The sequence below is a fragment of the Pipra filicauda genome, unplaced genomic scaffold (genome assembly GCF_003945595.2).
Source record: "Pipra filicauda isolate LSUMZ 115617 unplaced genomic scaffold, ASM394559v2 scaffold81_size6448238_pilon, whole genome shotgun sequence".
NCBI classification, from domain to species: domain Eukaryota; kingdom Metazoa; phylum Chordata; class Aves; order Passeriformes; family Pipridae; genus Pipra; species Pipra filicauda.
Genome location: NW_024104998.1, coordinates 5994924 through 6139102, shown reverse-complemented (window position 1 = coordinate 6139102; position 144179 = coordinate 5994924). Strand labels below are relative to the sequence as shown.

Here is a 144179-nt window from a genome sequence, read left to right as displayed (position 1 = left end):
AGCTGAGATTAAAGTGGAGGGGGGCAGACATTGATTTGCTTGTATGTGGGAGAGGAGAGACCATCAGCTGCAATATTTACACTCAGTTACCCAGGGAGGGTTCTGTCATTATTTGCGTTCTCTGGAGCATTCTGTATTCTCCAGCATACTCTTGCCATATGGATTTGGTTGCCAGAAGTTTATATACATTTTCTGCTTTTCATTCCAAACAATGTAACATTTATTATGAGTTCCATGAGTAGTTGTTTCAAGGGAGGAAAAAATCTGCACCAAGCTGTGCTCTGGCATCATAACCACGCTCAGTACGGGCTGCCTGCGTCACAGGGAGGGTGAAGAGATGCTGTAGGAACCAAGGCACTGTGTTAGTTGTCTTAAAAGTCATTAAAATCTCTTTGGGGAGCGTTCCTGATTCCTGGCTGGTGTTTGCAAAGGTGGCTTTTAACCCCTTAGGCCCTCCCCACACTGCGGGGAGAAAATCAGGCTCGTGTTTGTAAAGTGGTGATGTGCACGTCATGACAGCGATCTTTGGGGACCTGTCCCTCCCTGCCCCTCTGGGAAAGGTGCTCTGCCACTCCACAGCCAAAGCTGGAGATGGGATTTGGCCTGGGAAGAACCTGTAGAGCCAGGGTTGGGTTGTCCCTAAGCCCTGTGGCTCCGTGGGGCCCTGCAGAGCTGCACTGTCCCCCCCCTTGGCATCTTCTCCACTGCAGAGTTTCCAGGGACTCTTCCCAGCATCCTTCCCCAAGCTGGGGGAGGGTGTCTGTCATGCTGTCATGGTTTGAGATAGCCCCAACATCCAATTGCCTAGCTCCATTCCCCCTCCCACATCTCAACCTAATGTGAGATGGGTTTTTCCAGACAAAACACACTAGACTCAGAGTGGGGAAAAGGGAATATATTACAATGACTGTACAAATAAATACCATATCACATTATACACATGATCACAAACTATTTCTACCATGACATATGTATTTACAATGGATCAGATCTCTTCTCCCCTCCAAATAAAAGTCCAGGAGGGAAAGAAGGACAGATCCCTTCCAGTCTCTGAACAGCAGCATCTTCTAAGGCAGCAGGTTGCTTCTTCTCATGCATGCAGCAGCTGATAGCTGGATTTCTGCCAGCATCCACGAGGGAGGTATTCAAGCTCCCTCGGCCCCATCGCCTCACAACCGGGGGGTCTTCCGTGGGCTTCGTAACCCCAGACAAGGTCGTTTCACCACGTCATATCACGAAGACACAGGGGGGTCTTCGTGACGGTCTGGTATCTCTTGCAGGAGATTCAAGCTCCTTGCAGGGCCTCTGTGCCCTGTCTCTCAGGCTGCCACCGTGGCAGCAGTGCAAGGGGGGGAAGCCAAGGTCGCCCCCCCCACATTCCATCTGGCCGTCCCGGTCCAGCTGCGGGACGCTCCGAGCTTCTCAGCTCCTCTCTCTCCGGTGCTGCATGTCCAAAACTGCTCTCCAAAATAGGAGTCCATGTCCCTCTTCTCCAAGAGGGGTCTCAAGGGAGTTTTGGGGGAGTGTGGTACAGTCTTACCCCCAGAACTCTGTCTCTTGGCTCTCCTTTCCTCGGTTCTCCTTCCAGGAGTCCTTTCTCTGGTGCTGCATGTTGCTTCTGCTGCTCCTTCAGTTCAGGTCTTATCTCTGGCTCTCTGCCACCGTTTCTCTGGTCAGCGTCGGCTGCTGCTCCGTGCCCATGGAGAAAACATCTCCCGGCATAACTACAGGCACCTAGCCCAGCTTTATGCTGTTCCAGGTCCCTGCAGCCCCCAGCCAGGGGCTGGGAGGGGGCCAGAGGCCCCAAGGGGCTCAGAGCCCCTTCCTCGTGGCTCTACAACATGGCCACCTACCCTACCACCAAAACTACAACTCTTCTTTTCCGGTCTGGTTGTGGTATGTTTACATTTCTGCAGGAGCGCCCATTGGGCAGAATTTCAGAACTTCCAGGGGTTTCCACCCCTTGGGGTCTACCACTTCTCTTAGCCTCTGGGGAGAACAAGGTTCAAACCACTACATATGCACAGTTCCTAGGGTTAGTGCATCTAGAGCACCACTTCCCTTTTGAGTTTTGCTCTTGAGGTGGAAAAGCAGAAGAACAAGGTCTGACCAGGTAATGAGAACAGTCAGATTTGAAGAACACAGTCCACGAACAGATATCTAAAGTGTCTAGACTGGAAAAGCCTAAAAAACAGACATCACTGTAGATTTCAAGACTAACACAAGCAAAATTATGTTACATTTCTGCCATGGATAGGCCAGTAAGAAGTAGGTGTAATTTCTGACATAGAATATACTTAGGCTGACCCTTACAGAGCAAAAGAAGTATAAAAAAAAGAGTACTAAACACTTGTTGAGACAGTAAATTTATTGACAGATGAAAATCTATCACTGGAGGTTTGTAAATAAAAGATTAGGCATATATTCATTAGGAATTATTTAGGGAGAGTCCGTGTTATCTGTAGGTAGGGTAATGGACTAGACTATCTTCTTCAACTCTACTCTATTGCTATTTTTTTATGATCTACTTTGCACTTGCTTTTCCAAGATTCTTAGAGATAACAGCAGAAAAGATACAGTTATTGTCACTGCAAATTAAAACAAAACAAAACAGAACAAAATGCAACTTTTTTTCTTTTCTCTCTCTCTCTCTTTTTTTTTTTTTTTTTTAAGAATTAACTTCAATTAAGTTTTTAAATTCTCCTTTATAGTTTAGGGACACAGACCTCCTAGGAGACAAACCATCTGTCCAGCACTGGTAGCACAAATCACCCCTACATATCATCCTATTTCAACAAAGTTGAATAAACAGATTGAGTTACTGCAGTTTTTTCCCTCCCAGGTCTTAGGGGGACCAAGTGTATGTTGACACAAGAATTAAACTAACAAGAACAATACCATCAGGTAACTTTCTAAGCACTTTTGGAGTTTTTCTGAGTGTATAATAGAGCAAAAATGTCAAGACTCCTTTCTCTGTTTTTAGGTCAATCTTCTCCACATTCACTATGCAAAATGCACACCCTTGCTCAATTGGGACAGTTGTGTTTCTTCTACATGCTACTCAATTCTTTTGCAACTTTTTATAGCATCACTGGGATATTTCCCAGCTAAGCTTTCTTGACCTTGTTCATTTTGCAGATTTATTTATGTTATTTTTATCCACAGAGTACATCTGCAAAGTGACTTTCTTAAGATTTGTATCTTCAGTGCTGTATTGGGGTATCCTTGGGGTAGTTGGTTAAAACCGAAGAATTCCACTCCTGTTTGCACACAGGTTTAATTGACTGCCCTTACATCTCACCCTTTTCTGTGCTTGAAAGTCAGAGGAATCCCTAGGAGACCATGAGTACCCAACATTTCCCAGCTCTATCATTGTTACACCAATGCAAAAGACAGGAGATCAATGAAGTGTGCCCGGTTGAAGGTGAATATATCTCAGCTCCTGCTGTCCAGCAGCTTCACAACTTGTGGGCTGAGGTAAGGATTTTCTGTCCAAGAATACCAAGGGGTTGTAGGGAAGCTGAGGACAACTGAGCATAATCAGTGAATTATATGCTTGAAAAACCAAGGGACCAGTTTGCGTGACCAGACTCTGTTACCCTGAATATCCTTGATGCAACAATTTTACTCCTCCCAGGAGGTCAGAAACTTCATAAACCAACTTCCAAAGACTGTAATGCTTTAGAGTACAGCCAGACAAAATCCCCTCCAAAGACAAACATCAGCAAACATAAAAACAAATGAATATACAAAATTGGTTTGGGGAAGATTTTCCATCTCTTGGCCACTGCCTTGAAAATTCTGAACAGTTATGCCAGAACCCAAAAATAAAATGCAGATTATTTGATCAACAGTTCATATCATGTAGAAGAGTCAACATAAATCAGGTGTAAGGCCTCCACAATTTTTTCTGTATACACTTCAGACATGAAAAGTTATTTTAAAAAACATTCCTTGTCATTTCCCTGACATTGACAGAATTAGAATTAAGCATTAATTAGATGTCTGACCTTGAAAATGTTACAGAAGTAATACCATGAATATATTAAGCATTTTTCACTCATCTCAACAGGCATGACACTATCTATGAATTATGTAGAAACGAGCATCAATTTTTCAAAGCAATAGACGTGGCACCACTATATGGTGAAAACAAAGTACTTACATTAAACGAGACATGCAGTTGGTCCAAACTAATGTGATCTAAACAGCCTTCACTTAAAATATTTATCAGAAAAGAAGATTCCATAGCTTCACTTTTCAGTACATATTTTGTAAGCAATCTTTTTTCGTGGTATTTAGTGTGGTTATTCTGATACTGATGTTTTAGCATCTTGACAGCCAGGACAGATCTCACCATTACTGGAGTCAAGTCACTAATGTGTCTGTGTTTTTGTGGACTGTGTTTATTTCACAATTTTATTCAATTTGCAGGACATCAGAATGAAAAAAAGAAAATGAAAATAATGTCGCAGAACCTATCTTTCAATCCCCTTTTTAACAGTTAAAGAAATGATAAGTAATAATTTAATTTTAAAAGGTTTTATTTGTCACTAAAAGTTTACTGTTACATTGAAAATATTACCTAATAGACAGCAATTTTATAAACATATTTTAAGAAATAAAAGTCACATAACCACTATATTTTCTCCTTTGTTTCTCAGGAACACTACAGTTCATCATAGTGAGGGCAGTCATAATCAAACAGCAAAAGAAAACAAAATAAAAATAGCTCTCACAAAGTTTCCCTCACAGATTAGGTTTTGTCTTGAGAAAAACAAGAGCATGGTAAAGTGTTGGTATCATACTGCAAATTGTCATATCTCCATTTTCTTGGATGTTAGGAAATTTCTTTACCAAAAGGATTTCCAAGCACTGGAACAAGTTGCCCAGGGAAGTGGTGAAGTCACCCTCCCTGGAGGCATTTAAAAAACGTGTGGATGTGGCACCTGGGGACATGGTTTAGTGGTGGGCTTGGCAGTGCTGGGTTAATGATTGGACTCGATGGTCTAAAGGTCTTTCCCAAACTAAACAATTCTATGGTTCTACATAACCCGTTTTGGTTTAAGATTTTTCTATATTTTGGAGTGTGTTCCTCATCACATACGAGAACAAATAATTTTCCAGAGTAATTTAGAAAGACAATTCCACTATCAAAACTACCTTGGACATTTAGAAACAAATATCTCCATAACTTGATGTAGACTACTCAGTGACTACAGTCATTATGGATGTCTTACCCAAAAATAATTAATCATTTTTCAAAAGTGATGCTTTCACTTAGGAGTCAGAAACAGCAAAATACAGTACAGTTGAAAATAAACAAGTGACACCACAATCTGTATTTGGATCATAAAATAATATAAATTCTTACTAATAATAATACATTGACTGACAATATTGTCAAAAGTTACATGCTAAACATACAAGTACAGAAAAGAACAAAAAGAATGATGTGCCATTCCATTAGGATAAATTTAAAACAATATAGGATAACAGCCCAAAGATTCAATGAGAACAACAAATCTGTAAAACCTTAAAGGAATGTAAAATCAGAATCATGTGAAGTGCCTCTGAATCAAATATTGGTTTACCAAGAATTCTGGAAAATAAGTATTTTCTAAGCTCAACTCTACATATACTTTACCTTAGAGTTTCATATAAAAGAGCAACTGCATATCTGTATAGCTTTATAAAAATATTATATACAGATATATTATAATGTATTTGTATACATACATATATGCTATTATACATATATACATATGTATATAAAATAAAAACACATTCATACACTATGCAATTGTGTGTAGCCCCTATGCAACAGACAGCCATTCAAATTCAATTACATTTAAGAACTTGTAATACTGGGACTCTTTATCCCAGAAAAGAGGAAGCTCGGGGAAGCATCTCATCAATGTATAGAAATACTTCCAGATATTTAGCTGCAAAGAAAATAGAGCCAGGCTCTTCTCAGTAGTGCCCAGTGACAGGACAAGAGGTAACAGGCACAGACTAAAACACAGGGTGCCACAGTCCGTGGGGGGAAGGGAAATGGGACCGGGCACTGCAATAAGGGTTCTGACACAGTTGAGGTCTCGTGCAGCAGGTTTGAGGGGTGGATTCTAACCTGGGGAGGCGCAAGAGTGTGACAACTCAGGGAAAAGTGTGATAGGGAGACAGGGGAAAGGTGGGTGGAACTCCCGGGTCTCTGAGGGAATGGGTCAATGGTAGCTCTCCCTGCACTGTGGCAGGCTGTAACCAATAAGTGGCAGAGGAGCGGGAAAACTGGGGAGACAGGGTGACAAACAACTTTTGGAGGGAAAATCTGAGGGAGAAAGGGAGACAATATGGAGGTATGACAGATTTCATAAAATTTAACAATAATCTGGGGTGCATAAGAATTCATAAACACACAACAATAGACTGGGGAAAAACTGTCAGTCCGGTGGGTGAATCATCCAGTAAGTAACAGGTCCCTTTAGATCCCATTTATGCTTTTACAGGCAACATATCTTTCCCAGTCTGTCTTCTTATCCAGCACAACAGGGGGTTCTCTCTGAACCATCAGGAAACACTCTCTACTGTGAGGGTGTTGAAACACTGGCACAGGTCGCCCAGAGAGGCTGTGGAGTCTCCATTCTTGGAGATATTCAAAAGCCACCTAAATATGGTCTTGGGCAACTGTCTCTAGATGACCCTGCCTGAGCAGTGAGGTTGGACCAGATGTCCTGCAGATGTCCTTTCCAACCTCAGTCACACTATGATTCTGTGATTTTTTGGCAGTTTCAAAGACAAACATCTACAGTGCGATTCCTATCAGAAAGAAGAATAGGTCCATCAGAAACATATTTATGGAGTATATCATTCAATATGGAAATTTATATATAAAAGTAAATCGAGATGTCAAATTTTTGTGAAGCTTTGTAACTCTGTAGCACCAATTACCATTGTCATAGAATTTTATAATACAATATGTTTTTAGTTTGAAGAAGTGATCATGTTTAGTGTTGTTAGAACACTGAGGCTACATGCCTAATTAAGAATGCAATTCACAGCAAAGTGGGATAATAAACAACTTTAATGGCAAATATTTGTGTAATTAATGATAGCATTGATTTTTCAGTAATTTAGCTCTTGAACATAGGGCAGCTACATTACTGTTTTATATATAGTTTTAGCATAGTGCTGGAAGTATTCATCATGAGCAACAAGCAAAATAATTACTTTTGAGACAGGTGAACTGAGGTTGTAAATATTGAAGCAGTGACACAAGGTTTTAAGAAAATGCCTGAGGGATATGTAACACAAATAAACCTCGTGTAAATTCTCATCCCAAAAGGTGTTCTACTTCTTGCAGTGCACCAAGTGCTGTCACAGAGACTCAAGATAGGAAAAAAAACCTTCCAGTACGTATCTGGACAGGTATCACTCAGTTGCTAAAGGACAGACACACGGCTGCTACCTCAGTCTTCCAGTTGCTGGGCCTAGGTTGCAGGATCACTCCCATGTTACTGAGCACTACTTTACCATTCAGCAATACTAATCTAGAATGGTCAGGCAGGTCAGGAAGGCACAGTGTGATTTCTGACAAAGTAGCTGTAGTATACATTGGTTTTAGGAAAGTTTTATTCTTTCTCGTCGTTTTTTTATATTACCACAGGAAGTAGGACAATACAAGGCTTTGAATTTTGGGAAGACACCTGATTTATAGTCCAGGGCATCCAATGGTCAGAATTCCCATCCAGCCACAGGATACATGTGCTCATACCCTTGCTGGAAGAGTCACCAAGAGACAGTTCATGTAGTTTTGGGTCAAATTTAATCTCTCTCCACTCTTTTTCAGCTATTCTAATTAAAAAAGAAGGAAAGTATTCTGCTTCTGCTAATGTAAAATTACACTAAACCCTCATTTAACCTAGACACATGCACACAAGCTATTAGCATCCTGGGAAAGACAAAGACAAAATTAATCCTCTCTACCAGTCTGTATGACGACCATAACATAATTCTGAAAGTTAGTGCAGGATAGGCAAAAAGTGTTTTAAAAGGTACTTTTATTCTCTGTGCAAGAGCATTATTTTGGTCAGAAGAAAGGCCCTTCCATTAAAATGAGTCTTTGAGATTGCAAGGGAAAGAGCCATAATACACTTTCTACCAAACTCGTGCCAATAGGTAATATTGAACCTTGATTTTCTGGGTCATGGGATACTTGCTGGTGGAATCATGGAAGCATTAAAGGAAAACCAGAAAAAAGAAATGAAATTAAGTCTTGGCCTGATTAAAATCAAAGGTGAGATTCTTAGTGATTTCAGCAGAGACAGGATTTCAGTCCCAGACTTCTTCTCTGCCGTTGTATATTTTTTTCTACATTTGTTGTACTTCATTAAACTCAAACACACACTGCAATTAAGTTAAATTTGAAGGTATACTTGGCAATTTTAACTCATTTAATTTACTATTTTTCTGTTTACCAGTTGCAATATGCATTGGAGATGTCATTTGTCCTTGGATTAGATATTTTTTCAATTTTTTTTGTTTTAGTTTCTTGTAAACAACACTGAGCCATGTGAAACTTTGCACAGTTTTTTAAAGTATCATTTGCTTTTCATTGATGTATTTTTAAATAATGTAAAGACAAATGGAAATTACAACTAAATTCTGGACGGGGTCATAACTTATAAGGAAAATGAATCTTTGGACTTCAGACTGACACATTTAGGACCTCAGGAGTAGCAATAAAGTTAGAGCAGGTAAAGTATGATGAAGGCAGAGATCTATAAAACATTAAAATAAGATAGAGAAATTACTGCTATATTGGAACAATGCATTCCTATACAGGAAAAAAATACACAATTTACTATCAGTAGTTGATAAGCATGTGAAAGAGAAATATAGTTTAAAAAGTTTAAAAAAATATATGTGAGCACAGCGTAGAGAAACATTAAAATACATTTGGTGATCATATCACAAAAATGGATTCTTTTTCTCCTCTCCATTCTGTCTTTCACTGGAGGAAAAAAAAAAACGGGGGGGGGGAGGGGGGGGAGAAGTGGGCATGTCATAGCTGAAAAGAGCTTACTTTCATCAAAAACTTTTGAGTTTTCCCTGGCAAGTTAAAAAGCAAAAGTATTTGAGTGAAAATTTGTAATGGAACACTTCCTGCTGTTTAGATGTCTTTTACCTCTTTATTTATAGTTATATCACTTATTTGTATAATGAGATCAAGCTTTTACAGCTATCTGTTCTCCAACTCATAGAACTGCTTCTCCCCAACAGAGGGAAAAACCTGAGCACTTAGGCACTAAACTCCACCAGGAAACCATTTAGGAGGATCCTCATCGTAGTGAGTCCTAATATTGCCCCTTTTCTGTTATAAAACTTGTTACATACACCCACTGAAGGTATGCCCTTCCCCACACAGACAAAGTGTGAGTCTCATGCCTAACCATAGGCATCAAGTTCCAGTATGAGCATCCCAGGCATTCTCTCAGGAATAATAGACCAAAGACTTAGTGAAGACCTGAGTCCTTCTCAAGCAGGGTTAGGTGGTCAGGGGAGGCACTCTTGGGTATGTTCATGGCCCATGAATCATTTCTCCTGCTTCCCAGTAATTTCTCCAGTTGCACCACCTGAAAGCTTTACATTTGTAATGGCTACAAACTGCTGAACACTGTAACAGGTCTTAGGCAATGAACTGTAAAGGGCAGGTCTCAGCTATTCCAGCAGAGCACTGCAAGTAAAGCAGCAGACAAAACTCCATTAGTAGAAATAATTAATGAAGACAATTATAACAAATTTGAATTTTTTATTTTTTTTTATTTAATCCAATTAGTACATTGTAACAGACGGTTAAACCAGCTTTGTTCTCTAGCCAGAAACCACAATGGCAGAGTTTTTTTCTAAAAAAACAATTATTCTATGAATAAATAAATAGAAATTAAACATTAATTAGCCACTTGGCAACAGAACTCATTTCTACTAAAGACTAGTAACCTTCTTAATACTATAAAAAGAGACTCATATCACTGGTGAGCAATAAATATGTCTGAATGTGTTTTGCTATTCTGGGTGCAAATCTGAAAGTGTTAAAAATACCCATCAAGTTGATCTATATTCCTCAGCCCACCATCCCTACCTTTTTTTTTGCAAACTTTGGTTGACCTTCTGCTGTTTTTTCTAAATGTATTTCCTTAAAACCCCAAACTTCATTTTCATGCTAAGCAAGTCACTGTTTATGGCATGCAAGAAAGCTATACATCACACTCCAAAAATTGCACTAAGGTATGTCATGCCAAGGTTACTTTAACCAAGGTTAACCAACTTCAACAGGACGTTCAATTCAAAAGGCAGTGCTTACCCTAAGATATGTCTGGCTTCAGATACCAGTATGAAATATCTATGTAATTTTAATGTTACTAAAAAAAAAAAGCAAGTAAGAAAAATACGTTTAAAAAAAAAAAGCTCCAGCAATAAAACAAAATGTAGATGTTTGATCTAATTTTTGCTTTATAAAGAACAATAGAGATTTTTTAACATAATGTAACAACTGGCTGTATCCCACTTTCCGCATACTGAATATAAATGATAGAGGTTTTAACCCAACAGAGGTTGTACGTAAAAATTTATTCAAAACCTGTTAGAAAATATTTCAAGCAGGTAAGAACAGATTTTTGTATGTCTCATTAGAAACTGATGCATCTCTACTTATGGAAGACCTACACAACATAAATCAATTCACTACAACAAGAATTAACTATCCTGATTTTATGGCAGTCAGGTAGTTAGCATATGAGGACCCACCTTGCCAGAGTACGTTGCCACTCAAACTCACAGAATCATAGAATGACTTGGGTTAGGAGGGTTAAAGATCATCTAAAGGGCTAAAAATCATCTCTTCCAGCACATCTGCTGTGGGAAGGGACACCATCCACCGGATCAGGTTGCTCAAAGCCCCATCCAGCCTGGCCTTGAACACTTTCAGATATGGGGCATAGACAACTTCTCTGGGTAAATTAATTCTAGCTTGAAGAAAAGGGTCCAAAAAAGACGTGCCTGAAGACTGATAGCAAGGGCTGGGCTTTCATCAGCCCTGCTTCCAGGAAACAGTAAGGCCTCTTCCTTACATAGCTCTAGTAACTTCATCAAACAGTACAGTTTTTCAGGTGATCAATTAACAACCAACCATTAACATTTTTTGAAATAATTACAAACTTACGTATTACTTAAATACTTCCCCAACAAAGTAAAAATAGAAAGGAATTTCATTCAAGATGTGGCTAACAAATATCTATATATTAAAGCAAAACTGAGGTAAAATGTACCTATGCAGTAACTCTGAGCAGTAACCCTACATATATGTAGAATATATATATATATATATAGGGTTACATATATGTATATATGCAGCAATCTTATAACACTCTCTCTCTCTCTCTCTCTCTCTCTATATATATATATGCATACAATCCTATGCAGCAACTTTTTATGACAAGTGATTTATAGCTGCTCTATTAAGAATTTAAATGTATTTTATAGCCATTTTGTTTACACCATTTTCATTTTCATCCTCAGGGATTATTTTCTCCTGAAACATCTCAATAAGCAATAAACACACGATAAATGAAAAGTTACTTCAGCTGAAATTGTAGGAAAGTTGGTGATTTGGAAGGTTGCCAGTCATGGTGAATCAGTTCAGACAACTCACACAGATTAATGTTTCTGTCTGAAGAGTAAACTCCAAGATTTGCTTTGTGATCCAGCAGAAATCAGAAGTTGCTATATGGTCTTTTAAAAAGCATTAGGATCAGTTGAAATATGTCTAATGTCACAATGAAAACTAAAAGAGCTACTAGAAATTAAAGCATATACTCTGAATACCATACTGTCCTTGGCATCAACAGGAGTTATACAGGTGGAATTAGAAAAATAATTTAAATTATTTGCACAGTTTTGAAACTATGACAAAATGCTAAATCTGCCGATTAACATAAAATTGTTAATAGTGGCAAAGTAAAATGGTGGTACCACTAAAAGAGGTAACTTTTAGTTCAATTAACTTCATCAGAACATGATATTCTCTGAAATGCTGTAACCACCATGATTCAAAAGCTACAGAACAAAGCAACAGATGTACTAAACTAGAATGTAAGGTAATGTAAGTGCAACTTGCATTCCTCATATCTTTGTTAACTGACATATCTTCAGAAAAATTAGTATAAAAAATCAAGCAATGTGTCTGGAAATATTTCAGTCAGTGCAATGCAACAGTTTTTTTATAGTAATCTATTTTATTAATTAATTTTAACTGATGTTTTGACACTATATATCATGCTTTTTTGAAGAAAAAAATCTGCTTCATAGAATTTTTCTTTTCAACAGATAATTACTCAAATGGCTTTCAATAACACCATTTCTTTCACAGCCAGATAATGTTTCAGTTCATGTGCCTACCATGTACCTGGTCTGCATGCAAGTCTTACTTGAGTCAAACATACTTCACAACAGATGAAAGAAGAGGAATGAGGGGGAAAAAAAGGGAAAAAAACATATAAAGAGTTTTGTTCTCTTGATTCTACTCCGTTAAACCTTTTAGACTGCCAAGAAAATTCTTTTTTTCACTCTGATGCTATTGCAGCACCAATAAAGTAAACACACCATAAATTAAATTCACCTTAGTGTGCATTCTTTGCACTTAACTGTATTTCCATGCACCAAGGGGTTTTATTGCCAACAAAAGAAAATTTTACATTTCATGAGACTAAAACAAATCTGATAAAGTAGCTTGAAAGGAATATTACTTGATGAATCTGCCAATTTCATAGTTTAGTTATTTGTCCTTTTTCAATTGCAGCAGATGTAATTCATGTCCATGAATTTCTGTGCAATTTTATTTCATTCTCCTTCTAGTCTCCTTTCTCCTCATAAGTACTTCTTTGCATATTACCAATTGAATATAAAAAGTCCCAAGTTCCTTTGAAAATTCAATACTATCAAAATAAATTTGATTATCTCAATTTTTTCAACGATATTTAAGGCAGGCACACTCCTAACACACAATAAATAAAAATGAGAAAATTCAGTAAGTACTTTTTGTTTTTAAAACCATTCCTATGTCCAAAACAAGTCTTACATTGTTTTAGAGCTCAGAACACTTATAAAAATATAATCTTCTCTGAACAAGAATATAAGTTCTGTGATTGTCTCTAATACAGAGATCCAGCAGGATTGATTATCCTCAAATCCAGCCCAACTAATACTTTTGTACATCAGCATATAGCTTCAGAGCTGTAACAACATGTTTATGAAACTTCTCTCTATATAAAGTATGATTTATCATACAGATTTATTTCCCCCTCAAAATTATTTTCTTCTTCAACCACTAGACAGTGAACAGGAGAACTGATGAGTTCAGTTCAGAAGCGACTCTTGCAGTTCACTTTTATTAACTGCACTAAAGACTTTGAGCACTGAAAGTGATACTGTCAGTTAAGGAGGTTGATTGCACTCGTAGCAACTATTTTGTGAAATTTCCCAACAGAGATATATTTTCAAATGCTTCTGGAAGACTTAGAAGGAGATGGTGAGATTGCTAGAACTTGGCAGTTTATATATAACCTCCTTTACTGGATAATTTGATCCTTTTCTTGCTTGGCTTCTGCTTTATTCAGCCCACTAATCTATTTCACTGCAACATTAGACATATTTATGTATCACAAGCTCGTTAAATTCAACTGAATAGCAAAGGGAGGATTTTTTCAAAGACTCACAGATGGTCCAAAAGGAGGAGGCTTGTAAATAGCAGCCCTTCTAAAGGCTGATGCAGTAGCTATGTAGTTTCACCAGTTCAGAAGGTAGTTATCCCCTTTGTGAATTTCTATTTATCTCTAATGTAGGGTTGATGGATACCAAAGCTTGATATGGCAAGCATGAGACTAAGTATCATTAACATGAAGTGGATAACAAAAGAATTTCCAATGCTGGTTTTAGTGAAATGGCTGCGTGGGGAGATGTATTGCATGACTTAGTGATCTTGCAAAGAAATTTCAATTTTAGACCTGCAACTGGAGGGTAGAATACTACATTTTTTAGGACTATTCAACAGTTTAAGTACAAAATAAAACCCAAACAGCTGCTGTTTTTATTACAAAACCAGAGAGTTATAAAGATCACAAAGCAGAAATGAATCAAGGCATCATATTATTGTTACAACTAACTAACCAAATAAATGTCACACTAAGGTATCTAAACTGGAATGTTTAATACAAGATATAGAAGTTAATTGTTAACTCTGCAACAACTATAGCTGTGGTCCAAGGGCAAAAGTCAAGAGGAAAAAAGAACCATAGATTCTTCCCTTCTCCTGGTGAGGCCACATCTGAAGCAGTTCTGGGCCCTCCAGTATATGAGTTATGGGATTTACTGGAGAGAGTCCAGCAAAGGGACACGAAGATGATTCGGGGACTTGAGTGCCTCTCCTACGAAGAAAGGCTGAGACAAGTGGGACTACTAGAGAAAAGAAGACTCAGGGAGAATCTTATTAATGTTCCTGAAGATATTTAGCTGCAAAGAATTCAGAGCTGGGTTCTTTTCAGTGGTGCTCCATGACAAAACCAGAGACAATGAGTAAAAACAAGAACACAGGAGGTTCCCTCTGAACATCAGGACACACTGTCTTATTGTTGAGGACCAAGCACTGGCACAGGTTGCTTGGTGAGGTTATGGAGTCTCCATCCTTGGAGATATTCATAAGCTGTCTGGACACAGTCCTGACCAAGTGACTCTGGGTGGCCCCAGTTGAGCATGCCACTCAGACCAGAGGTCCCTTCCAACCTCAGTCACTCTGTGATTCCATGAAAACAAAGGATGAGATGAACATCTATTTGAGATGTACTGTGGCCAATACTGCTCAACATCTTTGTTGGCGACAGGAACAGTGGGGTCTAGTGCACCCTCAGCATGTTTGCTGATGAAACCAATCTGCGTGGTATAGTTGGTATGCTGGAGGGAAGGGATGCCATCCAGAGGAACCTTGACAGGCTGGAGAGGTGGGCCCATGCAAACCTCATGAATTTCAACAAAGCGAAGTGAAAGGTCCTGCACCCAGGTTGTGGCAATCTCAGACACACCTACAGGTTGGGTAGAGAAGTGATTGAGAGCAGCCCTGTGGAGAAGGACTTACAGGTGGTGATTGATGAAAAATTTAACATGAGCCAGCAGAGTGCACTCACAGCTCAGAAAACCTACCAAATCATGAGTTGCATCAAAAGGAGTGTGGCCAGCAGGTTGACTCTGCTCTTCTGAGACCCCACCTAGAGTATTGAGTATAGTTCCGGTGCCCCCAACAAAATAAGGACATGGAACTGTTTGAGCAAGTCCAGAGAAGGGCCAAAAAATTGATCAGAGGATCAGAGTACCTCCCCTATGAAGGCAGGCTGAGAAAGTTGGGGTTGTTCAGTACAGAGAAAAGAAGGTTGCATGGAGACCTCATAGCAACCTTCCAGTATCTTAAGGGCGCCTGTAGGGAAGCTGGAGAGGGACTCTTTGTCAGGAACTGTAGTGATGGAACGAGTAATAGGCACAAATTGAAAAGGGCAAATTTAAGCAGGATATTAGCACGAAATTCTTTGCTGTGAGGGTGGTGAGGCACTAGAACAGGCTGCCGAGGGAGTTTGTGGATGTGCCAACCGGATGCCCCAACCCTCACAGTGTTCAAGGTCAGGTTGGATCAGGCCTTGAGCAACCTGGTCTAGTAGGAGGTGGCAGTGGGGATTGGAACTACATTTTTAAGGTCTCCTCCAACCCTTATAATTCTATGATCTAGACCAGACAAAGTGTTTTTGAAAGCACAGAGAAATACAGAGATTTTGTGAACATTCTTCTGATGGGATTTCTGCTTGAGAGATATGAAAGAAGTTTGGATTTGATTTTCTTTTGGTTTGGTTATAATATTTTTTAAAAGGCAAGTAAGCCCATGTTTTCTCCCTTGTAACTTTTACCTCAGATGAAATGATCTCTTTAGCACACCTGACTTTTCACTGTGCTCATCTTACAGTTCTTCTTAACTTTACCGCTCTGTAATTAAGACATGGCAAAAAGTCAGTAAAAGACACTGGATTCTTTTTATAAACTATGGATTTTTCTCAAGTGCTGCGTATTTATCTACCTCCTACTCACTCATACACTGTAGGTGTTTTTTCCCATACTCTGTGTATGGGAAGGAAATCATCTGTATTTATCAAAATCTGTCTAATTCACATCTTCACACACTATTTACAGTTTCATGAAGAGGTTCACTACAGTGACAACCTTTACTCTTCTTCATGCAGTAAGTGTACACAGACAAACCCTTTTCATGATAAGATGAGCCTAACAGCTTCAAAAATATTCATATGAATGAGATGAAAAGAATTCATATTTGTCTGTAAGTAGATTCAAATCATGCAATGTCCATACATCTACAACAAAAAGATTTTATGGAGGAATGCTTCTGCTTTACTGCTTTTGCAACCAAAAAGTTGTTTACTATTCCATTAACTGCAAGTCTGAGAACATTATGCAGCCATTAAAAAGCTACACCTCAGACAGGTTTCTAATGGTCTGGTATTTATAGACAATAAGTAGGGCCAGTATTTTGTCACAGTAAATTTTACATTAAACAGTCTAGCCAGGGAGGAAAAACAGGCAAGTGTCACAAAACGCTAGTAAAACTGCCAGAGCTCACAGCCTGCATTTTAATCAAAGCATACTTTATTTCATAATAAAAATAAAGACATTTAACTAAATGTTTAAAAAAAAATTTAAACTGACTTTTGGCATGCAGATGGGAAATAAGAACAGCTTTTTCTTCAACTTTGCCAGAGAAGACCATGTTTTAAGCTAACAGTGCTCAGCAACCTGCTATCTAACTTGAGGGAAACAGCAGCTGAGAGCTACCAAATGAGTACTGTGTTTTAGATAAGGTTTGTCAACACAAGTAAATTAAGTGCAGAAATATTGATATTCCACTTTTATGCAAACATGCATAAGATATCTCTGTTATTCAAGATGGTTAGTTTTCAAATGTGCACAAATACACTGTATATATTTTAAATTATTTCTGAATAGAGGGAGCACACGTACTCAAAAATTTTCTACTAGCATCACAGGAACAAACTTTCTAAGAAAAGATGGTGAAATGCACACTTGTGAATTTTGCAGCAGAAACCTCCAGAATGCACTGAAATCCATCCCCTTTCACTGATCCAAAGAAATGTTGAATTTAGATTTTATGTTTGACCTTGGTCTTGCAGACCAGTCCAGCAATATCCCATCCCTCAGTATATGGAAAATGAAGTATAATTGTGCAAAAAACCCCAAAATGGCAGATGTTACCAATACGCTACCCTACACTTCTTGCCTGGAAAAACTCATCCTGCCTCTTAATGCTTGTGGAAGTCAGTTTACGGCTTGTACTGCCAATTTAAAATGGTATAGCTATAAAATGTTACTATTAGTAATGAAATTAAGTCCTTCTATCCTCTCAATGCAGTATGAGTAATCTGCAGAGCTTCAAGTTACTAGACCTCACCATTAAGGTAGAAGAGTTGTCATTCTACCACTTTGGAAACATTACAAGGCTATAACCTGCCAAGAATAATACCCTAAGGAGCCGAGAATAATACACAAAGATTGAAAGATGCATTCCTTGCACTTTGTTAACAATGTATAACAATGTTAACAATGTATAAACGCTCATCGTTTAGTCCACATGCCAGCTGTAAGGGGCAATTACACACAGTTCTTGCTCCTAGTTCCTCTAGGGGTTGTCAAACATGAATGTCTTCTCCACTCTAAACTAAGGCAAAATTTGCCATCTGTCAGCCTGCACTATCTTCTTTCCATTCCACTTCAGCATGTTTTTTCTGTGCTACTGATTTACACATTTTTTTTCTGCTGATACTGCTTTTTATCTCAGTTGCAAAGGAAGTAAATCCCTCTCAGTCAATGTATATGACAAACCATCCTTTTATTTTTGCTTTATATAATAAGAACGATATTGACCTTGAAATTTAGGAAATGTATGGGAAATCCTTGCCAACTTAAAACCTAAACTAGAGAAGAATTTCCATCTTGGGTCTGAAGAGAAAAGTTCAGGGTCAAGTTATTTAGACTTCGCTGCAACATTACTTTTAAGGTTCCTATATGTTTGCACTAATATAAGCACACTAACTGACTATGAAGAAATACTGTGTCTGTAAGAGTAAAATTTTGCTTGAAAGACATGGTCCCCAAATGTTTCCTGAGTGATTTAAATTGACAACCTGGATTCACCTTAGAGCTCCTTAAGGAAAATAACATTTATTTACATTACCATGATTTTTAAGGAGCTATTTAATTCCAGAAGCTTAAATAGAGATTTTGATTTTTCTCCTTGGACCACAAAATCTGTTCTTCAATAGCAGAAGCATCTGAATTAGTTAAATAAGGACATGGGGGGGGGGGAGGAAGAAATTAAAAAAGAAGTTTCTACTGAGCATGTGCTCAGAGTAGAACTTCAAAGCAAGATCTTTGCTGTAGGTTCTCCAAGCAACTTGGAAAACAAGGGAGGAAGATGACAGCTTCATTTTTCAGAAATTGGCCTCAATTCTCATCGTACTTGTAGAGAAAGAAAGCCTTACCCCACTTTTCCCCATGCAGTCAACTGAAAAGTTCCTGAAAAGGTGCATAAATGATTATGCAAATCCCTCTGCTGCTGAAAGAAATCACTGACTAGTCATACCATGAAAGAATAAGAAGGCTTTTGGCACAGCCTCCTCCTCTACTTCACTGTGGACAAGAAAGGACCTTAAAAATTTCACTGTATTGCTGCAGTTAACTAAATACATCAGTATATTTTCCAAAATGATGTTTACAATTATGTTACAACTACATTTTCAATGAAAAACTTGCTTGCCTCCTGCTGTCTGTGGTGACTCAGACACCTGAGGGATATCTTCTAAAGTCTCCTCAGAGGCATTTTCCTGTTGAAATCAAAGAAAATATGGTTCACTAAGAATTCAGCAAAGAATGCAACACAGCATCTGGTCTTGAAATATTAATATTTTTAATTTCAGAGGAAATTATTTTAACTGGGTTTTTTTTTTGCTTTTTAAAAATAATTTCCACTGTTTCTTGTCTATGTATAGAAATATAGATATATATGTGTATGTACATGTATGTATGTACAGACACTTATCTTTCCCATAATTGCCTATGTGGTTTGATTTAACTGAAAGGTGTGGGAAAATAAAGATTGTTTAAATTATCATTCAAGAGTTTTAATCACTTTTAAATTCTGATGCTGCATAGAGTCATCAATACAAAACCTCACAGGTGAGTGATTCACATGTCGCAGGGTACAATGTTTTGGTTTATTCTGTTTATAACAAAGATTGTGAAGAACAGAAAATACAAAAGAAATATTACAAGAGAGATTGGAAGTTTGTTTCACAGGGATTGCCATATATTTGTACCATCGACTATATGCAGGATTTAGAATGAATCATGTTTATAGCTGCCTTTGCAGGTGACAATGCAAATATTTAAGTGAGTTATTATTGTCACTCTCCTGATTAAACTGACAATTAGTTTCCTAACAAACCATTAAACATTTATCAGCCAACAGAAATACAGCAGTTATTATGTACAGCACTTTATCTTCCACTGGATAGGTTGTAACAATATTTTTGAATTTATAATTAGTATTTTCAGTACTTGAAAAAGAAAAACAAATAAAAAATGTAGTAAAACCTTATGAGGGGTTATTACAATGGATTCCTTTACAGGGAAATAAATGACAGATTATTTTTACATATACTCAATTCAGCCCAACTGACCTTCTGTATTTCAATTTTTTTTACCATCAAATACTAAAGTTTTGCCCTGTACTGACACTCAGTTGAAATAAACAGCATAGAAGTCCCAACTGTGTGGGTAGATAATTGTTCATCAGTGTCATGAACAAACTACTTCATACAGGGTGACTGACTTCAAAATACTGAATCCCCATATGGTGAGACCTAATGAGCAATGAAGAGGTTTGAAGGTAATGAAGCAAGTCCCTTTTTGGCAGATGTTACTTGACAGCTGCATCTTGGGATTCTAGCAGCACTACTGCTGGCTTATATATTAATATATTCTTGAAGTTATCATGATGAAGTCTGTGGAAAAGAGAGGATCCTTTTCTCTTCGATGGGCTGTATTTTGTGTCATTTCTTTTACATCTAATCCACTTAGTAAACTTTGATTTCAAAAGACCATTCAAAATTTATTGAACTGTGTGTTTACAAATGTTTTAGCTCATGCTTTAGCTCACACGCTGCAGGCTGAATCCCTGCAGAAAATAAAATTGACCTAACAGGCATGACAAGGTGTTTGTTTTTATTTTTTCCCCAAAGGCAAGAGGGAAGAAACATGGTTTTGGGTCACTGCTCCTCACATGCATCTTGTGGCATACACATGCCACAGAGGGTCCCCAGTGAGCTCCACAAAGCTCTGTTCTTGCTACATCCTGTTCAGCAGCTCTTCACTCTTCCAGGGGAATAAAACCCTGATGCTGCTATTTGAATTGCACACATACGGCAACACATATAGAAAGCAGTCAACATTAATGGTTTTGCTTTTATATATAATGAATATCAAATACTAAGTTCCTAGCTTGATCTTCTAAACTTCTAGAGGGGTTGAAGTAGGATCTAACATAGAGGCAGCCTAAGCTGTAAGCCTTCCAGAAAAGTTGTCATCCTTGCTGGTAATGACAAAAGCAATGGAAAGGAAACACTGGTGGAGGCCAGGGACACTCAGCAGCTGCAGAATTTTGCTTTTCAAAAGGCAGAAATTTTTACTTACTCAGAGTAACTGTGATGTTAACCTCATTCTACACCCGTTAAAAGGCTTTTTGGTGTAATGCCCAGTGTAAAACATTAAGAATTTCTGATGAGATGAACCTCTCAAATGTTTCCTGGTCCCTGTCCCTCATAGATAAATCACTTTCCCTTGTAACAGAATTTGCCAGCTATCGTTATATTAATAATTATGGCCAACGGATTTTCTTTCTAGAAGAGGCATTTATTTTTGCTTTAGTAGCCTTACAGAATTCCTCCTCCTATTGATCATCTTTGCAGCACTGTTCTACTCTTTCTCAGTATTAGTAGGTTTTCGAGCATCTGTTTTTTTTCTGTCCATTTACACAGTATCCTGTGGACTTGCAGTTATTTTTTTTCTAAGAAATTTGAAAATCATTTTACAGATATTCTAAATGAGATTATTCACTATTTTTCTGCCACGGTCCATCGGGGAAGGAATGGGACCGCGACACTGCACAAACGGTTTGACTCGAGGTAGAAGGTCGGGTGCAATGGTTCTTTATTAGGGGTGTGCTAGGGTTTATATAGGGTTCAGGCGGAAAGAGCTAGAAAACTGGGTGGAGCATGGGACAGACAACCAGGGGGACAAATGAGGATAAGAACCTGGGAGAAGAGGGAGGAACTGGGGAGGAGTTGGGAAAGTCAAGGGCTAATGGGAGCTCTCTCCACACTGCAGCGTTTTTCAGCCAATCAGAGGGAGGAGCAGGGAAGACAGTGGATAAACAACTCAGGGCAAGCCTGGACATGCCCAGCCAATACAACCATATGGGTAATATACAATAAACATGTTTGAAACCATGTAAAAACTGTGAAATTCTTATAATAAAGTCCTTTTTCAACTGTTGTATATCTTCCTCCATGCCTGGAACCGTTCCCACTCTGATTCTGGTTCCTCCACATTTTTCCCTTTACAAAAGAGCAGTTTTGTGCTTCTCTGTAAACCAAGATGCATAGAATTATCAAAAAAAATATTAGCTTTGTAAGCTTTGGTAGTTGTGACGCTACTGGATGTGGATGTGGCACCTGCTGATACAATTTAGTGGTGAACACAGTGGTGCTTGGTTAATGGTTGGAGTCAATGATCTTAAAGGTCTTTTTCACAGCCTAAATGATTCTATGATTCTATGACATACTAGGAAAGTGAATTGTTAAACCAAAGCCTCTGAATAAGCTGCTCTGCATAAATACATTAATTACATGTTATTATATTAATTAATACATTGGCATGAAGTTGTGTTAGGGGAGGTTTCAGTAAGATATTAGGAAGAGGTTCTTCAACCAGAAGGTGGTTGGGCACTGGAACAGGTTCCCCAGGGAAGTGGTCACATATCAATATCACCAAGTTCATAGAATTTCTTTTGAGCAGTTTAGTATATTTTCATCTCCAAAAAAAATCAGAAAGTCAAAAATTACATGTGGAGTGTTCAGGTAGGTATGATTATTCTAAGGCTAGTTAGTTATCATCCTCTCCATGGACAACTCCCCTTCATTTTTTAGATATTCACTTGTATAGACATAGCAGAATGTTTTTGATGATGCCTTGATTAAGGGCCAACAAAGCAGGGAATAGAGAGAAGGCCAGGATGTGCTTTCACTTTCCTGAGCTCAAGCATGGCCAGGAGCAACAACTTCAGACACAGCCACAGAAACAGTGTTCAAGAGCCCTAGCAGAGTCCAACACAAACCAGAAGAATAAGAAAAGCTAATGGTCCAGTTTCCCAAGAGGAAAATTCACTCATCACCTACTGGTGTGCAGGTGAGACATCTCACTCTGCACCACTGAGCAGATTTAAGTCTACATCCTTCCTCAGCTGCTCTGAGCACAGCTATCACCAGACAAGTCACTGCCTTTGTTCACACAAGAGGAGGAATTGCTAGTTAACTCTTACATCCCATGTTCATGGAAATTTGCAAATGTTGCCAGAGCACTGAAGCCCAAACTAGGTAGTATCACATAGCAAAGAAAAAGTCCTTCGTAAGATGAATGCTTCCTCATAGCCACCTAGAGACAGAACAAAAAGAATTGAAAGCTCTTCTGGATTTTATATCTGCCAATATTTCCTTCAGAACAAAGGGAGAATAAAAAACACATTTCTAATGTATGACCTCACTTTTTTTTTGGTAAGTATCTGCAAGATAAAAGGCTCAGTTGAAAATTATCTGATGCTTTATTGCATTTCTTTTCTGATACCATTTTTAGTCAGACAACCATTTGCCTGTTGATCTGTCAAGGGAATCCCAACAAGAGATATAAATCCTTTATTTTTTTTCCAGTACCTTCATAACAACACATATGAATCATAGTGCACATTACATTGCAGTCCTGCAACTTCGAGTCCATTTTTTTTTCAATTAATTTTCATGGTGAGCCTACAGGGAAGTATTTTTTGAGTGCTATCTCACAAATTAATAACTACCAGAAACATGCTTTGCTTCTATGTCTTTGTCTCTTCAGACTTTAACTTTCTGCTTTTGAAGTGTTTTACAAGAAGCATCATTTAACATTAAAATTCAACATATCCAAGTTAATTCTGACTCAGGGTCTATTAAATTCAGTGCACGTTTCTACCAATGTGAAGGTATTTGAGACCCACTCATTACTCTTTGAGGCAATTATGAGTTCTACAAGACAGTATAATCATGAACTCAAAAAACTTTACAGGTTTTGTAGTCCATTAAAACTTTCTTGCTGATCTTCATCTGTTCTAAAGATAATGAATGTACTTTTCTTTCAAGGACTCTACTTTATTGGCATAATATTTTTTGCCTTAGTAGATTTTATCTTGGATTTCTGGAGAGGCATGGTTTGATTTGGGGGTTTGGGAGTTTTTTTGGTTAAGGAAAGGGAAAGGGAACGGCTCCTGCCCCAAAGCTTATCTGTTGCTTGTTTTTTTTTCGTAAGCCAAGCATATGGTCAATAAAAAATAAGCTAAGAAACCCCAAAGTTCGGCTGTGTTGGTATCCTCAATGTCACAAGTACTGTGGTGACAGCTTATAGGACCTGAAGATGACAGTCTCTTATATAGCAAATTCATTGCAAACCAAAGCAGGCTCAGGTCCTGCTGAATTCATCAGATCAGGTGGAGCACTGTGTCAGTGCAGTTACTGAATCATAGAATCAAAAAGACTGGAAAAGACCTCAAAGATCATTGAGTCCAACCCTGGACCAAATGAACACCACTGTGTCAACTAGACCATGGCACTAAGTGCCATGTGCAGTCGTTTCTTGAACACTTCCAAGGATAGTGATTCTACCACTTCCCTGGGCAGTCCATTTAAACGCTTTCGGTGAAGAAATTCTTCCTGATGTCCAACCTCCCCGACACAGCTTGAAGTAATTTCCTCTTGTCCTGTCACTGATTGCCTGGGAGAAGAGACTGACCCCCACCTGGCTACAACCTCCTCTCAGGTAGTTGTAGAGAGCAATAAGGTCACCCCTAAGCCTCTTGTTCTCCAGGCTAAACAACTTCAGCTCCCTCAGCTGCTCCTCACAGGACCTCTCTAGACCGTTCCCCAGCTTCACTACTCTTCTCTGGAGACGCCTCAGTACCTCAATGCCTTTCTTAAAGTCAGGGGTCCAGAACTGGGCACAGCATTTGAGGTGCAACCCCATGAGTGCCAAGTACAGGGGGACAATCCCCAAATGACTGCAATCATCAAACCCTACTGGACTGGCAGCCTGCAGGTTACTTCAGAGCTTTACTGCATTTCTCTTTGCGCGACTGCTGGGCCAGGAAGTACCAGATCGCAAGTTGCTCTGCACAAACCAGCTCAGATCAGGCCCAACAGGTGCTGGGCTAGACCAGGCTGAATAAGCCCATACAGAACTGCATTGGCTCCATGTAAGGTCACTTGGATGTGGCTGCATCACTCTGCTCAGTGCCTGTAAAATGATGTATTGCCTAAAGTTGGTGAGAAGCCTGCAGCTCCAGCAGGACAGGCATAAGGGATGGCACCAGTGCTGGCACTGTTCTGTAGAAAACATTTGCCTCATGGGATTGCCCTTGTGAAAGCAGGAAACAGGGCATGACTAACGTAGCACTTCTGCAGCAGATACAAGGTTCTGCACTCTTCAGGATCTCCATTCTCAGTTATTGTGTATTTTAAGATGTTCTTTGGGAGATGATCTAAAAAAGATGACAAATTTGAGCTATTGTGGATCAAAGTCAAGAACATATTCCATAGGGAAGCAGTCTTCCAGAAAAACAGACTACCTTGTTAGCTGTTCTTTTCATTTTATGCCAGCCACATATGAACAGACTCAGTTCTCCTCCTGGTACAGCAAGAGGACTTTTTTTCAGTTGCAGAATGAAATGCTCCATCCACTGAACCATGCCATTTGCATCAGCTTGCTTTATTTCAGATACACTTGACCACTCAACTGTTTCTGGTTTGTCATTTCCTTAGGAGACAAACAGAAATGAAGGAAAGAAAACAGTTGAGGAATAAAGCAAGTAGTAGCAATGTAAAAATCAGGGTAAGCAGTGTTCTGAGAAGACAGGTTAAGCAAGGAAAGAAAACAAATACCTGATAGATGTAAAGGAAACAGTTTGGCTCTAACAGCTCTAGCTATACACTAGGTACTATATAGAGTACATTAGCCTGGCCAAAGCTCAGGGCACATGCCATTAGCTTGGTTTCAAAACCTGAAAGAACAACATATTTCTGAGGTCTTAGGGAAAAAACACATCACCTAACATCCCACTGTTAATCGTTAGCAGAGACCATCCACCTGTGCTGTCCTGATAAAATGCACTGTCATTTCCTACCGTTTCCACACTTGTGTGTCAATGCAGAAGGCTGACAAGCAAGTATTTCTGGGCTCCTGGAAGCATTCATTCATGCGTATATAAATGTATCTTTAGAGAATAGGCTCCTGTTTTCTCTGCTTGAATAGATGAATTTGAGAAATCTCCTTGAAGATAACAGGAATACAAGATCAGCTCTAAATTTGCCAAGTATTCTCACCATGGTGACTGTCTAAATTTATTCCAAGTTTCAGTAATATCTTAATCTTTCCAGTAGCACCTAATTTAATATCTCGATTCATTACCTGAAACAAGTAGGAGAAAGCAGTTTTTGAAGAAATACAACTCACAGACAGTAGAAAAAAAATTACAGTGTCAGTAGATTTTTCATGTCCTGGCCTCATAATTTGTTTTTTTTTAAAAGACTAAGGAGACTTGAAATCCAAGTAAATCAAGAGGGATACTGCAGAGATGGTGAACATTTGGTGGTGACTGAACAATGTAAAAATTCAACCAACCAACCAAAGAAAAATAACCATAAAAACAGACAAAAGAAAAATCTATACCTTTACTTCAACTTTTCATTCATATTACAATTTATTGATCAAACTACATTGAAAAACACTGTTCATTTTAATCTACTGAATCTGTTAGTTCGGGTTACCTATTTTGACACCTAGTTTTGATCCACTTAAGAACATGATGCCTTAAGACCCTTTTAGTTTCTTATTTTTCTAATTTTGTTAGCTTTATAAGTTTTATAAGAAGTAGAAGTAGATTTTAGAAGCAGCAGCCCTTATTCCTCACCCTTTAGCACCCTTTAGTTTACACATTCCTCAACCCTCCTACCCCATTCCATGCTCCCCATATCAATTCTACCCCTGAATTCAGTAGAAAATGTTTAGTCTTTTGTCAAGGCAGGCCTATGCTGTTTAGAGAACACTCATATCTTGGCCTGAACAACAGAACACAGTCAAGAACTGGGTGACCATGTACCCTTTGTGCTCTGAAGATGGTGAAGGTGATGAAGAAGTGGTCCCAAAAGCCCTCAGACCCAATTCCCAGGGGGTGGACCAGGGCAAAAGCAACGGGATGGACAAAACTTGGATTGGTCAGGCAGTATTATAAAATGTAACATCTCAGGCATGGCCTGCGTGTGCGTCTTGTAGCATCTATGCCTAGGCACAAATTAAACCCTTTCCTTATCTCACCCTCAATTAACTACTCCAGAGTTCTTTTTTTCCTTAACACCATTTTAGGCATCAAACACATATGCAAAGTTTCAGTTTTCTATTAAGAATTCTTTTCCTAGATCAACAGATCCTGAAGTAAAAAGCAAAAAAACTGATAGTGGCAAGTAGAATTTGAAGGACATATCAGCAAAGAAAACAATGAGAAATGTATCATTAATAGAATTAATATAATTTAAGGTACTTTTTCATGGGGCTTGTATACTTTACTGTAGGCTCTTACTTTACATTGTGAATATTTTCAAGAAAAGATAAAAAGAAAGAAACTTGACCAGGGTTTTGGCAAAGCGTGAATATTACTTTTGATTTAATAGGAAACATTTTTGCAACTGTTATGCCTGCTATGGACCAGACACACAAGAGATACAGTTGCACTGACTATTTAAATAAGCAGCATACATTAGAAGTCTTACCTTGGAGTTTACCTGCTCTAAGGCTCATAGTAGCTCATCATTCAGTTGTCCACTAGTAAGGTAGAGTTGGAAACCAGATTCAACTACAGCAATTTTTAAATGGATCGCAAGAAATCATTGCTACTTTTAACTTTCTATAGCAGATAAGCCATGAACTGACACACACAGAGGATAGAAAGAAAAAGAAATCCTCCGAAATGGAAATAGGTTATTTAAACTGACTCTTCCAGGCATACTTCCCTGCATTTGGAGCAATATTTTTTACCTCTTTAATTCTGAGGAAATTGTTGATCCTCTACCAACTGGCACATATAGCACTATATCACACAGTTGCCTTAGATCATGAAAACATGAGTTTCATTGTAGATGGTCTGCCAAAGGGTGCAAAGCCTGGACTTCAGAGCAATTAGACACATCACAGGTGACACACTTGGCTCTGAAAAGGGGAAAATGACATTTGTTCAACACATAAGCACTTTATGCCAACTACTTCATTCATAGGCATCTCCTGCCAGAAAGCCTGAAAGGCATTTTTTGTGCCTCTGGGATTGCAGTATAGGAAGATGGAATAGAACAGAAGTACTGTATTCAAAACTGAGAATCCTGGCTAAACCAGAATGAGCACTGATAGACACAAGTACAGGGTATACCTGAAAGACAGAAAATGATGTAAAAAGTGCTTTGCTACCTTGTCATCTTCTTGTTCATTTCTGCCAGTCCCACTTGAAAGAGGACACTCACAGAAACATCTCTGCTGAATAATTTCAAGCAGTTTTGAAGTCTTGAGCTCAAAATCACCCCACACAGGAACACATGCCTTTTGACAGCAACCTGGAGAGAAAAACCCTCTGGCTTTCCCAACATTTTTGACACTGTCAAAGAAAAAAGGAAAATTTTCAATCCTATGACTTAGAAAAATGACATGATTGTCAGCAGGGAAAGAAACTGTTTCTCTGCTAATGGAAAAGCAGAAAACAAACCTTGCTCTGCAGGGAGCAGCAGAAGGGTAGCCAAAAGTTTCCTAGGGAGAAGACTGCTCACTCTTGAACCCTGAAGCAGTAGGGATCAGACAACACTGTTTAGGCAGATTTTCTCATCGTCAGAACTCAAACTGCAAACAGGAACTGTTTTCTAATCCCTATTTTGTCCTTATACAACTCCAGTTGTCTATGTAATGTCCTGTTGTTTCAAACGTACATTTTGTTCATTGTGTGGTCAGTATGTGGCTATGGGTGCTTCCATGCCTCCCCGCACTATCACCACGTGAAAAGACAAGGAATTTAAACCTCTGATCAGTACAGTCAGTTTCTCAGCTACATTTGCTGTCATTCGAACCACACAGCTCTGGCCTGGCTGAAGGCATCTCCAGCAGTTCTTGCTCACCTTGCCTAGTATAACTCCCAAATACTGTGGCAAGGGGAGCTGGCAATACAGGTCTCAGGTTTAACAGCATCACTTTTACAGAGCTCACACCTTCCTGAGATCTGGTATTAGGATCTGTAAATTCATTATTTTCTGCCATGAGTAGAGACTGCAACATTTATATAATATGCCGAGAAGAGAGATAGCTTGGATAAGAAAAGCCTCATGAAGATGTTTTTGTGATTCTGAAATGTGCAGGAAAGACATAAATATATAGAACTTAAACTTGTATTGCCACCATACACATTATCAGAAGCTGGCATTACCACAAACTTGAAAAGAAAGATTTAGAGCAAATCTCAGTCTCTGACTAAGCACCTGCAACTAATTAAATAACCAGTCTGAGGTTTGAGGGTTTGATTTTGTTGCTTTTTTCTTTTTGTTGTTTTTTCTTTTTGTTTCTTTTTTTTTTTGTGGGGGGCGGCTGTTGCTTCGTTTGTTGTTTTGGTTTGATGTTTGGTTTTGGTTTGGTTTTGTTTTTTGGTTTGGTTTTTTTTTGGGGGAAAGTTAAGATTAGGAAATCAGACACTTATTCACAGACATGATAAAGCTGCAATGGATAAAACACTTCGTTAGCAACAGAAGCTTAGAACTCTCAAGGTTGTGAGTTTCTTTAATATAACTAGGAATTTATCAACTGGAAACAGATCTAGAAACTTCTTGGGTTTATATTGTACTAAAAACAAAAGAAAAAGGGCAGCAAACCCAAAACTCCAAAGGCAATTAAAGTGACTGCAACATAAACCTTAATTACTTTTGCTTAACCTCAAAAGTGGCCACTACTTCCCTTACGCAAATGAAAAGGAGCAGAAACTGAAGAGAGAAAGTTCATTAAGTGAGACAAACAAGGGCTGACCTTGCCAGAGAGATAGGTGGTGGCTGCAGACAGCCCTCTGAAACACAGATCATCATGATCCATCTTTGAATTTAAGGACTCATACCAGCTCAAAAATGGCATGTACAAGGTCAGAGGGCTTCAAATCTATCCTTGCCTGTTTACAGTTCCAACAAAGAAACATGATATCTGTATGGATGTCCTTACTGTGCAGGATCCCACCTCAACAGTATACACCTTTAAATCACTGCAAACAAGAGGCACCTCAGGAAAATTGATTTTTTTCATTTTTATTTGCAGAAGTCTTCTTTGGAGAGCAAGGTACCTTGTGAGCAAGGTACTCTGTGAATGATGACTATAAAGGGAGACTGCATGGGATTCAGGACTGTTTACAGGAAGGTTCATAAGGAAACTGATCATGTCACCACTGACATTTTTCCTGTCTCTATTCATTTAACATAGAGGAAGAAAGTCAAAGAGAGGAAATGAAATAAAAAAGGAATAGCTCAGCTCCTTCCTTCATTGTACTTAGATGAGCTGAATAATATGGAATCATTCACTGTGAAACAGGGCAAAAAGTCAACAAATTCTAATGAGACTCCAAAGGTTTTACAATATTCAATTCTCTATAGTCCTTATTGGTGTCTCTTCTGAAGCCTAACAGTAAAGGGAGAAGACATAACATTTTGAAGCAGTATGAAAAGTTTGAACCTGCTGTGTTGAACAACTTCTCAAATTGCTAGGAATGAGAGCAGCTTTAGTAGTTCCCATACAAAATTTAAATCTGTATTTCAAGTGGCATTTCAATTGCCACTGAGCGGCTGTGCAGACTGGGTGGACAGAACAAGAATGTTTCATCTCCTTGATTATTTCCTCAGTGGTCTTTGAGCGATTCTGTGGAGTATAGCTGCACATTTTCAACCTGGGGGCAAAACTGAGTACATAAATAAAAGTATAAGAGTGAACAAACGCTGTAAACACACTATTTTCATGAACATGTTCAGTCACAAGGATGAGATGCTTCTTACAGGAGCAATAAGCTATATTAAAATTGAAAGAGAACTTTATAAAACATTCTCTGGTGCAGGTGAAGTACAGCTTCTTTAGAAATCCTAATCATGCACCCGGTGACCTCAGGGAGGGGTCCAGCAGTGAGCAGCTGGACCTGACAGTGTGCAGCTGCCTGCACCACACAGCTGCACGAGTGCCTTTCAGGATGGAATCCTTCACCTTTGCCAAGGCAGTCTTATGTCTCCTAAAATTGCCCCCATCAGTTTTGCACCTGAGCAAAACAATGCTGAAAAAACAGCTGCTTGGAAAATAGGTTCCTAATACACGCAGTAACCTAAATTTCACTAGATGAGACTAACCGTTTAAATTTTTACCTATAAACTTATGTTTTTCCCCTTCAGCAAGAACCCCATTTCCTGAAAAATCTTAGCAGTCCTCGGTGCTCACACGGGGGGCAAGCTACCTTCCGGCATTCAGCAGGTTGTCCTTACTACTTGCTAGTCAAAATTCCCAATTCAAATTTCCTTTGGGAATCTGGGATTGGTAACCAGGACTAGCAGGCTTATTCCACAACTGAAACAAGTAATTTGTTTTAAAAGTGACTCTAGCATAGCAGCCAGACTAGATACATTTATTTTTCATCTCCCTGCATACTCTGCCATGAGACAAAAGAAATGGCTCTCCTCTGGGGATAAGGGAGAAAAATATCATTTATCTTCCTACTGCCTACTCCAATTTCCATGCACAACTGTCCTCATGCCAAATTTTTGTTTAAAATTGTTTTGGTGACTCAGCAGGACAGTGGGACAAAATAACTGAAAGTAAATGATTTCTCTGGGGATTTTATTCCACATAAAGAGATAAAGTATAGAAATCCCTGAGGTTATGCTGGATGATAATACGTGCAGACTATGCATTCAGGCCCATGAAGGTAGCCAGGCACACATTCCAAAAAACAATATGCCTATGTTTTTAAGGTGATGTGCATAAGTTAATAAGCTCAGCTGTTCCCAAACTTATTAGAAGCTAATTCAGGTATCTGTGCCTGCTGAGCTGCAACATTTGTCTGATTAGTGTTTTACAGCATGAGCTAGTAGGGAATGATAACTTTTCTCTATTTCTTTAGGCAGCAAGGCTACCTCTTTGACCAAAACATCTGTAAGTGTTTAAGGAACATTTCATGCCAGGCAGGGGATCCAGGCGCTCTGTTCATCAAAGAGGAGTGCTGTTAGATCATGGCCTCAAGGCCCTACTTACCTGTTAAGGTTCAGATTCAAGTGAGGTGTCCTGATAGTATTTAGACCCAGACTTTTACTGATGTTAGCTTCAGAGGGAGAGAAAAAGAAAAGAAAAATAAAAGTTATAATTTATGTTAATCACTCCATTTCTGAAACACCAGAGTTGAATACTGACCACACCTTCCTAGCAGCTGCTCATACTTTGAACAGAAGAAGAGCAATCCTTCCAGCAGCAGCTACCTGAGCACCCTCCAGTGATCCAGGATTTCAGGGCTCCAATTTCAGTGTAGCAGGTTGTGGTCCCAAGTACAAAACTGCAAGCAATTATTGGTGAGACACTGTCCTGCAGGATCTGTTCAAGTCATCCAATCCACACATTTAGGATTTCCATAGTTTCCCAGTGATTTTCAACTTTCTTCCTCAACTTTAATTTCATTGCCTGTCTACCAGAGTTTTCCAGCTCCTCAGTCTGGTTGCAGTACAAGAATTCAACAAGAATTCAAAAGACACTGTATTTTTTACCTCAGAACCGTGACTCCTGTGTGATTATCTACTCAAATCCAGTACAGTCTCAACAATCCTTTCTATTAAAAAAAATAAAATCAAAGAGAACAGGAAAAATGCAATATTATCCATAAAGCTTGAAGGGGAAAAAAGAATAAGCACACAAAAAAATACAGAAAAAAAGTGTTAAAAAATTTACATCCCAAAACATACTGCAGTACAGTCCATTTTTCATATAGTAGTACCAGAAAGTTAAAAGCATAACAGTATAACATAACAGTGCATAAACTCCTGTTTTATAGAATTTACTTTGCTTTAATTTTAGCAAAAAAATTCTAGTATTAACAGTTATTAGGGAAAAAAATAAGAAAAAAGACAACTTTAGCCTGGATGTATTTTGAAATTAAAGGGAAACCTGGTCTTTGTTTGGTGGAGAATGTTAGCAATAGAATATAGCATTAATGAACAAGGCCATTTTGCATTAGACAGCACATTTTTTCTATAAACACAAATTAAAGTATTTGTTTCTAGTGTAGAAATCTATCCTATCAATTTTTCCTCAGGCTCTGTTTACTCACTCCTCGGGGCGTCTGGCTTTTGGAAAAGAAAAAGCATTGATTTGAAATTCAGTTCTGCAACACTGTTAATTGTGGGAGTGGATCCTACTCACAAGTCATCCCTATGAAACTAATGGAAATGCTTGTGTGCATTAGAATCAGAGCTGGCTGGGAATTTAGTTTTTTCTTTCTTTCTTCTCCCTTGGAAACAATTTTTGCACGGATACTGCAATTTTTGATTAAATATATGTTTTTACATTGAACTTTCAGTACATTATTATTAGTTTTAGGCTGGAAGAGAGCAAGAATAGGAGTTAGGAACTTGACTGTGCTCAGAAACACACACGCAGCAGTACTTGTCTGAGGCACGCCCCCCTCAGGGTCTCTACTGAAGTATTCTTTCTTTTATAAAACACTCAGTTGTTCCCAGGGCTAGAGAAAAAGAGATGGAGCAGTCAGGATGCACGTCTGAGATGCCAGGCTCCCACACTGAGGTACCCAGGTAATGCATACCTCTGCACACATTGGATAAGGAGGAAGGCCTGAGATGGGCAACTTCCACTCTGGTCTCATTTCTATTCTAGAAATTAAAGACCTTGTCTGGTGAGTAGGAAAAATTTCTAACAAAGGCTCAGTCACAGTCTCACATCTCCCACACTAATATATTTTTTTTAGAGCACATTTTCTTAGAGGAGGAGTGTTTTGGCTGGTATATGCTTTTTTTTTCACAGATTTGGAATGGGATTTTCCGCACAGCTTTGCACACAGAAGCTTGAGCTCAGAAGACCACTTTTGTATTGCACTCACAGAGTGCACAGTCCAGCAGAGGTCTTCTCACGAGGCTAACACTTCTGCCCTGGGAAAACTACAGTTACATGACACTTCAGGAGGGGTAAGATTACAGAATTACACTTGCCATGACGAGGAGTTCTGCTTGCTCCAAAACAAAATTTTAAGCTATAGTGAAGAGTAAAATACCTCATTTCCTCCATGTTAACCCTGCTCTGGTCATTCTATTGAATGAGCACTAACAATATGCTTTTCCATGCCTGTTGGCAGGCACCTAGTGCCAGATCACCACCCTTCAGCAGCAAGTTCTTCGGTGGTGAGACATCTTTTCATTGATAAGCTCAACATTGTGAATTTCTTTGTCTCCTTGCTTGGAAGGTTGGTGACATTTAGTATTTGATTGTAATCACATAAACAGACCTTTGTTCTTTTCTGTTTGCCGCTAAGCTGCTTGGGATTTGACTTCCCATTTGCCAGCAATAAAACAGCTTCATTCATAATCAACACAGAGAGATGCTATAAAACAGTAACTGTAATTGTGAATCAGAGAAAAATTCAGCTTAATTATCTATTACCATGTGTTGTCAGAAAACTTTGTCTGCCCTCAATTATTATGCATCAGCCCAAAGCATGCTCAGTCTAAGACGTAGCACAACATTGCCAAACTAGATGTAGCCTAATTTATTCAAACACATTTGCAGGTTCAAACACAGAACTAAGAGCACACCAGAAATCCAAAATCTTCCTCTGCTGCTCCAGCAAGTCTTGCAGACTGAGCTGATCCAGGTCTTGCAGCTAGTGTAATACCAGTGCCCAAGCTAGATTAAAAATAGGAAAGCCCCAGTATTGTTCTGTCCTTTGTATGTGTATATATACATCTATGCACACATACAGACCAGCAACATAGTTTTGGGGTTTTCTTGAGTTATCCACCCGTACAGGAAGGTAAAATTTAGTGCAGTCAGGGTTTTTTTAGTAGTTTTGCCCATCTTTTAATATTTTCTATGGCTTAACTTATTATAGGTAAAAGGTCTCTTCTCAACCAGAGGTAATCAAGCCCTTCTATAAATACAGATTCTTTGTGAAAAAAAATATTAAGGATTAACCTGCTGTTACTTTTAGGACTCAGTTCACAGTTCAATGAGCACTGTTAGGGATGTGTGAGTGGCTTCTGAAGCAAAGTACATTTCTATAGGCATGGCACAGTGTTACACAGTGATAAACTGAGTCTCATTCAAGAAGAAACACAACTTCATAAGCAAAATATTGGATCAATGCTAAGTATTATCAATCCCCTGACAGGAGGAACAAGAAGTTGTTATGACCATCACACACCTGGGACTGATGAAGTTTCCTATCAATGTCCGCTGTAGAGAAAAAGGATTGGTCTAATTAAAGATGTGGATCTGGGAGAGATACATTCAAGTCTCCTCATCTGAGACAGATTTTCTGGGGGACTTGGCCAATGGCAGAGTCTGCCTGTGCTTAAGATTCCCATTTATAGAAAGTGAAAAGTAGCTTTTTCATTTCTTCCAGGGATTTTGTTCAGATAAATATGTGATACTTACAAGCACCATGTAAGAATGTAAAACCGAATCTGAACAACAGCCTCAAGAAGATGAGAATGATACTCATTCTTTTCAAGCAAGGATATTAAACTAGTCAAGCAGAAGTATATCATTAAACTATGCTTCTCTCTAAGGCTGTAAGTAAGCTCATTCCCCTGAAGGGGACTTGTCAGGAACATATGCATTCTCTGTAAGCTACCAATCTCTATTTGCAGTTTGTTAAATATTACTGAGAATAGAATCAAGGCATTTATGCCTCCAAATGTGTTATTTTGAATGGCTACACACAGAATCAACTACCTGTCAAATTTCCCCATCTCGCACCAAGAAGAAATAAGGTAAGAAGAATTGGATTTCTCTTCCCTAACCTAATTGTGCAGACATTTAAATCTGAACTAGTCACCCCAGGCTTCCTTTCAAGTTCATGTCTGGAATACATTCCTTCTAGCATGTGATTCATCTCATCCTAAAGCAGACAGCTAAAAATAGGTCAGAACTGCAGACTAGAAGGGGTTTTACTTCTGCCAACTGCAGCAGGAGGCTAGCATGAGAAGTTTACCTAAAAAGGTCTATGCAGTGTGCCACCATGTATCAATTTTGTATCATTGCTTTTTGTAGGCTTTTTCCCATTTCTCTTGTGTGCGTTTAGAAAGTCTTTTAGCATAGTCCAAACCAACAGTTTGCCAAAATGTAATGTTTAGAAAGAATATCAAATGTAAATTATACTTTTTGCATCCTATGAGATGAACATTTGTCATGCAAATTAATTGTACTAAAATTTTTTTGAACTTGAGTTTGTCATGTATAGCTAGGTAAAGAACAGGGAAAGTTAAAGCGCTTGTTGGTCTTTTTCTTCCTTCTGAAGTAGTAGCTGTTCCTGTTTCCACAACAATGTGGTGATTCCTAAAGTCAGGCTATACAAACTATGGGAAAAGAAAAGAATATCTATCATTTCAATATGATTTTCTTTTTGTTAAACATATCTTTTTCCCAGTTCCTTAAGAAAATTAGTCTATGACTCCTCTTATACCTGCATACACCAGGGCCTATACCTGCATACACATACCTGCAATAAGAAGGCTCTTTCACCCCTCTGCAAGGAAAAGCCCAACTTGCCCTCAAGTGCAACACCAAGGATTCAAAGATTTGTTCAAAAATTTCATAACTAAGAAGAAGGTATCTACACAACAATAAAGCTCTGTCAAAAGCAATTAAGAGCAAGTTACATGCTGATAGCTTTAAAAAACCCAACACATATTTTGCCCATGACCACTGGGATTTAAGAATGCATTTGTGCCTTAAACAAAGTCTTGATAAATTTTCCAGAAGCCCTGATAAATTTTCCTAATTTAACTTCGGTGATCATTAACATGTTTTCAGAAGAGGTATTTTGGGAAGACCTATTAAATGAGCAATCATGTTCACCAGATATACTCTCTTATTAGTGGGATTAGAAAATTGTTTAGAAACAATTATTTCTGAAATGAAAGACATGAGTAAAATTACATTTAAACTGTTGCCATTAATAAACCTTAAAGAGGACCTTAAAATGAACTGAAGACAAAAGATATCATATGTTTTTGTGGCTTTTTCACCTAGCCCTAATGGAAGAAAGAAAACAGCATTGTAGTTACAGAGCAGAAGTAGAGATCTTGTTGTTTTTACGGTATTAAAAGGATGAAAAAAAGTATTTTTTTTTAATTCATTTTAGAATAGAACAGAGAAAGGGAATGGATCTGATTTTTATTATCCTTGTTAAACATTCAATTTATCCTTTTACCAGCAAACCTCTTCACATGCTCAAGAGTTCTTAGGGACCTATGGGCTTCCAGGAAAAAGTAATACCATGTCCTGAACCTATGAGCTGCATTTAAAAGGCCATTATCACCTTTTTTTTACTGAGATGAAAACAGCTGAATTTTACCTCAAGGAGAAGCTCATGCTCCCTCAGTAGGGGAGATCCTGACATATTCCTGACAACCTGGACAGAGGAGCCACCAACCATCTGGAGATATTTCCCACACCTCCCAGATGTGGTCTGTGCTGGGTGCAGGTGCCCAGGTGCTGGTGGCAGGGAGTTAGGAGAGGCCAGGGCTGTCCCATGCCAGGCACAGCCGTCTCCAGGGGAACCTCCTGCAGGGCACATTTGAGCTCATCAACAATGCTGCTGGCTCCTCTGTGGTAACATATTTGAGATGGTAAAAAATGCTGGACAGCGTCTGTGAGAGAGGAGTGAGAAAAATATGAGAAAAAGACCTGCAGACACCAAGGCTACAGAAGGAGGGGAGGGGGTGCTCCAGATTCCCCTGCAGCCCCTGGAGAACCCACACTGGAGTCAATGGACATTCTCAAATGGCTGCAGCCCATGGAGAGTCCATTCTGGAGCAGGGGGAAAGTGTGGGGAGTAAAGAGCAGCAGAGAGGAGCTGTTATGGACTGAGTCCAAACCTCCATTCCCTACCCCTTTTTTTCCACCACTTGAGGTGTGGATGGGTAAAAGGAGTCTGGAGTGAAGAAGAGACGTTAAGTCTGTGACAAGGGGGAGAAGGTCTTGTTTGCATATTTGTTCTTTTATTTACCATACCTGATTTAGTAACTACATTTTATTTTAAATGAGAATTAATTAATTTTTCATTGTTGTACTTGTTTTACCTGTGACAGTAATTGACAAAAAAGCTCCCTGACTTTACCTCAACCCAGAAGATTTCTTATTCCTGTTCTTCCTATTTTCTCCACTTCTGTGAGTGGCTGGGCAGGTGCTTGGCTACTAGCCAACACTAACCCTCTGAATTTTTGTACTGCTGTCTAAAGTGTTGGTACAACATGGAAATTTTAGTCCATGCATCAAACCTTGACCACCACCATTCATTAATTTAGGATTGAGTAACAGGAGGAGTAGTCATTGAAGTCCCCATACACAGACTGTATGTACGTATGTAGATACAGTATTTTGAACAAGTCCTGTATATCCAGCAGAGAGGAAGAGACGTAAAACAGTGGCATTACTCTATCACCAAAACAGCATCCAGGCCCTTTTTTAAGTCAAAAGTAACCTCAAAGATGATTTCTGTCAAGGAACATTTGCCAGAACTTGAGAACAAACTGCTCACACATCATTCTTCTACAGTGAGATACAAGGGGCAATACAGTATCAATCTGGAAATCTTCTACCTTTTTGTCCTCCACCAAAGGGGAATCCTGGAGCAGTCAGTGAGGTGGGTATAGTAGTAGCTCCATTGGCAAAGCCATAATAGAATATTTTATTCTTGAAAATGTAATTTTATATGCTGTAAAAAGAAAGTAACAGAAAAACATTTCTTCTTAAAAAGTCTGTTGTTTTGGTGGAGTGAAGCCATATGAGGATGCAACAAAGAATTTAGATATCAATATCTTTTTAAGAACTCAGTGATCTGGTCCAGTATTTCACAAAAATCTAGTCTCATATGCAGACACACACACATACACAGGCCTTGTACATTTGTTGATCTCTAATTTATTTTTCCTCTTGATAGAACTTATAATAAATCAGAAACGGTAACAGGCAGAGTTACCACAGAAGAGAAATGAACTGGAAAAATGGATAATGGTGTTTATGCTCATAATCTACATTCTATTTGTGGTTTCATTCAGAACTCCAGCCTAGTAGCGAGTTGCAGTCTATTCAAGTGAGTTAAATAAAATACTTTTATTATTTTTGTTGAACAATCTCTCAGTTTGCCCGTAAATAAAACTATTTTTGTTAAAAACTATTGGATTTTCTCTATGTAATGAATCATTTGTGGCATATTCTCGGCACACAAGAGATGCCTGAATAGGAAACTATTACCTGAATTGGTAGGACGGCAGCAGCAAGTTTGCAATTATGGAAAAGACTTTGTCCAGAAAAACAACTGTCAAACTTAAATTTAATAAAACTGAAAAGGGAAAGAAAACAAAACCAAACACTCATACAGAAAAACTTCACTCTCATAGAAAACAAAAGGAATGTCCAGATGATTTCAGCTAGCTTTCAAAATGCACTTTTGTAATTTGTTACCAAGAAAAGTGAAATACTCCTAAGCATATACAGCACATTACCAAATAAATAGGTTTTCTCACAGCTTTTGAGGCAAACAGATGAACTGACCTATGAAAAAATGCAATAAGTTATGTCAGATATTAAAACACTAACAAAATATAATTTGTCATGAAACAACATGGCAAGTTTGGATCTCAGCTTTTTCTAAAATGAAGCCTAGTGTTTTTTTCAAAAAGACTCATGGGCAGCAAAAATAAAAACTGCAGAACATACTGCAGACAGGATTTATCAGAAACATGTGTGTTGCAGAAGCATCACACAACTCAAAACTCACTAGGTGACCAACCTTGAAACACCTTTGTCATTTCCATTTTGTTTTGAGACGTGAGACTGAAAACTCTTTTGCCCCACATACTTCCTGCTTATTTCCCCAGTCAAGTCATAGGAAGAGACAAAGAGTCAGGTATCCTGCTCCCTCTGCAGTGCAGCTACAGTACAATCCTAGAAAATGTAATTTTCAATTCTCTTAGGGGGGGAAAAATGAAGTCACTATTTTCAAACAAAGTTTCACTTTGCAGAAATATGCATTACTGCATAGAATTCCAGTAGAAAAAATTTTAATCAGTTTCACTTTTCATCTGAAAACATACGTGGAAAAACATTCTCTACTAATTGCCATGAAGGTTCATAGGGTCCCCTCATCCCACTGCCATCTTTCCACCCAACACACAAGGAACAGGCACATGGACTGTAATCATCATCTTTGCAAATCATTCCTGGTTTTTCAGAAATTCCCTGGACTCTGAAATTGCTCCTTTAACTTTCATTCCAGACCCACAACCTGCAGCAATGGGAATAGAGGAGGCCCTCGCTCACAACAAGCCATATATTTCACTCATCTTCTGCCTGCAGACCTCCTGCCCCTTCCTTGCCCCTTAGTGATTGTTCCCTGCCCGCATTTTTGTTCATCTTCAACAGTAGGCCAAGTCATAAATGAAGCCTTTTCACTATTGAGAAGCCATTTTCTAATGAAATTTACAGCAGAGAAAACCTTACCATTCAGCCACCTAAAGCAGCAATGGGACCTAAATAGGCCTTGCTGTCCATACAGTCTACACTTTCTGTTATTATGTAATGCTTTATCACAAAGGAGATCAGTTTGCTTCAGCTGTAATCATAAATCTGTAATAAAGGACTCAGTCAAGTTGTGAATATGCTACACTAGCTACGAATTATTCCTAATCTGCATACATTTCCAGCTCTGGCACTCAGTAGACAGGGAATTTGTAACATCTATATATCTGTGTAGCTATTCTATCAAAAAATTTTGCTCTTTTCCTCCAGAGACAGACTGAAAGGTGTTCAAAACTGTGTGAATTGAAGATATCCAAAATTTGAAAGAGAGCTGTAAACACAAATGGAGAAGTGGTTAGGTGAGCAGAACTCCTTCATTTCCTGAGTACTCATTCTGGCGTAGCATTTTCTTGCAAGCCTAAGCAGCAGGCCTAAAGCTAAGTCTCAGATCTCTTCTCATTGCTTGCACAGCACATAAGGAAAACCTCAGATACTCTACATAAAAGCCAGAACCAGTTTCCATTTTCCTTCCCTTACAGAGCAATTCAAAACCTACCTATAGTCCAAAAGCTGCTGCTCTAAATGATCAAATGCAGCAATTAGTCAATGGTCCTAAAGCAGTTTCGCTGAGTCCACTCTTCAGTGACCAAAATTTTGTCCTGAAGTTCAGCACCCAGTAACAGCTATACAGTATACTTATCTAGGGAAAACATATTGCATGCAGCACATTCCTATCTCATGCTCTTATTAAAGGAATGCAAATATAGCTGCAATCTTGCCCTAGAGACCCGTTAATTTGCATTTTTTCCTCATAGAATCATTTTGACTTATCAACATGACTGTAAGTTATCTGAAACATGAGTTGTTATGGTGAACTCTTCCTCAAAATTGCTTTCAGAGACTGGAAGAACCCTTGATTTACCCTGTTACTAAGTACCTACTATGCAATCCACTGCCATCAATTTAGAGAAAACTTATGGACCTGAGGTAAAAGCTTATTTTTCCTCCACTCATAAGAAGAATGCACTTCAGCGCACACTTCTCCCCAGGTCACAAAGAGTATACTTTTAAACAGATGGTTTCTATATGTTAATATAAATTCAAGGATTTAACTATGTAATTTCACTGTTGGTGTCAAATAAGAATTTTTTCTGTAAGATACAGAGTTGTAAGATAGATCTTACACCTCTCTCTCTAAATTTGTATTTTTGCATACAAGACCTCATAAATTTACTTCAAAATTTGACTGTAAAAAGAAGAGTTCATACTACAGTGCATTAGCCATTCTTGTGGGTTTTCCAGACCATGTTTAAAATTTTAATGTTGGTCAAACTTGGAAAACATCTGTTAGTTTTTCATCATACCAGAACTAAAGTTACTAGATACTGGAGTTTGAATGCAATGTCCTTCAGAGTAAAATTAAAGGATTTCATTTCTAATTAAGAGCTATATTTAAAAGGAACACAATTTAAGTATTGGACACAGTCAAGACACAAACATTTCTTTTGTGCTTGTTTCACGGACAATGAAGATTTAGGAGCCTGTTAAAGTAAACAGTGCCTGTAGAAGCAAATACAGTTTGGTGTTTAAGATAAAGGACAAAATACAGACATAGAAAACAGTCTTATCTTTTATCTTCCCCTTTATTTCTACCTGCATGTAGCTGCAGCATTTAACCTGTTCAAGCTCCATTTCTTTAGCTGATGACATTTGGTTTGTGCTGGTAATTAGCCTGGGAAGGCAAAGACTAATGACCCCAATTACTGCGGGAGGCACAGCTGGAGAGTCTTAAAAGCTGAAGTTTATCAGAGTGTGTGGGGGGGTGGAGGGTGTTACAAACAGAACAGCTTTCTCAAGCTAGGATATCTAAATAGGGTTGCAGTGTTCTTGCTATGAATTGTAAATTGAAGTCCTTTGTTGGGAAAAAGCAAGGGTTTTTTGCATCTATGTTATTTTATGACAAGGAGAATTTTTGAGAAGTATAAGCACTGTATTAAAAATGTCCACGTGTATTCAAAAGCACCTTTTATTTTTGTAACTGTGTAGCCCTGTTAATAGAGTAGTGCCCTGTTAATAGAGTAGTGCCACTACTAGTATCAGATCACCTTGTAATAAGTTTGCAAGGCCTCTGGACTGCCACAGCTGAGCTTTCCTTCACTTGCCTGTAGCTTTCTTTAACTCAGTTTTGCAGTGACAGGAGTCACTCCAGATGACTTGATGTCTACAGCTAAGCTGTTTTACTCATGTTTGTTATATGGTAAAAACCTATATAGAGGTAGCAGTAACAAGCAGTTATTGTTGGCAGAATGAAGTATTTATGGTTCTCACACAATGCAGTAGTGCAGAAAATGCTGCCTTGGTATGAGAGCAGAGGCCCTGAGAAATGGGGGTGCAGGAAGCGGCATACTGACATGGCATGGCAAGAGATGGGTCCAGCATGTGGTATGGGAGATCCCACAGCCGTGCACAGATCTCTATAATTTTCAGTTAAAAACCCCAAAACATACAAACAAATAAAGAAGACTTGAAGGTGGGCAGAACTGGTCTTTGAGGTAACAAAGAGAACAAAGAAATAGCATCTAATACATGCAAGGAGTACTTATATGGTAAATCTGAATATAACCTGAAGCTGAGGAGCACTGAAGAAAAAGAACAACATAGAAGTGCTAGCAAACATGCAAATGGTGGATCCCAAGTGGATCATGGGAGTGGAAATCAGTAACACCATATGAACACCATATTCCTCCTGGGAAAGGACTCCAGATACTGGTGATGTGTCCTAACACCTCTTCACATACCGAACCCCAGAGTAAAGCCACTGACTTTTGGATCCAATGGAGTAGGGGAAGGGTGAGCTTAACCCCAGGAAAAAGAGTAGAAGTGTATGTTGCAAATTTAGTAGTATCATTACTAATGTTGTGACATTTTTCTGTGTCAGTATTCTGATTACGCTAGACTTTGCTCTTCTGTACAATTAGATACAGGCTCATGATAGTGCTTGAATTAGACTACTAATATTCCCACTTTATCTACACTAATTTCTTTGCTTTACAGATAGACAGATATAAATATATGTATGCCAGATTTTTTTTAATATTTATTTATATAAGGCATGTTCCCCTTCCCCATAAACAAGGTTCTTAGCATAACACTACACAGTGTATTAGAACACTGACCGAATTCCTTACTGATTGTTTGCTTCACAACACAACTCACGATAGTTCAAATTAGCCAAATCTTAGCAACATTACATCTCTGTTATTGTTGCACTGTTGGATATCTTGCCTGACCATCCAAAAGGTATGTCTTGCCCTTCTGATCCCTCCTACAAAGGGATCCAGGAACACAGAGTGCAAGGGCCATCTAGGAGAGGGCTTGTAGCAGCTACTCAAGGATGGATGGCACTGTGTGTCTCTTGTAACTTCATACTTAGAAATACTGGAAAAATTATAACAAAAGTATTAGCCAAAATCATTCACGAAATGCTTTTCTGAAGAGCAAGACAGGATTCCATTTCCTCTGACAACATGATTATTTTCAAAAACAAGCAGCCTGCTTTTCGAATCATAATGAAAATTTAGGTTTAATGCTACGTAAACTTGTATGGGACTATGGTCTAAAATATTTTTACATCACATTATCTGTTCATATTCTTCTAAGAACACAGGAACTTTACCCCTCCCCAGAATTCAGTCCAGCTTCATGTTTTCCTTCTGTTTCTGAAGAACTTTGTAACGTTCCATGCAGAGAAAACAGGTGCCAGCCCTGCCTGCTGTGGGAGCTCAGTGGGAGCTCAGTGAATACACATTCTCCTCAGGCCCACTGCACACACAAAATTTATGCTGCACAGGAGATGTTCTTTGTTTTGCTCAGAGAAAAGATCACCCCAAGCCCAGGACAATGGTGAGGTCTGCGTGTCCTATACCTAGTTACAACATCAGTTGGGTAGCATGTAACTTTATTTTAAACCTTCATTGGGAAAGCTGCTTTTGGGAAATGGTCTCTTCCATGGTCCCCAGGTTACATTAGAGTAGCAAATGTGGAGGATTGCACTGTCTTCCTAGATATATTTTTTATTTTGCTGTCAGGAGTATAGTATTCCTTTGCAGTACTACAGTATTTCTATTGTCTATAATGACACCATTCATGTGTGAGAAGTGTGCATAGATTGTGCACAACAATACGGTCTCTGAAAGATAAGATAGCATGAAGATATTGACATTTTGATAATATTTCGTCTTTACACTCAGTGGAATGGTAATAATCCATTTTAAGACCCAGAAAAAGAATACAAAGAGACCACTGCTTTTTATTTTCCTTTTGGAGACTCAGTTTCTCTAAGTATTAATATACTTTTGCCTCACTGAACTTGAAGTATTTCTGGGGACTAAATGGACCCTGCACATGTTTAATTTTGTAGCTACATGCCTGCTCAGTTTTACAGACCACGACCAGAAGTGGCCAAAGCTATCAACAAATTAAAAATATACAATTCAGCCAAGTCCCACCTATGAATTAACATCTCCCAGAATAAAGGCATTGCAAATAAACAAAACAACTGGGCTAAATACTGTACATGGAATCAACAAACAAAGAGGATGAAAAAAATGCCATATTTTAGGTTTTTCTTCTGCATAGAATTGAATTCACATAGTCATCTAAGGATAGAAAGTTAGTAAATATTTACTTCTGAATCTACATACGCTGAAGTTAGAAAGTTAGCTAATGTGCTCCTAGGAGTACACGTTCTTCCTAAACTCTCCAGTTTCTCCTGTGACACAGGCCCTTGGCCAGCGCTGTGAAAGCTTCGTTGCTTCATGCAGCTGAACTGCTCATTAGTACAGTGGTTCATAGCACACACAGTGTGTTGGAATGGAAGATAAGAAAGAAAATGAAAGTAGTAATTTTCTTTTGCTCAGGCTTTTTTTGCCACTTTGATGTGATTTGTTAGAACGCACTTAGTAATTTGATAGTGTTCTTTTTTCCCCAGTCAGGTTCCAGCAGTACTTTCATGGTGCCCTGGTGTGCCTGTCACTCTCTGACATCTGTTACAGTTGAAGGCCATCAGCTGGGTTTGCATGTTGAAAACAAATTCTCAGTGGGTTCCACAATTTCTCTGCGCTGTTGCTGTGCAGCAAAGTAGTATCTATTGATCACTGACTGTAACTGTGGTAGGTCAACAATTACTGCTGATGGGAGCTCTCCTGTGCCTCAGTGCAGCAGCACGCATTTATGTTGCTCTAAATGAGCAGGTGGAGGGGAGGGATCTTAGTTATATGAAACAAGGAAAGGCTCTGCCCCTGAGAAGCACTTTTATAAACAAAGAAACTTTAAAGCACTTAAACGTATAAAAATAAAACCATATTATCTAATACAGAGTATCTATCTAACACAGGAAAAAAAAAGAAGCCAGGAAAATTGAAGCTTAGACAAGACTTAATTAAATGTCTACATTAAAAAGTCAGAGATGATAATTAATTATTCCTAAGCTCCCTCAATATTCCATCCTACATCTGATGTTTCAAATAAAAAACACACACAAGGAATTAATGTATTTCAAGAAGTATTAAAACAATTTCTGCTTTGAATTGAAGCTATTTTAGACAGTATTTCTTCCCTTTTTAACAATCACAAGTCTTTGCAACTTCAATCAATTCAATTCCGCACTATAGTCAAAAATTACCATGCTAATTGTAGGTAGGAGAATAGTAGGTGATTGCACATTTTTAAACAGAACTACACAGATTTAGACACTTGGGTTTTTTTAAGGGAAAACAGACAGCATAGAATTTAAGCCAGAAATTTGGCAATGACCTGGAATAGCACATGTTGCTTCGTATCAGAGGAGGTAATAAATAAATGTCAAGCTGGTCTCACTGCCCAGAGCCTTGGTATTACAGTGATTAGATTTCCCAAAGAAATATCTTGTTTCAACCTTCGTTATTAAGACAGAGTGCAAATGGCCACTGGCACATACCTTGAAGGAATGCTGTTTGCGAAACCTCACTGTCAGGTCCATCGGACAGTTAACATATTTCATTTCTATCATTCTAGCTCTTTCAGTCTGGAAAGAAATAAATGATATTTTAAGTATATACTCTACCAACCATGCCGAATGCATTGCTGCCAGGAACAGGATCAAGAAAGCTGTTCTCCAGTTCCCTAGGCCAGCTCACACACTGTTCTGTGTCTTCTCCCACCATGGTCAAGGTCTTTGTTTCTTCCCCCTAGTACCTCCCAGTGAGAAGACTCTTCTGCCAGGCTACGTGACCACCAGTGCCAGGAGCTGCTGTCTGGGGGAGGTCTGCCTCTCTGGTCTCCCAAATAAACCTGAAATCATGAAAAAATGCAAGTCCTCTCCTCTCTCAGCAGAAATTATAATATGTCTCTAAAGTAACCCATAACACACCTTGTACTGGCACATTTGGTGAAGGGGCTCAAATAATCCCGTCTTAATCTTGTAAGCCACTATGAGCACAGCAGAGCTCCTCACTCTACTGCATTCATGTCTTCATCAACTCTATTCCCCATATTGACATGAAAAGGAGATTAAGGAACAAACACACACAGACTGACAGATGTTATTCTAAAACCAGAAAACTCCCTTCATACAGAGAAAAAAGTCCTTGCCACTCTTACAGTGACACATTAAGGATGCATTTGTTTCGTGGCATCTCAACAGAGAGTAGGGATGAATGGAAACAGGAGTTAGACACTGATGTTTTTCCATCAACAAGTAGGAAAATAGGAACCAGAAACATATGTAAACAGAAAAAAAAATCATTATTTGTATTAAATCATAACAGACAGTTATAAAGTTGGAGGTTGCACTTGAAATATCAGAAGTGCCTAGAAAATACCAGGACAAATAACTAATAGAATCAAGTCTAAAACTTATGAAAGTGCAAACAAGAGATGTTTGAATTACTAACACCAGTAGGATGTAGGCAAAGGGGGTAAAGTATTTCTAATAGTGCCTCTTTCCACTAATTACAATGATGGTCTATGGAATTAAACCATGGCAACAGTCTTGTCACTTTCAAACAAAGAACATGATTTGAAACTTGTGACAGGAAAGAAAGTAAGGGATAGAATTACAAATGAAGTAGATTGGAAAGGTTTCTGGATTCAGTCATACCCAAACAAATAGTTGGTGATGCCCGTAATATTTAAAATGCTCTCTTTTGGACAATTACAACTGCTTACTTTGAAAGCATAGTAGGGGAATAAAATTTTTTCTCATATATGTATCTATTTGTTTCATTTTCAAAAATTCTAAACAATCACTGAACACATAAAAGCATCTTTTCAGTATCTCTAAAAAAGTTGTTTTTCCTTCCTCTGTTTAAAAGGATACAACAAAGAGCAGTAACTTGGGATATAGATCGAGTGCTGATGCTCCAGTGGCATCAATCACAGCAAACACAATTATATGAGCATGAACGAAGTCAAATGCAGACAAAACTCTTCAGATTGTATTTTTCTCTTTTGCTCTAGTAATTTCTGGAGCTTCTGTCTTATGAGGATAGGCTGAAACAGCTGGACCTATTCAACCTTAAGAAGAGATGACTAAGGGGGGGACCTCATAAATATCTAAAAGTATCTGAAGGGAAGGTGACCAAAGCATGAAACCAGGCTCCTCTCAGTGGTGCCAAGCAATACGACAAGAGACAACAGGCAGAAACTGATGCACAGGAAGTTCCACCTGAATATGAAGAACTTCTTTACTGTGCAGGTGACTGAGCACCAGAGCAGACTGCCCAGAGAAATTGTGGAGTCTCCCTCACTAAAAATATGCAAAAATCATCTGGTTGCAATTCTGTGCAATGAGCTCTATGATGACCCTGCCTGATCAAGAAGGTTGGACCAAGTGATCCACTGTGGTCCCTTCCAACCTTACCCAATCTGTGATTCTGTGATTTCTGAAATAAGTTCGCCATGTGCAACCACAAACACTATTTTTGTGGCCTCCAGTTATAATGGCCTCATGTCTTTCTGCTTCTACAGTAGTTCCAATTTACTGTCATGTCTCCAGTACCAGCCTAGCCTGGTTTCCTTACAAAAATTCAGTCATCTTCTTTATAAAATCTTAACTCTGGATGTTACAGGAATCTACCACAGCAGATTTGCTGCACGCCTATCTATATTGTTCGATTCCAGTACCAGAAGATTACATCTCAACAACTTCAGCTCACTCAAAATCTTCTGCTTTCTACCTCCTTCCAAAACTCTTACTAAATCTTATTTTTTCTGTGCTTTGGGGTTTGGGGATTATGGTGAGGGGAATGTAAATGATTGGGGTTTTTTGTTGTTACTCTGATTTTTTATTCAGTTTATTAAAATCTCTCTTGCCCAGTTAAGTAACAAGAAAATAACCAAATAAACCTGGAAAGCTTTTTAGTTTTGTTGAATATCCTATTCTTTCATTCAAGTTGTTTCTTCCTTTTGTTACTTTCTGGCACCCAGCAGCATAATGCATACTGGCTCACCCACCACTTCAGATCTATCCAGTAAGAATCTGCAACAATGAAAGAAAAGTTCCAAATTCTTCTTCCTTTGCCTTTCCTACAGAAAAACATGTGCAATGTGATCAGTAACCCAGAATTTTAAAAGGTAGTTAATGCCCCTTTTTTTAGCCTATACTTGGAAGCTTCTTTTAACAGTGACTATAAACCAATATAGTCACTTCATTAAGACCTTCAAAATATATGAATAAAGACTGGTGTCATATTCTTACATGGTAATACCCTGATAGAAGATTTATTTATTGTATTTAGATATTGTTTATAGACTATTACATCTATTTCTTTTGTCTAACTTTAGATTGATTAAGGTTATATAAGTGTAAGCCTTTTGAGTGATGCAAAAAAAATACTAGATTTCTCACACTGGCAGTAACAGCTAAATAGAGTCAGGAAAAAAACAAGCTTAGCACCTGTTTAATTGCTCTATGAAAATAGGTTCTGTATGGATACTGAGCTAAATTTCCCATTTAGCACCCTAGTGAACAAAAAGAAAAAGAATTTGAAAAATCAAATTCTTCCCAATCAGGTAATCTGCATAAAGTGTATTTGCAAAGAACTAATACATAGACTAATGCTCCTAATCCTACTTGAGACCACAAACCTAATGAGACAATTTAAGTAAGTCAGGAGATAAGCTGTGCTTTTCTTTGTGGTGTAGAATTTCTTGAATAACAAGAACAAGAATTACCATTAGCAGCCTTTGTAAAAATAGCAGAAATACTCCTAAGAAAGGAAAAGCAACTGAAATTGCACAAAGTGCATACCACGAAGTATGTCTGGAGAGAAGCAAAAATTGTATTGAAATTGGATAAATGTAGCATACCTTGCTCTCTTGCAGTTTAAACTGCAATGCAGTTTCTAATCAGTGAGATAATTTAAAATTGAAAATAATAATGGAGTCTGTTTCCATATCACTGACTACATGCAGAGCAAATTTTGCTGAAATAATCCAATTATTCTTGCTATTTACTTTGATATCATGCTGCCTCCAAGTAATTACCAGAAAAGTTGGACAGATGTAGTTCCATAGGAATTATGTTGGCACCAGCAGCTAGCATTCAAATACCATGTAGGAACCAGTAAGTGAAACATTTCATTCCTGGATGGTGTTCCTTGTTGACATAAAGCTTTTGCTGAGAGTACTCAGGCTCTGGCAGTTCCTCTGATAACTCTTACTCTGGTGATTTGAGATTTTATCTTCTTCAGATACCTGGGTGGCTTGTGCCAGAGGTGATCAGCTACACCTCACCTACCCCAATTCCTAGACTGGCATTTAGGGCGAACAGTGAAAAAGGGGTTTTGTTGGCCCATCAGCAGGTCAGCCTGGGGCGTAGAGATGTCCACTTCGTTCAGTTCAAGCTGCCATAGCTCAATTGATCAGGCATTATTTGTGAGGGACCTGGACCTTTGCTGGCCAAACCTCTGGAGACAGTGTTTGCTGCTGTGGCACACACAGCACTTTTCTCTTCTGGACTGTACATTTTAGTAGAATGTGACATGTTAATCATGGCTGCTGTCAACAGAGTAAATAAAGACGTAAGGGTTCCTCAGGGATTGCAAATGTTTTACTTTTAATATAATTGTTACTCAAGCGGCTTTATTTTATGTAGAAGAGGTAAAAGTTATCCTATATATTTTATTTCTATTTGGAATCCAGTATGACTTCTGCTAGTCACTGATAGTTTCCATTTGGCACGACAGAACAAACCCATGTCTCATTAGTGGTTTGGTTTTTTTCCCTTTTACTTTTTTCCTTTTGGGATAATAATAAAAGGGAATAATTTTTAAACACCTTAGGAGACTGTAACTCTTGCATAGACTTATGTAACAAAACTGATTAACCAAAGTAGCTGCTAAATCAGAGTTTTAAAAATTTTTTAAAAGAAAAAATAAAGTTGAAAGGTAAAGCAGTTCTTTGCCCTACACTAAATTAGAACTTTTTGTTTAAAATGGATGTGAAAAGGAATAATTTATTGTATCATAGAAGCCAAATTGTCTGTCATAGCTCTGAAATATCTCTCTTGCCAGAAGTATAAAGGGAGATATTTGTTGTTAGGGTTGTGTTATGTGCAAGGTCTTGCCAAATAATTCAAGAAAACAGTCCATGCTGATGCCTTGCAAATCTACTTCTTAATTCCCTGTACATATTCATCCATTCAGTCCAGTAATTCACCTTCTCCATGATGCTATTAACGATGAAGGTAAATATTGTGACAGTGCTACTTTCATGCAGACCCATAGCCTTAGACTTTTTTCTCTTCAACCCAAATGACTGAAAAATTTTCTTCGCTTTTACTTTTTTCATATATATCTAAATATTTTCTTTCCAAAACTTAGTGAAATAAATTCTTTTAGTGTTGTTTATTAACACATCATTTTCCTATAAAGGGGCATTCAAGAAAATGATCTTTCTCTTTTTATGTGCTATCATTAGATATTTCCCATTGTTAGTCCAAGCACACAAATTACAATATACACTCAGGGCTACTGAAAATACAGACTTCAGTCCAAGAGATCTTCAAGTAAGGTTCTCCACAGTAAATTTCAGCGTCTATCTTATTTTGTTTCTACACTCCTCTCCTACAAAACTGTTGGTGGAATTTGTTTTAAGAACATGAACCTTTGAAGACTGATAAAGTTAATTTCAGTTGCAGATGGATAGATGTGGCCCTTCGTGCTGCATGTGTATGCAAAGCAGTCATTTGCTCTTTGGCATGCAGATTTTAGGAGTCTGACATCATATTTACTCTCCCAAAAATCTGAATTGGACTCTAAAAAGATCATTAAGAAGGTCCCTGGGAGTAAATAAAAAAGAACAACAAAGGCATGTTGCATTTGGCCCTGCTGAAAACCAGTAGAAGCATAGTCCGTAAGGAGAGATTTCCCACTTCCAATGAAATAAGGTCATGTATTTTAAATAAAAAAGCTCTGAAATACAAGACAACTTTGCACAGATCAGCCCCAACATTGTAGGCCTTGGGGCTTAAGCCTTTTCAGAAATCAAAGGAAAGAGAACCAGCAGCGTCCTTTATGTGTCCTTCCTTTGCTTTTTCTCTGTTCCAGTCCCACTTTTCACCAAATGAACTCCATTCAGAATGAAGAATTTCCTTCCAGACTTATTTACCCATATGGGTTAAGTAAGGCTGGACAAATACAGAAGTTTGTAGGTCTGAACAAATACAAAACAGTAAGTATGACAATCATTAGAAATTCCATCCTATCAGGAGAAACTGCCTTAAAAATTATCACATTTTCTACAAAAAAAATTAATTTGGAGGCAAACGTCACAAACCCTACACAAACTTGACTGTGATCTTAAGTATGCTAGTTATTATGTCAGGCTGTAAGCTGCACTGTTACTCAAAGCTAAAATGAATTATCAGGCATTAACACCATTACAGCACTGCATATTAATGAGCTCAGTACTTACACTAAGTCTGTTTTGATCATCTCCCATTAAGTGAAAGATGAGAACATAAAGAAAATTTGTATGTGATTTTTTTTCATTATTATTCAATAGAACAAAAAATATTGGAAATATTTTACAAGGTAGTGAATCAATTAGAAATTTGAAAGTGCACCCTTCTAATAGTTTTATAGTCCTTTTTTTTTTACTAATTGACAGTGAAGTTATTAACACTACTCCTTGTAATCTGTTATGAAAACTCTACCAATATGTGTTTCATATGCTCAGAAATCTTACCTTTAAATGCAAAAAAATTGTATAATATTGAAAAACTTTTAAGAACAATACCCACTCACAACTACTATCCAGCTCCACCCTTTTGTGCACATAGTCATTCACCATCAGCTGTAGTGTGTGATGACTGCCCAGCCATCAGTTAAGGCTAGAAGGTAGCTTAGAATCACAAAATGGGAATCACAGAAGGATCAGACTGACAGTGCAATCAGTATAGGATTTTTCTACAACTGGACCAATATTATAAAAAAGGAAAAATAAAATCTAATAAAAGACAGATGTGATAATCCATCTATCAATTTTCAGAAACTGGATAGCAGCCTGACAAAAAGTTTTTCCACTCTTCTTATACCAAAGAGCAGCCAGCCTGAAATCATTCCAAGAACATTTCTTTCATTTATATACTCCATGAACCTGTCTTCACTTCTACCCAAGAACAATGTAAGTATAAAGGAACTTAGTAAATACTGAACTCATAACAGCCTGAGATTGGTACCCAAAAACTGAGAAGTTTATAATTTTATAGATCACTACCAGCTATTACTGTAACTGACAGTTTTTGAATGATGCTCTGAAATAACATTCTTTAAATAATTTCCAGTGAACTGTATAAAAAGTAAAATAAACTACACTTCTCCCTATTCTATACAATAAAATCTGTTCTCAGTTTAATTTTGTGGAACACAAATATACATAAAGGAAACAGAGTGTAAAAATGAAGTATATTGTCCTACAAGCATAGTTAAATTGAAAAGTTTTGCTAAAATACTTTTCTTTTCCCACTGAAAGAACTCTCTTGCAAAGTTCTGAGTTTCCTCTGCTATCGATCTCTCCCTGCATATTTTCACGAAACTTTTCTGGCTATATATTGCAAAGGGAAATGTGTCATTAAATGCTTTTCAAAGTGACATTGCTGAGTGTGTCGGAAGTATTTTCTGTGCTCTTCATGATTGACAGGCTGCACATCCCAGGCGTCAGCTGTGCGAGGTTCATCAGTGCTACAACTGCAGCAAACCAGATGATGGTTCTACAGGACTCTTCAAAGGCAGCAATAAGGAGCCAGCTTTCACTGATGAAGGAAAAGATGATTCCTTCAGCTATTTTTTTTTTTTTAATGAAAACAAGTTGTCAGCCCAGGAAAAGAAGAGTGAAAAATTAATTTCTAAGAAATATTGAGACGTTTACAAGAAAATTTTCTAAACCGGGCAAAATGAAGAGTGGGAAATTGTTTGCTGGAAATTGCTCTGAAACAAATCTCAATTTTTCCTTGATGCTTTGGTCTATAATTTGTGGAGGTTTTCAGGGAAATCTAACATGGGCTCAGAAGCACACAATACCTGTAAATGGTACACACAGATGCTTTGCTTGCAGGAAGTACACTTCAAGTTTCCTCACACATATTCATATTATGCACTTTGAATTTGACTTGTATGCAGTGGGCTTGTTACCTAGTTGTAGGTCAACTTCCTCTGATGGTTTGCTGTATGACCAGATTTTCATGAATGGAAATTGAACCTGTAGTTTAAAGTCTTTTATGCACCCCAATATTTTGCAGGTATAGATGGGGAAAGATGAGAGAAGGAGTCTCTTAAGTCTTGCTTACATAGAACCATTCTGAAGATTAGTTCTCCTTACACTAAAGATTAAGATATTCCTTACAAAACAACAACCAAACCAAACCAAATAAACCCTTAAAACTGGAAAATTAATTTTTTTTAAAGGTACAGGGGAGTGTTTTACAAAATTCTATCAATTCTCTAAAACAAAATTGTCTAGTGTAAACCTGAAGTCATGAATATTTTCAGAAAGTCTTAGAATTCACATAGGGTGTTAGAAGGAGAGAAAACTTCCCCTCTGCCAAATCACACTGCTAAAGAACTACAGAATGAGATATGAACAGGTATATGCAGAACTTTTAAGCATAAACATGACTGGTTTCTGCCTGCATTCACCAAAGCAGAGATAAGTCTGACAGGCTCTCCCACAATCCAGGACACTCACAGTACCAAAGCAAATTTGTGCAGCCACATGATACTATAAAACAAAATTCACATTTAAAGAACAAGAGCACGACACTTTTGTTAGCATGCTCCATTGAAAAAATTATTGGAATACAAACATCACTTGATCTTGCTGATAGACCTCAAACCTGAGCCTCTGGCACCCCTACTATAAGATTCTTGTCTTCTTTGCTTCTTTCTTTCAATTTTAGAGAGGTAAGACACCACGAATGTTAATAACAAACTACAAACTGCAAAGCAAAAAACCTCAGTCTACCTTTCATTTGTTTTCTAAATTCAGTTCAGATAAGCTTGTGACAAGAGATTGCTCAGCTACTGTGAGACTTGTAATTAGATCTTTATATAATACACTAAAAAATCCCAAAACATTCTTGAATGGCTATTGGAGAGTGGGAGGTTTGACAAGACATCAGGTGAAGAGGGATGGGTGAAGAATGCAGACTCTATGCAAGAAACCAGAGATCAAATTGGGTCCAACTCCAATGACATTTCTCTGAGTGCTTTCATCTCACAAAAAATATATATATATTTTTGTCCGTACTGAAAGGGTTTCCAGCTCAAAGAGTAACAACAATAAAAGAGAGAAACCCCAAACACACTTGATCACAACTTTAGGTATAGCATCCAAGAGATGAAAAATGAAGCTGTATTTAATGCCATTCCCACTAAAGGGAAAATTGACTTTTTTTGATTCAATAAAACACATAGATTAATAGGTGGAATGAAAACTGTCAAATCTCAACCAAAATTCTATTTTGTCTTTGGAGAAGCAAAATAGAAAAGTATCTTTTTGACCATCCTTATTCTTTTTACAATTTGTAGAAAAGTATCTTTTTGACCATCCTTATTCTTTTTACAATTTGTTTCATTGTTTCACTTGAATAGGTAAACTCTTCATTCCTACAGCAAGCAAAACATGACTTAAAAATATCAAATATGGATTTGACACAATCCAAGTGAGAGAAATGCATCCTATAACACATGAAAGGAATCCTAAACCAGAAAAAATTCCCAGCTTTTAAATGGGTATTTAAAATTTATGTCTGAGAAAACACTGCCTATATTCAAATGACAACCAAGTATTGCACTTATTTATTTGACTTTTTCTTTAGTTGTCGTTTATCTTCTATATATGTAGCCATACAATTCACCAGAGATTTGCATGACATATTGCAATGATGCAGAGCACTCAGCTGAAAGAGCTGAGACAATGTTAGACTCTGTTAATGAGCAGCTAGTTTGCACCTAAAAAAACTATGTTTATTATCAGGATTTTTTAAATCTTCCAGAGTTCTGATACTTTGAGAAAAGTATAAGATTTAGACATCTTTTAGGTTAATAAGAGCATTCATGCTCTTTGAGGGACTCTACTGGTATGTAATGTGCATGTACAACCAAGTTAATACTGAAGATAGAGGATAAAATTTCAAGCAGATGTAGTTTTGCATTTAGATTATTTTGCTTATGCTTGAACAGCCCTAGTTTTGTACACTCTGACAGAATAAGGTTACAGCTTAAATTAATAAAGAAAGTAAACAGGGCCAATTAAATGCATACAAACCCTTCCCTAGTGTGCTTGTGGGTGTTTGCAAGGCTGGGTGATTTTTTTCTTATGGCAAGCAGATCTGTTCCAGAGCAGAGCTTTTATCACTTGTATCTTTTTTTTTTCAGGTCACATGTCTGAAAAATGGTACACTGTGGGAGTTCAAGGCATTTCTTATAATACATTGCAAACCTTTGTTACCATTATATTATTTTAAATACTTTAAAATAAATCTCTCTGCTCCCACAGGTTTCTGTTTTCTAAGTATATTCCACCTTTTATGGGGCGCACAGTCTTAACTATGTTTCAAGATCCTGTATTAATGCTGTGCAAAAAACAGATCAATTGTACAGCACCAATTATAAAGAAAACTATGAAGATAAAACCACACTCCTTCTTGTGGAAGGTATGTAACAGTGATGATTATTAGAGTAGGTGGTAGATTCCTCATGTGCAGCAGCCTGGAGGGGGCTGGTGCCCTCCCAAATGACAAAACTTTTGACCAAAAAACCCTCAAAGGCATCCATTGAGGAAAAGTGATGTTTCAGTGACTTTCACTAAAACTTTTTGTCCATTCTCTTCCATACTACATATGTAATTTCACAAGGCTACCCCACCCCCTCTACTACACACTTCTACACTTCTTTCAGCTGCAGGTAACATCTCACCAGGCTCTGACTGGGCAAGTCATGCTGCTCAGGACACAGGCAGGATTTCCACAGGACCTCACAGCCTTCCACAGAAGAGGTTCCTTCGAGGATGAGTGATAGGCAAGCTCTGACTTGAAACTGTAAACTGGTGCACAGTCTGTGCAATGAGCTTGACATGTGGGTCCTTCATGAATGATTAGTGACTCAAACAGTACAACCATAGCAATGTGTTTGATAATCTTATTGTAATTCCTCAGTTAATGCCAATATAATCCTCAGAGGATTTAACTTCTTAACTAAGGCCTCCAGCACTCAGTTGTATGTAGGTGCTGTGACTGTAAATTGCTCTTTTTTTCTTTTTCATGAGAAATAAGTGGGTGTGATAGGGTGAAATTTTCATTGATCTGAGCTTTAGGAAAAAGAATTTGAATGAACATCACAAGGGTTGCAGTTATAAAACTTACTGCTTAACAGCTTCAGGTAGTATACTGTATTTGAGAAGATTAATTCCATTGTGATCAAATCCAAACCAAACTCCTTTCATTCCCCTGTAATTTGCTGCCTTCCATTGTCCACCTTTTAAAAAACTACTGCTTGCTAGCCAGGCTCCAAAAAAGCATCAGGCAGATCTCTATCAAGGCTATGAAGACAAAAACAATGATTAAAAAGTTCTCAGAGATGCTGTAACTCTTTCTGGAAGGCAAAATAGCACAACTCCTGACTTGGATCATCCAATCCACACACACGGAGTTGGACAGGCAAACAGAGCATGTTTGTCCACAATAGTTTTAATCAGTTACAATCAAATCAATTCTGATTTTGAACAGTTCACAAGGAGGTGACAGGTTCAAAAGTCTAATTACTTACATATTCTTACATATTCTGAAATAATAGTAATTAATTAATCCCATGTTGGCGTGGTAATTATCCACTGTTTCTTGTTCATATTACACTCTGGCAAAACAAGCATTCCCAAGCATCCCTTTCTGATGTACAAACATAAGGACAGCAAAAATTACATGTGGAAACCTTAACTAAATGACAGTAGAAGTAATCAAGCTGAAAACCATCTGCCATTACTGGCTGTGCAGTGAAGTTTGCTTTAAAAACTACAGTGTGGGAGGCTTATCTTGTGAGCAGAGAAAAAGTTATCCTGGCAAGGAGAGCCAGCAAATCCCAAACCTTCAAATGCACATCAGCCTCCTGCACCAGCAACTGTATGGTGTGGCCTAAAGCTTTCCATCCAATATGCTTCAGCTTCCTTGTGCATGAAGACGTTTCCTACTATGTATATTACTACAGTATCCAGTAGCTTTTTTATTCAGACAGGGCACCTGAACACTGGGTGATGAAGCCTCATGCTGCAGGAAACAAACACTTCTCTTTTAAGCAAAGAATTTTCTGCCCTGCTGCTCCTGCTTTTTATTCTGCTCAGAGGTCCTGCCAGCACTAGGCTCTTTGGACCTGCTGCACTTTCACCTTTGATATTTCCAGAAATTCAAGTATTTCATTGTTCTGCTCATGCATGGGGAGAATTTCCCCCTTCTCACTGCCCCCAACCCCATCTCTTCTTGTCACTCAAACTCTTCTAACCCAGGCAATCACCTGTGGTCTGACCCTTCCCCAGAGCTCTTCCGAAACCCAGCAGAGCAAGGACCTTGACCTGTGGCTTGTGGTAATGTCTGAGGAAGGTGTCTGCATGCCAGCAGGCACAGAGACTTCTCAAAGGGAAAGAGAAGGCAGAGGAAGAGCTTCTCTTCACCTGGAAAGTAATGAAATCCAGGCTGGACAAGTCAGCTGTGCACATGCCTACAGGGAAAGGGGGAAATGTTACTGATGCCAAACTGTATTGAAAGAGGAGAGCTGCCAAACACCATCTGCTTTCAAAATTCCACAAAGATAGTATCAATCTCATGCTGTGACCAGGAAGAAACTATCTAGATTCAGAGTGTAAAAGCACATCACATTCTCTGCAGCCTGGGCAGGTCACTCCCTCGCTCTTGCTTATTCTGTGTTCCACTGCTGCCTTTCCCTGTTCCTTCCCAGTAAGAAGAAACCAGGAGGAAAGCAGCTTGCTGACTTGTGCCAGTACACAAGTGTCCTGCACCAGGATCTAGGGCCAGCTGCATAAGGTCTCATTTAAATAATAAAATGCCTCTTATAGTGAAGAAGTCCTCTTTGTAAAAGCATTTGCCAAAGGGATTCAGTGACACAAAGTATTTTTTCCCAATGGGGAAACTGAGACATGGGCTAATGACCTGTATGGTCACCAACAGACCAGGGAAGGAATCTTCAAATCCCCACAGATTTCCTGCATCCCTCTTGCTAAGATAGGCTGTTTTCTCAAATCTACTGGCAGAATTCAAAATTTACTAAACAGCTTAGATCTCACAGTTTTAGCATTAGCATTGCATAGTATTCCCTAACTTTTAGACATGTTACCTACAATGAAAATGCTTTTATTGCAGGCGACATTTAAAAGTTTGAAGAAAACTTTAGAGACAAGCTCTTTGTTTTCAATTTTGCCTTTTACTGGAAATAGACTGGCACCTTTAAGGAAATTAATATTGTTTCCTTGGATCACAGTGTAGAGCACCTATATTCCTACTGTGCCCCAGACCAAAGAGCTATCCCACAGCTGCCATTTCCCTGCCTCCAGTGAGCCCCTTAACTGCAAATTTAAGGTTATGCATGGCATATGCATTAAGCTTTTCCTTCCCTCTGTGTTTGTGAGACCCCAAAGTCCAGGCTGGGGCCACAGGATGGGGGAACTGCAAGGGCTAGGGAGAGTACTGAGCTAAAGTAAGTGCTGAAGAAAAGTTGGGACTGGAAGGCAAGTCTGAAATCTTACAGTTTTAGGAACAGGGTATTTCATTTTGTTCCATCATTTATCTTCATTGAGAGTGAAAGGGCTGAGCACTCACCTGATAGAGGCTTGTACTGTTCCTTTCTCATAAAAAACGTGCAAATGTCAGCACTTTCTTTCCTCAGTAGTTGAATTACTACAGGAAAAGTTTTCTAATATTTTCTCTGCTCCCTGAAGGAAATATGCTGTACTAGTAGGAGATGTGGTGGTCATGGTGAGCCCTGGCTGTGGAAGGGCTGGCCAGACTCTGCAGGAAGTAGGAACTGGCACCCAAATCAGCACTAAGCAACTGTCAGTGAGTTCGTCCCAATCCCTTTTTGGGGGCCTCCACAGCCCTTCCTCATCTTCCCCAGTCTCCATATATCTGCTATCTTTTATCTGTTTGCCGTCAGGAGGCAATAGAAGAGTCCCTATTGACTTGAACCTAATCAGGATTTCATCTTTTTCAGTTATTCCTGAATAGACTGCTGCTTTTTGTCAAAATACATTAGTCACATTTGCAAATGCTAGCACACTGATGTTATAGTAAAATCCAAGTCAGAAACTTCTATTCTAAGAGGGAAAGTTTCTAAAGTACTTATTTTTAGGATGTCAAAGAAAAGTAGAGTGAGAATCTTACTGCTCAGCTATTTTCATTAAAGATTTTATCATCTGTTCTTAGCCATATACACCTAAGCTCTAATTAGGAAACTGTTTTGATACAGAGCTTTAAAAATTGTCAAAGCAGCATAGTTGCTGTTTTTGTCATTCTCGTTTATGACCAAACACTTTCAATAGCCTTTTCAAGCTCTCTTTTTTAATACTGATCCTGAAATCTCAAGCAGCTTAACAGCAAAGCAAGGCTGCATCATTGAAGCCAATTGACTTACAAAAGCTATCATCTCTGAAGAAAAAAAAAGATTAGAACCTAACATAAAACACATACAAGCAAATACACATTTTGCTTTGTGGTGCTAAGACCACAGTGGGGCTTCTTTTTCCCAGAAGTGTTACATAGACGAAGTGAGACCTGGTGTCCTGCTACCTGTCCACCACACATCTGTGATAACTTGTGGGGAACAGCATGGGACTCACAACAGTCAGCATGATGACTTGGGAACTAATAAAACCAGCCCCACATATTGAAGCCTAAGAGAGTTGTTCACTTCCATAAATTCTCCCCATGTGGAATTTAGATTTCTCACCTGTCACAGAGGAACTTTCATTGAAAACCTTTGTCTTCTTGGTTTTGTGAGAGCACTTGCACCAGTATCTCGTGCTGCTTGTGATAGCTTCATTCACCTTCTCCAAGGTGTAAGGTAAAACATATGCAGGTATTCCTCCCAAGAATGCCAAGGCAGTGGAAGGATTAAAAAAGGTTTATTTCACATGCAAGAACAACTTCTTAATGATGCTGTGCACACCAAGTCCCAGGGTAAAAAGGCAATACCCTGCCTTCTCCAAGGCTTTTTCTACTTTCTCTCTCTCCTCCCCTACCCCTTCTGGCCCGAGGAGGCCCTGTATATGTCTGCAAACATGTTATATCTGTGCATACCACGGAGAGAGCGAGCTCGAACACAGCTTCTCTCTACAACTTCCTCTGAAATGCAGAAAGAAGAAAAAAAACATCTAACCCGTCTGAGAAGGCATTTTGCAGTTTTCCTGAGAGAAACATGTTCTAGCTTTCTGTTACAAATGCTTGTGCAATTGCACCTATCCCTACACAGGTGACTCCAACTAACTCAGCAGGAGTATACCAGTTAAGAACGTACGGATATACAAACTTTTAGTTGAGGTGCCTCAAGAGGCAGCTGGACACTTGAACTCCATGGTGGACCTTATGATTTGAAAGACCTTTGTTGGTTGTTTTTAATTTTTATTTGCCTGAAAAAGATCTCATAATGTCATTATGCACTGGAATTCAATGTTTTATCTGCATTTTATACAGGCAGTAGTTTATAATTAGTGACTGCTGAAGCCCATGGACTAGATACACAGTGAAAGATCAGTAATGAGTAAAATCAGCAAGGTCACTGTGACAGAACTAGATCTATCTCAGCACAGTTGCTACCACCACTGCAGAGAAAAGGACATTGTTGTGATGATTTTAATAGCAGTAAAAGGACAGTGTGTTATCATAGTTTGAAATTGGCCCCCCTTGAGAGTTAGGGGGGCTCAGAGGTGATTGGGTGCCAGGACAGTGTTCCCTGGAGAGCCAATGACCACTCATGTTGTTCACTTCTGCTCAAAATCATATATCACAGCACTGGAAATGGTTGGCAGTTCTGTCTTGGTTGTTTTGCTGTTGGTGTCTGCTGTGTGTAGGTGGACAAGGCCAGGGGGTGGCTGGGCTCCCTCTCTTCCCCTCCGGGGGGGAGAGGGGAGCCCTGTGACCCCCCCCCAACTCAGCCTTTGGCTAGAATTAGAGTCAGCATTTGGAGTGTGTGCGGTGAAGGAAAAGATTCACAGCACCTGAGGTAAGAGAAGAGAGGCAGGCTTTGCAGCCAAGCCCTCTCTTCCCCCTCCTTTTCTGCAGTAAAGCTGTAGAGGGGGGCTTTTCTTTCCCTCCACTGTGAGTGGAGGAAGGGCTCAGAGTTGGAGCTGAACCAGGAGACTGGGCCATGGAGGTAGGTCCGTGCTCGGGAGGAGTCCCGGGCGAAATTGGAGACGGGCCAAGAGAGGCTTGGGAGTTGCCTGCCAAAGCTGACCGGGGGCAGCCAAAAACTGACTTAGAGGAGTGAAGATTCCAGGACGTGTACGCTTGATAAGCTACACTGCAGCAGGGAGAGATCACCAGCAGCAGGAGAGCAAGGACTCAAAGCTATTTTCTCGGACTTCATGAGGAGGAGAGACTACAACAAACAACTGCTGGACTTGGTGAGGAGGGAGTGTTCAGGAGCCCAGAACACTCCCACGGCACACTGTGTTACATATCAGCCTTAAAGGCTGCTCCTGGACTAAAGTTAAAGGAGGGGCTTAAAAGGACTGACTGATAGTAATGTAATATATATATATGTATATATAGTTGCCTTTAGTTTGTACAGTATTTATTTGTGTAAATGAATGTATATACTTCCCCCTTCCCCTACAGAAGCCTCTGGCCTGAAAGTTTCTCTCCAGTGTTAGGATAAATTGTTGAGAAGGGGTGGGGGAAGCCTAAAAATTGGATTTTAGATTTCTAATGTGGCTCAAACTGCCACATTTACAGAGAAATAGCCATGTTAGAATTTATTATTAAATCTGAAGTTACTATCAAACCATTATCACACACATTCTCTAGATACACACAAAAAAATGAGATATATTTCTGTGCTCAAAGGGAAAATAAATAGTCTGCTTAATTTTTAAACCAAATTTCCTGAAGTGAGATAAGGTCATGGAGTTGCATGTCATTTTTTTAAAAAGATTTAAGATTAAGAAGGGATTAAACAAAACCTAAAATCCTAGTTTCTGCATATGGAGAAGTCACTTAGTGCAGGTACTTAAAATTATGATCCTATAACAGCTTTCGGCAACATATTCACGCAATCTCTACTTTGTGGAATGCCTGAGAGTAGAAAAAAGGAGCTTTGGAGTGAAGCGCTAGTGGTTTTCATAAGGAGATAGTTCATTACCCATTTCCCACATCTCAGCATGTTGCTTAGTGTCACTTGGTGCTATTTGGGCTAATAAGCCTGCCAACCTTTGCATTCATGCAAATCCTCACTCCAGCCTTTGAACATTCAGTATTTGTGTCCTCTCTCTATTACAATAGTTCAGAAATGTGCTGTTGTTTTTTTTTTCTGAGAAAAGCTGAAACTGCATCCAAGCAAGATTGTTGCCAATGCTTATCCCAGCACTGGCATCATTAGCAAACCTGAGATCAAGCTGTGGAAACAGCATGATAGATCTGTCTTGTACCTTAAATATGACACTTGCTTTTTTAGCCACCATTTCATATTTTGCCCAATTTTCAGAAAGTAAATCAGCAACATCCAGAGAATTTATACTCTCAGGACTGAAAAACTGCCCATTTGCTGGATAGCCAGATTGGTTGATGCTGCAAACGCTGTAGGTAGGACTGGGATCTGTTTGTGGTATAGCCAGAGCATCTGGAATGGACAAAACTCTCACTGGGGCCCTGAGCAGCAGAGCAGCAAGCACTGCTCTGAAGTGCTTTCCCTCAGGTTACCCCTCTTTCTCTGGGAAATGTGATCCTGCTGGGGCCAGGCTTTAATGCCACCTGCTTCAGAACATTTAATGCGTATTTGTATCACAACTTCCAGCCCATGCCTCTGCTCCAAGCAGGAGATTAGCAGCATCACTGTACTGCAGAAACAGCAGCAGCTGACTACTGCATTACATCAGGCTGTAGGTGATGCACAGGTATGGAGCCTGTCACACATGGCAGTTCACTGCACAACCGTTCTTTCCTCACATGCCCAAATGTCCAGTTCTCAACATATGGTCTCAAGCAAGCATTAGAAGGAAGTCCAAAACAATTCCGGCAGCTGAAGGCATCTAATGCCCAATTACACAGCTAGTCAAACCCTTACAGACCCTTTTACAGCGTGGTACCTTTACCGTTTATGAATGAAGGGCTTTATCCACATCATCAGTTCTGGAATGGTCTTGGATTACATGAAAGCACACCCCAGAAAAAAAACCCCTATTATACTATACACCTAAAACAGAAAATTCAGAAAATTATTTTGAATAATCATAAAGACTCTTCTGACATTTTCCAAATATATATATGTATCTAAGCAAGTTACTCAGAGAAATATTTCACCCTGAAAGCAGCAATGTAGATGTTTTATTCCTTTACTTAACAGTTGCCTGCACCCAGCTTGTAAGTCTCCCAAAAGGCAATGCTGCCCTCTTTTGGTGTCCGTGATTACACACACCAGTTTAGATAAAATTCTTCAGCAAGGTAAAAAAGCATCTTTTAAGGATCTACTACTTTTTATTTTGTAGAAAATAGACATGTTAAGTTTTGAGAAACACAAGCTAAAACATACAAAGTGCCACAAATAACAGACTTAATTTTTTATGCTGCTGATCTGAAAAGGCTGCTACTGTTTCAGATTACTGAAAGCCAACGTTAGAGAATGTGTTAGATATGGAGCAAACAGTACAAAACCAGTGCATTATAGGGTTTCCTTTACTGACTACTGCACTGTGCCAGTTAGTAAAGAGAAAAACTGAAGGCCAAGACAATACAGTTAAAAATATTAAAATCAAGTATTTAAAGTGGTTAAAACACAAAGCACCATCCCCCTTCAAGCTAAAATTTACAAAGACTATGAACTGTACAGATCTGGGAAGTGGCAGAAACAAAAGATTTTGTGGCTAATTTTTTTTTGTTATATAAACCAACCTGTCACTACTGGTTAGTTACCAGTCACTTCCCCTGTAAAAATTATTCATCTCTCCTTATCCCTGCTCCTGTCTCAACCCTGAAAAAAATGCTTTTTGATCACCAAGTCAGAGAGATATGAAAGCTTGTTTTCATCTTTGTGTAGCCCTGTCACATATGGTACTAGCACTGCTCATGGCAGGACAAACACTTCACCGTCTCCGTAGCTGACCTGACAGGTAACCTTTCACTCATGTAGCCTAGTTTTATATAGGTAACAGTAATATGTCATTACTGTTGGCAGAACAAGGTATTTATCATTTTCACATAATGCTGCAGTGCAGAAAATGCTGCCCTGGTCTGAGAGTAGAGGCCCTGAGAAGCGGGGACACAGGAGACAGGACAGGTAAGATGTGGGCCATGCTTTGTACTGGAGATCCCACAGCTGTGCACAGATATAGAATAGCCAGAAATGCCAAAAATGCAGACCTGAAGATTGATGGAACTGGTCTTAGGGATGACAAAATATAGTATCTAACATATGCAGATTATCATATAGAGATAACCTGAATACAAACTGGAGCTGCAGAATAATGAAGATGCAAAGAGCACATTATCCAACACAGAAATGATTCCCAAAGTGATCCCAGGAGGGTGAAAAGGAACCAGCAACATCAACAAAATATTCCGCCCACAGACAGCAGAGGCACAGAACTCCGTGTTACCTAGCAGTTGCGAGCTGTGGTTTTAACACTCACGGGAAACAAAGGGAGGTTGAGTATAACTCCAAGAGAAGGATTAGAAATTAAGTGTATCTGCTACAATTTTAACTGTATTACTGTAATAAAGAACTGCAATTTAACTCCATATGTCTATCTGGCTGCAAGGAACATTTCTCTGCAAGGAGATCACCCATGATAGCACAGTAGGAAACACCAATGAATTATTTTTCACTCAGGACTAAAAGGCTACCAAAATGGCAAGGAAATGCTCAGAAAGAAACAAAGCCAGCATTTAGCATGTACTGAGACACACAGCTTTGCTCTCTGTTCTCTCTTCATCCTATGATCATTATGGCTGGTCTCCAATGCATGGAGAAAAAGTGAGAGAAAACAATGCTTTCTGCAGTGCTTCTGCTTCTCTCCAGCAGGGAACTATTTTGCAAAATATTCTGGCAAAGTATTACACAGATTCCTAGTTCACAGCAGAGAATACAGTTTTAACAGGGACATGTAACTCCCCTTAGGTCCCCTGAAAATTCTCTTTACAGCATCACAGAATACAAAGGATGACAATCAGAAGACTCCAGAAAGAAAATGTTACCATGACGCTGAAAAGCACTGATAAATCAGCATTAGATTCTTGCTTTCATACTGACCATAAACACGGTGCAAGCCTGGGACTAAACAAGCCAGCTTTACTTGAACAGAGTAACTCAACAAGTTTCAACTGTGAAGCTACAGAAGCACAAAGAGGCAGGCATTTATCAAGCCAGCCATCCAGATTTTACTGAACTTAATTTTACTAAAAGATCTCAAGAAACAGACATCTGTAAAGCCTCACTGTTCCAGTTACACTCCAATGACCTTCTCAGAACAAGTTTATGGAAAACATCTCATACATGATTCAAGTGTTGTCAAAGTAAGTAGCATCTCATTAAAGTGAAATTCAGTATACACCTCTAAGAACACAGCACACAGGTCCTTTATCTTTTATAACTGATTAGTAAATCACACAAAGCCTTCAGTTTTACTCAATTACATGAATGATGGAAGGAGAAGCTCTTGAGGAGATACAGATTAATATTTAATGAGTTAAAACAGCTTTAATCAGAACATAGCATATTTGATAACATTCTCTATTTGTTTTCAAGCTGACAGGTTAAAAAAGTAGTTTGGAGAAAAAAAATTAGAGGATAAAAAAACCCCAAACAGACTAAGTTGCCGGCACCTGAACAAGTAACAGACAGTGCTCAGCTGAACAGAGCTGTTCAGGTTCATTTCAATGAAAACTGCTTTCCAGCTTTTTGGGAGGCAGCTGCTGAGATTTTCCTAAATGACATGGGATCAAAAATTCAGGTTGTCTGAAAAGACTGCACTGATCTTGGGTGCTCCTCCAGACCAAAGAAGATAAAATCCCCTGGAAGTTCCAATTCATCCCATACTTCCTTACAGTGACCACAACTACAGTACTGCTCATCAGCCCAGCCTACCCACCTGGTATCTCTCCTCTAACTCGTCATAAAGTAAGACTGCAACAAGAGGGAGTTTCAGAAGGAAGTGAGACTCGGTAGCTGCTCACCACCCTTGTGGCTCTTACCTCCAAGTTTTCCTTATTTATTTAGACCCAGAGAGCTGCTCAGCTGAGGATGAAAAAAAATAGCAGTGTTTGGAAAAAAAAAAAAAACAAGCCACGAAACTGTTCTTTAGTATATAGCTCAATTTTTGCTTCTGGGCTCTCCAGCAGAAACTCTCCATATAAGTACTTCAAAAGTAGTGATGGGCCCAAAATAGCTTTCCTGTGTCATGAGTAACATCTCATCTTTCAACCTTTGCAAAAATTCAAAATTTAGCAAGAAGGTGTATTTCTGAAATTCAAGAATAGTCTTTATTAAAAGGTAATTGACCTAATTACGAACAAACTGTTACCTGAATTTCCAAATAACTCAAAATATTTCCACAGAAACACAGAAATTCAAGCAAGCAGAAACCACAAAAAAAACATTTTATTGCAACAATGTCCCCATCATCAAGTGAGATGGCAAAAATTAAGTTTTAATTAATTTTGCGTTTCTACCTTTTTATTTATGTAAATATAAATTCAAGAGTGTAAAATAAATCCACATATAAAACACAGAAGAAACATTCTCTTTCAGTGACTCCAAAAAAAAAAACCTTACATACTGAAGAATCATGACAAGTCATCCACTGTCCATTTTTCCAAGTATACAGGCGTGAAAGAATGCAGAAATTTATTTTCAAAAAGCATCCTGTATAAAGTCCTTAAAGTACTTAAGTAATATTTAGTAATCTCATACTCTTGAGCTTATGGATGTAGATTCCAAGAAAAGGAGAGACAAACATCTCAAACTTTAGATTATTTAACCTCCATCTAAAATAACCCATTTAAAACAATATTATGTTCAATTCTTATAGCTGAAGCATCACAATTACTTTATTAGTATCATTATTTTGGAAAACTATTTCTTATAAGGTTTTCCTGCTTTTAAAATAAAGTCAGAATATTTATTTCAAATACCTCTGTTTACTTATACAGTAAATATATTGCGGAAAGTTAACTCCACATGCTGGTACAACAGGCCTCCAATGAAATTCCATTTAAACATTACTATGATGTACCTTAAAAAACAGGGACTACAGCATGAAATGCACCATAAAGAGTCAGTGTCATGGGATTGTGTCTTATCTTCCTTCTCAGATCCAAGAAAATGCTTATGTACTTGGAAGTCAATATTGGACTGCTAGACCATTATGAATACTGGTTGGTTATAAATACTTGGATTAAGAATATTTACTGCTTTAGAAAGATGTGATTATTCTGTTCATTTTTTTTTTACACACACACAAAAAAGAGTCACCAGTATTATAAAATGTATCATATGGGATATTTCAATAGGAATGTTTTTCATTGGGTCCAACAGGCATACGTTTCCAATGATTGTGGCTTTTAATGCATATCATGCCAAGTTCTTAATAAACTGTTTGCCCTCGTGGTTATATTACAACAGAATGAAGAAATCAAAATGGTAAAAGCAAAGTTAAAAATGAAAACTGCAAGTAACTTCACAACTAGAAGAGGAAAGATCATAGAAAGATTTAAATCAGCACTATTGTGGGTCCCCACAGTTGCACTGCTACTCTTAGGTTTCCAAAAGATGCATATGATTTTATAAATATTTTTGTGCTAAGAGCCATGCTCAGAAACAAAATATAGGCTAGCACAAGTCTACCTTCCTGGAGATGCATGTTAAGTATAAAATTCACTTACTAAAGTGCATTTGCTGAACAAATTCTAACTTCTACTATTATAGCTATCCCAATAAGCAATACAAACTAAACTTTGTTGAAATTCTATCTCTATTTAAAAGCAGTAAATATAGATGAATGAAATCTAAATTACAATCTTGTATTACCAAACTTTTTGACTCAATACTGTGAGCTGTAGAAATAAACAAATTTTACTGTCCTAAACTTCCCACAAATGAGGAATTGCCTCTAGTTAGAAATACTGACAGTGTAGAATGGAGTGAAGTGTAAGCAGAGCTGAAGTAAGCATTGCTTTGCTTCTTATTCAATACGGTGTTTCTTTAAGGCTCTGAGAGAAGCTGTTAATTGTCTCAAGATCTTTTGGCAAAAGATTAATGCAGAAGTAGCAGGGTCATCTGACATGGTAGAACTTGTATTTTCATATTTCACTAAAGCCAGCTCATTCAGTGTCTGTATACATTTATTGCACTTGTGTTGTTGGAATACATCTAGACCAACATAGTAATAATGATTGCAACAAAGCCATAGTAAAATAAACTTTAAAAGGGTCTGATTTGGACATTAGAGGGTAAGTGTCTGCATGTTTAAAATGTTTCCCTAATAATAATAAATACAGACAAATTGTTCATCAAGTCAGATGCACATTTTTAACCAATTATTTAGCATATATAAAATTTCACTCATCCTTGTATCAATACAAATCTGTTAGGGATCAAAAAAGACTTACCATGCAAAATATTGATTAGTGTTGCATAATGGAATATATATTTCTATCAGAGTTAAAACAGCATTTTCAAAATTTAAAGAAAATAGATTTTTAAAAAGGGATTCTACTGTTGAATGCAAGTCTTCCTTGTAGCAAAGACAAGATAGAGACAAGTTACCACTTATCGCTGTACTTCAGTCTTGATGAAAAACTAATAATAATTTGTCCACCTACTTCTTAATAAATGCTACATTTTCAAGAATAAAGGAACTATCAGTAGGCCTTATTTCTACTTAAAACAAGTTACTTTTCTCTGTAATAGGTCAAGTATGCTTTTAAAGATTCAGGTAATGGTAGACTCATAATTTTTTCTCTCAATAGATTTCGAGGAGGCTCTTCTGGCTTCAAGGCCTCACTGTGATCCTTATCCTCCTCCTCTTTGCTATCATCTTCCATTCTTTCATCTTCTTCACTGTCTGGAGGCTGAGGAATTAGCTGATTACCAACAAACACATAGGTGTTAATCCTGCGTCTACGACATCTCCTGCGTTTGCGTTTTGGAGGAGCCTTCTGAGCAATACCCTTGGCTTTCATCTCCTCGTTTATGAAGTTTCTAAGAGTGCGTCTGATATATATTCGAGCTAGGTCCTGGAGGTTTCTAACAGCACACGGAGCTAAAATGAAAGAAAAGTAAGTTATACTAAGTGAAATCTCCCTCTAGCAAAAAAAAAAAAAAACCAAAACATTAGCTGCAAGGCAGTAAGACTAACGCTCAAAAACAACTGCAATTTTAGTATCTGATACAATACGCAAATAAAACAAGGGTGGATAGAGCCACCTTAACAAACCCTGGGTCACAGCCCAAGAAACAAAGAAGTCTTTTGACAGATGTGCAAGAGAAGTAGAAAGCATGAACAGATTATTAAAATAAATTTAAGACATCATACAACAAATGCTGTCACCTTTTAGCACCTGGCAAGTCTTGGCACCTACTTTCCTACTGTTAAGATCTTGCAGTAGGAAAACAATTAAAACCCCTGTGTCACACTTGTTTAGGCAAGTGCCTTTCTTCTGCCTCCTCCTTCCACTCACTATGTTTTTCCCCCTGCCTCCCAAATCTAACTGATGAGGGGGGGACATGAGAACTCCACAGCTGACCAACCACATAAGTCACCCGTATCTTTGCAGCAGAAAAGGAATCAGAATTACTGAACTCCTGAAGGAAAAAAACAAAACAACAAAAAAATAAACAAGTAAGAAAAAAGCCAGAAGCCTAGTGTTTTCCAATGACAGACAGGCAGGTGATGACAAAGTATTGCTGGGCTAGTGGATGCCTGCTCTAGATGAGTTACGGACGGCTAATTCCAAGGAAAGTAAACCCCAAAAAGCACATCAACCAAAGCTGCAGCCTGTTCAACTTTCTTGCTTGTCACATTTCTTCCTGTACAAATTAGCATAAAATTAATGGACACTAGAAGTTAGTGAAGAAATCATTTTGAAAATTACACTTCCAAATATTCCATTCAGCTTAAAAAAAAAAGTCCTGATGTAGTTCAAACAAAACCTATTGTTTCATACACTGACTTCAGTTGCAGGCTAATCGTTTTATCTGAGACAGAAAGAACATTTAGGACTGGCAATACTGATGTCAGGAAACGCCAAAAGAAAACAAACAAACCAAAAAACGCACCAAACAAAAGATCACAAACAAACAAAAAAACCAAACTACCAAACAAGCCCCATCTCTTTCATATAAAAGAAATTAAAGAATCTCAAAATTCAAGAACAAAACTCTATCTAACTAACCATTCAGATCACATTTATAAGTTCAGGGGTTGCAGATTGTAAGCCAATTATAATAAATGCAAGCAGAAGGTATGTAAAAAGTTGAAGAAATGGACCAGAAGGCATTCAGACAAAATACAGAATTGTGTTAAGAGAGACTTCATAAAATCAGAAGGAAAAAAAAAATATTTCCTTCAAAAGAGGATGCAATAAAATTTTGAAGCACTGCATTCTGAAAAAAGGTGTAAAAGCAGTATGCACTCAGCTTTCTTATCCTGTAAAGTAACATAAAACAACCAGATTATTTTTAGTGCTAGTTATGCATGACTATATTCTATTTTATTCTGAAGACAACAGCATCTAAAAAGGTTTAAAGACAAACTAAGCTCCTCACAGTCACATTCAAGATCATAACCTATAATCAGTAACTACCAGCATTTCATATTTCATAAATTAAGTCAAGGTCTAAAGCTCCTGCCCTTCTGTTCAGAAGTCCCAGAGACACACAGAGGTAGCATAAAAAAAATTAACTTCTAGAAAGCTTAAGACTTGCTGTATTAAAAAAAAGAAGGCTCAAGGGGTAGGAAGGACAGCTAAGAAGTCCTTCAGTGAGGCAGTCATAAAGTTTTCCTATACAGGGTAATAGAAAATCTGAATACAGAAGTACTCAGGAGAGTACCTAGGGAAGACTCAAATAACAGAATTAAGTTCCACAGATATTCATGCATTTAAGCCAAACTGATCAAGAAATACAACTCACTTTTGTTTGAAATTATAACATACTATTGTACTACTGTTCAGCTCTGAATGCTCATGGTCTTCACTACTTTCATTCTGAAAATTTAGGAATGGTGATAAAAACTCTCTTCTGTTCTAGGGAATTATATATATATATTATTACATATATTATATGTATAAAATCATAGTAAGACCAGTGTTTGACTACCCATCTCTGTATTTCGCTGTAAGACATGATACAGCCTATCTACTACGGATGGAACAGAGGAAAAAAATAATCTTGTATTAACAAGGTTATGTCAGGAAATTACTTTTGAGGTCTCAAAAAAACAAGTGTTAAACCAACCAAAATTAATTATTCCTGCAAAGGAACAGATTACATAAAAGAGAAGATCTTCTATACTTTGTGCAAAAAAAGTAAAGGTAACTCTAATAAGGAACTATCCTTGGCAAGCTCACCCACACTCTCAAAATTAATAGCCAGGATCAGCAGTTACAGGCAATGCAACCTGATAGGACAACCTGGACTCCTGAAGGGCTTATACAGTTAAAACATATGATAGGAAGGCAAGAAACATGCAAAGGGGACAGTTCCCTTTGGTTATTTGTTAACAGGACAAAACAGGAGAGTAAAGATGTCACCTCTTAGGCTCTTTGTTGGGTTTATTTAAGTCCCCACATGCTACTGAAGCTCAGCATTATTATTCTACTCCTAGCCCTGACTACTCAGAAAATTTCAACTTTACACCTTTCTCTACCATGTTTTTCCCTTCCCCTTATCATCCCATCTTACCACCTTGGCAACTCGTATACTTTCAGAGACTTTCTAAATATCTTTATAACCTCTACTCAAAGCATTGCAGCTAGAAAGCCAAATCCCATGACTAATGACATACAGATAGAGGTACGACTATATCTGTTGCAGATAGACACACAAGCACACTCAGGTTATTAATATTCTACCATACTCAGCTGCAGTTTAGACCTCTCTTCCTTCCATTTCAGGGGGAAGAGAAAATGTTTTTTTTTCTGCTAGACCTTGAGAAAGTTAGGACTATGACAGGCCTAATATTAGCTTACTATTTTATCTATACCTTGCTATAAGAGAGAAGCTGAACCTGAAAGGAAAAGAAGGCCAGAGAAACAAACTGGGGCCATTGTATCATTTTAATTCAGGATATTAGTCATTTAGCAACACACAACATGCACTGGGAGCACAAAAACATATCAGTGAGCTACTGGTTTCCTAAACTGTATGTCTCTATAGCATAGTATCTCAACTTCCAGATTTCCACCATCAGGCACTGTAACAACCATTCAACCCAAAGGGAGTGAGCACAAAAGACACTTACGCAGTCCCACAGTGTCATGTTTGCCGTTGTCATTTCTGTTTGGTTGCACTAGTGGAGCGAATGAAACAGCAAGGATATTTTTACTTTCCCAGGTGTTCTGTCCTGTTCTTAAGATTTGTGTTAGCTGCATAAAAACAAAACCAAAAAAAAAAATCAGTGGTCACAGTTTTGTCATACTCAATACTATTCAGATCGGTGCTCAAACACACTGCTGTTTTGTTTTGCTTCAAAATTAAATTATTAGGGTTGTTTTATCAACAGAAAGCACTCCAATACTCCTTGAAATATTACTTGGTCACTAGAGTAATGAATAAGGCTCTTTGATAATGGGAAGAGATGTAGCTGGAAAACTAAGGCCCAAGGTAAGTTTTGCTTTCTCTCATTTTTCCAGAAGATGAAAGAATACTTTAATACTTTAGATTGTAAGCAGCCTCTGGAGTCCTACCTACTCCTTGAACAAGGCCAACTTTACGGTTAAATCAGCAGCTTTTCCAATTAAGTTAAGAAAGATCTAGTACTGAGATTCCCTAACCTGTCTAGGTAACCTGCTGTAGTGTTCAACCACTCTCGTTATGAAAAGTCATTTTCCTTTCTTGCAGACAGAAAGCTCCTTGGCTGCCATTTGTAACAGCCTTCCAGTATGCTCTGCACCTGTGAGGAGAACTGGACTCCTGCCTACCAGGCAAATTCTCCACCCCTTTAGGAAGCCAAATCAGGAATTAAAAATTCACTTAGCTGTGTCTCTGCAGGCTACGTTAACCCAGGTCTTTCAACTGCTCCTCACACTTTATATGCTCTAAGTCCCTATCCATTTTTATGCAAGGTAGAAGTAGTCACACACTTAATTTTTTTTTTTAAATAGATTGTGACTACTTTTAAGTTGGATTCCACCAATTTCACCTGACAGTATCTTAGTCAAATGAATAATGAAATAAAGTATTTATGGAACTGAATCATGCAGGCTATGCTTAAATCCCTTTGGTATTTTAAGTAAGCAGATAGATAATGTGTTAATTCTTTCTGGAAAGTAAAGTAACTAGCATGCTTATCAACAAGCATTTTAGTAATTATCTGCATTTAGGAGGCTATCAAGTCACATGATCTGTCTTTCTCAATTTCCCTACTAGTAAAACAGGGAGAATAATACTTACCTTTGTAAAGCCTTTTGAGGTCTAAGGATGAAAAGTGATAAAAGTGCCAAGCATTATTAAATAATACACCTGTCTGAAAATTGTTAAATCTAACATGGAAAAGCAACATTGATAACTGATGGAAATAAAGTAATATTTTTTCTTCCTTTTTTTTTCTCCCCTTACAATCTCCCACTAATTGCAGTTATTTTGTATTTCTCTGAAATGAATTCTCCTGGTTTAGAAGGTGGTTTCTTTGTTTTGAAGTACTGACTAAAAATGTCTGTGTGGCAGAGAGATTTCAAAGCAGTTCTGAGACTGATGTAATATACAGGAAATAGTACAAAACAGACTATGTTAGAAGCAGGATAGTGATGCTTTTCTACACGTTCAACAGAAAACTTCAAGACTTCATTAAAAAGATTAATATCTGCTTAACTGCAACAATACACTGAATCAAGGTATTATTAGCTGAACATTAACTTAGTGAAATATACATTTTAAAGCATTCCTTAAATTATATATTCCTTAAATATACAGTTCTCATACTAGAAGATTAAAAGGGTAAATTGTCACTAAGTCACCTGATCTTCTATAGGCATTACTAAAATGCCTCCAACTTTCAATAAAATTTTCATGTAGTTTTCATGGTCTTTCTGGACTCCAGCTCCACAGTAAATCCGGTCATACTGATGACTGTCTGAGGCTATTTCCAAACAATTACCAACCACAAAGGCAGGTTCACAGAACTCAAATCTAAGGGGAAGAAGAAAAAAAAAAAGAGGGGACACATTTCAAATCAGGATTTTTAAGAAAAGCCACTTCAGATAAAGACAGAAAATATTTTTCATATCTTCCGTTGTATCATAAAGAAAGATTAAAATACATACTTGAAAATGCTGTATTAAGACAGTACTAATTTGAAAATAATCTGTTTTTTCCTGCCACATCAGAGACCACCAAAGAAAAGCTCTTAAGCAGTTATAATTATGTATTATGCAACACAGGAAAGGCCTCAAAGCATCACCTTCCTAACTACAAGGAAATAGATTTGCCCATGGAAATCTTAAGTCATATGGTAAAAGTGCCATTAAAATAGTAGATTATCAACAATGTGAGATATCCAGGCTGTTGAATAAACATTGAAAAGTTTCATTTCCTAATATCTCACTTCCATTTTTTATAAGTTAGGTTTTTTAAAAACTCATTTTCCTCTACCTCCAAATTTTTCACCTTGAGCCCAATCCACTTTACCCCAAAAAGGAATTTAATGGAAAAATCTGACATTTTTTGACGACACGCAAAGCAGAAAGAGATTCATTATCTCAGAAGCACCTGTTCTCATTTTCATTAGCAAATGAAAGCTGTATAACTCCTTTTTAGTACACCTAACTTTTGTGACTGCATAAAATACCAAAGGAAAAATGTACAGGACAGTACTTCATAGCTAAAGCTGCATATATTCTCCACAACACTTATTTTCTGACATTTTTTAAATCTCTGCAGCATGTTACTGCTTCAGCTGTTAACACCATAATAAAACTTACTATTTTGTAAAAAAATTCCTTCAATTAATAACTTTATGTCTTCTCCAAGCACATTTGAGAGGTTACAAAGTAGCTCATAGAAAGGATTTATGGGTTTCTTTGAAAAAAAAAAAAATTACATAAAACCTAATACTCTTGTTGTTACATGAAAAAGCTCATAAACTTCATCTGGCAGCACTGAAGTCCAATGCATCTCAAACATCATCCTGAAGGAACAAATTTTTCTGAAAACATGCAATACATATAGCCATTTTATGAACTTTATAGCTGACTGTCAATGGAAAACAATTTTCTTTGGCTTGGCTAGCATTAGCAAATCCCAGTACAAACCTGACAACATTCAAATCAATATTTCTTCAGTTACAGTGAAAGATGGCAGCTTTCACTGCTTAAAGATGAAGCCTATGAGGCTTGGCTGACTTTCTGATCTAGAACGTTACCATTAACAAATCAGGAAGTTGAAGTTTTTGCTGCTAGTGTGTTTTTCCCCCCAAGATGGGATGCTTGACCTTGAAACTAATGCAATGCTTCCTTCTTTGACTAGGCACAGATAGATCCCAGAATCCTTTACCAATTATTGCATAGCTCTCTCTTCCATGTACTGCTTACAGTCAACTATCCATAACGTTGTTTACTCTTCCAAATCCAGAGAAAAAAAAAAAAGCTGCAGACAACACGGGTAGATTAAAAAGAAAAAAGGGAGAGGGAAGGGAGTGGAGATAAACTGCCTTATTGCACACAACTGGAATTCTAGCCCAGCCTGAACTGTGGTTGAAGTGATTTCAGATTAACACGAAGATGCAGAAATACATTAGGTAAGCTTAAATGCTGGGAAGAAAAAGAAATCCAAGGCATTGATTACTTTGCTGAAGAAGCAATGTCATTTTTTTAAGCACTTGGGACTACCATGTGTTTTCCTATATTTTCTACATTCTACCTACAGGTCAATTAGGCAGTTCCTGATATAGCTTTCATTTCAGGTTGCCTACAGTTTAAATCAAGCATCACCACATCAATTAATGTGAAGGTTTGAGCAAATTACCTTTGTAGGCTTCAAAAGTAAAACAGGAAAGGGGTGAGGGGGCAGGGAGAAAATGAATATGGTAGTTTTCTAAAATGTAGTTTTAAATCTCGAGACAGTGTCTGCTTAGTTTTAGAAAAATGAAGACAGTCTGCCTGCCTAACCCCGCAGCTTTCACAACTTCTGATCTTCTCAGAATGCTCCCCTAAAAACCACCAAGTTTATTAACAGATAATCACAAACTGCTTTCTCTACTAGAAACCACCCTAAGAGCTCATGAAGCCAGTCGTTAGACCCTCTTAAAACAAGGAAGAACACAAACTCTCCAAGGAATCGTAATACAAGACAAAACAAAGCTCCCCAAAATGTTCCCCAGACACAAAATATTCTGTAAGTGAGGTTGTCTTTACAAATATAATAAAAGCCGAGGAGAATTTCTCATTTAGCTCCATCCCTTACAACCAGAAGGGTACAAAGTACAAGTAAAGACACAGAAGCAACTTCCTAATACACGCTTATAGGAATGAAGTGGGTTAAGTACTACAGATTGACTATCTACAGGCACTTTGAAGTGGCTGGACTGTGCTCCCTCCATGTTCTTAGCACAACTTTGTGGAGACGAAAAGCTCATGATCAAAACAGTCATTTATTAGTTCATTTCTGGTGGTCTAGTGGTTAGAGTGCCTGACTCTCACCTCTGCGACCTGGGTTCGATTCCCGGCCCCCTGGGCAGGTGGAGCTCGTCAGCCTTGGTAGGCAATCCACCTAAGAGAAGGTCACTCTAAACAAACCTACATCCTGGGGACCTCACTGCCACTGTCCAAGCTTTGCTCGGCCCCGGCAGATGAACCTCAGGACTAAAGGGTGGGCTCAGTTCAGCGCACGCTGTGTCTCACCTAAAAATCCACTGCGCAGGCTGGAAGGGTTAATGACCTTTCCCAAAAATCTTCGCTCGCGAAGACTGGCCATTATTATTATTATTTATTATTATTACTTCAAAAAAGACCTTCTTCCTCTAGGTAAGTTTTTCAGCTAGTTTCAACCTCCTTTGTCACAGCTGGTGGTTCCTGACAGACTCATTTCCCACAGCAAACCTAAACACTGTGTGGACTAAGTTACATGTAATTCCTGAAGACACCTCTTCAAACCATGTCAGATGAAAAATAAAGAGGTCTACTCAGCTCCCCTGGCCATGCAATGCTCACACCAGCTAGCCTGCATACTATAGGCAGTTCAGGTTACCCAAAAAGCTAAAAGTAGGTAGAAAAAATGAGAGGAAAAGGTTATAAACTGTCTCTGGCAATAGCAAAGTGATTGTTCAAAAACCAACCCCTCTTCGTTTATGCTTCTCACAGAACCAACTGCTCCATGTGTTATGGCATGAGCAGCAACAAAATACCAGAAATAAAAGCATACTGAGTTCCTAGTTACTAGAGTATCATGGATTTGATTTGTCAAACCTACTCATGTCATACAACAGTGAATATTACTACTTCCATGTAACGTAAATCTAGTGATGCAGCAAGACTCTTTCCCAGTGTCCTGAATCTTAAGACAATTCTGATTTGACAAATATACATGCACCCCTGAATCATAAAGACCTGGTAAAGGCATGTACCATCTTCTCATATTTCTCTAATCCAGTAATTTGTGATGACCTTCAAACACAGACTGAATTATAATTTTCAAAATTGTTTCTACTAACTTGCCCAAATAATTTTTTAAAAAGTAAAGTTTAGTTTGGTTCTAGTCAAGTATAAAAGACCCCATTAATCGATCAGGAAATTATCTAAAACTATTAGAGATATTACATTACATTCTGTGTTACACAGAGTTATACTGTATTACTGGCATTGACGAAAACAAAATTCTTAATGGTTTAACATGCAGTATTGATAAACACATAAGATGAGGTAATATTTCACTTAAATCTTTTGTTTGTTTCCAAGCTGAAATGAAACTAAGAAATGCCAAGTGGTCTTTACCACCTCTACCAAAGGGTGGCTTTACACAAACATTATATTGATAACACAAAAAAACTCCTCTAATTTCATGCATCAGATACCAAAAGGAAGGGGAAAAAAAGTACTGGAACAACCTGGAGAAGTTTTAGTGACATCAGGTTCTTCAGTTGAATATGGTATCTTGATTACAAGAGAACCGACAGCCAACAGAACAGAAATTAAGTTCCCATTAGAGATAACATAGCAATAGAAAATCTGTTCAAATGAGCACTTGCCATAGAAAAAAACTAAGCACACAGATCATACGTAGCAATGGCCCAAGATAACCAAGCAGTTTCAAGCGTTTAAAACATCTGCTGACCATCTGCTTCCACCTTTCCATCTTTTCCACTAGATGGGCATTTCGAGTTCACAGTAAACGCAGCCAAAGTACTTTTCTTCCAGATAAATGTAAAAATAAATCTGTAGAATTTAAAGTGAATTTGTGCCTTTGCTGTAGAAACTTAAGAAAATGATCAAGTAATAGATTGTAACTGCCCATGATTTAATTTAGATTCCCTATAGCTTTCAACACAATAAAGTATTATTACTGTAATAAAATTAATAACCATTAAAAACACAGCAAAGACTTAAGTTTGTTGCTCTTGTATCCATATCCACCAATCTAGTATTTGTGTCATAGTAAAATAATAATTAAAAAAACAGGAGTATAGTACAATAACCTACCCTAATAGCAGGAATTTCCTTACAAGGGGATTAACTGGTTGGTCCTACTATGACAGACACCCACCCACAAAGCCTACCTTTAATTACTTCCAGCTCTGAATATGGACAGGACGCTTCTTGGGTTAAGTTTTTCTACTTATACAACCTTTATGAATACAGGATGTTATCCTGATGTCTCTTGAAGATGAGGTGCAAGTACACACAAATTGTCTCCTTTTTTGCTTTTAAGTGGTAAACATACTTGATTCTTTAAAAAGGAACAAGTTCAATAAAGTTGGGGAGAAAAATATTAAGTAATTTGAACGGGAAAAAACCCCAAACTGTCAGCATCCACAGATTTGTATCTGAAGGAAACAATAAAACATGTTACAAGATGCTTAAAAAAGCGATACTGTGGAACCATTAAAACTACTTATACCTGTCCTTTGCTAAGAGAAGAACTAAATTACTTCTTAAAACCAGCACCATTCCTGGTACATTTTACACCTCTCAACTACTACACTCATATCAGGCCATCATTTGACAGTACACTTCTGCCTATCCCTACATTAACTAAACACACTCATATCTCTCAGCTTGCTGCTCACAGCCCTTATAGAAAGAAAATCCATTTCAGTATGAATTTAGTATGCTCTTTTCCCATCCACACTCATTTCCTTTAGCTGGTCAACTCAAACCCTCTAAAAATCCTGACATCTCATTCAGTACCATCAAGCTGCTTCAAGTAATTCCCTTCTAATAGGAAATTTATTTAAATTTATTTAAATTTAGGGCACAAAGGACTACTGTTCAGCTTTAATGATGTATGAGAAAAGGCTGGCAAGTTGTTAACATTTGTCATTTGAACTACAGTGACACTACATTAGAACGAAGAATTTCACACATAACTCTTTGTGGAAAAAAAACCCCCATAACGTATTTTAATACATATTCCAAACCAGAATAGTAAATCCAGCATAAGAACTCATGGGATTAACTTTATATCAAACTCCCCTTAAACCATCAAATACATTAATAACCAGAAATTGCAATGAATGTGCACAATATGTAGAGTCTGAAAATATGTGATAAAACATTAAACAATTTTTGTTTCTATGATGAGGAAGTAACATTTACTTTTGTCCTATACTAATACACTGTTGTCCTAATTCTAATATACTGCTGTCTGTACTTTCCAAAAATGGACTCTTCAGGATGGTGAAGATGAGAGTAAAGAAGGAAATAAAAAACACCAGTTCTGGCAGATTTGCCGGTGAAAAGAATAAGAAACAAAACCAAAATCTGGTCTATAGAGCTATAGCAGTTGCAAAGTAAGTTCCTGTGGTTATTTGAAGACACAGACTGTAAAGCTGTACCATTTAATCTAGAAAGGTCTGGCTTCTTTGTCCACTTGCATTAAAAAGACATTCTCAGAGCTTCTCTTATAACAAACAATAATTTCATAAATCAGTAATCTTACTCCAGGTATTCCTAGAACCTGTTTAAACACTAACGCATTCAACTGAAAGAAACTTTGACTAAATTATCTGAAAACTTCTTCAATTTTTCAGGTTTTAAAACAACTTCTTTGAAAACAACAGATCAAGGGCAATATTCACATGGCTTTGTGTGATATAACATGCCACAAGAATGTGCAACAGCATGAAATACTTTCACATTCCTATGGCTCATTAGTGTCTCTTATTTTACTTGACTGCAAGAGTGCTTTAGAGCTAAAATGAATCAGATTTAAAGGTGCTTCTTACATATTGCAGGAAAAGGTTTTTCCATTTGTTTCCCCATAAATACTTTCCATGATATATTCTCTCAGTGATGTCTATTTAAGATTAAATCACGAGCTACGAAACTTAAAACCTGCACCAGCTAATAGAAAAAGATTTTTAAAGAGTGTTAATTCTTTTCCTATGAAGAGAGGCAACAGCAGGGCAGGATGGCAAGCTCTTTCTACATTTTCTCTATTCTTCTTTCTTCATTGTTCATCTCAGTTAAATATTTTTTCAAGTTCTTTAAATTAGTCTTTCGATCATGTATAAACACGTTTATCTATTTCTAGCATGTTTTGCTGGAAAGCTACACACATTTCACCTACTATTGTTGATACCTTTTGCATGTACACTACAAAAATTAAAACAAGGTATTAACTCAAAAGCTGTCATTTTAGACTTTAAGCCCCTTGCATCCAATTGCAATAGTAATTTTAATCATTACAGTAATAGCCAAAAGTAATGTTGTTAAAATATTTATTCAATAATTTTTTCCTTAAACATTTTTTTTTAGCTTCCAGGTAATGCTGTAGGGACAGTGAGAAATTGGTATCTCTTGTATTTGTCATTCCCATCTCTGAATAAAATTGTCTTGGTTCTTCTCAGTCATCTCGTTTAAAATTTCCGATATTCTCATCAGTTTCAATGAGTAGACCAAAACTCATTATTCAATTATTTCTGAAGAAAAAGTCAAACACTGGTTCCTAAAAATGCTTGATTAATGCCACTCTCCGTTCAACTCTGGTTTACAAAATTTAAATGTCATTAGATACCATATCTAAACCTCGGTGGTAAAATTAAAAATTATATTGAAGGAACACTTTTTATCAATTCCACAGAGAATTTTAAGAAAAGTTAACAGGAACAAGGAAGCAAGAAAAAATTTCTGTCACTTCAGTTTATTGTCAAGGCCCTAATACATCCATGGATAAAAACCTGGAAAATGATTTGCCTGCTTACAAAAACCAGAAAATATTTCCTTTTTTTTTTTTTTTTTACTGAAGTAGTAAAATGGTTTTACAGGTTGAAATACTCATATTTTACACTGTGGGGTTTTGTGAAGCAACAGCTTTTATAGGAACCACGCATCAAGTGTTGCCATAACTTGTTTTAACGTACCAAAAATTCTAAATACTATCAAAACCTGTAGCAATGAGAGACTTCCAACGAAAGGCAGTGTCCATTATGGAATTTATTTTGAAAATATATTTTATGTGTGGTTCTGAGAGGGCAACAACTTCCTTAGGTAAGAGCAGATGCAACTGGGATTTTTAGAGGCTTCTGGTCTAAAAGGTATAGGATTAGAAACAGCACTTCTCTAATATCTCTAAATATAAAATGGCTATGTTGCAAACTCTTATTTTCCTTTCCTTTTTGTTTAACATAGCCTCTGGCATCAAAGAATCCCACTGCAATTCTTGTAGTCCGTGTTGCCCCGGTTAGATTAAACCTCAACAAGAATTTACATTAAAGCATTATTTACTCTATTTGCAACTAAGTTATCAGTATGATTTGAACCAAGAAAGCTGTGAGTTTTGGAGGCAGTTTGCTTTTCCCGCTTAGATTTTACTGCAATCAGTACCCAGCTGAGCGGTAGGAAGAAGCTTTACTTTTCTGTGTTTATACTAGGAACTTTGCCTTTCAAATCTAATTAAAAAGGTGAGCCTTCAGAGTCCTACCATGAGCCTTAAATTTCAATGAAGACAAATATTCTGATGGAAGATTAAGCTAACTATTCCTTTAATGCCAAGACAGTCTACCACAGGACTTCAGAAAGAAGTTTCACCCATAACAGTTATCTCCCATAATTAGTACTAGGGTTCTTGTCACTTACCATTGAAGTGGATTCTTTTGATCCTGAGAAGGGTTGCTGATTTTCTCTCACAGCAGGGACTTCACCAGCTTACCCAGGCTGGGTTTTTGATAGGGTGCTAGAAGATGGGCAACCTAGCCTTGCCCTGTGGCTCTCTCTCCAAGCTGGATATTCTAGGTCTAGAAGTTGAATGGGAGCAGAAAAGACAACACATTCCCCTTCAATAAACAGGTGAAGCGGGGCCTGAACATACGTGTTTTATACAGAGCCTTCTTTAAGAAATGCTTTTTTCCCCTTAATTGGCATGCACTCTCTGAAGGTTTCAAGAATGACAGAGGGCCTTACGTGTACTTCAGACTCAAAAGATTTTCTTCAGTCTGTACCTAAAGTCCTTATACCGCAACCATCGTGACCCTTTCAGATGCTTTCAAGATGGAACTTTTCCTTTGATTCTACTGGCAAACATACGTCAACAAGTAAATCAAGGCAGCGTTTCATCTCTCAGAATACACAACTCCACCTCCACTTAGAGGAAAATTATTTTTATAGATTGGTGGGATATGGATACAGATACAAACGATTTCTGGAATTATTTGCCTTTCTGAAACAGATATCTGAAAAGCTTTTCTTCTCATGAACAGTTCAAGAGGCCAAAACTGAGATATAACCAACTACCAGAGGTAGACAACCCTCACTTTAAGTCAAGAGAGTGTCTCAAATCCTTCTGGATATGCTAAGTTTACATCATTTCAAGTCTCTGGTCAAGTACTTTACTCAAATCATAGAAAAGTAATTTTTTTAATACAGTTCACCAACATTCTTATAAGGAATCAAGAGAAAAAGTTATATTATACCACACAACACTGGATCATTCCCCCACAAAAATGGCATAAACGCAGTTATTTCATCTTGCTTTATCAGGTGAAAACCCACCTAAATCATCATGACCAAGCTCCATGAAAAAGTCAGATGCAAACCCAATGGCCTGTTGGTCCACGCAAAGGAACACCAGAGAGTTCCCAAATGTTTACTCAGGATCCAAGATGAAGCTCTCCAAGTACCTACCCATAAGGTTAAATTCCTGGTTTATGTTTCACACCAGAATGCTTAAAACATTCAGACCAGGCTGTAGAACATTACAGGCTAAAGAGAGAATGCAAAGAAGTAGCAAAGCAAAGCTTTACTGAATTCCTCACCCACATATCTCCATTACCACCAGGAAAACAGCTCATGGTCTCCGTGCTCATTATGTCTCCTAGGTGCCTTGTTAGAGGCTGCTGTCCAAGTGCAAGGTATTTTTCACTCACACACACACATTCACTCAGACAATTACCTTCATTCATAGCAGTGTGTCACATAATCTGTTTTCAAACAGTAAGGGCGACCCCTAGAGATATACCAGCATTCAACAGCAGACAGATATTGCACATATCTTCCTTTTGGTATTTTGTCCAAATACTAAGCTGATCAAAGCAGTAGCTAAGTTCAGATGCCACAGCCCACAACTTTGGGTAAGTATCTTTCATTTGTAAATGAAGATACTGGAAAATACTGAAACAAGAACCAAAACCAGACTTACTGAGTCAGAACACATTACTTTGAGAGTCAGCTTAAAATTCAAGACATGATCTTAATGCTTATAGTAAAAAAGAACACAGAAGAATCCTGTAACGGAAAAAACGCACACCATCTTCATTAACTACATTAAAATACAGAGTATTTACAAAAGAAAGTAGTTAGCCAGAATCAGCTATGCAGAGAACTTAAACCCCCCCAAAACACAAAATCCAACCAGCTAACCATTATCATGTCAGCTGCAGCGCAGCTATTACCAAGTACATTTGTATCACAAAGTCCTTTCACAAAAGTATAATTTTTGTTAGGTTGGTGAGGAGTCTTATTTCTTTGAAACACTATACATATACAACACTGATGTTCACCTGTATCAATTTTAGCAATTTTGGTTTTCTCCAGTTCTTGTATTTTTTAAAGTGTAACCCCCACCAGGGTTCTGCTATTCATTTACAAAAAGATCCTAATCAAATTTACAATAATAAAACTTCATTGCTACCCCTTCACTCAATTTCCCTTTATTTCTTTACATAAACATATCACCTGATTGGAAAGACATTCCAATCAAAACCAGTTTTTGTATGTCTCAGTACAGACACCTACAGAAATGCAAAAATACAGGTATATATGTGCAGGAATTGACTAGCTAGCAGGTACATTAATACAGCCATTAATGCAGTATTCATAATGATCACAAGTGACCATATTTCACACACATTTTTTTAAGATACGTAAATTCTGGCTGCCGTTATACATTACGCTCAGCCAACATAAATGCTTGTATTAAGACAATAGTAATGAAACATATGTATTTTCTCCTACATAATTTTATTTATTCTGCTGGGGTGACATAGTATTAAAATAATCTAGCCAATATCAGAATTACAGAACTGACTTCAGAACCAGGTAACACTGGGATGGATACTTTTCTGTTACTTAGGACCATAAAGTGGTCAGACTCAAGTTCCTGAAGTTTGCAGTAGGGAAAAAAGGAGACTGAGGTCCAGCCAACACAACCAAGAGCATGGCAATTAAAAAGCACATCACACAGGAAAAAGGATAGCGAGAAGAAGTGGAGGACGTGCAATTCTTAGGCTACTCCTACAATTCAAAAGCTTTTCTGCATTTCCAGCAGCTACCTTGTAATCACTGTTGGAGAATTTATTGCCCACAAGGAAAGAAGTCTTTACAAAGAACAGCCCTAATCAGAACCTTGCTCTCCCTTCTACAGAGGCAGAAGTGCCCAAGATCCAGATTCTTATCGGCCAACTTAAAACAATAAAAAATTGTTAAGTAGGTAGAAGCAATAAGGTTCAAAGCCCTGTAACCCAGAATTATAACCAGAAATAAATATGAGTAGTGTTTATGAGCATAGATGAATCCTCTTAAGTCCATCTCTTCAGGGAGTAAACATGACGACGGAAAAATTTACTCATTCATGTCCAGAGCAACAGTGGTAGATCAGAAAAAAGTTAATAATGCACAGAGAGATGATGCATAATTATACAATAAATATTCACTTCATGGATAAAAATTACTCTATACATGCAAAGACATCTGGACATCACACCACTCTCCTAAGAACGTATGCATACATGTGCAGGTATCTACGTGTGCCTGTGTACACATCGCCAAAACACAGAAACCCCCTTTGTTAAGTACTGTACAACAGAAATACTACCATACTTCTGAAGAATGCTTTCTTAAGCCTCAACTTACCTCATGGAGTCACAAACTGGAAGTTTTATTTTGGTCATGTGGTGCCATTCTTCTCCCCTCCCTAAACTCATAAGCAATGACGCACTGAGTTTAAAAACAAAAATGTTGTTGCAAAGTGAGCTAGTCAAATTAGATACTTACTTATCGAAGCTATCACTATATTTTATGAAGCTCTCCAATTTTTCCTTGGCATATTCTACCACATCTGAATGAAGCTCTATTCCATGATTTATCCCAAAAGGCCCTGTAAATAAAAACAGCATAGTGGTTTTTGTGTTTGTTTTTTGTTCTTTAAGCATAACAAAACTGCATGGAACAGCACTATACTTTTCATCTGTGAAAACACTAAAAACGCATAAAACGTAAGTCTACCAACACTGCTAGACAAAGTTATTTTCTGCATCTGCATTACCAGTGCTTAAGAGGAAGGTAAAAGGCCAAAGGTTCACTAAAAGAACAGGGACAGAACTGTGGCAAAACAATTTTATGGAATGAATTTTCTTCATAAGCATGCAGAAAATGAAAAAACATTGACTACACTTAAGTCAGTCTGTGCAAATTCTTTTTCAACATGTTGCTTACTCGGAATACAACAATTAAAAATTTTCTGTATTTTGCTATTTAAATTTTTAAGCTTTCTTATGGCAAAATTTTCATTTTCGACAATTCAGAGATCAGATATTATATCCCTTAGCCACATCTGCTCTTCTACTTTGCAGGTTGCAAAATCAGAAGTTTGCTTCTTATTTACTTACATATAATAATTAATTTCCACCTAGAACATTGTGGTCACTCATCACAATCACAACACCGCTTTCCTGTGATCAAATCCAAATATAATTCCAAGTAAACTTGTGTGCCAAAAGTTAATGTTATTTTTCGGGAATGAGAAGAAATCATGAGACAGTACTATGAGGATTATCCACATCAGGAAGGAATTTGAATCAGACAGTCACATTTGCTGTGAGGATTCTAAATTTAACATGCACTCATAGCCCAGGGACTTTAGTCATTGGAGCACAGAATTGGAAAAGGGAGAGGAAAGGGTAAGAAGGGAAAGTAAACATCAATAAGATTAGACAAAACTTATATTTATATCCTCTACTGCATTCTAAATCTTTCCTAAATATTTAGCTCAATGATGTTACTCCAATGAAACAATTCAATTTGTCTTTTCTAGGACACGGATTAACAAAACAGACCTAGGGCTAGTAAGAGAGGTTTCATTTTACTGCAAGAAAAATACTGCATATGCCATTAAGGTGATCAAGAACTGCAGTTCTTAAAATAGTTTAGAACATTTTCTACAGGGTGAAATAGCAGGAATCCACTAGGTTACCACAGGCAGTGTTTGTAAGATCTCTCTGACTGCAGGCAAGAGGTAGGTGTCATTCAAGGGATGTTCTCAGAACTTGTGAAAACATGTACCTCCTGATGACATTCCATGTAAATTTAGTTTATCATTGCTCACATTAAAAAAGTACTGGCATAGGAAATCCCTGTTATATCCCTAAATAGCTGTTCATTGTTTTCTTGTACTGTAATAGACAATGATGTTTCTAACAGCTCTATAGCATGCAGCAGCACTCAATTTATGTTTTCTTTACTTAAAAATTGCCATTCCTTCAATCTCATCATTTAAAAGATGCATCAACATCACCTGTCCAAAAATTCAAACGTACATACCTTCCATTACTTAATTTTGAAAACAAAGAACTAAAAAATCCTGCAAACATCAGTTGCTCCAAAAGCTTAAAATTAAATCTGTGAATGCCGAACGCTACCCCATCATCAAACATCACAGTATCCATAATTTGAACAGAAAGATGAGAAACATGCTCTCTTCTTTCACAGGGAAAGTCACAGTTGTACTTTTAAACAGAGTCAGCTATCCTAACATCATGAAAGTAACTTCTCTATTATTCTCTGAAATCAACTGGCCTCCTCCAGCATAATGAGCTGGCAATTCCACTACCTAGTCTGAACTTCGTTTACATTTTAACAGTATCAGCAGCAGTTAATTTAATCTGTATAGACTGAGCAGGGTGGATGTCTTATTATTATGTTGCTATACACAGAAGTGATTACCAGTTTCAAATTATTTCATAATTTAACCTAGTCATTTTGACACCACCAGTGTGGCAGAAATACTACTCACTACATTGTCCAATGGAAAGACACCCAACTACTGTCAAAACCCACATGGTTCTCTGTTGCTCACTGCAATGTACACTGAAACTGGTTTGAAAAAAGGTGAGCTATTAAAAATATATATGGTTTATTTGTCAGGAAACTACATCTGTTTATTTTTCTTTGTTAAAACAGCTGTTCCCCAGCCTAAAACACACACTAAAGTAAAATGGTTACATGTAACTAATTCTATCAGAAGCTGAGTAAGAAAATAAAGGCACATAAATTGCATTTATACTTTCTATGCCTCAGCCTAGAACTGAAAACACATTGCAACACTAAGCAGATTTCAGTGACAGGATACAGCACTACAGAAACATAGAAAGTCTCCTTCTGTAAGTAGCTGAGCAGTTGCTGCTTCAGGCTGCTCAGCCCTGCTAGGGAATATCAGCACCTGAGCTGCCTTTGTGGGAACATCTGCAGGGTAATTGTGCTCTTCAGGCTGCTCAGCCAATCTCACCCTCTGCAAGAGATAAGTCTTTTCCTGCCTAATTTCTTCAACACTGCATAGACTATTCTGAAGGTAGGAATTCTGCTTGATAAGGAGAGGTCAAACTCAGGAGGATTCAAAAGCCAACCAACAGCCACTCAAAATTGGTTAGATAAATACACAGATACAAGTGCAATATATATAAGCAAGAGCAAAATACATTTTTTTTTCCAGCAGTTAAGAATAATGAAATAACAAAGCTTCCCACAAGACAAATAAATTAATACCATTACTCACTAAGCTGAAGAAACATTTTAGAGAAAAAAATGCAGCAATATTTCCTAACTGGTTTAATACTGAGCTTAAAATATTACAGTCTAATTTAAAATAGCTACTCTTAAACAGAAACACTTCCAAACAAAGCAAAGCAACGCTCTGAGAGAGTAGACATCTTTATTACATTTTATTTTTACCTGTGAATGAACGTAACTCCTATTTTCACAAAACAGTGGAACCTGTTAAACTTATTACTATTAACTGGAACAAAAGATACTGCCAGAGATACCAATAAATGACATTTGTTATGCGCTATTAGGTATAATTTCTGCTCTTTAATAAATAAGAACTGATGACAGAAAGCAACTAACTGAAAAATTAACAAACTTGACTGTATATACCAACTCTTGTTCTATATATAAATAAACAAAATCTGTATATTATTTGTCAGCAAGGTTTCTGCAACCAAAGAAAAACTGCATGTAATATGGTCAAAAATTATATCTATGAAAGCTATGTATTAAAATAACTGCAGTTGTTTTATGTAATGAAATTAATTGGTAAAAAAATTACTTGATGCATATGCTCTGTAGTCTAAACACTGGGGGTAGAAGAAGATTTAAAGCACTTTTGTATGTAGGTTTTTAAATTTAAATTTAGAAAACAATATTTAATTACATCTTTTTTCATACAGGAAATTTATTTGAAAACAGAAGAAAAAACCACAGTGTTAATCGGTTAAAGCAGTCTTGAAAACCTACAGACCCACAGTGATTAAACATCTTATCAGTCTACATCCCTAAATTTTCTCACTAATAAAATTATTCAATAAATATATTTTAAAAGGAATGTTTGCGCACTGATACAGATTTATTTTTCAATTAAGTTTCTTCAAGAGAAGCCTTTACAATTTAGATTTTTCTTTCCATAAACTGAAGATGAAACCAGTAACCTAGAGTGAGGGCATAAACACGGTGCAAATGCAGACTGAAATTCTAGTCTTCAAAAATTTTTCCACTGTACCTTTCCCTTTTAAGCAACAAAAGGGGTGTTTCCTTTCAAATGAGAATTTTAGACTATAGAACGCAGGAAGAATTGCTGCTTCCAAAAAAATCCCATGAAACACCACTGAACTACAGGTGCCAGTACAGATAACAAATAATATTTTAACAACACATCTCAAAGAGCCAGCCTTAAGTATAGTATTGTCATTTTTAAATAAGTTTTGCAGGGCTTGCATAACCTTCTAAAAATATGCAAACACACTATATTAAAACAAAAACATTCAGGTTACCTAATATTAATCCCACCATTGTACTCAAGTATCCGGTTCCACTACCCAGATTTAGAAAAGACAATCCAGGCTGAAGCTTCAGTGCTTCCATGACTTCAGAATAAATGCAAGGTGCTGACAAGTGTATGTTTCCATGCTTCCACGCCAAGTCTTTATAAGCATTGTCCCTGTATCCTTCCAGATAATAATCACCACGATCAATTGCTCTGAAGGCTTGCTCCACACTCTCAGTGCGAATGTACTGAGCTTCTTTCAAGTTATCAATTAAGTCATCATTGTCTTCTCCAGCACTCACAGCTCCTCCCATGCTGAATTTCTATGGTAATTCAATTAGTTTGCAAAATACATTAGGAGGAGAGTTTTCCCAAAAGTATATGTATGCAATGGAGTCTCAGTTCTTCTTTCAGAAGCACATCACAAACGAATCCTGAAAAATAGATATGTTTAGATTACTTGAGTTTCAAAAGAGAAACACATCAACAACTATTAGTGGGTGATGAAATAGTTAATACTGGATAACTTCGTGAAGCAGAACTATTAAGAGTCAGGACAGCTAGTATTTAATCAAAATTCTGCCCTTCAGATTCTAACTCAAGCCAGTGTGTTTGACCTTAGCCAGAAACATATCTTAGCCTTAATGTGTCAACGTGGGCTGTCTACATTAAATAAACCCTAACGCTGCATTGCTTGCTAAACACCGAAAACACTACTCTGCTAAGAACCTCTCACCCATGTTATATATTTGAAGGGGGAACGGATGGGATAGCAACTGGCTTGGGGCTAGCTCTAGTCCCATCCTTGGAACTAAATGTCCAACAGCAGCTGGAGCATGTACCAACGTAGTTAATTTTGAAAGGAACTGGGTTCACATGCTCTAACATCACTCCATGGTGGGAGAGTAAGCCCAGTAAGCGGTCACGTCCAGGAGATGCTTTTCAGATGTTCACTTTTGAGCTGAACCAGAATACTACAGCAGATACAATGGCACATTGCTGTTCTGGATTCAAAACAGGAAACCACTCCAAGTATTTGAGCTCCTCCTAATGCCTGCCATATTCACTAGAGGAATACAAATTCCTTAAGTACCTAGAAGTTTTCAACAACTTGTCAGCTCCTAAGTGTAATTCTATACAGCATATTAACTTCAAAATCCTTCAGCTCTCTATTTTATCTGCACTTACTAAATTATTAATTACTAAACTCATCAATTCCAGATGTTAATATTTTTAATGCTGCATGAGTTACCAGTAAAATAGCAACAGATGACTAAGAGAAAACAAAAAAATTTAATCCACCACTTCCAGATGAATACAGTACACAGTGAGCTAGTTGTTAACAGTAATTGAATGTCAGCTCAGACAGCTAAGAGAAGAGAAAGGCAATCATGAATCTTGCTACACATTCTACGTAACTTAGTTAACAAATAAAAAACCCCAAACAAATCCCAAACCAATGACACATTCGCCCTTTACTCTTCAACTGCATTGCTGAGTATCATGTTTTAAAAGATTCCGCCTTCGGCTTCAAACAAGCATATTTCTTTTTTGAAAATACGAATATAATCTTTTATCTGAGAATACTCCAACCTAATTCATCAAATCGCTATTTTGCACGTGCCTATCTGTGCATATTCATGTCAGGAATTCACAAATACAACCCAAATGTCGATGGTCCCTTAACAGAATGAAGCTGGTTCTTAAATTTATGTTGTGGGGATAACTGCAACACAGGTTTTATGGTTAAACACTTTAAATGAAGAACCTCCTTAGAACATGTTTAAAAGGTGTCTATCAAAACAGAACTAACAAACCTTTCCATAATACTCAATGGAAACATTCAGGAATGGGAACTAACAAGCATAGTTAGATTTGGTGGGTTTTTCCTGCCACTGCAACATCAAAAAAAGACACTTGGAGTTTGAACCTGTCCTGGTTTTGGCTAGGATCAAGTTCATTTTGTTCCTAAAAGCTGGTACACAGCTAGTGTTTTGAATTTAGTATGAGAATAATGTTGATAACACACTTCAGTTTAGTCGTTGCTCAGTAGTGTTTACCCTAAGCCAAGGACTTTTCCATCTACCACACTCCACCACTGAGCAGGTGCACAAGAAGCTGGAAGGGAGCGTGGCCAGGACAGTTGACCTGAACTGGCCAAAGAGATATTGCATACCATCGGGTGTCATGCCCAGTATACAAACCAGGGGCAGATTACTGGGGAGAGGGTAGAATGCTCAGGGCTGCTAAAGCCCTGGTAAAATCATGACTGTTCACCGCTCACCTGTGTGCTCCCCTCTGAAGCAATTTTCAGTGCCATTCTCGACTGGGAAGAGAGAAAAAGTCACCAGGTGCAATTATCAACCAGCAGGAAAGCCTTTGATAAAGTAGAAAAGCCACATTTCTCAACACCCTAGTGTTCCACACCAGAATAAGCAGGCATGTGCGTGTTCACTTGCGCAGGAACATTCCTTTCTACTAGTGAAAAAACTAGGGGGCGATTTAGACAGAAGATATGAAACCTGAGGGAGGCTTTTTCTAAGTACAGTTTGTAAAAATATTCCAGCCCTACTTGCTTGTCTGCACTTGCATCACACCTGAAAGTTCAACGAATCAAAGGATTCTTCAGTTAAATAACCTACAGTGACTAAAGTAATAGTTCTTGCCATCCTTTCATAATACAAAGTTCATGATTATCTTGAGATATGTTTGGAAATAATTTTAACCAAAACCGCAAAGGTAAGAACTGAGTTTACTGAAAACTGTTAGAGGAACAGCAATGTCGCTTCCAGCTCTTCCAGCGGGGTGCATCCAGCACTTCGCACCAGCAGATGGAGAACTTCGCCCGCCAACAGCACTGCAGCGGCAAACACAGAGCCCGCGGACGGGAAAATGCTGCTCTTCCAGAGCAAAGCTTTAGTATTTCCATCAACAAGCGTCTTCACTAGTTTCACACAGCATTTCACCTTCTGGTTATCACACAGAATCTCAAAGGCAAGAACAGAAAAGGTGTGGTAGACAGCATGACACTGCGGGAAGTAGGGGAGAAAAGAAACAGAAAGCCTTCTCTCACAAACGGGATGCCCGGGCAGCTGAACAGTGGCTGTTTGGTAGTGCAGTTGAAGGTTACATCTTATTCTGGATACACTGCTCCTGTCTGGAGGAGGTGACATTAGGTAGATTACAGCGATATTGTTTGCTTTTTAGATATCTTGCTTTTGGTTTGCTTTCATTAATCAACTATGGTGCTCTACTCTGGACTCTACAGCTATAGGTAAGTAGAAAGTATTTTTGTTCAATAACAAAAAAAATGCCCTAGGAAGGAAATAGATATTTTCATGAAAAGTGACCTCTTGTACTTTTTTTCCACTTTCCTCTAATGCTTTTTTATTTAAAAGCTTTCCCCTTATGAAAGTAAAATTACTTCTAACAGAGATGACAGATTTTAAACACACAAAATAAAAGACTTCAATCTGTAATCTCACTGATACTAAAAGTGAAACACATGCAGTTCACAAAAAAGCATATGCAGCATTCTGATGCCTATTACACCAAGAGGTGTAGCAATTTCACAAGAAATAGGAAGGTGCATAAAGTTAACAAAATGCAGCTGTTGCCTTTAGGCTTAGGAATCTGTGGAATACAGAAGCCAACAGAAATTGTAGTTTAGGAGTTAAAATTTCAATATAGTCTTGATTAAAAAGTTCATTCACTTATTAAAACCAACTGCAGCTAAAACAATCTCCACTTCTCATTCCACACAATTCATGAATTCATTTTCAGAAGTCAGAACACTATCTTGAAGATTCTTATATTCACAATAAAAATGAAATGACAACACACTTTCCTGTTACATAACAATCCACACAACTGCACCTCTGATCTGTTTCTGACCTAATCTGTAACAAATTTCACTGAAATTCCTTATCGTAAGTAATTTCTGAGAGTTCTTCTGTTGATTTTTCTTAATATTTTCACATGAATTGAACAGGTATTTTTTGGCTATGTGGCTAAGAAATTCTGGCAATTTGAGAGCATTTTAATTCTTCACCATCTTATAAGCTACGCAGATCTCTTATCTGGTGAGTCAGTAACCAGGTGCAGCAAGGTTTACTAAGGGGTTTTTTGCCAACTCCCAAAGGGACACAAGTTTTGCACGTTTCGGAATTTTTACAAATACATTTGCACTTCAAGTTAATTCCTTAGGTCACTAAGGACTTGCACACACTCCTAAATACAGTTTAAATACCATGCTAGCAAGGTATCCAGTTAATTTGACAGAAAAAAATCTCACTGACATTGCTAAATCCATATAGTGTCAAGTATCTTACAAATTTAGTATCTTGTAATACTGACATATCCTGACTCCAAATAGATGACTCCTTAGAAATCACATGTTATTTGAGTCTATTTACTTGATTCTTATTTTGTTTCAAAAGATAAAAAATACAAGATAAATATAATAAATGGAATAAGCTATATTTCAAGTCTCCTCTTCAGAACTATCTTCACTAAGATATCAGCTTGGAGCAACACCACACAATCATGAAATGTGACACTACTTTCAACTCATAATGGAATACAACATTGCTTGGTCAATTTTCCCTCTTTCCTGTGAGGGGGGAAAAGACAACTATAAACCACTGAGCTGCACAGTACTATTACAATTCAGCTGTTAAGTTTCCCCAGAAAGGAATGTTCTGTGACCGGCAATAGAAGGGAATTAACCATGAATGCACATAAGTGCCTGAAACACTTCAGTCCACTTCACAGTTTAAGTTTACTCAGCAAAAATCAGCAACATTGCTCTGAACAGTAGAGATTTAAAGTTCTCCAGGCCACTAATCCACTGTTAGACCTACTTATTTTGGTTCCGACTCAATTCGTGACATTCATGACACTCCTGCAGCTGTTATGATCTCAAGATCATGTTTTGCCTGTCCTTGTCTCATCCAGCAACTCCTACAACCACGGGGCTCCATTTTTAGTTTAGCTTTGCTATGTCTCCCGTGTATTGTAACAGTGCCTCACACAAAAAAAATCAACTCCAAACTGCAGAGCTGAGTTTAAGACTTCAATGGGAGCTATCAAAAAACCCAGAATGATTGATTATGATCTGAAAGGAAAAAGAGAAAAATTCTAATATTAACTTCACCAGGTAAAGACTGGAGAAAACTAAAATATGAAGTGCATGCTGGAAGTAACTATAGTAGGTGACTACAAAAATAAGAACTAAAAGTGGGACACACAGGTATTTCGGAGTGAAGTCTTTACAAACAGTTTATTTTAATTATTTTTATACCCACACCTTCCTGCTAAACCAATACTAAAGGCAACAAATAGTCTAAGTACTTTGGAAAATCAGCTACTACTTGAACTGCCTTCTCTTCCATAGCTATTTGTTTTGTCACTCCAAACAGTTATGAAAAGAAGAAAAATTGTTTTCAGGCTATACTAACATACTATTGGTGCATTAAAGAAAACACTTTTGAAAACACTGCACATTTTTCAAGTCCATACTCTAGACTCATCTTACTTAACATTCACTCCTAACCTACTGTTCCGTAGATGGCTTCAAGAAGCACTTCCAGTTAAAGAGAAGCAAGTACAAAAACAACTGCAGTCAGCTCTCCAATGCAATGCACTTCACAAAGCATACTTTGAAGTTCTTTGCAATATAGCAACGGAACAAAGAACAGACCTCAGGATTAGGTTAAGTCAAATGAATGTAAACAGCTACAGCTACTGACTAAACCTGAATTGCATTGACCTACTTCAGCAGAAAATGTTTGTCAAGTCTGATGTAAGCTTAAGCCCTGATCTTCCTGTTTAGGCTTTCAACAGCTGTTTATACAAGATTCCAGGTATGTGCCTGCTCTCACTCTTCCTCCACTTCCAGTCACCTGAACACACCAAACAGCACACATGGTACTGCATTTCTCTCAAAAGAGGCACTGAAGCTTTTGGAACTCCACAAATGTATGAGCAGGGACAAGCATATCAGTGCATGATCAAATGACTTTAACCTTGGAAGTTACACAAGGGCGTAATTTTAGACCAACTTCGCTGAGTATCTACTGAACTTTCTTCTTTAATTTGATACAGTTCACAGGAACTTGAAGTAAAATATAATAAAACAACATAGAATTTTGTTGTTTTTGTTTTTGTTTTTTTTTTTTCCTCCTTCTTTGGACTAGGTTATACTTCTTTCTTGGTCTGTGCCTTCTCCTGCACTGAATTTTTTTTCTCATCTGAAATTCTACCTACCCTCTTCACATAATGGCAAGGACTGAATGCTAAAAGGAACATATTCTATACCTCATTTCTATATGCCACACCCTTTTTCAGGTATGCTGATAAAGACTTTAAAATTCATTATCTTTTATTACAAAGCAAAGGAAACAATCCGATATATTTCCTGGATGGAAATATATATTAGCTTAGCTTAAGCCCACATCTTGATTTAGTTCTCCTTACTATTTAAAATCTGGGCAACCAAAAAATTTTTGCAAAGCTGAGCCTCTGAGGCTTCAGAAGCAGTTTCTTCTTCAAACACAGATTCATTAATTGCTAGTAAAGAGTATCTACTGGTCATCTGTACAAAATTATTTCCCCCACACACCTCCTATGCACATGAGAGTGTGAATACCTACAAACATTTCAAATGTAGTCACTCACGTTACAAAAAGTTTTAAATTGGGACCAAGCACAGAAACATTTCCTTCTTTTAGAAGGATTTGCTAGTATCTAATTTCACAGTACATTTTAGTTTAGCCAGCATCTGCCATAAATACTTTGTTAAGAAACATTATTTTCAAAATGAAAAAGCCTCCATGCATGAGAGGCTGATGACCAACAGCTCTGAAATTTCCTGATTAACCTGTCTTTGCAAAAGTTTCATGAGACTTCAAGTACGTGACACTACCACCTGTGCAGAAGACATGAGTCTGCCTGGCATAAAGACTTTGTCCATTACTGATAGACAGCATTAAGAACCAGTTGCTGTTCAGTCCCAGAGCCAGCTCCTCCTCATAATCTGAAGCACATGACCAGAACTGCTGTTAAGAAAATAGCCTCTTAAGTGCTCCAAAAAACCATTTTTCAAAGCAGCAAGATGCTGCTGGCTAGCACCATCAGAAAAAAAACACACCAAAGATGTAAAATTTGCTGTGTGTCAGTTCAGTGATACAGTCTACTAGATTAAAAAAAAATTCTAAATTATTGCAGTAGTTTCAGAGAGCAATGATAACATTTAACGGAAGTCTGAATACCTGATTGACAATGACAAGAGCCAAAGTCATTGGAAGTGTGTGATGTGGTCTGAGCAGTAAAACTACGCAGTTCCCGGTAGTAGTACCTGATCAGAACAGCATGACATGTTTTTTTTCACAGTATGCAGTGGGAAAATATCAACAAAGTAATAATTGCCAGTCTGTTGCTTGCCATTAAAGTTCAGCTACAGGCAAAATGGTGATTACATCTCAACAGGCTGTATGTATACCTTTATGACTGAATGAACACTAGCTCTGCCCAGATTCTGTGTACCTTGTAGTATCCCATCAATTGCAGATTTCAAAACAATTAATATTGCTTCTCTACCCACACCAGTCCAAAATATTTCCTATTGCTTGTTTGTAGGATTCTGGATAAAATGCCCTCATCCTTGGGGAGCCTAAGATGAGTTATTGACTTGTCAAAGCTCCACCAGAAGATCTCATAAGCAAAGGATATCAGTTTAACCCAATGTCTAACACGTAGAAGATCCCCTATCCTTCCTCTGACACCAGTGTCCATGACACAACCTGGCAGTCCTCTTATAGTACACGTTGTAAAGGTCTCAGGTCCTGAGAGGTGTGCCTACAGCTCTGCCTGTTCCCCGGATACTGCTATTTTTAGTCTGTCCAGCTGAAGAGTACTGCTTTATCACGGACTGGCTGGGAGAAAGCAGAAAGATGAGAAGCTTCTCAAGAGGGCCTAACAGACCCACAAAAAGAGGAGGTACCAGGTAATAGCAGTTTGCTCACTGGCAAGACTAAAATGTCAGGACTTCATATGACAGATATGAATCTATGATGATTAATACATGCAGGTGTCTGATATTCACCAAGTCTGTATCATGCACCTGTTTTTCAGATGAGAAACTGCTGTCCATGCACATATTTCAGAGGAATTAGTGAGCGACAGAGTGACTAGCCTGCAAAACTCATTGCCACTATACACAGCTTTGTAGAAGGGTATTTAACAGAATATTCATTTCAAGCAGGTTCATATAAACCCTATCTGTCAAACATTAGAAATTAAAAGAGCTGTAGAGTAAGGTGTGAAAAGAACTAGTTCTGGTATATCTAATCTTGTTTAGTCTGAAAATGGAAAAAGGCATAAAAGTGACGCAAACTTTTCTGCAAATTTTAATATTATTGTGAACACTTGCCAACTAAGACACAAGCCAAATACTCAATTTCAAAATGAAACTCGTTTTTCTTCATGACAGAAAATGCTTAATAATTTAGTTTGTGGTGACCAGAACGTAACAAACCACAGGAAAATGATGCTCCTTTACTTTCAATATCATCTGATGAGAGTAACCAGTAACAACAGGGGACTGGGGAAGGAGAATCCTCTTTTATAATAAAATACAAAGTAGGTTTTGTACAAGAACTGAAACGTATTTTCTTAAGCTTTTACCACAAAATTTATAGTTCTTAAGCAGATCAAGTCACACTTCATATAACTTTCAGTAGGCAAAATGTGGCCCATGACAAAATATTCACTATTTCAGCTACTGCTAAAGTTCAAAAACTTATTGCACATAAACATTTCAAGTTATTTAAATAACTCACTTCCAGCAGCAACAGAACAACATACGCCTGTTGCCTTTAGCAAAAGAAAATAGAAATGAGGTCAAGTGTAAAAATAGAAGATAGTTGCATTCCTGACACTTGAAACCTCATCACAGAGTTATGCATTTAATTCAGTCTCTACCAAAAAAACACAGGCCCAATTAAAAAAACACAAATATCAATCAACTTTACCAAGCTCCAAGTACATGAAAACTTTTGAGTTTCTAATCTTTAGAAATACATCTAAAAGCATCTAAATAGCATGCAATAATCACAGCACAAAAAACTCTAAATACTGTATTTTGTTGTTTACTTTCACAGCCTAAGAATCTCAACTTTTATTTATTATATACCCTCTTCTTACAAGATGCTAAATAAATACAATTTAAGGGAAAATAAGTCCTAATCCTTTTTTGCTTGATTTTTAAAATAGTCCAGTGTAATACAATAATATGTTTTGAGAAGTTACTTTATTACTTAGGCCTGTAATTCTCAAGAGGGAAAAATAAGTATGGCCCACTCCTGTTTCCCGCTTCTTTTCCTCAGAACCACGACACAAAATTCTTTCACTGATGCAATCTTCCAGAAGCATCACACTGGACTCATCATTTTTTTCAAATGTAACTTGTTTACTAACACATGCACATCAAGAGTTACTTTTACCTTGTCTAAGAAAGCAATGGATATCTAAATGAACCTTTCTTCTTTTTAATCCCCAAATCCTGCATATCTCCAAAAGTTTTACACTTTAAGGATCCATATCATAATCTGTCTTATTTTCCATAAACCCATGAACAGCACAACCTAAAATGACTTTGTCCATAAATCTCTATTTATTAAGATGTCCAATGCTTACTTAATATAAAACAGAGATCAACTATCCCTTCATGGTTCTTACCAAAAGAGAGTGATGCTTTATCAAGACTCAAAACGTACAAATCAAGTATTAACTAAGTCTACTTTAAAAATCTTTGAAACCTCTCTAGTCATCGGGGCGGGGGAGGGAGGAAATCAACATTTTAGTTTACAATGTAAAAAGGATACAGCATTAATACTGTTATCAAAGCCTTTTCCACAAAGCTTCATGCAAACATTCTATAATTCTCCCTACTTGAGGTAATGTTTCAATTACTGCTTTCACAACAGTATCACTTTAATTTACACCTGTCACCAGCCAGCAACTTCTACCTTAAATTTTTCACAGGGCTTGCAAATGATTAAACAGATTATTTGCCTGCACATACCAAAGTTAACCCTGTTGGGTTATGCGACAGAAAACTGTTCTGCACAAAAAGGAGCGGAGAGGTATGTCTATGGCTGAGGGTAAAACCCACGTGAATACCCTGACCCAGGCTATCACAGAAGATCCATCAGCTCTCCCCACACTCCCACCACCACTGGGCCTCTCTAAGGCACTTCTCAGATTGAAAGGTGTGATTCCTACAAGACTAGAAGAGTTACCATGGGGTACAGGAGAAAGGGACTTGGGGATTGCAGAAGTCCTGTGAGAGGATGTTTAGAGGAGGAACCAAGGGTGGGAAAAGGGAGGGACCCCAGTGTCTAGAGGAGAAACAAGCATGGAAAGCCAGGGCTATGGTAACAAGAGGGACGGGTCACCTGTGAGCAGTCAGCAGGTCTGTATGTGTGTCCAGCTGTGCTCTGCCTGTCCTGTCTGACCATTAATTTCTTTTTGTAACTCTTTTTCTTGGATCTCTGTTCAGTGCCCCAAGTGCATGACGTCAGATCATAGGTCACAGGGGTGCTAATGGGTCTCTGGTGCCAGGAAAGGCGAGGGTGAACTTCTGCGGGTCAGAGTGTGATCACAGGGAATACCAAGCTGGGCTAGCCAGAAAACTGGCAGAGTGGCCTTGGAACCTGGGACAGGACAGACTGACTGAGCGAGGCAACTGAAGGGGTTGGCTGATAAAGGAACAAGGAGTCCAAGTGAGCTGCTGGAGAATTGTGGGGTTTGGGATTGGCAGTTGAGTCCGTGTATGTCTCTAACAGGCAATGGGGCATAAATGGACCAAAGGGCCAAATCCAGGTTGGAACTAGTGCCTCAACCCAGTAACCAGAAAGAGTCGCAATACATACGCACACGTGTTTGCAGACATTCAGTTTGGCCACCCAGAAAGGGCAACAGGATAAGGCCATTGGTGCTGTTTGTGTTTGTATTACTGCTGCCTTCTGTGTTGGTGTGGTGGCCTGCTATATATTTATGTATGTACATGCTGAATACATGTGTTTGTGTGCTACTGAGAATACGTGCTTAGCCTCACTACTCACTGGACCTGGGGCCATGTACACCTAAACTAAAAACTAGAAATACTTGAACAAAACCCCTTATAGGCCTTCCTTAAAAGCCAAAACCATCATACATAAGCACACTCTTACCTTGAAAATGTTTCCGAATTATTGTTTTTCTTTGTCTCCAGGTATGAATCAAGTACTACTGTAAATCTGGCTCCAAAGTTATGATTTCCTTACAGTACCAACAGCAGTAGATGTTGTCTGGAGGGGATCTGGAGCATTTGTGAAAGCTTCAGTGACCATTTCAAGACATTCATAAAAATATTTCAGCAAGACACAGAGGTTGAAAAACTTATATCACTGTTTATATAGCAGCAGTGCACTTGAACAGTTTAACTTAATCGTCAACCTCACAATCAGGTTTTTTGTAGTCACATAAAGTGCATGGTTTTCACCTGACAAAAGTGTAGTTTACAGATATAACACAAGAGGTTGCTGCAATCACATAACCTGATGTAGTTATATCACAGACATCTCCAGTTTATCCAGAGCATGCCAGAATGAAGAAGTCAAATTGTACACTGACGTTTTCTAACAACTGAATTACTTCAGAAAACATCACAGAATCTCAGGAAACTTGGCAGGAATGAGTCTTAGTCATAATGAATGCATAATTAACTGAAGCAAATAAGCAGAGACTAAGGCCTATGGGATTTTATAACATTGCAACTGTCAGCTCAGCAGAAGTCAAAGAAACTCAGCAACTCAACTCTTCTGTGTCCTTCCAGTTTCACTGACCTTCTGACCTCAATAATGCCAAATTTAGTTTCTTGACAGAAGAACACAGCAAAGCTTAACAAACTGGACTACAGTGAATGGAAAGAAAGCCACAGTTCATTCTGAAAAGGGTAAAGGGGACAGTTTTGCAATAGACAGCAGGGTCACATGCCTCAGCAGAAGAAGAGCCAGCAAAACTCAATCTACCAGAATCCAACATGAACTACAAGAGTAAATAAGAACTTTATGAGTCTCATGCAAAGACTTTCAAATCAAAATAAAATCCGTTGATGGCAAACTGATGTCCCAGTAGAAATATTCACAGCATTCCTGACTACTTGAAGTTATGAGTACTGTAGAAATATTAGAACATTTGTCAAAATTAAGCATCTCCTTTAGAGAACTTTGCAGTTCATTCTTTCAGCAAAACTTGCATAGAGTTCAGCCATACCTATCAAGCAAAAAAAAATTGTGCTGAAAGTGATTAGAGTACAGAGGCCCCTACAATCATCTGTCTCTTAACTTTGATATATAGACCATTACATAGCATAGTCATCCTGACTGGGTTGAGAAGTATTACTTGGCTCCTTTTTTCATGTTTTTCTTTCATATGTTTCAAGAAAACTACATCGTAATTCCTGAATATCTGCTAAAAACATTTGCTATAGAAATAATAAATTCTCAAAATAGTAAACACTTCTCATTTTCTCCCAACCACATGGTCCTAATTCCTCTTTCAATGTTAAAACAACCATTTATAGGAACCAAGCCTTTTATTTGGGACAGGGATGCCACAGACATATCAATTGTTGGATATGATTAACTAGCTGACTATTACTATAACCAATTCCCATCACTATCACTTCACTTATGGAACCATGCATTGATGCAGGAATCTCTTTATGGATAAGCAGCTTTTTTTTCTTTTTAAATATGAACAAATAATTAAGATGTATCATCTCTGAGATCTTCTCTTTGAAATTTCGTTCCCTTTCACTCCAGAATACAACTCACAGCAAATTCTATTTGTTTTGCTTGAAGGATAATATCAATACAAATACTTTCAATGGTTACATTCAAGAGTGCATGTATTTTGCGCCCATTATACTACTGCATACTGCCTTTCATTACATCTTAAACTACTATGCTAGAAAAACTCTGATTTGACTACTGCTACATCTATAAAAACATTTGTGGACATTAGCTGGGGAAAAAAAAAAAAAAAGTCTTCCCATTGACAGATGCCTCCCGGCGGAACACTATCCAGTACAACAAAGTTTTCGCTACTCTTCCTGAAAATAGTTTTCAAGACTGCTTAATTTGCCATTAGAAATACACACCCCTCACTTAAGGCTTCAATAAGCCAACTGTTAAAAAAGGAAGAAATAATTATGATTACTGACAGCCTTAATAAGCTGTATCTATTTAGAAATCACGCAAAGAAAAGTTTTTGTAATAACAGCAAGCTTCTGATACTTGCGATGTGACTCACGCGCTCAAACACAGACCTCCAGTGCTATGTTAAGTGCTCATACCGACTACAGGCTACTCGGCCTATGAAATGGCAACGGCACTAAGTAACAAAACAAAAAACTCTTCTGCCCACATCCTGTCTTTGCTTCTCTGCAAACAAGGAAGAAAAGCTGCTCTTGTTGTGTGATTTAAGACTACTCAGTTGGGACTGCAAAACCAACTAGATAAAAGGCATCATTGGCCTGTTCAGTCTGTACACTGCCACAGAACTGGTTGGTTGTCCATGTGTTCCTTGTGCATCTGTGTCTACAAACACACAGCATCTCCAGTAAAGCATGTATGTCAGCAACCAAGACAAAGGCTCTCCCTTCCCTAACTGCTAAGCTACCTCTACTTAAAAAAAACGGCAGATAGGATAAATCTTAACTTCAAAGAATGTAGGCTTTCAGTAAATCCCATCTGATATCCAACAGCTCCATGCTGACAACTCAGACACCCTACAGCATCTCCATATAAATGTCTTTCATTCAGGATTCAAAACGTCCCATGACGCTATCAAACCACTTGCTCTAAGCCTACTAGCTTTTAAACCTAATTTTAAAGTTTTGTTGGCAAATTCTGCATTGTTTCCTCAACCAAGTTTTTAAATATTAATCGACTTGTCGTCTTTTACACCCTAGGAACACTGCAAGTCCAAATTCAGCATTTGTTTTCCAACTGTATGCTGAGCAAATACTACTATGAGTGAAATGCGCTACTTGAGAGACATTCCAAAGATCACCTTTTATATCAAGTTAACAATACACACAAAATCTTAAATCTCTACTTGTGTGCAACTCGTAGAACGCAATATTCTGCACTTCTAACAAACAAGATCTTTATATCCTTTCTTTGCTAAATATTATACAAAACAAAGCCAGAAGTCCAAAATTAGCCTTCATTAAATGCATTTTCCAAGCTGCAGGTTCCAAGTATTTTTCTGCCACAAGACAGTTTAATCCTGCTCCACAGTCACTTCCCCACTCTAGAACTTCGCCACATGAGAATACACCAGAATCTGTGGCCTGTGAGTAACCAGAGAGACTCCTGATGTCACGTCTAAACTACTTTAGGGCTGTGGAGTTTGAGGGTTTGTCTTTTTTGTTTGTTTGTTCTGTGCTCTGTGATGACCTCTAAACCAGTGTTTTCTCCTCACAATAAAGGGCAATTTATATTTTTGTGCTTCAATTTAAAGCACTGATAAAATTCACTGAGAAATAAGTCGCGTACCAATTGCAGTCACAACGTACAAGTGATAAAGACCCTACAGTTGTTTCCAGATACCGTTTCCAATCCTTTTTTCCTTCCAGGAATAAGTTTCTTTGGACTAACTGCCATTTTTAAATGCATCTTTGTTTTCAGTTTACTTTTACTTCTTCCTTTCAACATTTTCAATAAGCTTCTCATCAGACATAGATTTAGCAATAATTCACACACATACATTCCATCAGGATTCCAAGCTCCTCGAGATTAGTTAACATCACTGTCAACTTTGGAGTTGCAACACTAACTCTGAAACATCAAGTTGGCATGATGTACCAGGACAAAATGGACAGAGAACCAAGACCACTGTTCTGAATGTCAGCCAACTATCTTTTAGTTCTGCAAAAATTATCCTAAGCTGCTACACATTCTAGCCTTTCTTCAAGGACCAGAAGTCCAGTCCAAATTTCTTAAATAACACAGCAGCAGCAACTGCTTTAAGAGCTTGCATGAAGCAGGCCTGAAGGCTCTCATTAACATCCAGTGCACACAAATAAGTCCCAAAGGAACTGAAGCACAGTAGTTCTTTCCTGATGCTTTCATACAATTATAACCATAATATTTCATCATAACTACTACACTTTAGTCCCTAGAACTCCACAAATAATAAAGTGGAACAGTGTGATCACACTTCTGCAAACCAGATACTTTAAAAGAATTCTCCATCTAAAAAATTCACGCTTGTTGGTTGGAGAAGATGAAGCATGTAGATCAACTTCTGACCCTACTGAAGACTCATGGAGTGCCTTAGGGCAGTCATATACCTGATTATTCATTTGCAAAACATCATTGCACATATATTCCATCCACTTCTGCTTTGAGGAATTTACATTCTAAGTAGGTAAAATAAACAAGATAATATTAAACAATTTTTGCGTTCAAGAGTGCCAACTGCTGTAGACTTCAAGGCACTTTTCTTATACAGAGAGCTAATTAATCATCAGCCACAGAACATCACTTTCAGTTCAGCAGGGTAGAATAGCACATCTCTGTGACATTCCTGCTGAAAATGGGAACAAAGCAGGAAATGAAAAGGACACATGTAAAGACATTTCTCACTGAGAAACAATGACTGTATTCTCAGGTGTTTCTCACCATGCACCTGAGATTGGGATGAGCATTCCCATATGCCTAACTATTTCAGAATTGCTTTTTAAGTATTTGTTCTGGGGAAGTTTTAAAACTCCTCACGTAAATCTTTCTGGAACACTTCATGGAAAAATTATCTTGCCTAGTTTTGGGAGTATCTTTGGGGGGAAAAAAACCCTACACTACTAACTGTATCTTGCTGTAGGAATTTCAAATTTTACCTTTGTGCTAATGTCTTTTAAATTTGCCTAAAGAAAAAAAAATATCACAGGCAACATGCTCTTTTAAGACTTCAACCTGCAGTAGTATCATGCCTAAGCCTACCTTTAGCTTCAGAATACGCACTATCTCAAAAGCACTTCAAGATTACAGAAACACAGACAAGTGACTGCTCTGGTGTGGTCCAGCACAGGCACAGAAAACTACAATACATGTCTGGCATTCAGATCCTATTCTTATTCTCCTATTACGCAGAATCTTCTTCAGAAGGAGATGCTGCAGCTTGGGGCAGTCACTGACAGGCAAACAGAAGACTAAGCAATAAAAATCACCAATCTGCCAAGATTGTGATTATAAAAATGGCAAGACTTCATAAATTTATAAACACTGCAAAATTGAAACTGGCTAGTCAAACATCTAAAGCAACTCACGAGGCAGTCAGATTAGATGAAGAAAATCCAGGGAGAAGGCCAACTAGAGAGGCAGGAATATTTTTACAAGAATTCTGGAAGGAAGATCAGAGATTACGCAGGGAAGGAACCTAATCCTGCACAACACACAGTGATAAGATTTGCCACCCAGGACTGTTCAGTATTACATACTTTTTTCTGTTTCTGTGATTTCATCACGTTCTCCTCACTGCGGACCTCCCAACAACATCCAATTGTTTTTGCTAGCTTTTCTGAGGGACACTGACTGTTGTAAAGAACATCTGGCTAAGTGTCCATCTCCAAAGCCCTCATTGTGGCTCTCTGACCTCACTCATCTACTTCTTACATTCCTATCATTATATTTATTCACCCAAAGTCAGTTAAAATACCAATAGATCTTTCACACATTTTTCCACCTACACATCCAAAGTATTTTTCAAACTTTCCCAACAAATCAGGCAGGAGTTCTGCAGAAGACAGCTCCACTTATCCAAGCCTGACTCTTCCCAGAGATGGTCTGCCCAGAGTAAGGTAATGGTCCTGTTGGGGAAAAAAATGTATCACACATTATGATTCATTTGCAAGCATAATGGATTAAGGTTACAAAGACAATACATGCTTGTAACATATTAATTTTAGGCATCAGATTTTTTGCATCTTGCATCTTAACAAGCCTTCTCTGTAACAGAAAGGTCACATGGTGAAGAGGAATTGGGTATCTTCATTAATTCACTCAACTGCTGACTAGCCTTACCTGTGTCTTTTTTTTTATGTGTGTATCAAAATTTGTTCCTCATTATCAGAAGAAACCCTACTTCCTCACTAAAGTGTGTAGTTCAACTGTATTTGACTTCTACTTGACTGGAGTGAAAAAATACCTGCTAGAACAGTAACTATGTGGGCCCTGGCAAGTACTGCAAGGACACACATGCATTCTCTACACACTGCAGCAGTTCAGTACTTCCATCTCTTCTTTCCTGCAGACTTTGAAGATGTTTTTGAACGAACCCCTCACCCTTCGGCCATAGGTGGTTTTTGAGGAGCTTCTTGTTTCGGTATTTTTTCATGACAGAGCTGTACAAAGCTGGCCCAGGCTGCTGACTGAGTATCAAATAAATGCCAAGATTCCTTCCCCCTCTGCCCTCCCTTCCCCTTCCTCCAACTCCACTGCGAGCCGCTGACAACTGCGGAGGCAGGGGGAGGAGGGCGACGGCGGGGGACAGACAAGACCGGCACACGCACGGCAGAAGGCGGCCCAGGTTTCGGGCCCAAGAGGAATCCCATTAACCGCAGACTGCGGCTCAGCTACCGGCAGACGTGACCCCAGGACGCCTCCCCGAACAGATAACAACAAAGAAAACAGAGGGGCGGAGGTGGCTGCCCCGGAGCCAGTTCCTGCTCCTCCCCTTACGCTGCTCCCAGCCAAAACAGAGACCACAATGTAAACAGAGGCAAAATGTGCGCTTATGGCAAAGCGGGGGGCAGAGCAGCCCTCTCGCTTTCCCCTGGCGGCTGCCAGGAAGGCTCACCGACCGACTCACTCCGGCTTAGGGGCGAAAAGCGAACTTATCGCGCATTTCACACACTTTATTTATGTAAATAAAGTATTTTCCCCTCACTGCCGCTGCACCAACTCCTCTCCCGAAAGGAGAAATATCCTTCCCTAGAGTCTGCGGGAAACAAAGCGTTGTCTCACGCACCCCTCAAAGATGCCTCGGCCTGGAAGACGCAGCCAGCCCCCACAAGCCCCTGAGGTTATAAAAGCTCGGCAGAGGTAAACAAAAAACAAACAACAAAACCCAACCAACAAAAACCCCCAAACAAACAACAAACAAACCTCCAAAACGCAAGCTCCTGTTCTCACTGCATTTCCTCAAAGGCAAAAAGCAAACCCACTGCCATCATGGGGGAAGAGGCAGGGCGCTGAGCCGCAGTGGGGGACGAGCAATGTCCTTACCTTGCCTCCACCCCCCACTCCGCCTGGATCTCAGGACTCGAACCTTCTCTCTTGTCGTCCTCCCCTCACCGCTGCCCCGGGCCCGCGACAGCTACATCAACCACCTCCCCTCCTCCCAACCCTTTTTGGGCCAGGGATTATTTATTACGCAGGCGGCGGGATGGAGCGGGGGGTGGCGGGGGTCGGGCAAAGGAGGAGGACGAGAAGAAACGGGCTGCTGAGGGCGGACGCGCACAGCCCCCGTCCCGTGCCTCCCCAGGGCGAGCCCTCGCCCCGTCCCGGCTGCGCGAAAACAAACACCCCCCCGCCTTCCCCCGCGCCTGCGTGCGGGGCCCGCGGACAATGGGACCCGGGGCACCCGGGAAGCCGACCCCAGCTGAGCGGAGGGGCCGGCGGCCCGCGGTCCCACCCCTTCGCCGCAACCCACCGTCCCGGCTGTCCCGGGGGGCCTGGGCGCCGCAGAGCGCGGCGAGAGCGCAGCTCTGCCCACCCCCGCTGCGGGACACTCACCCGTTCCGCAGGGGGCCGCGGGCCCTGCACGGGGCGGCAGCGCCGGACCCGCCTGGGGAGGGGACTGCAGGCGGCAGAGCGCTGCGGCGGCTCGGGGGCGGAGAGCGGAGGGCGCGGGCCGGGGGCTCTGCGGTCCCGTCGCGGTGTCGGTGCGATGGACGGGGCAGGAGGCGGGGCCCGACAGCTGAGAGGATGTAAACAGAGCGTCACGTGACGCCGCCCCCCGCGCTCGCGGCCGCCGCGCGAGGCGAGGGAGAGCGAGCTGCGCCGCTCCGTCCCGGGCCCTGATTGGCCGGTTCGCGCCACGGCCACAGCCAATGGCAGGCCAGGGCTCGGGGAGCTCGTCACCGGCCGCCCCGAGGGCACGGGGGAGCCTCGTGCGCGCGCGGCGGGGCCTGGCACGGCCGCTGCCTCCCGACACCCCCTGCCGGGCTGGGCAGCCCTGGAAGTCCCTGGAAATCCCTGCCGAATCCTGTGTCGCCGCCGCCCACTTGTCTCCCGTGGGCGGCTGAGGATGGAAAACACCGTGCTGTCGCGCGGGAGGGCCGAGCCGCGGGGGGCGGAGCGGCGGCAGGGGACGTGCGGCTGCGCCGGAGGCCCGGATTGAACAACATGCGCAAGGTGCCCCTAGTGCCCGCCCGAAAGAGCTCCGCTCTCGCCTTTCTCGGATGGCCTGATGCGGTGTCTCTGCAGGGTCCAGTTTGTAGGGCCGCTCGCAAGGAGCGGTGAAAAGTTCCCTCCCCCGTACCGAGAGGGAGGGCCTTGGGCTTTGTTGTTGCCGATACTCTGAAAGATAGTTTGAAAAACTACATGAAGGCAGAGGAGATCACAGGAAAAGCTTAGAGGAATTGCTAGAAATGTTAGAAAATGTCCAAAGGAGGGTTACAAAGGTGGTGAAGGGTCTAGACGGGAAGCCACATGACTAGCTGAGGTCACTTGCTTTGTTCAGCCGGGAGAAGTGGAGACCGAGGGGACACCTCACAGCAGTCTGCAACTTCCCGTGGAAGTGGAGGGGCAGGCACTGATCTCTCTGTTGGAAATGATACAACTTTTCTAATATTTTGTAATGCTTTCAATTAAACATTTTAATTAGTTGTTTTAATTAATCATAGGTTGCGTGTTAGGTCTTAAATTACTTTTAGCCAGCCTATATCAAAAGACTGTCATAAGCAACTTTTGTGAGACGTAGCTTGGGAAAAGTACTAAAATTGTACATTTTCTTAATGTTAACCTTGATCTGCTTCAATGAACAAAGCCCATGAGAGAAAGATGTATTGTTGAAGATGGACATCTGGAAACAAGGACCATTCGCAGAAAGCAGCAGATAACAAGACTAACAAAGGCTCAGTATTTGTGGCAGAAAATTCCTATCGGAGGACAAAGATACTAAAAAGACTAAAAGTATTAACTAAATAGCATAAGCAACGCGAGATTGATAACCAGTAGTGGATAGAATACTAATTAATGTAATTTGGAAACAACAGTAATTTCTTTCTTTGTTAAGAATGTATAAATAGGTGAAAGAGTAATGTGTCGGTATCTGTATGGACACAGGATTTGTCTTGGCCACATGCACACCCAGTGGTGCAAATAAAGTAACGCCTTGTTTTCTAACACTGAAAAGATGGTGTTAGAGGGTTCCTTTATTCCCGAGGATTTTGGAGGTATTTGACAATGACTGAAGGACCCAAGGGAATGTCATGAAGCTGTGTCACTGGAAGGCTTAAGTTGGATATTTGAGAGAGGTTCTTCACTTAGAGGTTTGTTTGGAACTGGAAGAGGCTCCGCAGGGGAGTGATTACGGCACCAAGCCTGACAGAGTTCAAGAAGTGTTTGGATAATGCTCTCAAGCCCAAAGTGTGATTCTTGAGGTGGTCCTGTGAAGGCCTAGGAGGTGGGACTTTGATGATCTTTGTGGGTCTCTTCCGACTTGGGATATTCTATGAATTTGGGAAAGGAAGAAATACTGTGGAATGGAATAGACGGGGAATAAGTGGAAGTCGAGGCAGCGTGGGGCCCTAGTACAGGCTAGAGAAGCCCAAAATGATGAAGAGTGTTGGGTCATTCTGAGCCCTGATCTCAGCTGAGGTTTCTCAGGCATCATCTCATGATTTTGGCCTGGAGGAATCATTAGAGATTTGGGGAGTCAGTGTGGAAAGTAGGCTCTGCTGATGTTTGGAAGAATTAGAAATTGTGCAGGTGTCAGGACTTGTAGCAGCTTGGCTAATCTGTTTTCATTGAGGAAAGGAATGAGAAACGCCTGCGGTCACTATCAAAAAAGGGATGATATTCACACTTGTAGAGCAGTAAGTTTGTATTCACTGAATGATCAGGCAAAAGGTGTAGTGTTTAAGGATGTCAGGCTACTGGATGTGAAAACCTGAAGATCTAGAGTGGATGTTAAACTAATACAGTAATTTAGATAACTTGGTGACATTTATAATAATAATTTACTCTGGAATGGTGTAAGCATTGAGTGTCTTGTGAAATACAGTTGAGAGGCATAAACTTTTGAGCTTTAGCCAAAGTTTAAGTACTGGTGGAACAAGATTTCTAAATAAAAGTCCTGAGAAATGAAGGACACGAAAGTATAGCTGGTAAGAGGCCAGGAGTGAGTATTACTCTGTTTGGGGAGGGAATTAGTTAATACCTGCAGCACACAATGTCTGTAGATGGCAACAACTGAGGTGGAGATAATTGGCAACATAAGGGGGAGTTTCTGTCAGGCTATGACTGAGAAAGCATTGTCTTTTGTTAGTTGGACTAAGGAATTCAAGTAGTTCTTCAAATTGCCACTCTTACTGATGGCCCCTTGAATGAGAGGAGCAGGGGAAGAATAAACAAATTCCATTTTTACATTGAATTATGCCTTGCCCTCAGATAGTAAACTTGAATAACTTTTGCTGGCTTGAGTATTGAATTTTTTCTATTAAGAATTCTTAGTTAGATATAATAAGTGTGTATAATTCCCTGTGTATTGTATGTATGAGGGTTTCCTGTTTTTCATTCCTTCTCTTTCCATCACATCCTAAATATTCTTGTGCCTGACCAACACATACTCATTACCTGTCAGACAAGATTTGTTCTTAATCAGTATTTACTCAGGACAGACATATATGGCCATATTTTCCTCATTCAATTTTAAGAGAATTTTTCAGATAGCTTTTTTTCTCTGTAAATTACCATGTTATGCTTGAACTGATACCTTTTTTTTTTCTATTTGCAGTAGACATGGATATCCAGTTAGGAAGATCATTCTGCCATCTCTCTTCAGAGCTGAGAAGAAGCTTCATCATCCAGGTCTAGCAGAAAACTCTATTCAAGCATGTACAGTTCTCCAAATCTGCTCTAACTCCTGTCATCCATTGTCAAAACAAAAGTAAGGTATGTATTTTCTGATGCAGTATGTAACTTCTGCATCTTCATGTGAAAAATATTTATTGTCACATTATTTTAAATTCGAGATGTGCATCATTTGGGAAACCTTTGTTTTCATTTAAATGTAAGTTAATATTCTCAAAAAAAGTTTAAGTATTATGTGACAGGCCCATCTAAGCTCTGTATAAACTGACTAAGTTCAAAACCCGTGTTTCCCACTTCTTAACTGAATGAAATGAAATAATGGAACCTGTCTCTTAACTGAAGCACAAGGAACATTGCTTCATCCTCATAAAACAATGGGCTGTGTAGGCTAAAGTGCCCCCAAATCTTAATCACTCTCTGCAAGTTTGGGTTGTTCTATTGTCTCCGCAAATTTAAGCATAATTTACTTTTTCAGTATTTTGTCCTGATACTTTATTATTTTTTCATCATAATTCAAATAAGGAAAGTCTGAACTGACTCCAGTGTGTCTTCACTCTCTGCTCCTAGGGAAGGTTGTAACATTCAGATGTCTAGTAAGAAAAGCACTCAAGACTGCCCTTTTTTAGATAAATTTGAAATTTGCTATTGAGGTCATTAAGGTTAAGTATTTGGACTTACCTGTTACCCTAATGAGCAGAAAATTAGATATGCATAACAATTTATAATAACTATTTCAAATAAAGATCATGTCATATATATTGAGTAGTTATGTATATTTAATTTCTTATTTATGTACAAAAAATTGTTCTTTAGACTAAAACAGCATATTGGCCTTCGTAATAATGGCAGTAGCAGAGTGGCGCAAGTTACATTCCTTGAATGCAATCCTGTTAGTATAAAGCTAACAACTAATGTGTCATTTGCACTGCTTATATTTTTTGCACATCTCCTTAGTTAACGAAAACCATTTACATATCATTGCATTTAGGGTGCTTTGACTTGAGTCAGTTTCAACTTTACTTTCTATAGTATTGAGTAACCGTTTTCAAATATTTTCAAGTGCTACAGAAAATGTACAAAACGAGTATTTTTCTTTAACATTGATTTTTAGAGATATATGCCATTTTCTTAATTTAAGAAAGCTTAAATCTCATAACTCACTGTCATTTTGAAGCAGTGACCATTTCCTGATTCTGCTTTTTTTCTGTAGTAAATGAAACCAGATTTTCCTGGCAGTTTTTCATTCTGTCTTTCCCTTTTTGCTTTGACTTTTATTTTTTAGGTGAATGAAAAGACGCTGTGTGCAAAGGCACAGAAACAAATTCTAATGTAGCTGTTTTAATTATGGATATTTATTGTTCTGTGGGTTACCTGCCGTTCATTTTCCCTGCTGACAAACATCTGAAGACGTGTTTTGAATGTCACTTGACTTTTTCAACCACATTTGTCATACTAGTATCTATTTATATAGAGATTCAGTCAGCTTGAGAAAAAATAAGAAGATGGTGGCCCTGAGGTCTAAAGAATCAGAATCTTGTTTGCTGGAAGTTACTTCTGCCTGAGTTTTTAAACTGATGCTTTCTGAAGGCCAGGAAATCAAATAAAAAAAAAAATAAAAGCAGGATGTAATGTTGTGTCTGCATGTAGTCCAGAAAGCCCATGTAAAAAAATCCTCCAATACAGCAGTGAAAGAGAGATGAACAAATGTGGAATATATTATAATCAAAAAGCCATGGAAATATAAATAGATAACCAGATCCATAAAACTGAGGTAAAATTTCTGTTTTGTCCTTAATGTTTGGCATATCTGTCATTTTTAAAATGTTTTATTTTTACATTCTTTACTCCCAGATATTTGAGTGTACCTTCTGTGGCTCTCATCTGTATCCAGCAGTCATCATGCCATTTCCAAAGCTTTATGTTAAGAAGGGAACTGGATTATGCCTCACAGAGTTCCAAACCCAAGCTGAGTCCTTTCAGTTGCACATACAGAATGAATCCACTTGTAGTTAAGCTGTAAAGGACTAACTAGTCTGACTGCACAGTCACATGTTGGATTGTAACCTCCAGTCCCAGTGGGTAGTGAAACATCAGCCTGGCTCTGTAGGCTGTTGATGTGGACCTCTGAAACTGGCTACGCAGCTCTGCAGCTGCACTTCTTTCTCGTGTGGCCTGGCTGTAGAAGTGGTTTACCCACATTTGCATGGTGCAAAATTGGCTTTGACAGGTGAGACTTGAAAGATTTCACCTCTGAGACTGGTAAGATCTACATATGCAAGCTGTAGTGTTTCTGCATCTTCAACCTTGTTAATCTGCAATTTGGATAAACAAACCCAGCATAGATGTCTTAGATAAAAGTAGCTGTACATTACTCAAGCTTTGAATCCAAATGTTTCCAAAAGCTCCAGAGCTAGTGACTGAAAAAAAGCATCTTTAAAAGGAGTAAATCATCATTTACTACAGGCTTTGTCTATATGCCAGATTACTTCATAGAGTATTCTTGCTGGTCTTTAAGACTTACTTGCCACTTTTTCTTTTAGATCAGCCCACTGTAGCCCCCTTCAGAGAGGCAGTTGTTTATTGTAACCTCACTAAGGCATTTGGAGTTTTTAGGACTAGAGATTTTCATTGCTGTAGATTTTGAAATACAGTCTTCGCAAACATGAATTGCATTAAGTAATTGAACAGCGTTACACAAGGTGTGCATCGCAATCACAGTGTGCTCCTCTGAAGCACATCAGCTCCAAATAAAATGTGTTGGGGTTTGAATTACATACATTTATTTGGATTCCTGTAATCTATCTGTGCATCCCACCTCTCATGCCCCATTTAAGTGGTCACAACTTTTATCAATTTTATTGAAAGAAATGTGATACAACAGTAGCAAAAACATCTTTTGATGCCTCGAGTAAGCAGGAATAGAAGTTGTAATCACCAAAGCCAATATGCCTGCATACATCTGGTTAGGAGAGTGCATGAGGCTTTTTCCTCTTGCCATAAAATCCTCTGCTAGGGTGGTGTTAGAACTCTCAGCACCCCTGGAGCAGTTGTTGGGAGTGCTCCTGGCTGTGGACAAAGCATGGTACAAAGCTAGTATTTTAGTTGTCAGAACATAAGCTGTCCTCAGTTCAGTTTTTAAAACACTGAAAGCACATACTAAGAAAAAAACAAAACCAAAGAAACCCAGATTTTAACTTAAAGATGCAAAGAAGTGAATGAAATGAACAACGAAATTAAATGGCATCTGTGGCCATAGACATTGATCCTAAGGATGTGTCTCTCGTGATCATCTGTTTGGCCTTCTTCTGATTACTTTTCCAAATTCCTGCATGCACCTTCGTGTTTTTTTCTTCTGTTAGGAACAAGCCTGAGGTTGTAGCAACAGAAAGATTCTAGTGGCCTGTAGTCACTGCTGAGTTTATAACCAAATGTTGTTTGTACATATAACAAACTGAACACATCTGTATAATGGTTGACATACTATAAAATCTAGTCACACAATCAAATATTAAATTGTTTAGAATTTGGTACTAAGACAAGTGTCTGACATTTAGGTTTCATGTATATTACTTCTTTTTTTTCTCCATGGCCTGTGATGGGAAAATAAATGTCTTCCTTCAGTATTTTTGCTTTTGACCATTTGTAAATTCTCTCAGATGTATATTAGGGTACAAAATTAATATGTAAGTAGAAAGTGTTCTACTTATCACTTCTGTCCTCCTCATCGATTGTAAACTGCAAGCACGAGACATTCTCCATGGAAATATGTTGATTTGTCTTTAGATGTAGCTGACAGTGAGTCAACAACAGACTCTTTATGTCAACCTTTTCTTAAATCAGTAGGGTGTTTTTCTAAATTTATAATGTTCTTTTTTTATAAGGAACATAGTCCTTCGAACCAAGAAAAATTTTATGCAACCATGATTACTAGTTTGAAGACAGTCTATGAGCTTCCCTTGAATGAGTCATGTTGAAAGGAAGTTGCTCTATTTTGTATTTTAAATAGTAGCAAAAAAGTTATTCTGAAAATAATAAATGTTTTTACTTCAATTTTGCCTGATTATGTTAGTCAAACATGAAAGAACATGTAATTTAATTTATAATGTATTAAAATTTAACTTGTAGAGCTTCTGTTCTCTATTTGGGCTGATAATACACTATTACTAGTCCTGTTACCGATAGTCAGCTGGCCTACATGTCATAATTTCAGAGGCTTTTAAGATCAACTATTACTTAGATACCTGATAGTTTCTAAATGCTCTTTCTTACATGTGGCTTTTATCTTTAAGTAGGAAAGATGAGGCAAGCTATCTGCATGCTGTAAATGAGTCAAAAAATGCTTGTAGTTTTGTTTCTAAGAAACTTAATATTGTGGCAAATTGAGAAGGTTAACTATATTTTTTTTCCTAAGAGAATTTAAATCTCCTAATAGAATTGAGTTGTTGGAGACATTAATCTGGTCTTCTTTTGGACTGTATAAAATCATCCTTTATCAACAGACTATCAGAAAGACAAGGAAACAATTTCTTTTACAGAAATGATTGAAATTGATGTATTTTTTTAAGTTCATATAATATAATATTCTACATTTTAAGTAATTTTTATGAGAAATGGACAAATAATACATTATATCCAAAGGCTTACCAGAATTTTTCCTTAAGATGCAGCATGCAGATTGCTCTTTAAAGGTCTTCTAACAGAACATAATCTTTTCTTTTAGCCTCCTCCAAACTCCTGATGCTTTCCAAAAAAAACAATTGATATTTTTCTCCAAATTTGGCAGAGGTTTAGCAGTTTTTTTTTTTTTTTTTTTTTTTTTTTTTTTTTTTGCTTGTTTTTGCTTTTTGGATGATGTAATTGGCTATTATTAAGTCTTTGATATATGTGCAGATGGCTGGGGCAGTAAAAGTGAAACTTCATAACTGTGTCTGAGGTGCACATTATTTAGTAAGTTATATGAAAATAGATTGTTAGGAGAGATGTAAAGCATCTCTGGAACAGATCTGTTCTCAACCAATGAGTGCTTTCCTAGAGTCCCTCATCTGTGGTTGCACTCCACAGGTTTAAGTATATAGTAGAAAAAATTAAATGGCTTGAATATTCACCCCTGTTCTATTCCTCTGGCTCTTGGAGTAGTGGTGAGAAAGATAAAAATTTTGAGATGTTTCCTAGGTAAGATACTCATGTCATGGAAATCAATTAATTGACTATGGCTATGGGGAACAATGTGCATTTTTCTTTTTGACCGCACAAATCTCTCTTTGTCCATTTCTCCAGCTGTTTCTACTACCACTAATGGCAAGATGTTTTCTGCCATCTGCTATTCTCATACAAATCACAGCTAGACCCTTTGTAGTGGGCAGAGTGGGAGCTTCAGACAAAGTTTATTAAAGAAGCCCTCCCGCTGCTCAGTCACAGGGTGCAGAAAGGACTCCCTTGCTTTCTAAACTACTTCTCAGAGGAGCCTGGGTGCATCTGGATCCCATCTTAGCCCCAGACTTTGTCAACAGTTTATGTCTAAAGGATTACATAGGTGTAATTGAACCTTTATACAACTTTATCCTGCAGGATTAAGGATGGCAAACCATATATATATATAAACATATATATTCGTTATTATAGTAATGATTAGACAAAAAGATCTTAATCAGAATTATGTACCACACAATATAGCACTATTATAATATAGCACACTATGAAAAAATGTTGAAGCAATTAAGTTAAAACTATCATATTAAAGCTAGAAAAACAATTAACAAGTAGAGATTGATGTTACTCACCCATGCTAATGACCGTGGTCAAATCTCTTTTGCTCAGCCTCAGGGAGTAACCTTGAGGGCATCCCCACTCAGGGGAGGAATCTCTGTACAACACACTCCAGGACAACACTACCGTTAAAATTTGGGACTGGGCTTTTATAGTAGTGTACTGTTAGTCATATATCTCCAGGCCAGCTGTGTCAGCTTAGCAGCTTTAGATAAGTTTTTAGTAGTATTGCTTGTTTATTCCTTTATCTGTATACTTCACCAGGTCTACCACATCTTCATGTCACTATCAGGATGACTAACTTTGGGGTTGATGAGCCAGATTGGTTTCAGCAGTATTCAACACCAAAAGCAGCATGACAACCCCTTCTTCATTTACTACTGGTAGCTTTGCAAATAGAGCATCGTTTGAGTTGGTTTACCCCATTCTAGGCAGAGCACCCTTGCGTGTGCATCTTGGAAGATTACTAGCACATTTTGAAAAGTTCTGAAAAGCAGAGCAGCTGAAGTGGGAAAAAAAGAGCAACATACTGAAGGCAAGTCTTGTAACTGAGTATGCTAATAGCGAGTGGTATACTTGAGCTGCTCCATGCACAGCTGTTTCCATGATATGCTGAATGCTTTCAGGTGCCTCACTTGTAAAAGAGATTCACTTTTGACAGGAATGATGGCTACTGAGTGCCAGGGAGCAGCAAAAGCAGGACTGCAAGGTTAAAAGTGAGCCAGGAGCTGAGAGCGGCCACAGCACAGGATGAACAGTGCCCTCATTGCCAGGGCACAGTCCAATTGCACCTGAGCTGAATAAGCAGAGCAGGGTGCTAATAGCAATAGATCTTATGAAGAGACCATATAGCAAAAGCAAGGCAACAAGCCAGAGCAGCGATGTGGGGATGAGGATTGTAGGTAACACCTATAGGATAGAGCAGCCTGAGGCTAAATGAGTCTTCTGAGGTCATGGGCTCATGAGTGGAGTCTTACCAGGACTACTACAGCCTGTTGGTGCATTCAGCCATGATACTGAGCTTTTCAAATGATCAAGCCCAAATGGAGCTCTTAAATGACATAACTTGGCAGACCAAACTTTGCAGTGAATACATGAGTACAGAGTGTAATAATCAGATTAAGATTGTACTGATTAGTCATGTTTAAGGTATGCCAAGTTAAAAAACGTCTAATAGTTTCAGAAGACCTTAGGTAGGCATTTGGTCTCTAATAAAAGTTCTTTGTATAACTGTTGTGATAAGAAATGGGTTTGTGATCTTTCTCATTTATTTGGCCTAATGCATATATCTTAATGTGCAAGACAAGGACAAGTAAGCAGACTGGTGCTTGTGTTAGGCTTTGAGTAAATGCCAAAAACCGGTGTTTTCTCCTTACTGCATATTGGTAATAGTGGAAGATCTTGTTAAAGCCAACTTGTTCTTGCATGCAGCTACAGGATTGAGCATTTTGCACTCCAAAATATCTGAGTAAGTGCCTAAATCTCCACCCTTTAAATCATGTGAAAGATTGTATTATGATGAGATACTGGAAGAAGCTGCCCGAAGAAGCTGTGGATGTCCCATCCCTGGAAGTGTTCAAGGCCAGTTTGGATGGGGCTCTGGGCAACCTGGTCTAGTGGAAGGTGTCCCTGCCCATGGCAGGGAAGTTGGATTAGATGATCTATAAGTTCCCCTCCAACCCAGACCATTACATGGTTCTATGTGTCATCTTGATTCCTGGCAGTTCTCAATTTTCTACTAACCTAAAGAAATAAAAAAGCTAATCAAATATTTGGCAACAAAAAACTGTAAAGTTTCATAGGGGTTATTGCCTTTAACTGTTTTACCCAATATCTAATTTTTCGTACAATTACATGAAAAAAAAAAGTACATTGAAAAAACATGGTATGAGAGTGTGAAAATTACTCTGCTAAGTCTACAACTTCTCAAGTAAGATAATAGCCTAATATCAATGGGTTGACACACAAGTCATACATAGTATTTCTTCTTGTGTGCATTTTGACCCTTCAGTGGCAAGAAAGTGTTCAGTGGACTCTGAGTTAGAAAAGTGTAAATGTTTTCTGCTAACAGTATGCTATACATTATAACAGTGGCAGAATCTGATTCTGGAACAATTAAAATCTCATTATCTCATTATATTAAAGAAAGAGAACACAATTCTTTTATATGCTAAATTTGTCTCTGTATGACCTAATAGCCTGCTACTGAAGCAGGCAAAAATGCAATGATAATATAAACTTTGTTTTCTTCCCCCAAGGTATGAACTGTGTTTAACTGAATTGATATGCTTTTTTGCATATTCTGGGATATAATAAATTGGAATCTGCACTCATAAAAATGTATACAGTGTATAGGAAATGACATGTTAATATTAGATAATGCCCTCTATTTATTTCTATTTGCCTTTTTTTTTTTTTTTAAAGCCTGTAGGTAATTTTTAGGTGTTTCAGAGCTTCACAGAACCATTTTCTATTGAAAAAATAGAACTCAAAGCTTATTCTAGATCACAGTTAAATCTAGCTGTGTCAGGTAAATGTGCATATTTAGATTGTGCCAGTATCAACTTAGATCAGTGAACAAAGTTTACACTTAAATCTCACTTTGGCTTTCATGTAGTTGGTAATTGCAGATCTCTACTGATTGAACACTGCAGTTCTCTAGAAAGAATGCTGCAGAATAGAAAATGAAGCTCAAGGACTTTCCTTTCTGTGAGAAAGCATAGAAAGGAACAGGTTGCCCAGAGAGGCTGTGGAGTATCCTCCTCTGGAGATGTTCAAAAGCTGTCTGCACACAATTCTGCATAACGTGCTAGAGAGAACCCTGTTTGAGCAGAAAGGTTGGACTAGATGACCTCCAGTGGTCCCTCCCAACCTGACCCATTCTGTGAAAGTAACTGATACTTTTTCTTGATGTACTTTTTTTCACCTGAATAAACTTGAATTTTTGGCATATAATAGCAAACTGAACCCATAATGAACACAAACTTAGTGATTAAGACCTATAAATAGAATAGCGAATCTCTGGAGCCACAGAAGCCACTAGGCACTACCTAGCATGTAAATAAGCACCTAAATAAGCATGTAGCTAAAACTTGTATGACAAATTAAATTATTTGGTATACAACTGAGTTCATGGTGTTTCTTCAAATACATCTGTATTAAGGGTAAAATTCCATAGATATATGTGTAAAAAATAGGTATACAGTACATGCAGTGGCAAAACAAAAACACCCCACACAACTCAGACTATTTAATCTCGCTCCACTTTGTTCATACACATCTTTTAACATTACAAAAATTAGATGAAGGCTACTGCATTGCTCTTTGTATCTTTTATGATAGTATTCTGCCTTCCAAAAGTTGCCAGAATCTTTAGATTAATTTTTAGGTATATAAAAGAAAAAGAAGTAACAGTAGTTTCCTGAACCTCAGCTGTGAAGAGGAAAGAGTAGAAGCATTTTCTGGAATAATTCACAAGGAACAGATTTTAGAAAGCCACAATGGAAGATGCATCATAGATATCTAAGAGTTGTTCTGAATAATTTTACAAATGTCATTCTTTCTTGGATTCTAGTTTAGGATTTTTTTCTTCTCTGTTATGACACAGAAGCAGCTTTAGACATTGCTTAATCCAACTTTATCTCAGATCCTTAAAAATTTCTGTGAAACTTTTTGCTTGCAACTTTTGGGCCCTTTAGACCTTGACTGTCAGAGTAGCTTCAATTCCTTGTGTAATGTGGGTATGCTGCTGTTGCAAGTTCATCTAGTCAGGTGACCCTGAGGCTTTTTTCATGGTCTTTCATTTGGTGCTATCTTTACTATCATTGACATTAATAAAGTCAGTGTACTACCTTTCTTTATTCTGACTTTCTACCCTGCAGGGGTAGATACCGAGAGTCCAGACTGTAATAACTACTTGATTTGTGACTCAGAGCTGCAGGGGACTGTAATGTCTGAAGACTTAGAGTTAGAGGATGAAATATACTCTTCACTCTTCATTTCACAGAAAAAAGAAAAGACGTGGAAACATAAAGGTAAGGACCCATCATTCGAATAATGTTGCCATCTTAGTGAGTCATGATGTAAACTTTTGAGCATGCTAAGGTGTAAATCTGATCTGCTATAACCAGTTTCCAAAATTTCAAACCAACTTAATACATACATTTTATCTGAAGCCATAACAACTTTAAATATATATACAGAGAGAGAAAAAATTAACTCTGATAAATTTATTTCTTGAGGGCTATTATATAAACACACTCTAAATATTCTTAGGGTTATTCTAGCACACTTTTTTTTACGATAGTCACACCGATCAGTAACACCCAAAGATGGTGTTTGTGCAAAGTACAATAACATCCAAAATATCTTCACTTTTTCATCTGCCTAGTCACAGAATGTAAATTCTTTAGAGAAAGCTGATGTCATTACATGGGTTTATTACTGCATCCTATATAGTTTCTGACCTTAGTGATGTAGTCATCCTTCTGCTGACAGCTCTTCTGATTTTAGTAAAAAGTTACTTTCAGAAACACAGTTCATTGGTTAGAGTAAAGGAAGGGGGGAGTTATGTTGCACTACTCATAATTGTTATTAATTTTCAATGAGCTCTTAGATCTGTCAGAATATTTACATTTAATAACAAATTCTATGAAATACCTTATTTATGTCAGCAAAGTATTGAGGAAATTTTATTAAAATGCTGCAGAGAGACTTGTGTTTAGTCAGCATCCAACTGTTGTTCTCCCATCTGGGATGTTAAGACCAGAGAGCTTGATTTCTTTAGATTATTTTTAGATTATTTTTCTTTGAAGTGTAATACAGCAACATTATAGTGCTCACAGAACCCAAAAGCTCCCAGACCTGAAACAGTACAAAAAGGCTGGGAAGAACCCACAAACTGGTGGGTTTGTGGGTTCTTCCTCCTTCAAAAGGAGTTCCTTCAAAAGGAGTTCTTCCTCCTTCAAAAAGAAGATAGGCTCTGTTTCTCTAAAAAGACTTTGCTCTGCCAATCAATTCATGTAAGTAAACACCTTTACCCATAGAGAAAATAAAGGTGTATGGCCTTCATCATTTTGGCTCGCTTTTGTTCTATTAAATACCGAAGACTTTAATGGAAGCTGAAGGATAATTTTTAATACAATTAAATAACAGTGAAGTAATGATACTTTTCATTCCCATAGCTTTGAAATGTAAAGATAATTATATTCACAGATCTCTGTAGAATAGGCATGTATCATTATCCTTAGAGTACAATGAAGTACAGCAAGGTTAAATAAATTTCTCAGAATTAGAAAAAAATACTCTATTATAGAATAGTACTCTAATTTCTTGTCATCTTGTTCTATTCTGTTTTCACAAGATCAGCCTTTATTAAGTTGTCATCTGAATCACCTTTAGCAAGTTATACCCGTGAAGAATTTAAATGAAAGGCTTCTAAAGTTTATTTAGGAAATTAACTCTCAAGCCAGACGATAGAAAAGGCATTGCACTGAGGATGAGTTTTGTGAGATATACACAGTTTAAAGTCCTTGACATACTGCTTTGTTGGATGCAAATTTCTTATGGACTTTCTTTTCATGACTGAAACGCTTACAAAAACAAAACCCAAAATGCCATGATATAGGAGAAATAACTGGATTGTGGTACTGCTGGGTTCCTCTAAGCAGAACAAATATCCTGCTGCTGTAGGGAACCTGAAATACTGGTAGCGTCCTCTGGTAGCTTTTGTACTACAAGCCCTATATTTTTTACAAGGTGAAGAAGAGTGATCTGTAATTCATGACATGCAGGGACAGAGCTCTTGGCTTTTCTTTGGAACCTCTTTTACTTGCTTGTGTCTGACTATGGGGAGTTGGGCAAAACAGGGATACCCAGCATTTCTGGTTTTTCATTCTTGATGGATCTCACCAGATTTTGTAGACTTCAGGGTGAAATCGCTAGAAGCAAAACAGTCTCCTGGCAAAATTATATGATAGATATACAGTTTAGGCAACTTTACAAGAAAAATAAGGCTTAAATTCAGTGTTTTTTTCCTTTGGGGAAAACAAGACAAAACAAAACAAACCAACTTTAATATTAAACTGTATAGACAATGTACCAAATGGGGTTCCTCAAGTGAGTAAAAATTAACAATTTCTGTTTAGATTTGTCTTTAGGGGTATGACATTTGGGTGAGTTCAAAAGCTGTTTTCATGAGTTTTTGCAAATATCTTCTACAGCAAAATTTAGCTGCTTTCACCAGCCATCACTGCAAGTTGCCAGGAAAGTGTCAGAATTCTTCTCAGTAAATCAGTTTCTACAAATTTGTCCCAGGTAGAAAAAACATTTGCAAAGAAAATGAGTCTTATGACTAAAGGAAAAAAGTAAAAAATCTAATGATGTGGAAGGAAAAATAGTCTTCTTGCTGAAGGGTATTTAATTTTATCTTTGTAAATTTTTAAGATTATTGTTTGTATCCTTGTAGTAAGTTCTACTGTTTACTGACCTTATAGTTGGTAAGAAAACATGATTTATGACCTCCAGAATATTTCTGTGATAGATGAGGATGAAAAGATTGCTACACTCTCTGAAAGAGAATTTCTTCTGTTTCTCTCCAATATTTTCACTGCCTATTTTGCATCTTATAGATTATCAAGCTCTGTAGTCCATGCTTAAGTAAGTCCATACAGTTGCACCTTGCACCCTGAAAACAATTGGTCAAAATCAGTTATTCCTTCAAACACCAAATGCCACTAATGAGGCGTACTGGTGACGAGTGGACCTCAGCCTCAATTGGTAGTTCAATTTTAGGACTGTAAAAAAAAGCAAGTAGTGCTTTTCTGCCAGTGGCTCCAGATATATTACAGTTCTGTTAGCAGACTGCATGCCTTGAGGTCTTAACACTGCTGTTAGAATGCCTGGTACTGTAAGGAGAGGAATGCCAGGTACTTTAGAAAACACATAGACCATGCTTGAAAGGTCTCGAAGATCTAGTCTGAAGTTCAAAGCAATGCTGCATTCTTAATACATAGAGGAACTGTGATGCTGCGTGTGCATCTCTGTGGAATAAAGCTCTCTTGTGTGGATTCTTATTTTGGGAAAGAGTTTTTTTAGGAGATTTAAGAGAAAGCTTGGTACAAAGAAGAAAAGCATTACAAGCTTACACATCGCTTGGAAAGCATTTATTCTATAAGAACACAATTTAATAAAAAAAAAAAGGCTTTTTTGGGGGGGATTTGTCATATCAAACTCTAACGTAACAGACCTGACTCCAGAGTCTGTTGCAAAACCTCTATTGATGGACTGGCTTCTGTCAGAATCTATGTGGGGTTTTCCTGCAAACTTATGCAGTAATCTTTCCATTTTCAATTTGTGCACAAGCCCTAACTCAGAACTTGCAGTCCTAGGGCTAGTCAAGCTTCTAAGTCCACTGCTCCAGGGACTTAGTGAAGGTCATTCAGCATCTTTGTTTACAAGGCAAACTAGGATGTGTCACAGATGGGAAGGAGAAATATCTAGACATTTCTGTTCATTTAGAAAAGGATTGTGTCTGCAAGCATAATGCCATTAATTTTCCTTCTCAGAAGTTTTCTAAGTAAAGAAATGTCAAAAGGCAAAACCCTGAGGGAACCGTTCTGGTATGATTTCTTTTATATTTAAAGATAGTGTTCAAGAGAGGCAATACACTTGTTAAAAGGGTAGGTGTTTTATATGAAGTGAAAAATGGAAGACATTCTGTAAAAGACTTAAAAACAAATTCATCACTTCACACATAAGGCTATCTAGAGATGAGATTTTGGCACAGCGTTTGAGGATAAATGGCGTGTCTGTTTGATCAAAGAAGTGTTTTGAGATTAGCTGAATATTAAATATGTAAATATACTCGCCTCTAACAGGTGTGTAATTGGCAAGAATGATCAAAGTATCCTTTCAAATCTCTAGACAGATACCAAGTATGCATCTTCCCGTGTTAAAAATTTTTTTTTTTTTTTTTTTTTTGCTTTTTAAAGGAGCTTCATCATCTGCTCTCCTTGGGGAAAAAAAAATCATGCTGACAAAGACTTCTTTTGAAAAGCTGGAAGAGGAACATTTGCTGTGATATATTGATCCTTTGGAAGCAGCTGATAGTGGCGAAGCCCACTCCATCACCTAGGAGTCTGACAATCCTGGTAACAGGCTGGCCAAACGGCGTGAACCTGATTTTTGCAATGCTTACATCCCTGTGCTAGCAGCTGTTATCATAGCATTAGCCTTCTGTAGTCCTCATGTAACCTCTTGAAACTTATATGGGCTCCATGCTCTGAGACTACCTGCCAAATATTTAAAAAAATAATCATCATCACCTCTCTCTTTCTATTCATTTTCCACCTGGGGAGAAAATAGCTTGATTAGTTTGGGTGATGATAGGAAGCTGGAGGAAATCCAATCATGATTTTTCTGTGTGAAGGGTTTATTTCCTTTCATTTCATTCATTTCCATTCAGCTGAAGGTAATGAGGTTATGCAGGTCTGATTTCAAAGGGCACAATTTTGAAATGATGGGTTTTGCTTAGGTACATTATAGCTTTAAATTGGTGATTTTGATGAAGTTGCATAAACTGGAGTATAATGCAGTTTCTTTCCCCCAGAGATATGGTGGCTCAGCAGGGAAGATATGCAGTGATATTTTTTCTTTTTCTTTTTTCTCTCTCCCCACTAAAGTGCACAAGAACAGATCTGCTGAGTAGGAAGTGCTATTTTTACATAATCACTTTTCAATCCAGATCCTCACTGTAGACATTTTGAAGAGACCAAACTAAGCATCCTAATAGTCACTTCTCCTCCAGCTGCAAAACTGCATACAAGAAGCTGTAGTGTAGGTCATTTAATAATTTAATAGTCTCCTCTTTATATAATTCTGCTGTCAACTAGCTGAAGTATTTCCCAATAAGTGTTCTTCACATTTCTGGGGTTAACCATCCAGAAATTCCTTGTTTACATACAAACAGCTTATGATTGCCAAAAGAGATTTTTGAAATGTAGGTATCTAAAAAAGAATGTAAATGTGGTTATTTTGTTTTGAAAATTTTTTCATTTACTGGGACGCATTACCATAACATCTGAGTATCTAATTTATTCTCATAATCAGCCCTTTGAGACAGGGAAATGTTATTATTGTTATCCTCATAATTCAGATGAGAAGTGTTTTGCTTAAAGCCATCCAGGACCTGCATAAAAGAGAAGGGAGATAAAACCATCTTTCATATTTCAATATGAATTGTTCAAATTCTAATGAAGTAGCAAACATGATTAAAGTGCTTGTTTACAAGTTGATGCAGGGGCATCTCTTCCTTGACCATGAGAGTGACTCCTATCCTCTCACCTCTTTTTTTTTGACTCCCTCCAGTTGCTGCCTATGACCAGTACTTCTTATTCTTTGCACCAATATTAGTGAGAGCATATTTCACCCCATGTGATTTAGGCTAAATTTCTCTTGCTATAATCTGGGATGACTGTTATTCACTCCCTTCTATCTACTGTTTATCTAAAGAAAAAAACCCAATTGTGTCATAAGCAAAACAAACAAAAAATAACCACCTAAAACACATTCATGAGTCATAGACCTGATAACCATGTAGTAACATTAACAATTCAAAACACTTGTTGAAAGCCATCCTTTTGGTTAGAGAGCATAACTTTTCAATAAGTTAATTACTGATTTAGATATGAATGAAAATTTACCACATGCATACTTAATCTTCATAATTTCTGCAGAAGTTTTTACATAAGAAACTTTGGCTCACATGAGGCAAATTAACTTCTTTTTATGCCACCTGGGTTTCTGATATACAGTTGACATTAAGAGAAAAAAGGGTCAAGTGTCAGCAAAAGCAGTAAGAAATAAAAGATATTTTGAAGGCTTCCTTCCATCTCTTCCTTCCAACATGAAAAAGAAGATATTTTTCCTTATTCCTGAGAGCAGTCTCCTTGACTTTGATAGCTCAAATTTCAGAGCACCTGCATAAGTTTTTTTAGCAGCATAGCACGGGACTGCAGTGCCCATATCCAGACGTGGGTTTTGAGCCAAGTTCTAGTTCAGTGACTTACAGGCTTTGTGGGTAGAAGTCAGAGTCTGCTTAAACTCAAAGCAGTTTTTGTTTGCATTAGAGACTCACAACTCAAATACTGTCCTTATTAGCCTTAGAGTTTGAATTAATATTGCCCCATAGTTTCTTACTGATATATCTTCTACCTATCAGGACAGCTGTTCTCAAGACCAATTAGCCTTTGCTTCCTAGCACAGTCAGTCCTGTTCATAGAGCAGCCTAGATGATGCTGAAAGTTGAGATCATTTTAGGATTAGCTGGACAAGGCTTTCTCTCATCTATGACCAACAAAGTGTTTTGCTGAGTTCTGAAACAAGCAGAAGGAAAATGTACACAAAGTGTCAGTGAGTCATTTGTGGACATGCCTCTGGGCATTTTTCCTTTTCTGAGAGGCATTTTTCCTCTAATCCACTGAAGCAGAAGGAAATAGTATTTTAATTTTAGGACTGGACTTAAATGCAAACATTGTACTTTTAAATCTTAGATTTATGATATACATATTAATAAAATATGCCAGTATTCAAATAAGGAAGCAAACCCACAATGGATGAACAAGCAAGTCAGTACATCCTACCCGGTAATGATATGCTGAAAACACCTTGAAAATGACCACATGGGCTTCTGCTCTCTAAGCAATAGATGTAGGTCACTGCACACCCCTGCCTTGTAAAGAAACAAATAAATATTATGCTATGTTTACATTCTAAGTTAAGCAGTCATTACAAAGTTAAGCAGTCATCTACAAACTTGGAAAGCTGGATGCTTTGTATAATAAAAAGATTTAGCTGCTATATTCTTTACATCCTTGTGTAAAAGTAAGTTCCACTGAAGAAATTACTTTCCACTCTTCCTATTTGATGACTTACGCATATTTTTGATTTTTTTCTTTTCTTACATAACAAAGTTTAATCAGCAACTTCAATTCAGTATTTTTGTAAAAAGAAATGTATTAATTTACATAGTTTATTCAGTAATCTTTAGTTTTAATGCATTTTAGAAATATAGATGATTCCAAACTTTGTCTGCTAGGTTCAATAAAAAAAATTGTTTACACACATTTATTTATTTATTTATTTATTTATTTAAGAACATTCCAGAAAATTGCTAGTATGCTACACTGAAGAAGTGTATATTAGATTATCTGGTAACATATCATTATGCATTGATGCATTAGGACGTGAACTCACCTTTTGTATTTCTTTGCCTGAAGACCCTGTTTCTATCAGAAGAACAGAAATACAATAAAATACATTACTTGGTAAAAAAATATTGTTACATAACTTAGTTTTGAGTATCGAGATGGGCAATAAAGTTTTTTTTATATGTGAAGCTAAGGGCTCATTCCAAGCGCTGCTAAAACTCTCAGACTTTGGGAAGAAAAACCCCAACATTAATTCAATGCAATGCAAAGCTGCACAGAAGTGCACAGAATTATGAGAAATGCTGTTTTCTTCGTCTTTTCCCTGGTTATTTTCTTTCAGTTTAAGTGACACAGAATATACCACCTAAGGAGTCTTTCTGCTGTGCCTTTTGCAATTGGACATGTCTATCTCATATTGGCCTCATTAGCCACCAGCGTGCTTGTAACAAATGTGGATAGAACCTTTCCCAAATCTTTGTTCGCGAAGCCTAGCCGTGATGATGAAGTGACACGGTTAATTTTTCTTGATTTATAGAAAATTACAATTCATAGGTATAAATTTAGAGACTGTCTATATGTTAAGCTCTTTGACATGAAAAGAAGTGTTCAGAATCCTTAGACAAGATTGCAGACTTGCAAAAATGAAAGCATATTTTTTCTAATATAATTTTTAAAGGACAAATGTACTCTCAGCTGTGCCATATTTCTGTAAGTAATGATATGCAAAAGACTGGCCCCTCAGCTGATGGACTTCAGTATTACTTAATGCTAGGAAAGCAAAATCCCCATAAACACATGGCTCACTAAGTAGAAAAAGTCTGCAGTGTGTTAGCTAAGGAATAGGACAAATGAAACCTAAAACTATGCAGTTAATAGGTGAAAAATCAACACGCTCTTAGTTTTTCCTCAGATTCAGCTGTCGAGAAGGGAAAATATGTCTTCATAATTTATTTTCACTCTTTGTTTACAAGTGAGAACTATTTTCCCAGTAAAGGAGCTACTGGAATGAAAGAGCAGTTGAGAAATACCCGATAGACACTGTGCTTGGAATAGTTCTGTTTGTATTAAGCTTTTGATTAGTAATATGAAATGTCCAATATCCTAAGAAGGCTAGAAGAATTTCCCCTTGCTTTCAAATTGTTTACCAATCTGCATTTTTTGAGGCATGTAATGCCCTCTGGTGGTTCACGAGCTTTATGGCAAGTTAAAGTACTGGAAAAATCGGAATTAACGGTTGGGTGTTCTTCCTTTCTTTCCCTCAGATAGCTCAGTCACAAAGCTTTTCTTGCGATCTACGGTTTTGATAATTCTTTTGGCAAGCCGTTGAGGCTTTACTCAGAGCTGCTTCAAAGAGGATAAAGCTCTTGCAGCCCTGTCGTGAGCGAGCTGTACTCCCTTGGAATAGGAAAAAATCCTGCCAGTGCTGAAGCAGAGTTTAAGTCAGATTGTACTCTGAATTGCTCTGTCATAGGACTAGAAATAAAATACATGTCTTTTTCATGATTTAGTCCTGTGTATCATTGCACAAAGAGGATCAGATAGTGTTTTGTGAAGATTGTCATTTTTTTAGAACAGGGGATGAAAAGGTGATTGAAAAGATGACGAATAGAGAATTGACATAGGCAATCTCTCCCTCTACCCTGCTCTCCCTCCCTCCCCCAGTCCTATCTGCCTGATACTGTCTTTCTTTGAAAAAGTATTAGGTAGAATTATTAATTAAAAAAACTAAAGTAAAATATATGTGAAGTGGTAACTGGAAATGGACTTCAAGCTGCAAGTAAAAGCACCATCTCTGGCCATTTTATTCATGTAATGTAACAATGGTTTTATGCTCTATCTATCAAAAGGACAGCAGATAGATGCTAGATAAATGGATATTTTTTTTTTGACCTAAATTGTTAAATATAGAATTGTTAAATATGTCTTTCAAACAGAGAAGTCACTTTCCTATGTCAGAGACCATCAATCTTAAAAGTTTTTAACCTTTACACCCAAGGCAAGACACCAAATATTAGCAAGACATAAAAAGAAAAGAAAAAGAGCCCACATCATTTATAACGTACAGGATTCCAGCAGAGGAGAAAGAAGAGTGGATGCATGAAACTTTTTTGAAAATTCAGACGTTCTGTTTTGTTGCACTCCAGCTGTATTTAAATACTGCTGCTGCTGAAAGGTGTTGAGATTATTCAACATAAACTGATCTAGACATTAAAGAAATTTTTGCCTTTGGTTAGATTGTTAGTGACAGTGTTGTGGGTTGCAAAGGGCTGATTGTGAAATCAGGCGAACAATAATTCAGAAAGTTCTTTTTAACATGACAGAGCTGACTGGAGGCTCATTATAAATACCAGCTCCATATAAAGAAAGGCAGAAGGGAATTGACTTCAGTGTTTTTATTCCTGGAGGTGAGAGACACACACACGCATAGTGAAAATAAACAATGAATAAATAAAAATAACTCTTGCTTATAAAAGGTCAATCTAGTTTCACCCACACAAATTTTTATTGAAAATTATTTTAAAAACGTACAGTATTCTGGTTACTTCAACTTTCCCATCCCTTTGACTGAGAACCATCCTATATATTCAGAAAACAATCTTATTTTGGATCACAACTGTTCTTTTACTGTGAGTACCCCGCTCATATCTTTAAGATTTCTCAAAGAAATTCCTGTGAAAGCCCTGTTTTGGCAGTTAAGCTGTGATATTCCAACTGGCCAAGAAAGCTATGGTCCATTTTTAAGTGCCTGACTGTACTTCAATTTTTAAAAGTCTTAAGGTAGCTTTCTGCCGTAACAGTTAGTGTAGATACTTTGCCTCACAGCACATCTTCAGGTATGACAACCAGTTTGGTTTTTTAGGAGGGGCATAAGTTCAGTCTGACTGCTCTGAACTGAGTAAAGACTGCATAGCCCTATAAGACAAAGACAAGACTGAAATAGGATACTATTTCGAAGCCAATGCAAGTAAGTTCTCCCTGCTACATGTTCTCTTTGTGTGGCAGCTGAATAGTTATTTTACTTGATGCTGGCACAGTAACACTGGGCAATGCTTTCTTCCTACTGGAAGCATTTGGTGGTTTTGTAAATGTATATAGAAACATCAAGTAAAAATGTACTGAATGACCCATCTAACATGCTCGAAGCCATTTACTGTGGCTATTTGTGTGGATGAAGACAGAAGGATCTAGAACTTCTTACCTGGAAAGAGCAGCAAAAGTTGTCAAGAGATGTATTTGAAGGCATTCAGTATTACCTATGGCAGGCATGAGGCCCCAGAAATGAAATGTCTTCCAGAACTATGTTGATGCCATTTGGCATGGCAATTTGAACAGAATATGAGAACTCAGGAGGCTACTGGGATAGCAGAATAGTGACAGATTGACTTTATGGTAAATCCCTTAGTCAAAGCCAATCCTAATAAACCCTGAAGAGACTAACTCGGGAGAGGCTGGGGAAACGGAAGCTCATGGCACACATTAAAGTTCAAATGAGTAATTGCCATCTAAAATCTTTGTTGTGGCTTACCAGTTCTCAGGTTTGGAACAGGATATTTATTTTTTGAAAAAGTTGGTTGCATTTATAGGGCATTCTATCCTTGGATAATTTTATTGACAATAGGTACGCAGTTAAACCTGCAATTTCTCAGACAGTATTGTATTGATTACCTTTCCCACTTTATTGAATACTCCTTAAAGATCAAATCACCTAGAGTACATTAAGGAGTAATCTGACTTTCTGTTGAATGCCTTTTTATTATACTAGGTACTTTGGAGTAGTGGCACATCAGTTTGTGGAATGTGTAGCTTCCTCTATTATTGTGCTCCCATAACAACTAAAAGAAGGGAAGCGGTGGTCTTACAAAAAAAGAAAAAAAAGTTAATCAGTTTAGATAGCTATTCACTCTACAGAGAACTTCATTGAATAAAATATGATTAAGTTAATGGAGTGAGGTCAGACACTAGTGAAACAATAGATACTTGTTTAAAACAAAACATTGTGAATCTGAAGTCTGAAACAAAGAGAATCAAGGTACAAATTTCACTGAATCAGTCTTGAACAAGAACAAAGTACAAGGTGAAACATTAAGAGAATAACAGGTGAATGCAAAACAGAAAAAAAAAAAGATGGGAAAAATGCCCACAAATAAAAGTCAGATTGTATCTTAAAACAGATTAAAGTCAACCAGGCCAAAAGTGATATGAAAGGAAAAACAGAACTATATGTGGTGCTCTATATGGTGAGTTGTACTTTAGTCACAAAATCTGAAGTGTAGGAAGACAATATTCATATCAACAATTGAATTTTATTGCTACCCAAGTGATATCCCTTGCCCTAGTCCTGGGGTTTTTTTTCTCTTCATCTTTCCTGACCTGTCTCATCTCATATTCTGTGAGAAGCAATGACCTTTGCTTACAGGGCGTTCAGTTCATCTCAAGGGGAGAAGAGGCACAAGAAGTGCCAATACCTTAATCAAGGATACAGCAGTCTGCAAGGGGATGTCTTTTTTGGGCAGGGTTAAGCTTTCAGTTTATGCAGCATCCTGGGACCAATGCTATACTCATGTGACACCTTACACTACCTAGGACCTCAATAAACATGCAATAAAGGTTCTCAGTCTGTCTTCCAGGACTGATGTTTCTTCTTCACTAACTGCACTAGGTCCCAGCAGGTGACAGGATGGAGGAGGAAGATGAATCATTTGGATTCTGCTGCCATGGACTTAATTATCTCTGACTTATCTCTGAAACAACTGATGTGTCCTCCCAGAGATGTAGCCTGCAGCCCCCACTCCAGGACTGCTTCCTAACAGGAAGCCTCTACCGCCTCCACCTCTGTGAGCATCAGCTTTGTCAACACACCATCCAGTGCATCCAAGGCTGATTATTGGTAAAATGATAGAGGATGCATTAATCCCCAGAGACTTTGCTATTGCAGTTCATCATATGGAAAGTTATTTTTAGTCTCTTGTACTAGCTTCTGGGCAGACCCACATGACTAATCACAAAAGCACAACTGCAAACTTTACTGTTCCACACGTGCTTCTTCATTGTTTCTCATCTGCTTGGCTCTGTGTACACAGCACATGCTGCTGAACATATGGCTCAGCCAGAGTGAGACGAAAAGGTGGGAGAATATCCCAGCAGAGCAAAGTGCTTCCTACACTGCAATCATCATAGAATCATAGAATGGCCTGGGATGGAAGGGACTTAAGATCATCTATTTCCAATCGCCCTGCCATGGGAAGGGACACCTGCCACTGGACCAGGTAGCTCAGAGCCCCATCCAACCAACTTGCAAGGATGGGACATCCACAACTTCTCTGGGCAACGTGTTCCAGTGTCTCACCACCCTCACAGTAAAGAATTTCTTCCTAATATCGAATCTAAACCTGCCATCTTTCAGTTTAAAGCCAATGCCTCTTGTTCTGTCACTCCATGCCCTTGTAAAAAGTCCCTCTCCAGTTTTCTTGCAGTCCCCCTTCAGTTACTGAAAGGCCACAACCAGCTCTCTGGTTGAGCCTCAGAAAGATAAAAATCATTTACCAACAAACAGAAAACTTTTTATTTTCTTTTATATCAAATTATTTACCTTGTTTGTTTGTTTGTTTGTTTGGGGTTTTTTTGTTAAAAAGAAAGATTAAGAAGTAGTAACAAACTAAGGCTTCTACTTGGCAACGTTTTTCACCCCATGCACAGGCTGGCTGACTGGCTCAGAAATTCTCTTTTAGTGTCTAAGTCCTGCACAAGCATCCCCGGGTACCCCAGCAGCTCCAATGGTCCTGTCTTTTATTGGCTCAGAAGTTGTGCCCTGCCACCCTTCCACTCCAACCATGCTATGTGCATGGCATCAGTAAACACCTTGACAAAAATACATAACTCACACTGATATTTTTTCTCCCAGATAAGTATGCTGGAGACATTAGCTTCATTACAAGACCACTAGGTGGCAATTTAGCAGCCCTGTTTTAAATGTTTAATATATTTGATTTCCCTATTGCATTAGACACAAACTTGAATGGCAAACTGAACAAAGTTCTGGAAAACATGTACTGGCTGTTCCTGCCAAATCTGTTGAAGTCTGTCTGTTTATCACACCCTTCCCAGAGGTGCATTAAATAGGACACCTCAGCGAACACCTCTGGCCAGGTCGCAGGAAAGGTTGATTATCATGAGAAAGTAAGAGTCTTTCTAACTCTTTAATATATCCTTTATGTTGCAGGCTGTATAGGAGTTGTAGCTGTATATGCTATGAGGAGACTGACCCTGTCCACAGCCACATGCTCATGACATAGCTGCATACATTGAAGGTGAATTTCTGTGACAGCACCCAATGCAGCAGGGGAGCTACTGTGGCCTTTGTATCTGCCAAATATGTCAGCAGTGACCCCACATCCCCCTCTTCTTGCTAACCCAATATCACAAAGATGGTATGAACCATTTTCCTAGAAATCGAAAGTTGTTTTCCTAACAACTACTGTATGGTTGTCTGAGAGGATTGGATTGCTGCAGAAAGCGTTTCAGGTCTGGAAGACTTAAGGCTGGCATCTAAACAGAGAGAGAGAAGATAAGCAATGCAAGTATATGTGTATGTGAGTGTGTACAGTTATTTTCATTACAAACGATAAAAAGATATATAAGGTATATATCAAAACACATACAAAAGCTACATACAAGAGAAATATTTTGATTGCATACCCATTCACCTTTGTGATAATGTTTATTTTTAGTCACCCTGTTCAGTGCTGAGAGCTTTTATGGATTTTACTTAGCAGTGAAGTGATGCTCAAATGACTGATACCAGAACTTTTGTGAAACCTATTCATAGTAGTGCCCATGGTTAATGATTCAATAAGGAGATTTACGAAGTATTTTTTTCCCCAGTGATCTCAAGTGACACACAGTAAAAGCAGCGAGCTTTTGATGTGCTGACATTTGTTCCTGGGGAAAAAAAATAAAAGAGCAATAGCATATTGTAAAATTTCAGCCTTCAGATGCTAAAAATAGGAGGAAATGGAAGAAAAGAATTGCTTGAAGTCAGAAGCCAACAAGACAATATGTAGTGCTTCTGTGCTTCAAAGCAGGCTGACTCAGAAGCTAATGTTTTGGTAGAAAAGGTCATGAAGAAAATGGTTTATGATCTCAGTGATCTTTATATCAAGTGATTCTTAGGTCTCCAACTACAGAGCTGCTACCTGATGCAAAAAAATTCAACCAGTCTGTTAATAGCAGAAAATATTGCAAGTGAGTGCAATTGCACGATGTGGGGAGTGGGGACAGAAGAAATAACATGGATGAGACGTATTGAGGGTTTTTGTGAAGAGTGCCTCAATCCAGATGAAAAATAGAACAAAAGATGCTCTCATATAACACAGTAGGATGAACTAAATTTATCAATAAATAACTGTACTAATAATAGGAAGATTGATATTGATACCACTTTAGCATTTTTCTGTGTTTCCTTTCAGTTGTGCTTTTCATCTTGAAAGGAGCTGAGAAGGGGATTCTCACCTAAGGTAGGAATAGTTTAGCATTAAAGAGAGTCAGCTGAAGTAAGGGCAGAGTGAGGAAGGGAAGGTAGCTGTTTCCAAACCAGCTAGGAGAAAGGAAAACTTACTTCTTTCATCTGTAGCTTGAAAAATGCACTAATTTTTATCATTAATGAATATGAAGGAACAAAGAGGGGAAAAAACCCAAGATTTATTGGGATAAGAGATTAGCTCGGTTGGTTAGAGCATGGTGCTAGTTGGATTCGATGATCCTTGTGAGTCCCTTCAGAATATAGAATAATCAGAGTATTCTGTGAAGTCTGTGAAGAAGGTTAACCCTCATCACTGTATCTGAATGGGGGGTGACAAGAGGATGGAGTCACACTCTTCTTGGTGGTGGCAATCAATAAAGACAAGAGGTAATGGGCAGAAACTGATGCACAGGAAGTTCCACCTGAATATGAGGAAGAACTTCGTTACTGTGTGGGTGACTGAGCACTGGAACAGATTGTCCAGAGAGGTTGTGGAGATTCCGGCACTGGAGATATTCAAGAACCGTGTGGATGCAATCTTGTGCCATGATGACCCTGCTTAAGCAGGGAGGTTGGACCAGATGACCCTTGTGGTCTCTTCCAGCCTGACCAGGTCTGTGATGCTGTGATTCTGTGAATAGATCTGAAACTGAAGAAGATGTCAGGCTTTCCAAGTCGTAGGGGTTTTTTTTTGATAGCTCAAGATCTCGAAAGTTTTAAGTGGTGCTGTTGCTTTTTGTGCTGGGACTGATAAACAGCTGCTGGTTTCCTGTCTACTCCCCCGCCCTCGGGCAGTGTTACCTGCTGGAAAAAATCCCCGTGCCATCAACTGAAGAAGGGAGCTTACCTAAAGGTACCAAAGTACAAAAAACATGCTACAATATGTTTAGATGTTTTCATATTGGCATTGTTCTCCAAGGAACTCTTTTCCTACTCTTCGGTAAGCAGGAGATTCAGCCAGCTCCGCCCAGCCACAACCCGCCGAGCAGCCGCCGTGGCCGGCGCGGCACTCCCTCTGCTGGCCAAAGGTGGCTACTGCAGGCGCCGGCCCTGCCGCTCTGCCCCGCTCCTATTTCATACTGGGGAAAGTCGCGGCCCGGCCCGGCCCGTCCCGGCCACCCCGAGTCCTCCGTCCGCTCGCCTCGCGATGCTTTTTTGCGGTTTAGGGAGGATAGAGTCGCGCAACCGATCTCCCGTGAGGAAAGGCTGAGAGAGCTGGGGTTGTTCAGCTTGGAGAAGGCTCCAGGGAGACTTCCAATACCTAAAGAGAGCTGAAGAAGGACTTTTACAAGGGTATGAAGTGACAGGACAAGGGATAATGGCACTGAGTAGGAATATGGATATATAGATAGATATCAGAAATAAATTCTTTACTGTGAGGGTGGTGAGGCACTGGAACAAGTTGCCCATAGAAGTTGTGGATACCCCATCCCTGGAGGTGTTCAAGGCCAGGCTGGACAGGGCTTTGAGCAACCTGGTCTAATGGGAGGTATCCCTGCCCCTGTCAAGGGGGTTGTATCTAGATAATCTTTAGGGTCCGATCGAATCCAAACCATTCTATGATTCCGTGATGTCCCATAGTTTCATTGAGCAACAGGAAGCTACCAAGCTCTCTGGCAGAGGCATTCCTTATTTGACACTGCTTCTTAAGAAATTGTCCATTACACTTGCAAAGACCCGTATTTGAAAAATTTCTTAGAAAAACTCAATTACCAGCAAAAAAAAATATTTTTTGCTTGTTTATTTCCTATGTGCAAACTGAGAAACTTCATGTTCAGTCATAACCAGTAACAGTAGGAACCCACTTTCTATTTAAAAGTCCTAAAAAATTCTTTCAGAGAGAATTTTTCTTCCTTTCAGGGAAAAGAATTCTTTTAGAATACTTTGAAGAGTATTCTAAGAATAAACGTTTTCTCTACCTCCTGGAAAAAATGGGGAATTTTGTTTTAATCAAATAGGTGGATTTTGATTCCTGGCAGATGTTTTTTTCTTTAACAATTCAAGCAGCTTCATAAAATTCTCCTTTTGACAAAGTAAAAATTTTCCAAACATTCTTATTTTTCCTCTTTAAGCCAAGACAAATTAGTATATGTGGGCATTTTAACACATCTGGCTTTGGAGCACCCAATTTTTATTCATTTTTTGCAGGAATGACTGTGTTATTTGTTACCTATACTAATTTTCCCCTTTAGATCAACAACAAATAACCAACCAATAACCTCTTCCATTCCCTGTCTGAAATTCATAAAAAAAAATCCCTCAAATGCACTGTTGTCTAAATAACATACTTAAAACCTGAACTATGAATAGAAATTAAAGCCTATAGAGTAATTTTTTCCTCATTTTTGCGAATTATACCAGTTGTCTTCCTAATTTATAGCTGTCTTTTATCTTCCAGCAGTGACACCCCCCATCTGACTTATGATCTCTCCACAGGAAGTCATTGAGTGACACAATAGAGTTAATGAATTGGTCTTTCACCTCCAAAAACCTGATCTAAATGCTAGCCTGAGATAATGAGCATGATGGAGTTCAGTAATGTCAGCAGAGTATTAACTTCTGTTTAAAGGAAGAATGAGCACTGGCAGGAAAATAGATTTTAAGAGTGATTTGGAGCAATTGCACCTGCATGCATTATGGCAACTCTAGCCTTCCTTCATTAGAGTCATATTCACATTATCCCTTTGCTGTTTGAATAGAATTTGGCAGAGGTTTATCTGCAGAGTGTATCATTTATCGTGGATCTTTCTAGATGTTTAAGTTCCCTACCACTCTAATATCTAAGCACCACACCTTCAGTACCTGGTTGTTTAATGGCAGAATAGATCTATACGGAGAATCAGAGAGAACCACTTAACCAGTCAAGGATAATATTTTTTATCACAGGCATACATAATGGCAATATATTTCAGGAAAAAGATAACACTACCATCTATAAGCACCAGCTTAACTGCAGAAGTCAGCAGGACTGACTGAGTGTTCCTCTTTCCAGCACAGAAGGGCCAAATAGAGTGTACTTCACTGAGGATCTCTATCCCTGCTAAAGGTGGATTATTTCAATGCTCTGAAGGCCTTCAGAACCTACAGAGGTAACTCCTTCACTCCTTTTTTGAGGGACTTGAAAGAGGTCAGCAACATCTTTCCAAGCACTTCATCATTCATAGACATATTACAAACTGTCGAACAATTTGGTGAAAGACAAAGAATTTCTTTATGTTTGTTGGCATTTTTTCACCCTATTTCCAGCTCTCCCTCTTTGTTTTTTCAGACAGATCCCACCTGCACTCTCAAACGTCACATTTCTCAGTCTAAACTGAGAAGCATCTCACATACTTTTCCCAAATTCTTGACAGGTTTGTCACTGTGCTAGTCCTGTGACGTCATTATGTATCTTAAGGCTCCTTCAAAAAGTGTGGTATCTGCCATAAAATGATCCATGTGCCCATACCAAGTTCCTCCACCCACTTACAAGCTTCCACAGGCTCTTCAAAACAATTGTTGATGGTCTAATCGTCTTGTCAGTTTAGACAGTGTTTCTCTGTAAAGCAGCAGCACAATGATAGATTGCAGAAAGAGCAGCTGGGTGCCAGTGAGCAACGGGAAAGGCTGCCACTCCCTAGCTGGAGTTCCATCAAGAAGACAAACAAATGAAGAAAAACTCAAACAGCAAATCCCAGAACTCACTCCCAGCAAAAATAAGTCCAAAACAAGTAAACCCCTAATCCAAGTGAATCCCTTCCCCACCTTTATCCCCACTGAATTTCTTTCTCTGTGTGTGTCCTATGTCTTTGGGGGAGAGATGATGATCATCCTGACTGCTCCCCAAAACTAAAAAGGAGAACAAGACTGTCAGAGTAGCTGTGCTGTTGCCTTCACTCTGATTTCTTTCCCTCACACAATAAAATTCAAGCTTTCACCTAAAAACAAAAACAAACCACCAAAAAAACCTCCACTCAACCCAATCGAAACCAAACAAAAAAAACCCCACAAATGGAGTATTTGCAAACTAACTACTGTAACTTTTCAAGGCAATGAAGCCCTGAGTAACCAAAGAAAAGAAGTATTTTAGAATAGTGAAATAGTTGGTACCGTTGTGTGTACACAGAAAACAACATCTTTACATCTTAGGCAAATAAGCTTCATTTTTTCCTGAGTGGCAGCAGCATCAGAGTGGCAGCAGCATCTGAGTAACTTGTTCCCTGAACAGTTATTGGTACTTCACACTCTTACGCAGACAGATGTTTTTACATTCACCTTTTTTTTGTCACTCTGACTTCAGCCTTCCAATCCCAGCAAAACATATCTATTGATTACAGCAGGCAGAATGTAAATGGCTTATAGTCTGGCGTTCTATTGGCTTTGCTATTACCATCTTTTTACTCTCTTCTTGGTTTTATGGTTGGTTTGGGTTGTTCAGCTTTTTTTTCTTTAACAGTTCTTGATTCACCCTTAACTACGGTCCATGAACAGCATTAATACAGCTTTGTCCTCCTCTTCTGCTCTCCTGCCTTCCCCTCCACAACTGCCTGCAATTCCCATCAAAAGGCTGGTTCAGACCCTCACAGTTCACCTGTTCATACCCAAGTTTATCTAAGCCCAGTCTATGCCTGTCTCCAATCAGAAGTTAATTTTAAACTTGAACAGATGTTTGTCCCTAGAGTTTACATAGTTTATATATTTAGAAGATAAATGTTCTCTCGGCCTTTGTTAGTCTATATTAAACAAACCAAATTCTTTTCAGGTGTGACTGACAGGGAGCAGTCAGTGGTGTTTGTGCTCAGTTGGTACCAGAAGGCAGCTGAACCCACAGCAGACTTGGACCTGAAGCCAGGCAGGTATGTGTGTGTGGATACCTGCAGGTTTGTGATTTTCAGTACTGGATGGATTTGGTTTGGTCAGAGTACAGGTGGAGAAAATGCACCTGGATGTGCAAAGCAGGACCTCAGTCTCTTCTCATACATGGTCCCTAGTCACACAGTTAACCAAGAAGTTTTCTCAAACACAGCTGTTTAACAGGTGAGCTCTCTTCTATTCATGGAATATTGTTGTTAGCTCTTAAGACTGTGTCCTTACACCTGGTAAAGCTGAGCTGGTTTCCTGGTTTCCAATAGGTTTGAAGGTTTTAACAGTTGTTTTTTTTTGCCTTGGACTGAGGCCAAGAGCAGTAGGGCTCAGGGGAGATGACTTGCCCTGATGGTATGACCCAGTACTTGCTCCAGACTGTATGAACAGAGCACTCAGCAGGGTACTAACATGTCAAAATGCTGATTAGGCACCATTGAAATGCTGAATGTGGCACGTATGAAACGCTCCGTGCACCAGGGACTTGGTATCTTGCATGAGACCCACAGACATGCGAGCTTCAAGACCTGCAGAGCCTGACATGAGCACAGCCCAGGAAACACTGCTTTAGAGTGCACATGTGTGGGGGAAAGAGGACTATAAAGATGCTTGAGAAGGAGTTATCTTTTGCCTTCTCTGTTTGCCTATTCGTTCCCTTTTTTCTGTGCTCCAGCTGAGAAGGAATCTCTCCGGTGTACCTGTATGTACTGTCATGGCAGATTTGCTCAGCTACATTAGGCTTTGGTGTAATTCTATGTCTTAGATGTCTTCTTTTATTTAATTAGTTTTAGTTTTAAAGGTGCATTATGATAAGATTTTGGGGGATTTTTAGGATATAAGGGGAGTATGAAGTTTATCGGTTAATGTCTTTCAAAAGTGTGTGGCAGGTCAGTGGAAAGGAAGTCTTTTTGCCTCATCCTCGCTACAGCACCCTGGGTCCTCCTCTGCCTCCTGGAGATGCCGTCTTCCCCAGGAGCTCCTGGGCATGATCCGAGGAGGGAAGATTCACAACTGAAGGACAGAGCAGACAGAAGGGAAATGGAAGATCCAGCAAGGAAACAGCACAGCAAACATGGGTGGGTGACTCCTGAGGAGAGCACCATCAAAATCACAGCCAAAACAGGAGAGAAGGAAAAAAATCACCCTCCCCTAAGGTTTGAGAGATGGCAGGGCGGCCACTTGGGAAGTCACTGAGTTGTTAGTTGGAAAGCAAGATTGAATGTGAAGGCTGGCTCTGCTATGATACTTGGGACTGGAAGACCCTCAAATTCTCTTCTGTCTTCCCTTTTCATTTTGAGTTTTCTCAGATTTAGAAGTATGCTCTTCTAGTATCTGTTCTGAAATAAACTGGTTTCTAATTGTAAAATTTGTAAAAAGGAGAATTAATTCTATATATAAAAAACCCAACTTTTTATTATTCTGGGAATGATTACTTCCAAAAATGAGATTTATACACATCTACCTTATATTTTGGCTTATTCAAGATGAGCATCTAAAGAGTTCCAAAGTACATCTTTGGAATGTACTTCTTGGTAGCGGTCACTGCAGCATTTCACTGTGCTCCAGAAGGAGGGCACGGGTTCAGGTTCTGCAGCTTCGTCCTGCTGCTCCTTTTGCTGAAGTCAGTTGACTGTAGAAACTGATCAGGCAACAACTTGACCTGTAGTTGGCTTGCTTACGCCTTCCTCCTAGCTGAGCATTGTGTATTCACAGTTGGATTTCAAAATGTAGCTAT

General features: G+C 38.4%; 1 protein-coding gene and 1 long non-coding RNA gene across 9 annotated transcripts; one reads left to right on the top strand and one right to left on the bottom strand.

Annotated features, from left to right (window-relative positions):
• Positions 1-67517: 67517 nt before the first annotated feature.
• PCMTD1 (protein-L-isoaspartate (D-aspartate) O-methyltransferase domain containing 1) lies at positions 67518-110267 on the bottom strand. Of its 6 annotated transcripts, XM_039390439.1 has the most exons (7): positions 109808-109887; positions 107761-107880; positions 90967-91393; positions 86918-87020; positions 75236-75407; positions 73522-73645; positions 67627-70320 (listed from the first exon to the last, which is right to left on the bottom strand). In XM_039390439.1, exons 3-7 carry the CDS (start codon positions 91271-91273, stop codon positions 69950-69952), a joined length of 1077 nt encoding a protein of 358 aa, XP_039246373.1. In that variant the 5' UTR covers positions 91274-91393; positions 107761-107880; positions 109808-109887; the 3' UTR covers positions 67627-69949. The 6 variants fall into 6 exon arrangements, 5 of the variants coding, with proteins under 5 accessions (XP_039246374.1, XP_027583954.1, XP_039246373.1 ...); XM_027728151.2 differs by lacking the exon at positions 107761-107880 and having other exon boundaries at positions 109808-109894; XM_027728152.2 differs by lacking the exons at positions 107761-107880; positions 109808-109887 and adding an exon at positions 109298-109489.
• On the top strand, positions 110151-143810 carry LOC113991645. Of its 3 annotated transcripts, XR_005566907.1 has the most exons (11): positions 110151-110428; positions 113034-113191; positions 114962-115337; positions 122758-122910; positions 126868-127026; positions 134744-134918; positions 136304-136391; positions 137550-137597; positions 140595-140691; positions 142344-142437; positions 143322-143810. It is a non-coding gene; the product is annotated as an uncharacterized LOC113991645 (long non-coding RNA). The 3 variants fall into 3 exon arrangements; XR_005566908.1 differs by lacking the exon at positions 114962-115337 and having other exon boundaries at positions 143373-143810; XR_005566906.1 differs by lacking the exon at positions 114962-115337.
• Positions 143811-144179: the final 369 nt, after the last annotated feature.

Coding starts and splice junctions, on each gene's coding strand:
- PCMTD1 (XM_027728151.2), bottom strand. CDS start 91,273: ATGGGAGGAGCTGTGAGTGCTGGAGAAGACAATGATGACTTAATTGAT. Junction 87,021..90,966: donor AATGGTGGGATTAATATTAG/GTAACCTGAATG, acceptor TTTTATTTACAG/GGCCTTTTGGGATAAATCAT. Junction 75,408..86,917: donor TATAGTGATAGCTTCGATAA/GTAAGTATCTAA, acceptor TCTTCCCCTTAG/ATTTGAGTTCTGTGAACCTG.